This window comes from Ceratotherium simum, chromosome 40 (genome assembly GCF_057802395.1).
Source record: "Ceratotherium simum simum isolate JZ-2026a chromosome 40, ASM5780239v1, whole genome shotgun sequence".
Lineage (NCBI taxonomy): Eukaryota > Metazoa > Chordata > Mammalia > Perissodactyla > Rhinocerotidae > Ceratotherium > Ceratotherium simum.
The window spans coordinates 5,659,465-5,803,643 of NC_141939.1; the positions used below are offsets into that span (position 1 = coordinate 5,659,465).

A 144,179-nucleotide genomic window follows, 5' to 3' on the forward strand; every position below is an offset into this window, starting at 1 on the left:
CTTTTTCATAGCCCCTGTGTTTCTTTACTGTCTTTTATAGCAACTGAACACACCCCTACAAGTAGGTATCTGTATCAGCCAGGGTCCGGTCAGAAAAGAGAAGAAAAAAGAAACTATTCTAAGTATTTTGGACAGCGGGAACATTATACAAGAGATTGGTTGCAAAAGTGTTGGAAGGGCAGAATGAAGAAAGAAGAGAGGTAAAGAGCAAAGAGGAAGCAGGATGGTTACTCAAGGGTCAGAGGCTGCCAATGCCCCTGGGGTGGACACCTCGAGCTTGCATCTGCTGATGCACTGTTGGAGAACTGTTGCTATTGGTTCTGGAACCCCAAAAAGGTGCTGCCTCACTCTGGGTGGTTGGAGACAGGAATCACCCACCCACACTGCTCTTGTAAGCTATTGCCAACAACCTCCAGCAACTGCCACACTGTTAGAGGCAGGAGCAGGAAGCTTCTCTCCTTCTTCTGCCTTCTGATCTCCTACCAGTGTCTCCTACTGGCAGATGCTAACAGAAAGCCAGCTCCAAGAAGCCCAGGAACTGTAGCTAGCTCACTCCCAGCTTTAGCATCACAGAGCAGAGGAGAGAAAGCCAACGCATGTGAGGCTAGAGACCAGGGGTAAATAACCAACCCCGTGTCAGAATAAAAAACCATGGTAGGCGTTCTTTACAGCAAAACTGGAGGCTTGTCCTGGAAACATGAGGCAATGGAGAACTGTAAGCCTGTCAGATCTTTCCACTCCAGTGGGCTTATACAAACTCTAGAAAACACCTTTCACATTCACATCGTTCTTAAGAGAGACTGTTCCCATGTCTCGTGGCAGCCATCACAACACTGCCACTAGTAAAGAGAGACTTTTCCATCAAACAATGATGCTGTATTGAGCTGTTATGTAATCAGCAGTTTAGAAGAGACAGAATTGTAAAATGTGGTCTCAACTCAAGGAGTTCACAGTCTGGTTTTAGGAACACCCAAGACACTCCTCATCTCCTGCCTGCTTGCCACTAGAGCCACATTCTAGCCTCTGCCCCTCAAGCCAAGAGCCATGCCATCCTGAACCACCCCCTCCCTTCCACAAAGTGGCACATGCAGTTGCCTCTGGCAACTCACTCCCCATCCCTACTCCACAGCCCTCTTTAGCTAACAATCATCCCTTAAGATTCAGCTTGATGCCACTTACCCTGGAAGCTTTCCCTTACCCCCAAGCCTGGGGGAGGGACCCACTGCACTCTGTCCCTACTCCTTCCAGTGGATTTATCACACTGTAGCATTACTCTGAGTTTCCAAGCTGGTGTTAGAGGAAGGGCAAGCTTTGGCAAAGGGTCAGAACTGGGGCAGCTGGAACCCTCCAGCGACAAGCAGCCTGGGCTGTGTTTTCTTAAGTGAAAAGAGCTGGGCAGCACCAGTATAATTGCTAACTTATCTGCCTCGTTCACTCAGCTGTTGTGCTGCTAGAAGGCAGAGACCATCTTATTCATCAACGTATGGCAGAAACATGGGAGCCACTCTGCACGCGTTCGTTGACAGCATGAAGGACAGCTTTGTGGAAGAGGACGCAGTTGCTCTGAGCCTTGAAGGACAGGTGCAGGATTTGGGCAGGTGCAGGGAAAAGGAAATAAGCATTATAAGAGAAGGAGCACACACACAGAGGAGGCAGTGCACACTCAGTGTTTATGGCACCTGGGCAGGAGGGAGTGAACAGAGGCATCATGGGAAATATGGCAGGTCATGGAAACTGCAGGAGAGTTTGAACCCCAGGCTCTGGTAAGAGGAAAGCACTGAAGATTTCTGAATAGAAAAGCAATGTTATAACGAATATTCAAGGGTAGAGGAGTCCTTTTGTCATTGATACCAGCTAAAGAGTTGCTGTAATATTTTTACCTGAATGAAAAAAAAATGGGTCACATGATCATCAAACAAATATTTACTGAGCTGCTACTATGTGCTCCATCTACATGCCTCTACTAGAGGCGCTTAGTAAATATTTACTCATTGCTTTGGTTTCGCTTCCTACTTTAAATTTACACTGGTCTCGAGTCAAAATCACAAGGCTTAAGATGAAGGAGAGACTAGAAGGATAGTTCTCTTCAGTGAATGGACGTTCTAATGTTAGTGTCTCAGATGCAACTGGAAATGCCATATCACTTCAGAAATGACCTGTAGTGAGAACTAAGGTGTCTCTTCAGAGAAAAGAATCTTCCAGAATTCTGAACACTCCATTCAATAGAATTGTTTGTCAGCCTCTATATAAGGAGATTGGGAAGGTAGAAACAGCATAAGAAATCAAGAATGTCCTCTGAATACAAAATCTTGGTGCATGGAAGTATCCATAAAATATTCCAAGACAATCTCTACAGAGTGCTTTGTAAAATTAATTCTTTAAGTTTTTGGACAGAAATTTGCTTTGTGTACTTAACAAATGCTTACTGAGGGTACACATTGTGAGAATGACCTGCCTCTGGTTCTGTATGGGAAGGGAATGGAGTTCAAATCTTATCCTGGAGGTGGGGGGATGTCAGCAAGTCCTTCCCAGGTTAGGAGGCAAGAGAACAATTCTGAGAGGTGCAAAAAACCTGAACACAGCTGAGTTGCAAACACAGAGCCTCATTCTAGAGGAACTCAAGTCTTGTGCCAGCTGGGTTCCTGTTCCTTTTCCCCTGGGTCCCCAGGCCTGGCTCATAGCCATGAGCCATCTTCCAGCCAGCCAGCCCCCTTTCCTCAGACGTTGACTTCTTGCACCAACGCCAGCCGTTCATCACTGAGAACCTTTTGTTCCTGTTGGTTTTCCCCTTGAGGACTCCATGTTATCTAAAACTTTTATACACCAAACAAGCTAAATGTATTGAGTAATCATTTTCCTACTATTCATTAAATGATACATAAATATTCAGACAGACAGAAGTTCTGATTCACAACGAGATGGCCGCTCAAAGATATGAGCTTTTTACAGACTTGCTGGTGTCACAGGATACAGGGCCCTACACTTGGACCCTGCCCTATAGGGGTGATTTAATCTGGACTGAGACCAACAGCACTCATCAAATCTCTTCTTTGAAGGCCTTTGAAACAGAGGTGCAGTCTCATTCAGCGTCAGGGCAGAAGCAGAAAGACAAGATGGAGCAGGCAGGAGCCACAAGCAAAGAGGAAGCCAAAAGGTAGAGAGGAAAGAAGAGAGAAGAGAAGTGAGTCCATGAACCTGTTAGAAGCAGCACACGGAGGGAGAAGTAGAAACTGAGTGGTTGAGGCTCCAGTGCTGGGGTTGCTAGAGGTGCCCTTGGGGCTGAGCTGCTGCTGGACAACGGGAGTGTCTGCTGCTGGCAGGACAGGGACAGACAGACCTGAACATGTCCCTCAGGCTGCGGGTTTGGATTCCTGCTCTCCTCAAAACTTAACCCTCACACGATCCTGTATGAAGAGTAGAGCAGAGGAGTCAGGGGTTTGAGGAAGGCCGCCAGGTCTTCGTAAATAGGACTTGATTGTGTCTGCGAAGGGCTGGGAGCTCTTACAAGATCACACAGGCAGATTCAAATGCAAAACCTAAAATATTCTGGAATCAAAGACATACCCAGGTTTTTTGGATTATCCACGGTTTATATGATGCACTCTATTATTCCATACTCCTGTCACCCATTAGTTGAAAAAAGAAGTAGATAATTATACTTATTTTCATTGTGAAGCTTGAATTTAAGACAATTGGGCATGGATTGAAGGAGTAGAGAGGCCAACCTTCCAAATCTCATCAAGGCAGCCAGAGATCCAGCAAGGCCAAAGTTTGCTAAATGTGTGAATAATTGATACAGAGTCTAAAACCACCATACAGAGGGCAAAAATGATCTATTTCTAATAGTGATTATCATCATTTTCCTTTTCCATTCCTTTCCCCAAAACCCTAAACATGAGACCACACAGACAAATCCTCTTGTATTCCAACATTCATTGGAACTGCCTGTGTGCTATTATTTTTTATCAGTTTTCTAATTTTCCAACCTGAATCCTACCTCATTGGCCACATTTATGTTGCCATTTAGTAATAAAAGAGAGGGTGATATTCAGAAATATTGAGGAGTTGGACTCTGAAACTTCTAGCAAGATGTGGATTTGGCACCATGGGCTTATAATGAAAAAATATAAGAACTGCTCCCACCTAATGGAAAAATAAATTGGAATTGTATTGGGAAAGTGCCCAAAAGAACTTGCCTCACATGAAACTTGAGTTTTTATTAGAGAAATCTGATGAGTAAAAAAAACAAAAAGAATTTTCCCTCCAATCATCAAATGGTCCTTATAATTTATTGTTTCATTGCTCTCCTATAAAGAAACATTACACTTTTTTTTTATAATTTTATTTATTTATATTTTTATCCCCAAAGCCCCAGTAGATAGTTGTATGTCATAGCTGCACATCCTTCTAGTTGCTGTATGTGGGACGCGGCCTCAGCATGGCCGGAGAAGCGGTGCGTCGGTGCCTGCCCGGATCCGAACCCGGGCCGCCAGCAGCGGAGCGCACGCACTTAACCACTAAGCCACGGGGCCGGCCCAAGAAACATTACACTTTAATGTCTGTCAAATGTTTTTGTAATTATGAAAGTACCCTCTGCCCAGCAACCTGGAATAATTTCTCCTTTCAAGTGAAAGCTTCAACTTTGCAGTGAGAGTACATGCGCCAATTTCTTTATCTTCCAAGCACTAAAGGAAAAGTCATCATCTTGGCCTCTGCAGGGGAGAACAAATATTTAGGAAGTTTCTTCCTCGTGAATTTTAGCTCTTGCCATAGTTGCTATTTGACTATACATCCTATTTCTTTCCTGTTCAACAAATATTTACTGAGTGCTTCCTGTGTTCTGGGCATCAAGTACCACGCAGCACACATAATTGAACATGGCTCTTCAATTTATCTGGAGTGCAGGGTAAGGGCAGGAATATAGCAAGAAATGAGGTTGCACAGAAAGATTGGGGTTTGGGGTCAGTTTTTTTGAGGGGGAGATGCTGGGGGAGGCTTCGGTGCTAACATAAGGGGTTTGGACTTTGTATTCAGTAGATAATGTGAAGTCATGGGATGTTTTTGAGAATGGCCAGTCAGAGCTGCGGGTCAGGAGATCCTCCTGGTGGCAGCCCGCACAGTGGGTGGTAGGAGAGGGAGCGGGGATCGTCTGAGCAAGAGCTCAGGGGAGAGGTGAGAAGAGGACAAAAGTGGCATTGGGATTTTGAGCCCAGTGATGGAGCTGATAGGAGCATTCCAAACCAAAGCAGAGATCACAGTGGAGGAGATGTTTAGGAGGAAGGTAACTTCAATTTTGGCTCTACTGAAACAGAGTTGTTAAGAGACATGGAGATTTGCTTTTTGGCAGGAGTAGGAAATGAACATTAGAACTTAAGAGAAGGATCAGGTGACACCCCAAGATGAAGGGTGAGTAGAAGCCACAGGCTTTACCAACTAGGTTGCTGGCCACTTTCATGAGGGACAGTTCCGTGGAGCAGTGTCAGCAAAAGGCTACAGGGACATCTGCCAAGGATGAGCGAGCAGTAAGGAGGTGAAGACAGATAGCCTGGCTATGATCAGAAACATCTGAAGATTAAGAAAAAGGGGATCTAATTAATGAATCACCATGTCCTCTATAACTGGCTACATCCCACTGAACATTCCCTTTTGGATTTGCCAGCTTAGTGTTCCTACCCATGCCCGATTTGCCTCTGCAAATAAGAATGAAATAATAGTAAATAGAGCAAGCATTCACAGAACATTCATGCACTGCCAAGCATCACACCAAGAACTTTATACATATTAATGAATTTAATCTTCACAACAGCTCTAAAATGTTGAGACTCTCATTTTGCCTGTTTTACACATGAAAAAACTGAGGCAAAAGACATTAAATAACTTGCCTAAATTCACGCAACTGGGAAGAAGCTGAGTTGGGATTCGGCCCAGGCAACCTGCCCTTAATCATGATGCTGGCCTCCCCCAACCACTGCAAAAGTATAAAAGGAGTCCTAGGAATTTTGCAGAAACTGAACACAATCACAGAAAGCTTTCAGATATTCATTTTATCTACAGACTGGCTTATTTTTAGAGAGTGACACAGGCTAAGTCCAACATCACTTGTTTCAGTGCACACAGTTATGTAGGAGAGCTGAAAAATCTGCCAACGTCATACATAAGCCTAGAACTGAGGACTCTCGGAACTAGGAGGAACCCTAAAGCCCCTCTGGTCAGGTGCCTTCTTTTACATAAAAAGAAACCACCAACCAGAGCAGCGGAGTAGCTTGGCCAAAGTCACATCATGGGCTCAGGGACAGCTAAGACTGGAACTCAATACCCTGAGTCTTTCCACTGCACCCAAAGGAGCTGGAGGTGGAGAAGACGGGGGAGAGGAGGTGCGGTGAGAGAGGAAGGAAGCAGCAGGGGTGAGGATACACCCTAGAACTCAGTTCAAGGTGAGGGTGAAGGGTACTGACCTGTCCACAGGCTGCAGCCCTCCTCAGGCCTTTTCCTGAAAGGTCATCCTGAGTTTGCACATTCCTTTCAGCCACTCAGCATGACTCATAACCTTTCTCTTCTCTCCACCCCCATCCCTCACCCTTCCTACCCCTGGGTCTTATACTATCCATGCCCAGAAGAAAGTGTTGATGAGGCCTTGCACATGGGTGCTTAATGAATGTTTTTAAATTAATTGATTGATCCACACATGAATGACAATTAAAGGAGGAACATGCAAAGGAAAAGCAGCTCCATGGATGTCCCCTTGATCCACTAGGGAAGCAAGAAGATAACCTCAGCAGCATCCTCTTGGATCCTACGGAACAAAAACACATGGTCTGCAGCAGTGTCTTGAATTGAGCAGTATTAGTACTGGTCCTTTTTAGGATTTAACACTGAAGCTCCTGGCATATAGCTGTAGTTGGTAACTTTCACCTTTTAATGGCATGTCATCTTGCTGCCAACAGGGATGCAGTAATGTGAAAACACTAAATGAGTGTCTCTTGCAAAAACAACTTTCCACAAAAAAACGTACTGTGCAAACACGGCTACTCCCTAAAAGGCCCTACACATAGGCCAAGGAACAAAAAGCACATTTTGCAAAATGACGGCCTCTCCCAAAACTGTTCAAGCTTTCTGGGTGGTGTTAAATCTCCTAAGCAGGCGAGGGCGAAGTTATTACTATCCAGTGATCATCTTTTGCATTCGGCTTGGAGATGTATCACATTTTGAGGCCATTCTATTTGTATAATTAAATTAAACGACTTAAGGAGAAGACAAAAACACTTGCTTTTCACATCAAAAATATGACTAGTTTCCAGCTTGAACTTGAGAGTATGCAGAATAGGCAGTTATTTATGTGGGTTTGATTTTAGGGAAACTGGGGTGACTCCAGACACAAAATACTTTTCTTCGTGATTCTCTGTTGCCTGAACACTAGCACTCCGTTACAGCTTACCACTTCAGTTTAAGGATTTTTCCTTTGTTAATTATCTTGATCTTGGTGATGGTTCTATGGTGTATATGTATAGCAAATCATGTTGTTCACTTTAAATATAAACAATTATATTTGTCAATTATTCCTCAATAAAGTTAAAAAAAAAAAAAAAAAAAGAGTGAATGCTCCTGGAAAGGAGACTGTGTTACACCAAGGCTGACACAGGCCTATGGGCCCAGACAGGTCATCAAAAGAGTGACGAGAGCCAGGGGTAACAACATTTCCAGCTCAATCACAGTTTTAAATGACAGCTGAGCTCTGTCCCGGAGAAGGGAGGCACTAGGGAGTGGAGAGGGCTGGGCGAACAGGAGAGCACCCAGCTGGTCTGAAGGGGCAGCCACTACATAGCTCCGGCCAATTGTTGCCTGTTGGGGATGGAGGCCCAGAGTAGCCAGACCTGCTTTTTCAGAAGATACTGAGGGGTTGACCCGGTGGCGCAAGTGGTTAAGTGCGCGCACTTTGCTGCAGCAGCCCGGGGTTCGCCGGTTTGGATCCCGGGCGTGCACCAACGCACTGCTTGGCAAACCATGCTATGGTGGCGTCCCATATAAAGTAGAGGAAGATGGGCATGGATGTTAGCCCAGGGCCGGTCTTCTTCAGCAAAAAAAGAGGAGGATTAGCAGATGTTAGCACAGGGCTGATCTCCTCACAAAAAAAAAAAAAAAAAAAAAAGAAGATACTGAAATTCTAATGTTAATTATCCCTGTTTTAAAAGAGCAAGAGGACCAAACAAAACACATTTTCTAGCCATATCTGGCTTGTGGACCTTGGCTTCCAACCTCTGTGAAAACTTCTCAGTTACCACTGTCTTAATGTCAACCAACGGATCTGATTCTTAGACTTACTTTGAATCCCAGGATTTCCATTCAATATATGTGAATATGAATATGTGGTATACATTTTAATAATGTATGGGTTGCATATTAGTATATATGTTATGTATTATATTATACGTTTATATTAATATATTAAGTAATTAGGCGTGGTCTAGTTATACATAACACTTAGAAGAGCAGTTTCCGCACCAGTAAAATAAATATGACATTGGCCACCTTGCAGGAGGTTGTGAGGGTTTATTGCATACATTCTTTCCATTCTGATTGAATGTCCTGGAGGAGCAACCTGACACCTGGGGCCTCCTAGGTTTGCTATTTTGTGAAAAAGCTTGTCCTTGGAGCCAGAGGAAGGCTGATGGGAAGGGGCTCAGGGGACTGGTGGACATGGGAAAGTTGGGAGCAGCCACAGAGGGAATGCTGAAGACTGGACACAGTTTCTCATCTTCAGCTCTCATCTTTTCCTGACTGGCTGAGCCTTTGTGAACTTGGGTGTAATGCAATGTCCTCTCCAGGAGTGCTCACCCTTCAAGATTGGATAAATGATGAAGAGAAAGGGTGCCTGTGGCAGGGAGGGGCTGCGGAAGCCACACCCCAGAGCAGGAAGTGGTCCCAGTCAGCTCTGAGGCTGGCTCCTCCCGCCATGCTTTGCAGCCTTGGGGTACGTGCAGCCCCGCTTAGTGTCCCTAAGGTCTGCCCTAGCCCAGACCTGTCCAGACGCTGTGGTGATCACATTATGATCAGTTTAATAAAAGCAGGTTATAGTCAATGTGTAAAATACAATTCTAACTTCAGAAAAAGAAAAGGTATATATATGGATGCAAGTATGGAAACCATCCTGTGTGGAGTACACCACGGTGTGAGTGGTAGGGAGGTTGATGGGAGAGTTCCAGTTTTTTCTCTATGCTTGCCAAATGGACAGTTTTCCCCAAGACCCACGAACTCCCAAATCTGACAGTTCTTCTCAATCTGAATTTCCTGCCCCTCTCAGCAGCATTCAGCTCTGCTGGGCACTTTCTGAAACTCTTGTGCTCATGCTGTGCACAGCACTTCACTGCTCTGTGCCCCTCCTAGTTTTGAGTAAGCGGACCTGAGGTCTGGTCCTCAGCCCAAGGCCCCTCCAACCTCTTTCTTCCTGAGTGCTGTTACCCCTTCTACCAGCACGGTCCTCCGATCCCACTTCTGCCCCCAGCAGACCTCGTGGTAAGCCAGCATTCCGAATCAGAGCCACTGGCCGCATCTTTATCTGGTTGTCCCACTGCTGCAGACTATGCAACAGGGAACAGGCCCAGACTGGGCTCTCTCTCAGTAAATGTGAGGGACCAATTCCTTTCCCCTTTCCCTTCTCAAACCAAACTCATCACCTTTCTCCAAAACACATCTCCCTGCGTCCCCATCTGAGGGATGCTATCCTCTTGCTCACAGCAACCGAGGCTGAAATCTCAGGCTCAGCCTTTGTTCCTCTCCCTTTCTCTCTCCGCACTTGGAGTCAGCTGCCAACCCCTATCTGTCTGCCTTTCAAAAACCGTATAGGCATTTTATCTCATCTCTCCTGTCTCCTCATCAGGACAAGCCCTCATGACCTCAGCCTTCGGGCGAAGCGTCACAGAAACCTCTGCAGTCTAGCTTAAAGATAAAAATGGGATACAGCTGGGCTTCGTGAGGGATTGAAACCAAGAACTAGAACCAAAAACTGGGCGCATCCAGCAACAAGAAGTTAGTCTTTATCAGAGAGAAGGATTGGGAGCTAGGGGGTGGGGGACCACTCCATCTGCTGTAAAGGATTAGCCCCAGACTCCTTAGCCTGGCACTCCAATCCCACCATGCATGTGCAGTTTCCTGCCTCACCAACATTACCTCATGCATAGTTTTCCTCAAAAACGCCATGAACGTGCCTGCCTCTCTTTCCTCATACTATTCAGAAAAATATGATTTTGAATCATAAGGGGCCTTGTGCAATAAAAATGTCTGAGAAAAGAAATATGTCGCTTTAAGCTGAAGACTTCTTTTTCAATAAGACATATGTAAAAATGAGACAATATGTCTTGATCTTTTTAGAAAACACACTTTTATTTTATTTATAATTAGTTTGTATGGCATAGATGTTTTTTCCACTAAATATTGAAGGGATCCCAGGGATATGAAGGGGACTCTCTCCAACGGGCATCTTGGTTTTTGTTTAACGAGCACCCCCGTGGCAGAAACAGACAGTTGCCTATCCATTATCAATTCTCCACCTTTCTTTGCTCACAGAACCCTGATCTTGTTGGGAATGGCAATGTGCCCAACTAAATAAATACATATCCCAGTCTCCCTTACAGATATGGGGGACAACATGATGAAGTCCCTGCTATCGATAGTTAAGCAGACCTTGTTACGTGAGGCTTTTACCCTGGCTCTTCATCCTTCCTGTTGTGTGGAATGTGGATGTAATGGCTGGGGCTGTAGCAGTTATTTTACAATTATGAGGACAAAGGCCACCCTGCCAGGGATAGTAGAGCTGAGGGCTAGGAGGAGCCCGGGTCTCTAATGCTTTGTGAAGATGCCACACAAGCCTTGAATTGCCTAACTTCAGATTTCCTGTCATGTAAAAGAAAAATAAAACCCCTAATCAGTGGCTCCCAGCTTGAGCTGCCCATTAGACTCACCAGCGGAGCTTTAAAAATTACTGTTGCCTGGGTCTCATCTCAGAAGATTCTGACGTAATTGATATGGGGTGCGGCTGGGGCATGCAGTTTTTTAAAGTTTCCAGATGATTCTAGTGTACAGCAGAAGTTGAGAACCACTGCTCTACTTTTTTTAAGCCACTGCTTTCCCAACTTGCATTGCAGCCAGATACAAAGGCTCACAGATACAACCTTCTTACACTGGGGACTTGCCTCCTTTCAACCACCCCGTATATTTCTAGTTAGAATGATAACTGGGAGCTGTAGATGTGGGGCACACACGATACTATACGGAATTGGACCAAGGGGTGGATGTATGACCTAATCAGGGCCAACAAAACATAAAACTTTAAAAGCAAACATAGGAGAATAACTTCATGACCTTAGGGCAAAGATTTCTTAAACCAAACACAAAAGGTACTAACCATAAAAGAAAAAAAATTGAAGGGTTTTTCTTTTCATTTTATTTTCATTAAAATAAAAAACTTCTGTTCACCAAAAGATACTGATAAGAGAATGAAAAGGAAGCCATGTGTGGGAGAAGATATTTGCACTACATATATCCAACTTAGGACGTATATCCAGAACACATAATGAACCTCAATCAATCAACATGTAAGAGGCAGTCAACCCAATTGGAAAATGGACTAAAGACGTGAACAGGCAGTTCATGAAATACAATCTCCAAACGGCCATAAATGTGACAAGGTGCGCAATCTCCTTGGTCATCAGGAAAATGCAAATTTAAAATTATAATTTGTATGATATCACTACATACACACCCACAGTATAATGGTGTGAAATGAGTGAGGTGAAGAAGACTGGCAATGCCAAGTGTGGCTGAAAATATGGAGTAAACGGAAATCTCCTACCCTGCTGGTGGGAGTGTAATTAACACAACTACTTTGGAAAACTTTACAGGATCTATAATAGCTAAATCTTAAATCTTTTGAAGGGAGGAATATGGGAGAATTTTGGGGCATCTTTTAGAACCACCAAAAATCTCCTTTTCCACCCCCAAATTCTAAATACCAAAAAAAAAAAAGAAAAAAAAAAAAACCAACTCTGCAACTTTTGACGCAAATCAAAGCTGGAAGACCAAGTAAATTGCACATAGTGTTTGTAGTAATGGTACACGGCCATGCCATCCGGGCTAGGAACAGAAATATCATCCAGTGTAAATTATAAAAGGTCTTTAGGACACACCCCTGACATTAAAATACAAATAAAATGCAATTGCTGTGTACTTGTTTATATTGGCAGCACATGATCTATCTTCCTTGTAATAATTAGGCAACTTTGGTTGCAGGGGGTAGAACTCATTTAGAACAAAATTTAGCAAAAAGGAGGATTCTATGGAAGATTGCTAGGTTAGAAGCTGTGGGAGAGTAGGGATGAAGATGAGCCTCAGCAACAGCTGGACCCAAACACCCCTGGGATGCCCTCGCCCCCACAGCTCTGCATCTCCCCGTATGTGGCTTCACTGTTCTGGCTAACTGCACACCTGCCTTTGTCTACACAGTCCTATGTTACAATTTCATCCACTGGGAAGACACTCATTCTTTCTCATTTCCAGTTTTAAAATTCCAGGGAAGGAGAGAGATTAGCTCTACGTGGGTCAAGACGCCACCCCTGGATTGCTCTGTGGCCTGGGGGTAGGGCTGGGAAAAGTCACCGTGAATGTCCAGCAGGAGGCAGATTTTCAAAATGCCTCCTCCTGCGTTATCATGAAGATGGGGTGGGCATTAGGGGAAGCAATGCCAAGAAACATGGAGCACCAGATGACGGAGACAGCACACTCACTTTAGGGAAATTCAGATTTTACTATCAAACATCAAGTTATGTGATTGTGTTTTTCTGTACGACCCTTTCTCCAATGCAGCCTCTCTGAAGACAGGAGTTGGAAGAAAATCAGCCACAGCCCCTTATCACTATCCACTTGGAGATGTACCCACAGAGAGCCTGGGATGCCTAAAAACACAGACTGCTACACTCCATAAGCTATAAACTGTACCTCAGATCACAAGATTGGGAAGCGATGTGTACCCAGAACACAAAATCTCAAGCACCAAGACATGCTCCACATCAGAAAACGCAGACCAGATAGTGTGCCCTAAAGTAGAACTCAAGGGGTGCTAGATGAAGCCCAGGTACAAAGTGTGGGGCAACACAAGCATGCCCCAGTCTGCTAGAGCATGAGGAGAGCACAGCACGCTCAAAGCACAGAACCCATCCTCTGAAGATAGGCAGCTTGGGAGACCTCAGACACCAAACGTAAGTCAGTGTGTGCTGATGAAGACAAAATATGGAGGCAAAAATGTGTGCCCTCAAATACAAAACACAGTTTCTGAATACCCCATATCCTAAAGGTGGGGAGCAGGCTGTTCCCCTGCTCCCTACAAAGAATTCTGAAGTATCTGTGTTGGTGTCATTAGCTGCAGAAATCTAAGGAAATCTCACAAGCTCCAAGACTGAGTCAACAAACTCTTAAGGAATGAATGCTGTGCGTGTGCTGGATCTCTCCGAATAGCAGTAAAACTTTGCACTTTGTGTCATGTTTCATCTACCAAGTTAGAGTATTTTACAGGAAGTTACTCTTCCTGTACTTTTACGAGTAAAGCAGATGTACTGGGGCAGAACCCAGTCTGATCCTTGCCACCAACAGCGTTATATCTACTCATGGTGCGGCCCCCGAGTGTGCAGACATGGCGGCCTTCCTGCTGCGTGTCTGGGCTTCTGCACAGGTGGAAGCAAATGTTGCCTCACTGAGTGTGTCTCAATTCATTTCCTGAAAAGACAGCTGTCTTCTTTCAATTCCTTAAAAAGCACTTTAATGTCTTTTATAGTTATATTTTAGTTCTCAAAATTTTGACTTCAGAGCCTTAATAGAGAAGTGGTCTGGATCTGCTTCCTCTGGACAGAAGTCAATTTGAGATTTTCTCAGTACTAGGGAAACAAACAAACAAACACACAAAAAGACCAAACAAACTTCCTGTTAGGCTCAAAATAGCCAGTAAACTAACTGAATTCCATTTAAAGGATTTGGTTACTTGTGCAGAAACACATCGGGTTTCTTCGGTACCTCAAGGCATGTCATCAAAGATGAAGTATCCGGTTGAATGGAGGAGAGCACTAGGAGGCAGTGGGCCCTCATCACAGAACAAGCCCTAGAAAAAGGAGAGTGTTCCCAAAGATGGTAGGCACCAGGAGAGCTGGGAGCAGGGCAGGGTGAAGGATGTATGGAGACAGGTTGGGTGTGCCTTAACTGCTCTAGCACTGCCTTAAATCAAAGGAGAGGACTTTTGGATCCCAACCTGGAATTCTTCCCCTCTTCTCTCGTAAGCCCCTGCCACCTTGGCCAAGTCCTGGCAATGCAAAAGATAAAACATAGAAAGGGGGCTTTACCTGCATTGTCTTACAGATGAAGGCATGTGGTCAGAAAAGAGCCATTACAACTCCTGTTCATGCTTGCTCTCCTCTCTTGGTGTCTGGAGAACTTCGAGAAACAAAGAGAAGGACACAAAAATGAAAAACTAAGAAGACGAACCTAGAATGACTATTACGGTGGTAAATTGGTGTCTGCTTTTGAAAATCATAACTGATATAAATGCTGTGCACTATGCAAGGAGTGTTGAGGGATAACAAAAAAGAATATGGGAGAAATAGAAGTTAGAGTCCCTTCCCGTGAAAACCTACCATTTCTATAGGTAAACAAAAAAGATCAGAGATTATAGACAGCCTGGTTGGACTGGACCAACAGAAGGGTACCTTCAGCCCCAAAATTAAAAAATCAGGAGATTTGCACATTAAAATCTGGAAATCTGGCTTTTTGTGAAAAATCAGACGATGTAACAACCCCAGATGTGCATCCTCACAAGGCAAAACCTGCTTGGGTCTGCCAAGGGCTGCGCCTACAGACGGGGAGGCATTCTTCACTTCAGAAGAGTTCCCACCACTCCTTCTTGCTTTACTCTTCATCATTGTAACTGCTTGGGCCTTATAGCACATGAATTTGTCTTGCCCAACCGGAACACCTGAAACATGAAATTAGGAGATGATTTTGTAAATTCAACAAAAGGCCATTTATATTATACAGCCACCATGAGTTCTTGTGGAAAGAGGAGCAGCATAAATCAATTCATAAATTATCTTGAGTTCTTCGCTCAGGAGTACTGGGCTGGCTGCTGGATGAATTCATCCGTCTTCTGGCAGCTGGACAAGGAAGCCTAATTGTAGTGGCTGACCTCCCAGTCTCTGGGCTTGCTTGGAGGAGAGCGGATTCTAGGATGGGGTGTTGACCCTGTACACAGTTGGTCAGCACGGAGGTCCGAGAGGGGAGTACGGGTCCTGCCCTAACATCAACCTTCAACATAAGGGTGCCATAGGGGAATCCATGAATAATTCATATCACAACCAGATTGCTGCTCAGTGATCTTCAATGGCAATGAATTACCTTGTGTGCACTTCCTGCCTCCATGTCAGTCTATCTTTTCCCTGGCGTCTGTGGCGAGTTTGTGAAAGGGTGCATTCTCTTATACCTCTCCTTTAGGCAAGGCAGTTTCAGGATCTTGGCTCAAGTTTCCAATGTCTGACTTGCTATTTACAAACTGCACATCATAAGATTTCAAAAAAACACATGACTAAAAAAATGCCCCTACTAAAGAGAAATCTGGATGGAAATAGGCGAACAATGGTTCTTTCAAAGTCTCTGGACATTCATGCATGTGAAAGTCAGGAGACTTGGGTGTTCTGTTGGGAACAGTGGGGGGGAGGAATGCAAACATTTGTGGGACACTCACTGACTCGAGCACTTGACATGTGTTCTCATTGTTAACTTCATTTTACAGATGAAGAAACAGGTTCTGTGACAACACTGTCCAAGAGAAATGTAACATAAACCACATTTCTAATTTAAGATTTTTTAGTAACCACATGTTAAAAAGGTGAAAATAAAAGGGTGAAATGAGTTTTAATAATATATCTTATTTAACTCAATATATCCCAAATAATCATTTAAATATTTAATCAACATAAAAAGTTACAAATGAGATATTTTACATTCTTTCTTCAGACAAAGTCTTTGATGTTCAAGGTAGAGTTTACGCTCACAGCACATCTCAGTTTGGACTAGCCACATTTCAAGTGCTCAGCAGTCGCATGGGACAGCAATGCACCCATGGAACAGTACAGCTCTGAGAGATTGATGGCACTCAAACTTGCATGACCTTGGGCAAATCACTTAACTTCTCTAGTCTCCCATTTCTTTACCATAAAACATGAAGAACAGTAGTTGGGCTTTGCCCAACTCAAGCATGTCTGCTCATTTCCTTCTAGGTCTTACGACAACAGATTAGCAAGACACGGTGGTCATTGTTACATGGTGACAGGGTAAGTGCAGGTCCAGACAAATGGCAAAATGACACAAGTGACATAATTACAAGTTGTATCTTAAATCCAAGTGACATGGGTTGTTAATGGCAGTTTTCACAACCATATGAACTTTGCGGTGACACGTAGGAGTATTCGAGGCCTGGTCAGCCCCCACTTGGGGCTTCCTGCAACCTGTCAGGCCTTCATGTGGACAGGCAGAATTCTAATGCCACCAGCCATGAGCATCTTCCATGAAGAACTGGGGCGATAACAACTTCTTCAACCTTATCACAAAAACTATAATTTCTCTAAGATTTGTGTTGAACAATTGTTTAAAATTATTACTGTACCAAAATAACAAGACACATACAGAAATGCAGTGTCCAGCTTGTTTGAACATTTAGTTGTTCAATTTTATTCAGACCACGTAGGCTGTCCTTTTAGTATAATTATTCAAAGAATTGACACTCTTTAGGCAAACTCTTAGGAAAAGAAGTTAGCTAGAATGAGAATTTTATAGAAAGTGGAATATCTTTGTTACCAAAAGAAAGTTTATTCTGATAAAATTAGAAAGCTCATGGGCCGGCCCTGTGGCTTAGCGGTTGGGTGCGTGCGCTCCGCTGCTGGTGCCCTGGGTTCGATTCCGGGCGCACACCAACGCACCGCTTCTCCGGCCACACTGAGGCCGTGTCCCACATGCAGCGACTAGAAGGATGTGCAACTATGACATGCAACTATCTACTAGGGCTTTGGGGGAAAAAATAAATAAAAAAAAAAAAATTAGAAAGCTCAGGTACAGAATAAGATATAACCTAAAAATATCACAAGTGGGTGTGGAACCACAGAAGACCCTGAACAGCCAAAGCAATCTTGAGAAAGAAGAACAAAGCTGAAGTCCTCATGCTCTATGATTTCAAACTGTATTACAAAGCTATAGTAATCAAAACAGCATGGTTTTGGCATAAAAACAGACACATGGGTCAATGGAACAGAAGAGAGAGTGGTGTTGGGAAAACTGGACAGCCACATGCAAAAGAATGAAAATGAAACATTATCTTACACCACACACAAAAATTAACTCCAAATGGATTAGACTTGAATGTAAGACCTGAAACCATAAAATTTCTAGAAGAAACATAAAAAAGTAAGCTCCTTGACGTCGTTCTTGGTGATGATTTTTTGGATTTGACACTAAAAGCAAAGGCAATAAAAGCAAAAATAAACAAGTGGGACTACATCAAACTAAAAAGCTTCTGCACAGCAAAGGAAACCATCAACAAAATGAAAAGGCAACCTACTGAATGGGAGAAAGTATTTGCAAATCATATATCTGAGAAGGGGTTAAAATCCCAAATATATAAAGAACTCATACAATTCAATAGTGAAAAAACAAACAATCCAATGAAAAAATGGGTAGAAGATCTGAGCAGATGTTTTTCCAAAGAAGACATACAGATGGCCAACGGGTACATGGAAAGATGCTCAGCATCACTAACCATCACGGAAATGCAAATCAACCACAATGAGATGTCACCTCACACCTGTTAGGATGGCTATCATCAAAAAGACAAGAAATAACAAGATGAAGACATGGAGAAAAGAGAACCCTGGTGCACAGGTGGTAGGAATGTAAATTGGTGCAGACACTATGGAAAACAGTATGGAGGTTCCTGAAAAAATTAAAAATCAACAGAGGGGAAGGGGACTGGGGGGTGGGTGAAAGGGGTAAAGAGGCACATATGTATGGTGATGGATAAAAATTAAACTACTGGTGGTGAGCACAATGCAGTCCATACAGAAATTGATAAATAATGTACACCTGAAATTACACAGTTATAAACTATTATGATCTCAATAAAATAATTGAAAAAAAATTAAAAATAGAACTATCATATGATCCAGCAATTCCACTTCTGGTTATTTATCTGGAAGAAAACAAAAACACTAACTCAAAAATATATATGTACTCCCATGTTCATTTCAGCATTGTTCACAATAGCCAAGATATGGAAACAACCTAAGTGTCCATCAATAGATGAATGGATAAAGAAATGTGGTGTATATATATATATAATGGAGTATTATTCAGCATGATCTCACTTATATGTGGAATCTAAAACAAAAACAAAGACAAAAAAAACCCAAAATTGAGCTCAGAGACACAGAGAACAGATTGGTGGTTGCCAGAGGCCGGGGGTGGAGGGGTGGGCAAAATAGGTGAAGGTGGTGAAAGGTACAAATTTCCTGTTACAAAATAAGTGTCATGGGATATAATGTATAGCATGGTGCTATAGTTAATAACACTATAGTATATATTTGAAAGTTGCCAAAAGAGTAGATCTTAAAAGTTCTCATCAGAAGAAAAAAAAATTTTGTTAACTATGTGTGGTGATGATTGTTAACTAGACTTATTGTGGTGATTGTTTTGCAATATATACAAATATTGAATCCTTATATTGTACACCTGAAACTAATATAATGTTATATGTCAATTATATGTCAAAAAATATATATATCACAAGTAGGGACAGCACAGAAGTGAGAAGAACCAATGGACCTGTGTTCACACCTTGGTTTTCCTGCACTTTTCTTTGTGATATGTTTCTTTACCTTTAAAATAACAAAAACGTGTACTTTCCAGAGCTACAGGAAGGAATTAGATTCTTAGCATTATAGATGTTTGTTCCCCTTTTTTCTGCATCAGTGAGAAAGATGGAGTGAAACAGTTAAGGAAAAAACAGACAAAAGCCTTTAGTGTTTTTGTTTGTTTTTGCCTTTTTCGTGCACTAATTTCTTTAACAAATAATAGTAATTGTTTCTCTGATTACGAAAAGAGCACGTTCATTGTAGAAGATCTGGAAAATACAGAAAAAAAATATTTTTAAAATCACCAGTAATTCTACCACCCAGAGATAAATGCTATTAATGTTTTTGTGTTTGTCCTAGGCATGCCTACATGCAAACATTTTTCTTTCTTTTTACAAAATTGGGATAATTTTATTACATAAACTGTCATATCTCATGTTTCACTTATATACTCATTTTTAAGATTCTTCAAAAGTTTTGAAATTTCTTTTATTTTAAAAATATTGTTCAAAAACACAACTTGATTAGATAATATTTTGCTATATTGATGTACCGTATTTTATTTATTTTTATATAATATTTTATTTATTTATTTATTTTTGGACAGACTGTTTCCAAGTTTTCTCAACATATCAATCTGCATGATATTCTTGCACACAAATTTTGGTGTCCATCTGTTGATGTCTTTAGGACAAATTCCTAGGAGTGGAATGAGTAATTCTAAGGGTTTTTAAGTGATCTTGACACATATTACTAAATCACCCTTCTGAAACATAGTAACAATTGATGATGACTCTACCATAGTGAATAATTTTTGTACCATCTGGCCTCAGAACCAAAAGATCATCTACATTTTGAAAGTAATAGATTGAGAATGGATGGATTGGAGGTATATGTGGGAGCTCTATTTATCTTTCAATGAACTCTATATACGATTTTCCAGTTTTTTTTAATTAGGATGCAGGGCTACAGAAAATTGGGAGTGGGCCAGATAGTTTGCAGAGAAGAGAACTTCACACAGGAGGAGAAACACTCGTCAGCCCTGGCCGGGGGGTGGGGTGTAAGGGGGGTGTTGGGGGGAGTGGGGGTTGGGGCCGAACACAATAAAGTACTAAGATTGAGGAATGAGGAAGGTCCACACAAATGGCAAGATGTTGAGTCAGCCTGAAGTCTTAAAGGGGAACCTGCTCTGACTTGACTTCCGCCCTTGGCGGATGAGGCTTCTGGCTGTCTGCCAGGTGTGAGCAGCTAGAAACAGAGCAGCACTCGAGATGTAGTAAACCAAGGTAGGGGGTGGGAGATCGAACGGGGCTGGAGGAGCCAGGACACGGGAAAAGCTGCGAGAAGGTGGGGCTGGGTCTGCCGTGCTGGACGAGCTGGACATCCCGCCGTAGCCGTGGCCACAGCCTGCTGGAGACTGGCTACAAGCTTTCCAGAAAGGCAAGGGTTCTCAGGTGCAATCTATGAGAACAGTTCCTGGGGGTTCTGGAACTGTTAGGAGATGTCAGGGACGATGTGGGAAGAACCCAGGGGGCAGAGCCACACCCTGAGTTTGGCCTGGGCCAGCAGCTGCTACTGCCAACAGCGGGCTCTAGGTTTTGTGAAAATTCAACATTAGAATTAAGGATTTGGAGAAGATAATATGGAAGTAAAGAATTAACTTATATTTATTTTAACTAAAGATATGCACAAACGACAAGCCCTGGAGATTGAGAGTACCTCAACAACTGCCATTGATTTTAGTAACTTTAAGAGAATTAGCAAGGTGATTAGCGGTAAGAAATTGGTGAAAATAATTCTCGGAATCGTCAAAAGGAAAATACCTAATCCTAGTAATTATGGATCCCTCCCCAGGAATAAACGCAAAATACTATTCAATATGGCTTTGGGAATAACAAATCCTGTCAGATTGGTAAAACTTAACTGTTTGGTAGATCAAAGGCTGTTGTTTACATGATGTATCTTAACTTCAGCAACGGGTTAAACTGGTCCCACATAAACCGCTCAACAAACCAGAAAAATATGGTCAAAATGTCGGTATTAGAAAACATACAGAGAGCGTTTCAAGGGCTGGTCTTGGGCCAGTATATCTTAAATTTTCATCAGTGATGATAGAAGATGGTGCATGAATAAATGGATAAAAGAGATGACCCAGCATAGGGTTAGAACCTACTAACATACTACCTAAGCATCTGAGATAGGAGATAGAAACTTAGAACTCGTAGTCACAGACACACAGAATCAAGTTTGATAGCGTCAGGTACTGTAATGATAAACAATAAATGAAGCATGGTACAGTATAACACATAGTATAGTAAGACAGCCACCATCTGGAGTCCCCAAGAACAAGTTGCTCTAGAAAGCCAAGTTTCCAGCAGTTGAGACATCTTTAAGCACTAATTTTGTTTTTATCTATTTTCAATGGAAAATTTTCAAAAAGGTATCATTCATTTCTCTGCTTTCTTAAAGAATGCGATGAGTATAATGTAGACTTATCTTGATGATTCAGGGCAATCGTTTATGATCAATTTCAATTCAATAAGTATTTATTGAGCATCTCTACTTTATGCCAAGTACTGTACATTGACCCTTAACCATTTTTTATTTACTTTAAAACCAGGTCTTGAAAACATTATGTCCAATGAAAGAAGCCAGTTACAAAGGACCACATATTGTATAATTCCATTTATAGGAAATGTCCAGAACAGGCAAATCTGTAAAGACAGAAAGTCGAGTGGTTGCTGCCTAGGGCTGGGAGAGGGTGAGTGGGAGGATTGGCACATGATGGCTAAGGGATGTGGGTTTCTTTTTGAGGCAATGATATTGTTCTAAAGATTGCGGTAATGGATTCACAACTCTGAAAATATTGAAAGCCATTGCATTCAACACTCGAAATGGGTAAATTGTGTGATATGTGTTGTACATCTTGATAAAGCCGTATTTTATAAAACCAGGTTGGCAATGTTTGGAGAACAGACAGAGACATCTGAACAAGGATGGGGAGGACGGGATGGTGCAGCGGGGCTGGGGAAGAGCTGGTCATGCTAAGCCTCTGAAGGATTCTTTGCCCCTTGCCAACCTCCCAGGGACTACTGGGCAATCTCCTCTCCCTCCTGTCCTGTGCCTGCCTGTGACAGGTTCTACGGTATCAGCTGCTTCCGGTTGGCTCTGGTTCTGGAAAGCACAGAGGTTCAAGGCCAGGTTCAGGAGTCCAAGAGATCTGAGTTTAGTGATGGGGCTATGACACTGTGATCTTGAGCAAGTTCTTCACCCCCTATAAGCCCCAGTTTCCTCATCTGTAAGCAATGATAATATCTACCTCACAGTGTTGGTATGAGGATTAAATGATATAAGGCTCGGAATGGGACCTGCTTTACATCTGACTCACAGTGAGTGTTCAAAAGAACTTAGTGTCTGGGCAGTGGAGAGGCAGGCTCTGAGTGAAAGTGTCACTATGAATAAAGTCAGAGTTCTGAGCTGACCTCAGTCACACTCCTTTTGGCTACTTGGCCATGTTTACATTGGTAAGGGCGTCGGTGTCAGTGGATGTTCCTGCCAGATGAAGTGTTACTGAACTACCAGCTTCTCCTAAAACAGTCGAAGGAGGAAAAGAGTAAACAGTAGTCGAGCATCCACTGTGTGCCAGGTGCTTGGCATTCAGTATCTCGTTTAATCTTTATAATAATAGCTCCATGCCACAGATGAGGACACCGAGGCCCATACAGCTAATCCTGATGACAGTGCTGCTAAACACTCCCAATGTGCTAAGGTCATGTACCACGGAATTTAATCCTCACTAACCCTGTGAGGGAGTGTGATATTGGGATTTATAACAAATATATATTCGGTCTTTGTCCCCATTTCTGGCCCAGAGCTCCCAAAACCCTTGGAATTTCCTCAGTGCTGAGAATGGTAAAGGTGTCTTTTGTTACGTCAATGAGGTGGCTTTTGCAAGCACCTAAGGATGGGACTAGTTGCCAGGAGAACCAGCGCTGTGATTAGAGGGTTGCAACTTGCACTGCCACCCCCTTGACCTCAGGAGAGAAGGGTTGGAGCCTGACTCTATCAAAAGGACGGGTTCAGAGAGCTTCCTGGTTGGTGAGCACGTGGAGATTCTGGGAGAGTGGCACACCTGGAAAGGGCTCGGGAGCTCTGCACCCCTTCTCCATCACTTCCATCTGGCTGTTCCTGAGTTATATCCTTTGATAACAAACTGTTAATCTAGTAAGTGAAGTGTTTAGCTGAGTTCTGTGAACTGCTCTAGCAAATTACCCGAACCCAAGGAGGGGGTCATGGAAACCTGCATTTGTGCTGATATCAGTTCCCCTACATTAAACCCAACATACATGGGGTTAAAACCAAAAGCACTCATCCCCTTTCCCTGCTTCTCTAAGTTACATTCATATGTAAATATCAGTTTTTTAAACCTTGGTATCCCTGAACTTCACAAGACAAATAGAAGTGACAAATTGTTAGAAGCCCAAGTGGCCTCACACTGGGCTTACGCTGAAGTTTGGGCTAGTTATGGGTCTTTTGAAGTTTTATTACGGGGAAACTGATGTCCAGAGAAGATCAAGATGCTGAAGCCTCCCAGACCCCAACTCCTTGGCTTCCTGGCACCAGAATCCACCCTCCACCACCAAGGCAGACAACCAAGACACCCACCTGTGGATTCCCTTATCTCGCCATCCTCCTCCCTGCCAGCAGCCTCACAAGGCCAAATGCAGGCTAGTGGGAAAACGCCAACCAGCAAGGCCACAGGCTCCCCATCCCTGCAAGCAGCCGCATTCTTCACAACCTTTAAAACCCCTTACGTCCCACCTTTCAGGGAGACGAGATGACTTTGAGGGCTCGCTCTCGTCTCCTGGCTGACGTCACCCGAAATAAAAACACTTCCCTTGCCATAAGCCTGGCATTCCAGTTTTATTTGGCCCCTCTTGTGTGGCAGGTAGAGAACCTGTGTTTGTGTGAGGTAACACAATCTGTAGCCAGTTCATCAGATGCACAGGTAACAATCTGGGCTTTAGACTGGTGTCTGAAGCAGGGTGGCTGTCTTGTGGGACTGAACGCTTAACCTGTGGAACCTGATGCTATCTCTGGGGAGATAGTGTCAGAATTGAGCTGAACTGTAGGACACCCAGCTGGTGTCAGAGCATTGCTAGTTGTTGGTGTGAAGGAAACCCTCCATACTCCCCCTCCACATTGAAATTGGTCTCAGAACACCAAAAGAAGTAGTTAGCACTATTATTCCATTTTACATATGAGGAAACTGAGGCACAGAAAGAATAATTAACTTGCCCAGCTTCACATATATTAAATTGCAGATCTGGGATACAAAGCCCATGTCTCTTCCATGTCCATGATGTCTACTAAGAACACAGCAGAGGGTCCTAGTGGTCTCCATATTTAATAGGAGACATGCTGCAAAAGGTGCAGTGTATGAGATGCTGGAAAAATTAAAAGGACAGTCCTAGGCTTCAATCAGGGAGTTGGCACTTTTGGGGTGACTTGAGGGGCACTGAGAAGGCTTCATCAGGCTCTTCTAAACATTCCTACCTGAGAATACATACTTAGAGTACCATTTTTTTAGCTGAAGGCTATTTGTGGTTTTGAGTTTGTCAAAATGGCTCTTAACAGCTGTTAGCCATTGCAAGGTGCTGGGTGGCTGAATTTCTTATCTTTCGCTGGCATGTTTTTTTTTTTTCCTCTCATGGTTTTGATAGCAGAGAAGAGAGGAAGATCTCAAAGGCCCCTGAGGTGAACTCTGAGAATCACAGGCCTCACCTACCTCCCCATTCTGCACTGAAAGCCCAGGTTAGTCTTAAAGGTTTGTGTGTAGAGTACATGGAAGGTCAGGACTGTCTTTGGCTAGATCCATATGTCTCCTATTCTCCAAGGCTGCTCTGAATGGGGAAAGCAACTGTCCTTCATCTGCTGCCTCTACTCTGTTTGGTTAATTCAGTGCTGGCAATTTCCAGCATCTGGATCAGGGACGTTTTCTTACTTGTGGACATCCTGTGATAAAAAGGATAGTGGCTAGCTGTTCGCAGTCTTCACAGAGCCAACAATCCGGGCAATAGGTTGGTACCTTCCTCCTGCTCCTTAAACCATCTGGATGCACCCCCCTCGCCCCTCCCTGCTCCTGGGACAGGCCCATTTGATAAGGCCATCTGGAGCCTAATGATAACTGCATGTCGTAGATTTTACTTTTGAGCGGAGGGGTGGATTTGGTGGAGTATGTTTAAAAATGCTTTTTCATGGCTGATATAACTAGATGAATACAACTATAATATTCAGAAACTTTCTTGAAATGTGTTTTCTCCAGACTGGGGATTATTTTGTTGGGTTCAGTGACCCTGACTAGAGGAAGAAATTCCTACAAGACAAATGACTGTTAGAGCTTCTTTTCTTGTGTTCTTTCCAGCCACAAAATGTGTAATGTTTTTTAAAAATCTTGATGCTTATGCATGAGAAGAGAGTACCCCAGCCAATGCTAGCCCAGTGTGGCGGGGCAGGGAGGTTTGGGGGGAGTGGTTCCCCTAAGCCTCTCTCCCCCCTCCATCAAAGGCATCTCTAGGTCCACCATTGCAAGAAGAGACCCCAATCCCTTTAATTAGAATAGGGTGTTCTAGACTCAGGAAGCAGCTGGGGTGGCCTGAGGGGGCACGTGGCAGCATTTAATATTTGACTTAATCATAGGGCCAAAATTCAAAGGGCTTCCAGAGACGACCGGTGTCCACCTGGGGTTGGGGACGGGCTGTTGTAAACACGCCCTGAGAACAGGGCAGGGTGCAAGGCATGGCCTTGGGTAGATGGGTGGGGAGAGGAGGGAAGGGCTCCTCTGCTCCCCTCAATCTACCCTCTGCTCAAAGGCAGCTGATGAGGTTCAAAGTACCTCTTGACTTGGATTCTCATCCTCTGGGCTGGGTCACTGCCACGATGGGGATAATATACTAAGCTATTCACAGTTTCTTATACTTTAAGCATTTCCGAAGCACAGCTGCCCAGATTTTGTTTTAAAAGGGAGAAAGGAGAGAGATCTACACAAGGGCAAGCCTGGTGGGGTCCTTTTGGAAGCAGAGTTGGGCAGAGGGACACTTATGATGACACCAAACATGGGAGAAGGAACGGAGCACAGATGCTGTATTAGTCATATGGCTGGGACCACCATAACAAATACCACAGGCTGGGGGCTTAAACAACAGACATTTATCTTCTCACAGTTCTGGAGGCTGGAAGTCCAAGATCAAGATGTCAGCAGGTGTGCTTTCTTCTGAGGCCTTTCTTCTTGGTGTGCAGATGGTCCTCCCTCTGTGACATCTATTTCCTAATCTCCTCTTACAAGGACATCAGTCGTGTTGGATTAGGGCCCACCCTATCGACTCCACTTTAACTTAATTACATCTCTAAAGGCCCCGTCTCCAAATACAGTGACATTCTGAGGTACTGAGGGTTAGGACTTCAACATATGAATTTTAGGGGGACACAATTCAGTTGATAACAGGTTGTGAGGAGGACATCTGTTGGACGGTGTGTAGAACATCGGGTTCACATGTCCCTGCCAGGAATTCCCTGGGAGATGGGCTCATCTTTCCAGCCAACAGGATGTACTAGGCCTGGGGTGCCCCATCCTGGGGTGCCCTGCAGAGTGGGGGCAGTAGCTGTGGGCTCAGTGGCTGGCCTGCCCTGGGAGGCCCAGGCGCCTGGACTGGCTTCCGCTTTGTCTGAGCAGGAGGCCCAGGAGGAGCAGAGGTCCCTTCCCTCCTCCACAGTTATGAAACATGCTTAGGGGAGAATCAAACTCCAGGCTCATTTAATAGTTATTAATAATTGATAACACCCATTCCTCAAGGATTACTTGCACAGTTCTCGGAGGCTCGAGAATTGGTGATGATAAAATTTTAGCATTAAGATACAACTGAGTTAAGACTTTTTCTGCCTCTGTGTTAAATGTTTCTCTATACAAAATATTCATTTTAAGTTATAAACTAATAAACAAAAATGTCCCCCGTAGGATCCCATGTGTAAAAATCTAATGTGATCATGTAAATCAAGAAATAGTAATAAACAAATTCTAAGAAAATGATCATTTGGAACACAATGAATAAATCATTAGAGTAATAGGTCAACACGAAGACTGTGACCAGGACAGGAAGGGGAGAGGCCACATTTATGCCCACTCTGGCACTCATGTTGATATGTGACTTTCATGTTCGGGCTTTATCCTCTCAGGGTATCCACTGGGCAGCTGTGACTTGACAGATGCTGGACTAATCTCACCGAAACCGGGGAGATGTGTTCTACTGGTGGTCCTCTCTCACCCTCCTGCCCTTCTTTGCTCTTTTAAAGCGATTCCGTGAATGCCAGAAGAAAAAGAGGTAAAATACAATGCTTTTCGTCCTTAGGCCTGCAGAGCCTTTCCTATTTCAAACCTCTGATGACGTGGATGCCTGCAGTCTCCTGGCTCTTGCCCCTGGCTGCTCATTCTTTCTACCCAGTCTCTAAACAACTGGTGTCCTTCAGGGTTCGTCGTAGGGCTTCTGCTCTTGTCTATCCATACCCCTTTCCCAGCTGGGGTCCTCCATTCTCATAGCCTTAAGAAATGTCGATGCTGACAACTCCCAACTTATATCTCAAGCCAAGACCCTCCTCTGAGCTCCAGTCTCAGATCTATCTCCTCGACATTGAAGCCGGTACCTGTGGGGTACTGTAGATATTAAACCAATCTGCTGTTTTTCCCGTTTAACTTGAGGGGTGACTTGGGTCTCAAAGATTTGTGAGCGTGTTTTCCAGAGGACTTGTGAGCTTGTTTGGCAGGAGAAAGAGAATGCCTCCGGGAAGGTTGTGATCACTGGATGGCGGTCTCCAGCAGCTGTTGATGCCCAGAAGTCAGATTGCCCAGGGGCTTATCGGAAGTGACCCCTTTCCCCGAAGCTCCTCCTGCCAAGCCCCTTAGCTCTATAAACACCCCTGCTTTCAGTCCCTGGGGAGGTGGATTTGAGCGACCCCAGGCTCCCACCTGCTTGTTTTGGTTAATTCAAATAAATCTTTCTCCATCTCTAAGCACCCATGTCTCAGTGTTTGGCTTGCTGGGCGTTGGGCACACGTACTAGAGATTAAGAGGTTCTGTATCAACAGCTCCGCTTCATGAAGGTCAGGCTTCTCAAGCTCATCCCCTCCCTTCAATGTTCCTCCTTCCATCTCAGTAAATGGTGACACAGCCACTCACTTGCTTGAGACAAAAGCTCAAGAGGCATCCTTGATTCCTCTCTTTCCCTCACTGCCCATATCCAGTTCTTTGGGGGGGGTTCGTTCAGTTCTACCTTCAAAATACATCTGGAGTCTGCCTCCTTCTGTCCATCTTCTTGGTCCCCACACTGGTCCAGTCACCTTCATCTCCGGATGACATTGGTACAATAGCCTCCTGATGGGTCTCCCCACTGTCACTTTGCCTACCCAACAAGCAGCTAGAGTGATTTAGAAACAAAAATTAGATCATGTAATGCCACGTCCACCCCTAGTCTGCATAAAATCCTTCAGTGGGTTCCTGCTGCATTTAGAACAATATCCAAGCTTCTTATTGTACCCCATGCCCTGCACACCTCTCCAGCCCCGTCTTGAACCATTCTCCCCTCTCTCAAGACATTCTCAGACTGGCCTTTAATGGTCCCCTAGGACTTTACTACTATAAGTGAAATCTCTGGATCAGAAGCCTCAGCAGTACCTGGAGCTTACCAGAAATCTCAGACGTACTGAAACAGAATCAGGATTTCTACAAGATCCCTGGGTGATTTGTATGCAAATTAAAGTTTGAGAAACACTGCTATAAATTAGAATACATCAAACTCTTTTCACCTCAGGGCCTTTGCACATACTGATCTTTACCCTGGCTCTTCACACGGCTAGAATATCTTTAGAAATGGGTGCAATAAACCAGAGCTGCTTTTGGAGAGAGAAACTGGAGTCTGGTATCAGGGATAGGAGGGAGAGTTACTTTTTATTTATATGCTCTTATTCACCTTCAAACAAACAAAAAGGCCATTTAAATGGATTTCTCCTTTCCAATCTTCAGTTCTGTTTCTGGCCATCACCCTATGAAAAGTAACCCCCCATTACTTGGTGTCACAGTGTCCCTTTATTTCCTTCACAGTGCTTGCCACAATTCTGTAATTGTTGTTTCTTATTGCTTGTCTTCCTTCCCAGACTGCTGGAAGATGAGGACTGTGTCTGTCTCAGTCACCACTGTGGGTCCACTGTCTTCAGTGCCTGTACACGGTCAACTCGCAAATACTTTCAGAACGGGCTGCTCTGAAATCTCACATTCAAATACTTCTCCCTGCCCCTTCCGTCTCTCCTGTGCAGTTTGCTTCCTCACTTTCTCCCGCCACCCCTATTTCATACCTCCTGGGGGCCTTGGGTCCCCTGCCTGCTCTGCTCTGTCTACGAGCACTTTGTCTTCTAGCCTTTCTGGTTTGGATCTGTGGTTCTGCGCTTCTTTCTTCCTCGGCTCCCTCACACGCAGCAGCTGACTTCACCCCCAGTTATGAGAGAAAAACAGAAGTCACCAGAAAAAAATATCATCACTTCCCCACCACGAATCCCGCAAACCTATCTGTGTTTACTGCTATCTTTGTCTCCTTCCTGTTTGCTAAAATAACAAAATTACTCTCTCTCTGTAAGAGCTCTGATCGGAGTCCTCCAGTGGTGTGCTGGTAGATGTTGAACAACTGTCTTTCTGGGAATGTATAAAGCTCTGATTTGTAGAGTTCGCTGATTTCTGTGGTGTGAATACTCCCTTCATGGCCAATTTCAAGCTACCAATGTGATGTCACTAAACACAGAGTTGGAAGGCATGCACAGAAGTGCATCACCATGTATAGTATCTCACCAGATAGATACGATAGATGTAACCAACCTCAAGAGAACAGCTATTAGTAAAATGTAGCAAAACAGTTAGGAGGGAATGAGTTTTGAGTATTTATTACTTTTGTTTTTAATATAAGTGTGAGTTTATGTAATTTAATTTGTAATACTGGCTATATTTGACAACTGGCTCACAAAATTCTTGAAAATTTAACAATCAGCTTTCTTGCTGCCAGTCACCCTCACTGCCCACCTTTGCACCTCCCATTCAGTTCTCCAACCACCATAGTCTGGCTCTGCTACTTATATTTACCAGTGTGTTATAAAGGAACCACGTAGGAACGGCCAAATGGAAATGGCGCATCTCACCTCGTTGCTGACTCCCATCTTACCTTCCTGGATCCCCAGGGGCATGGATTCTTGTCACCCCCGACTCCTCCAGCTTTCACAGCCCTGCAGGGCCTGGACTTCCTCCTCCCCACTGGCTATCTGCACCTGCTCAATCTCCCTCCCCAGTTCCTCTCCTCCGTGCGGCCCTCAGGGCCTCTGGCCTCAGCCTCTTCTCCCTGTGCCCTGTCTGGGCCATCCAGTGGCGCTCTCACAACCTCCGTTATCACCTTCTATGTGTGGATGACCCTGTTCCCTATCTGCAGCCCGGTTCTCTCCTGGACCTCTGCCCACAGCAGGAGCTCACTCTGTATTCGTGGTGTTAATGAACAAGTGAAGGAATGGACCACTGAAACAATCCCTGTCTCCATTCTCACTGGCCTCCAGTCCATCCTCCACATCTATCTAGAAACCCATCTCCCTAAAATGCAAGTTTTAAACACTGCTTGGCACCCTTCAGGGAGGCTTCTGAAGTGGTGCAGTGAGACCAGGCTCAGAACAGGATGGTGCGAGTGGAGAGGCAGAAAACTGAAGGCCTTCGCAATTGAGTAGAGGTGGTGTCTATAGACTCGGGGCATTTGTCAGATATGGAAGGTGGGCGAAGTGGAGGGGGCAGGATGATTCACAGGTGTCTAGCAGAGGCATTTAGGTGGAGAGGTGCCATTAATTGAAATGGAGACTCTGAATGGTTTCTATTCACAACACTTCTGACACCAAATGTGTGAGTTTTTCCTTACACCAATCAATCCTCCAACTTTCCAGACACCAGCTGGGTGTCCTACAATTCAATTCAATTCTGATGCTATTTACTTGGAGTTAGCGTCAGATCCCTCAAGTTAAGGGCTCAGTGCCACGAGACCGCCTCCACTTCAGATGCCAATTGCAAGTCTCAGGCCTCCTATACTTCTGACCAACTGGCTGTAAACTAGGGGTTCCCACCACTTTCTCCTCAGGTTCATAGTTTGCTAGAATGGCTCACGGAACTCAGGAAGACAGTTTACTTCTATTCGCCAGTTTATCATAAAGGATACAACTCAGAAACAGCCAAATGGAAGAATTGCACAGGGTAAGCCATGGGGGAAGAGGTGCACAGAGTCTCCATGCCTTTTCCAGGCACACCGCCCCCCCAGCACCTTGATGTGTTCACCAACCCGGAAGCTCTCCAAAACTCATCGTTTAGGGTTGTTATGGAAGTTCCATTACATAGGCATGATTGATTAAATCATTGCCATTGGTGACTGAACTCAATCTCCTACCCCTCTCTCCTCCCTGGAGGTCCAGGGGTGGGGCTGAAAGTTCCAATCCCTAATCTCAAACTGCATTCCTCCGGTAACCAGCTCCTCTCCTCCAAGAATCACTTTATTAGCATGGACTCAGGTATGGTTGAAAGGGGCTTACTATGAACAACAAAAGATGCTCCTCTCACCCCTATCAGGAAATTACAAGAGTTTTAGGAGCTCTCGTGCCAGGAACCAGGACGAAGACTGAATATATATTTCTTATATCTAGTATCACAGGGACTATGACAGGAAAAGCAGATTTGTGCATCGGGAAGGCGCGTGGATCTACAGGTGCCCACTGGACTTCTGGAGATGCTGGGAAGGCAGATGGAGTTCAGAGCAGAGGTCTGGAATAGAGAGAGAAAGCTGGGAGTTGTTAGTATATGGACCATAGTAATGTCGCATAGATCAAAACAAAAACTTTCCAGTGATTTTTTGTGGATTTTTAGAATAAACTCTAAACTCCCGACCATTCTCTTCTGCAGTGTCCCCGCCCCCCGCCCCACCCCGAGATCTCTCCTACTCAAGTTTGGGTCTCAGTGCAGGCATCACAGGCATGTCATCGCTTCCTCCATCCTCCCCTGAGTCAGGGTGGGGATCCCCTCCTGCCTGCCCCTGCAGGACCTGTCTCTCACGGCGGTTGTTACACTGTGTCACTGCACAGGAGGGCCACACTGTCCCTGCCATGGGACCTCCCTGTGTAACCCCCAGTGCATATCCTGTACCTGGCTCATAGTGGATGGTCAGTAAATATTGGTCTTAAGAAGACGTTATAAAATGAGTTTCTGAGGTTTGTGAGCCAGCACCAAAGAATGCAAGGCCCAGTGATGTTGGTGTTGGAAGCGTCTGGTCACTGGCGTCCGGCCAGTCTCTCCCGGCTGCTGTGAACGGTGTAGTCAGGAAGGCAGGAGGACTCTCAGATGCCAGGCTCCCAGGGATGCCAGGAACACGTGCCTATTTGTTCCCTCAGTGTCAGCTTTCCTTTTCCGGCCACATTTCAAACCCGTCTCGAAAGCCTGACCACTCTGCGAAACTTTCCCCAGACCCGCCTTGAGTAAATACACAGCTGCCACTGCCCGCCTCTCACTCCTGCTCTCACACGTATTTTCTCTGGATTACAAGGTCTAATTATTATTACTTTTATATCGTGCATCCTTTATGGCTGGTCACATACAACAAGGTGCCGAGCTGCCTCTTCAGGGAAGTGTCATAGCTCTCGGATTATGAACTGCTCTGGGGAGAAGGCAAAACAGCAACCTTGGGATTTAACTCTTGGCATGAGGCCTCCTGGGGTAACTCAAGGATTCCCAGGGGAGTTACAATAGTGGTGACAGGAGAGCAAGTCCCTTCATTCCACATTGACTGCCTCTACCTGGGGCTGTGCCAGGTGCTGAGCAGAACAACTCGTCAGGTTCCTGGAACCAGGTGTCAGCTATTCAAATCAAATAGGAAATGTCTTTACCTTAATAAGATCTGGCTTGTTCTTTTATTTACTTATTTATTTATTCATTTCCTTGTTTTATTTTACCTTTGTTAAGCTGGATTCCTCTCTCCATGTCCAGGTACCTGTGGAGTACCCTGGGATCAGAATGGCCTTGAGCGGCCAGAGGAGGTCCAGGTACCCCTCCTGCCCACCCCAGGCCCACACTGGGCAGTCACCCGCAGGCGGCTCTCTGGCAAGAGAAAAAGCAATCATGGACTCGACTTCCCTGAGAGGCTGGCTCTCAGAGTAACCCTGCAGGGCTATGGTTAGTTGTAATGAAGGCATAAGAATCCAAAAGCTTGCCATGGGAAGGCTCATGACCACCTGTGTTTTACAGACTTGGGTCACTTCAAAGGCCTTGAGATACAATCTCAGAGAATATAGTCAGCTGTGTGGAGGGTGGGGGTGGAGGGCAGTCCTGATCCCCCTTCCTCCCAAGCCCTCCTTCTGAGCTGGAGGCCAACCTCGTACAGGCACAGGTGTGTGCTTACACTTCTCAGAGCTGGCTGAGAACCAGAGGCAAGTCCCAGGTCAAATTAAACACTTAGCTTTGTTCCTGCCTCTGGTTTTAAAGTAGAAGTCATCATAACATTCTCCCCGAATCTCTCCTGCCCCCACAGCCCCACCTCCAAGTCTGAACAGTCGGTGACTTCACCCCTCAGGTGAACACACTTTCTTGTCCACTGTTTCACCAACCTGTTCCTGAAGTGGGGGAAAATTATAGCTAGTAAATTATCAGTCTGGACAACCTCTTCCCAGTGTCATTCCAGAATAAAATGTGTGAGGCCAGACAAGATAGTTACTGTTCTTGAAATACAATATTAGAAATCACTGTTAGGTGGCATATTAGTTAGGATTCTCCAGAGAAAGAGAACCAATAGGATATGTATCTAAAGAGATTTATTACAAGGTGTTGGCTCACGCAGTTATGGAGGCTGAAAGTCCCACAATCTGCTATCCACAAGCTGGAGACCCAGGAAGGCTGGTGGTGTAGTTCTAAGGCCTGAGAGCTGGAGAGTGATGGTGTGGATTCCAGCCCAAGTCTGAAGGCCTGAGAACCAGGAGAGCCGAGGACAGGAGAAGACCAACGTTCCAGCTCAACAGTCAGGCAGAGAGAGGGCGAATCCAACCCTTCCTCTGCCTTTTTGTTCTATTCAGGCCCTCAACTGATAACGATGATGCCCACTTTGGGGAGGGCCATCTGTTTTACTCAGTGCACCAATTCAAATGTTCATCTCTTCCTGAAACGCCTTCACAGAGACACCCAGAAATAATGTTTAACCAGATCTCTGGGCATCCCGCGGTTCAGTCACACACAGTTGACACACAAAATCAGCTATTACAGGTGGTCGTGGTGGTTCTTTCCCCCGAGAGTGGCTGAAATAAAGATTAGACAGTGTCCATTTTATGCTATTACAAAATGCAAACTAGTGAACACCTGCACGTTTTGGCATTTTCAAAAGAAGGTTCCCAGCCTGATGTGTCCCTGTGTCAGTACCAGGAGCAGCTTTACCTTCCACAGGGCCAACACCGTCGGGGGAAGTGTAAGTGAGCGCTTACAATTGGCAGATGATATTTGAGTGGTGCATTACAGAATAAAAAAAGAATAAAGTGCTCTTTTTTCTTTCCTATTTTCAGTAACATTCTCGGCAACAAAAAGGCATATTTATGCTTTTTCTACAGAGGACATGAGTCAATATTGCGGCACACACATTTGTATACATTCCAAGGCCTCACTAGTCATGGCGGTTATCAAAAGCCCCAAAAAGCGTCAGCACTAAATCTTGTGGCTTCAGAAATGCAATAATAAATCTGTAGTCAAGTCTTTCCAGCAGAAATGTGAACTACAAATCAACTGGCCTCAGACAATTCATTTATTTAATTTATCCTTTGGATTTATAAAGGGATGCAATTAATTTAAAGATGCTTTCATTAGTATTGGCTGCTCTGGATGGTTCTTCATCGAGAAGGTTAAGTTCCTGGAACCAATGACTCACATATTTCTGTGCATCGTGCTCAGCCCCTCGAACTTAGCTTTCTCCATCGCAGAAGGTCAAGGGATGGGGCCGGCCCCGTGGCGTAGTGGTTAAGTGTGCGCGCTCCGCTGCTGGCGGCCTGGGTTCGGATCCCGGGCGCGCACTGATGCACTGCTTGTCAGGCCATGCTGTGGCGGCGTCCCATATAAAGTCGAGGAAGATAGGCACGATGTTAGCCCAGGGCCAGTCTTCCTCAGCAAAAAGAGGAGGATTGGCATGGATGTTAGCTCAGGGCTGATCTTCCTCACACACACAAAAAAAAGTCAAGGGATTAACCTCTTCAGCACCTTAAAGGGGACTCATCTCCTGGATTGAGGTGCTAAAAGGGATTTTCTCCCAAGGAAGAATCCTTCAAGCTGACAGACCTGGCTTGGAACATACCCACCTGATCACATAGTGCTGACTGAGGCCTAATGAGAGTTTCCAGAGCCTTTGCTGGGAACACCAATCCCGGGATCACGGGAGCCAGTGTGTGAGCTCAAAGCCCCTACAGGAGTGATTCAGCTCCCTCCTTACTTAGTGCAGTTTAGGCCACTGACCTCAGTTTTAACTTTCCAGGCTGATCCATGATCAATAATATCAACACACAGGGAGGAAGGAGAAAACAGTTCTGCCTAATGGACTAATAATGTTCTTTCAAATACCCCTAGAATATGAAGAAGTGTGGCCAATAACTTACTCTTTGGAGAAGGGGTAATCCAGGCTAAAATTCTGTCTTGGAGAACTTTACACACTAGCAAATCTCTTTTTTAGAAGTACTATTCCTTATATTCAAACAATGGAAAAATATAAGCAATTGTTGTTTTATGTGAAACTAAGATTATCCATATTATATATTTGTATGAATTATTTGGTATAAGTTTTTGCCAAAGGTGGGGCCGGCCCGGTGGCGCAAGTGGTTAAGTGCGCGGCGCTCCACTGTGGTGGCCCGGGGTTTGCCGGTTCGGATCCCAGGCACGTACCGAGGCACCACTTGTCAGGCCATGCTGTGGCGGCGTCCCATATAGAGTGGAGGAAGATGGGAACGGATGTTAGCCCAGGGCCAGTCTTCCTCAGCACAAAAGAGGAGGATTGGCATGGATGTTAGCTCAGGGCTGATGTCCTCACAAAAAAAAAAAAAAACTTTTTGCCAAAGGTAAATCTACCTTGTGTATTTCAACCAGTAGGCAAATGTACACTACAGCTTCAAGTTTTCTCGGTTGCCAGCTGATGGTTTAAAAAACAAGAGGAGGATAAGATAGAAGATGGACACACACATTTACCTTGTCTCCTTCCCACAATTCCACCGAGAATACTGTAAAATGGAGTAATTCCACAAGAGAGCTGAGAGTAGACAAGGGTACCAGCAGCAGATGAGATTTTGATATAGTTCTGGAAGGTGGAAAGTGGATGTGATGACATTGCTGAATTACCTATAGCAGATTAAGGCACAGATCAGAAGATGCAAAAGAGAAAACTGCCTGGAAACAGAGCCTTTGTTTTGGCTCCCAAAACCCTCTAGGCTCAGAATTTGCAGTTTTGTGCCTGGTCACATTGAGCCTACTAGTTGACCATCCCTATCCGTGAACTTGGTCTGCCTATTCTGGAAGGGGCGTTTTGGGAGAAAAGGGCTACACAAGTGAAGAGGAACCCACAAAACTCTCCCCAGATCAACCAGTCTGGCTTTCATCCATAAATGCAATAGACAATCAAGATAGCCTTGAGGAGAACCAGCAGCTTCAAAGAGAAAACCCAAGACAAGAAACCCAAGGGTGGTTCCCAGGGGAAAGAAAGAGAATTCAAGAAATGGAAGTCTCAGAGCCCTGTGTGAAGGCATTGCTTCCACGAAACAAGAATAGGTTAATCTGAAAAAGGAGCAGAAAATAAGAGTTCTTGAGAATTAATGATAGGATTTCCAGGATAAGACTGCAAACTAAAATCATATGATTTTTATATGTGATATGATTTTGAGTATTTGCTGGAGTATAAGAAAATCCAGTGTATATGGCTTCGAAGCTTGGAACATTCTCTGTGGAGAGATGGATTTACTACCAGAGGATTATATTTATTTCTCCTATCACACTACTTGGTTTTGTAGTGATTAATATTTCCATAATTAACATATTATAAATGCAGTTTCTTAGTTTGCAATTTTCAGAAGCAACTTCTGGCAGAGCACCAAAGACCTAATTAATTTACAAAATGGAATGCAAACGTTATGACATGGGTATTGTAAAAGTAACAGTGGAACTGACAGTAGTCGGGTAAAGATGGGTACGAGTGTAGGATGATGAAGGAATAACAAGACCTTCACATCATGGAGGGTAAGAGCAAAAGGAATGTTTTCCTGTTAGTGGAAAAAGAAATAGCAAAGTTATAAAGGTAAACAAAAAACCCTACAAATATATGTTTATAGAAGACAAGTCTTGGGGAGTAGTGGAGGGAAGAGGTAATGTGAGTCTGGCAATTTTCTCAGATTTCATAGGGGTGACTCAGTGGATGCCATGTAAAATTAATAAATCAATAAATAGAGTAATAAGTGTATTATCTATAATTATGGGTGTAATCACCCAAAGAATACAGAAAATGGTTAAATGTCCTTACTCGGGAGAGTGGGGCTGCCTCTGGGAATGCAAGGCTTTGATTTTTCGTTTCATATTATTGTATAGCTCAGGAGTCAGCAAAATTTGGCCCATAGGCTGGCTACCTGTTTTTATAAATAAAGTTTTATTGGAATACAGGCACACTCATTTGTATTACCTGTGGCTGATTTTGTGTTAACCATAACAGAGTCGAATAATTGTGACAGAGATCATATGGCCTGCAAGCCTAAAATATTTACTATTTGGGCTTGTGCAGAAAAAGTTTGCTGATCTCTGCTATAGACTGCTATTTTTTAAAACTGTGTGCATGCATTATCTTGATTTTTAAAAAGAAAAATTAAAGCAGAAGAAAAGTAAATTTCCTACTTTTCAATACCTATTTCCAAACCATGGTAAACTTAAACTCTAGGTTTATAAAAATCTTCACGTAACTTCCTTTTATTCTTTTTTAATTTTTTTGAAAGGTAGACTGCCCCATGCAGCGCCTCATTTGGATGTGTCTGGAGTCTCGGAAGCTTGACTACCCTTTGTTCTCTTACAAGTGGACCCTGAGAACTTGTTCAGATGTTCTAGCAGGGGAGCTCAGCTGCTAGTATACCCTTGAATGAAGAACCGTCCTCCGCTATCGGGGAAGGTTGTCCTCTTTGCTGGAGGGTGCAGCTTCAGGAGGGACGCACATGGAGCGGTGAGGGAGGAAGGGGACACCTGCCTAGCCAGCCAGATCAGCCAAATCAACCCTGACAATCAATGGGATGACAGATGTCACAGCCAGATTGCCCTCACATCCTCTTTTTATTCTTAAATTGTCTCTAATCACAATGCATTTGATTCTGGAAATGGATTACGTAACATGGAAGCCATGAGAAGATGCTGAAACAGAGAGCATCAAAAATTTGGTTTGGTGTTTGTTTAATTTTTCCCCCTACAAAAAGCCCAATTTTCCAGAAGGTCTTTAGAAAATCAGTTTTTGTTTTATTCCCAATGACAATCTTGTAAAAATTCTTTTTAAATCAAAGGAAGTAAAAGTGAGAGAAACCAAAGAAAATAGGAATTATAAATAAGATGCTACTGCCTAACAATCAAAGAGTAAAGAATGTTAGAACACAGTAGATTAAGGAGGTAATTACGAGCAGGAAAGTTTCCAAGTGTGGCTGAATGGAGCCCACAATGTGAACAACTTACTGACTGACACTTGTTTGCTCTGAGAAAACAACTCACTGCACCAGGATCTGAAGCCATAATGAAGACATAAAGGTAAAAATTACAGTCTTGGGGGCATTAACTCTATGTGGAGTTACCTTTTCTCTGACTGAAACATTTTTGTAGTTTCTGGGTTTTGATACATGCAGCAGAAAAACCGGAAATCTGACCCGGATTTGTTTTATTCCTAGGGCATTGTGTTAACCAAAATGCCAATGCAGACTTCCAATTTCAGCTCGGAGATGTGCAGAGGATGAAAGAGAGTTGTTCCCACACTTACAATAAGAAAATAGCAAGGCAAACTACAAATTAATGACTTATCTTGGGCCCATTAGAGAACCGAGGTTGCAAGGCAAACAATTTACCCGCAATCTGGAGAGAGACAGATGCTTGCGGGGACAAACAGGATGCAAGTATTTGCTTACCTAGAACGGAGGCCACTGAACGCTGTATAGGTCAATAAGATGATTCAGCTAGAAATTTTTAACAAATTGCTAAAGGCTGAAAGAGGGTTAACAAGACAGTCTTCTCTTGCAGGATTTTCCCCCAGCAATTCCACCAGGTGGTCACACACAAGATTGGAAAAGAATTCTGAGAAAACTTTCCTATGGTATTGGCTGCGAGAGCAGAACAGCAGCCACTGCCAAAATTGGCCAGACCCATAGCCCCGATCTTCTGGTAGAACAAAAGCCTTAATCTGCAGAGGGAAGGGTAACAAAAACTGTAGCCTGAGGTCACTGGTGGAAACCTAGGGAAGAAGAACAGAAAACAAAAAGCTCTACCTCTGGGAAAAGGGCAAGAATACTTGTGAAGTTCACACCTCTGAGATTCAGGTTCACAGTGTTGCCTAAGACTGAGGCTTAATCAGAGCATTAGAGAATGACCCACCAATAATAGTGGAATACAACAGGGAGAGGTACAAGGGGAAGACCCAAAGCCAAATGAAGAGCACATATTCAGCAAAACTCTCTGGCAAATTAGCCCACACCGTGAATACAGATGACTCGAGGGACTTGAAGCCTCTGGTACACTTAAGGTAACTATACTAAGAAGAAACTTCAAATCAGCCTAATTCCTGACTAGATTAATATAAGTCACCACATTAAAGGCCTAGGCTAGGAAAGGCAGGTTCATCTCCAATGATAAAAAAAAATTACCTTAATATCTATTGTCCATTTCAATATTTCCAACTTTTAATAAAAAAAATGTGCATACAAAAAGGGAAGAAAAACGCAGTCTGGAGTGATGAAGCAAACATCAGAACCAGACTCACATATCACACAGATGTTGGAGCTATCAGCTATTAACTGTGATTATGATTAATATGTTAAAGGATCTAAAAGAAAAAGTAGATAGCCTGGAAGACTTGATAGGTAATTTCAGTAGAGAAATGAAAATGAGAAGAACCAAATGGAAATGTTAGAAATTAAAAAAAAAAAAAGAAAACAAACCTACAGTAACAGATGAAAAGTGATTTTGATGGGCTCATCAGTAGAACTGATAGAGTTATGTAAAGAATGAACTTGAAAATAGGTCAATAGAAATTACCCAAACTGAAATGTAAAGAGAAAAAGAGTAGGAAAAAAAGAACAAGTCATTCAAAAGCATGGGACAATATCAGACAGTCTAACATAAGCATAATTAGAATCCCAGAAGAAGAAGAAAGAGAAAATGGGCAGAAGAAATATTTGAAAAAAATAATGGCTGACGGTTTGGATCCCAGGTGCGCACCAATGCACCACTTGTCAAGCCATGCTGTGGCAGCATCCCATATGAAGTGGAGGAAGATGGGCATGGATGTTAGCCCAGGGCCAGTCTTCCTCAGCAAAAAGAGGAGGATTGGCAGATGTTAGCTAAGGGCCGATCTTCCTCGCAAAAAAAAAAGAAAAAAGAAAAAAAAAATAATGGCTGAGAATTTTCCAAAATTAGTGACAGATACAAAATCATAGATCCAAGAATATCAGAGAATAACAACAGGATAAATACCAAAGAAAAACAAATAAACATATCTAGACATGTCACATACAAACCGCTACAAACCACAGACAAAGCGAAAATCCTGAAGGCAGTCAATAGAACAGACATGCAGTCATGCATCGCTTAACAATGGGGAAATGTTCTGAGAAATGTGTCACTAGGCGATTTTGTTATTGTGTGATCATCACAGAGTGAACTTACATGAACATAGATGGTGTAGCCTACTACACACCTAGGCTATACAGTATTAATCTTGTGGGATCACCGTCGTATATGCGGTCCATTGTTGACCGAAACATCATTATGCACGAATGTATTGTCTACAGAGGAACAAGGATAGGAATTACAACAGACTTCTTGTCAGAAACCATAGAAGCCAGAAGACAATGAATTAACATCTTTAAAGTGCTGGGGAAAACAGCTGACAATCCAAAATTCTATACCTAGTTAAAATGCCTTAAAAAGTGAAAGATATGAGAAGTCAAAACTTTCTCAGACAGAAAAATTGACGGAATTCATTGCCAGCAAACCCTCTCTGCCATAAATGTTAAAGGAAGTTCTTTAGGTGGAAAGGATATGATAAAGGTCAGAAAAGCCTCATAAATGAAATGAATCAGGGTAAAGTAAAAACTTTTTTCCCTATTTTTATTTGTTCTCAAAGATAGCCAACCGTTAAAAGCAAATATAGTAGCTTGCAATATGTGTTCATAGCACATATAAAAGTGAACTGTCTGACAACAATGGCACAAGAGACAGGAGGGAAGAATTGAGAATATACTGTTATAAAGTCCTCACAATACCTGTGAAACAGTATATTTTTTGAAGAAAGACTCAAATTATTTAAAAATGTATGTTATAAACTCTAGGGCACCATTAAAAATGTTTTTTTTTAAAGAGGTAAAAATAATAAGTCAATAGAGGAGATAAAATTGAATTATTAAAGGGCTGGCCCAGTGGCATAGTGGTTAAGTTTGGCATGCTCCACTTTGGCAGCCCAGGGTTCACAGGTTCAGTTCCCTGGTGTGGACATGCACCACTTATCAAGCCAGGCTGTGGTAGCAACCCACATACAAAATAGAGGAAGATGGGCACAGATGTTAGCACAGGGCCACTCTTCCTCAAGCAAAAAGAGGAAGATTGGCAAGAGATATTAGCTCAGGGGCAATCTTCCTCACCAAAAAAAAAAATTGAATCATTAAAAGAACTCAAACTCAGAGAAGGCTATAACAGAGGGAAAAAGAATAAAAAACAAATGGAACAAATAGAGAACAGCTAGTAAAGTGGTAAATTTTAATTTAACCATATCAATAATCATTTAAAATATGAATAGTCTAAACATACCAGTTAAAAGACTGATATTGAACAAAAAAGTATGCCTCACCTATATACTATCTACAATAAACCCACTTTAAATATAAAGACATACATGGGTTAAAGGTAAAAGGATGGAGAAAGATATACCACACAAACACTAACCAAAAGAAAGCTGGAGTAGATATATTAATTTTAAAGTAAACTTCAGAAAAAGTAAGATTATCAGAGATAAGGAGAGACATTACGTAGTGATAAAGGTGTCAAGTCTTCAAGAAGACATAACAATTCTACATGTTTGCACCTAACAGAGCTTCAACATACACAAGACAAAAATTAATAGATTTGAAAGGAGACAGACAACCTCACAATTAGAGCTGGAGAGTCCAACACCCCTCTTTCAGCAAATGATAGAACAAGTATGCAGAAGGTTGTAAGTATACAAATGACCCAAACAACACTACCAAGCAACTTGATTTAATTGACATTTATAGAACATTCCTGCCAACAGCAGCACTTCCCAAGTGCACATGCAACATCGACCATGAACATTCACCATATGTAGGGCCACAAAATGCCAATATAAAGGCTATATTCCATATGCCAGGTAGTTTTGGTCTGACAAGCACCAGAGAAGAGCAGGTATGGGTAGTTTGCAAAAAACTCCTCAGGTATTTGTGATTCTTTTTCCTACCTCTTCCTTTCCATCTCCATCTCCCTCAGCCCTTCCACTCCAACTCAGAACCTTTGGGCTGGACTCTGACAAGCAGGGAATGAATGAGGGTGAGGTGTGTGTGACTGGAATGCTGTTTTCTCAGACTTACCCTGCGTGGAAACGTCCAAGTGGCTAAACACTTGTTCATTCATCCATTCAGCAGACATTACCTGAGCATCTACTCTGCTCAGTAGTAGTACACCACTAGTACACCACCATGCTGACTACTGATGAGGGCACACAGACACCAGTAAAAGATGACACTGCCAAGGCCAACGGGTGCCTTGCAAATGGAGCTTGCAGCCTTCTGCAGACTGAACCAAAGGAACGTCCTGAGAATGAGTGAGGGGTACAGAGACCGAAGCTATTAGAAATTAGGGAGAAAGAATTAAAAACTGAGGATTATTCTCTTTTTCTTAATAAGCAATCACCTGCCAGAAGTATTAAAGCTTTTGCTGGGCCGGCCCTGTGGCTTAGCAGTTAAGTGCACGTGCTCCGCTGCCGGCGGCCTGGGTTCGGATCCCGGGCGCACACCGACGCACCACTTCTCCGGCCATGCTTAGGCCGCGTCCCACATACAGCAACTAGAAGAATGTGCAGCTATGACATACAACTATCTACTGGCGCTTTGGGGAAAAAAAAATACATAAAAATTATAAAAAAAAAAATAAAGCTTTTGCTGAAGAAAATAAACTGACCTTGTTTGTGGCTTACCACAAAGGCTCACAGATGGTGAGGCTCAAGGGGTCACCTCTCCCAGCCCAGATCCAGAGAGGCAACCCAACCCTAAATGTAGACCACACTAGACTTGTGTATTATCTTGCTCAGGCTGCCATAACAAAGCACCACAGGCCAGGTGGCTTAAACAACAGGAATTCATTTTCTCATAATTCTGGAGGATAGAAGTCCAAGATTAAGGTGTCAGCAGGATTGGTTTCTCCTAAGGTCTCTCTCCTTGGCTTGCAGATGGCTATCTTCTCCCTTGTCATCACATGGTCTTCCCTCTGCGTGTCTGTGCCCTAATCCTTTCTTCTTAGAACACTAGTCATATTGGATTAGGGCCCACTCGAGTGACCTCATTTAACTTAATTACCTCTTTAAAGGCCTTATCTCCAAGTACAGTCACATTCTGAGGTACTGTGGGTAAGGACTTCAACATATGAATTTGGGGGTCACAATTAAGCCTATATCAGCTTGGAAGCCCAGTTCTTCTCTTTTTTTTTTTGTTTTCGTGAGGAAGATCAGACCTGAGCTAACATCCGTGCTAATCCTCCTCTTTCTGCTGAGGAAGACCGGCTCTGAGCTAACATCTATTGCCAATCCTCCTCCTTTTTTTTTTTGCCCCCCAAAGCCCCAGTAGATAGTTGTATGTCATAGCTGCACATCCTTCTAGTTGCTGTATGTGGGATGTGGCCTCAGCATGGCTGGAGAAGCGGTGCGTTGGTGCGCGCCCAGGATCCGAACCCGGGCTGCCAGTAGCGGAGCGCGAGCACTTAACTGCTAAGCCACGGGGCTGGCCCCCGGTTCTTCTCTTATGAATAGAAGAGAGCTCTGGAAACCTGCTAGGGCCAGTGCAGAGGTGTCCAATGGATGCACAGAACTGCAGCCTGTAAGGGCAGGAGCTGCTGGGACTGCCAGGGTCCCCAGGTGACCCAGCACATGTCTGGCTCCAGCCCCTGCCGGGAAAGCTGACTCCCAATTTGGCCACTTTGAGTTTAGTGCCTAGCCCCACATCCTCTGTAAACTCGTTGTGTGCCTGGAGCTCCGAGAGGACAGGGCAATCTGAGGGCTGCTCACCACTCTGCCTTCTGCTCTGGCCTGGTGGGAGCCTGGGCAGCCCACCTGGTGGAAGTGCCCAGTCCTTACAGATGAGATGGTAGAGGAGGGGGCAGGGGTGGGCAATAATGAAAACAGTCTGATCATTTCCCACCTCCCCCTCCTTTGGGAGGAGAAGGAGCATCTAAGTTTAAAGGCTTCAGCTTCTGCAAGATTGGGTTTATTTTGTCTAAAGGACTCCCTAGTGATTTACCTCTGGTTTCCCTTGTCTCAGCAGCAATTTTGCCTTTTTCTAAGTTTGATACCAGAATTCTGATCCTTGTGGGGAATCTTTCAGGGGCAACTTGTTCTTTATCGGATAGCGGGCTAAATGTTGAATTTGTTTTTCTGCCAATGTAATAGCAACTGTCAAACGAGGGGCTTGCAGGGAGGGCTGCTCGTGCTCAAGGTGTGTGAGTTTGGAGGCCTCTGGTGTTTCTGCAAATACTTGAGGGAGCTCTTAGAGGTTAATAATCAAAGTCCTGGAGCCCACCCCAACAACCAGCCTGACTGTTATTATTTTTAATAATCTTCTGGGCATCACAAACACATCTCTCCTGTATTTCCATGCTAATGAGCATAATTTCCCTATGGAGAAGGCAGGAAGGAAGCTAGACAATGCATCGAAAGCAAATGTCAACCACTGCCTGAACACCTACACTATCATCCAGGACGCATGCATTCAGCCCGCATTATTTCTGCTATTTGGTCCTAAAAAGCCTACTCACTAGAGATTATTTTCATCTACCAAGGAATAAATAAATATTTCCCTCCACATGGGAGTTAAATAGAACTGACCAGAAGATTCCGCAGGGGTAGAGTTGGGGAAGCAGCTCTGCATCCCTCACCCCATCCTGTACATCTGTCAAGAGGGACTGGAAAGGCCCATCTTCTGACTGGCTGGTCTGCACGGCTTCCTTCTCCTGGTAAGAAAAAGCGTTCAAAGCACTCTGGGCAACTACATTTTGCATAAAAGCCCATTTGGATTATTTTCTGGGTGATTGCTTCTTGGTAATAATTAGTACTAAGAGCAATGTAATTACATTACATTACAAAACTAACGTAAAAGGCCTTGCCTCAGACTGCTACACGTTGCAAATACAGAGTAGCTCCAGGCTGGGGAGACCGCTCTGTCCAAACTCCTTTCCAGGGCGAAGATCTGTACAGCATCCCAGAGGGATGGCCATCCTCCCTCAGCTTGCTCACTCTGAGTGTCAGGGAACTCACTCTGGACCGGGCATCCTGTCCCATGCTGGACAACTCTAATAGTTAACACATTTCTTCCTTTGTCCTTCTCTTGAACTTTCATTCCTGATGCTGGTTTGTTCCCTGTGGAGTTACACAGAATAAGTCAATTCTCTCTTCTTTCTTCAAACATCTGAAGATACCTCTCCTGCCTCCCCTTGGTCTCTCTGAGCTACACATCTCCTTTTTCTGAACTCTCTTCCACAGGACACTTCTTTGCCATCTTGGTTGTTCTCCCCTGGACCCCTCTAGAAAGTTAGGGCTTTTATGTGGGATGCACATCACTTCTGCTCACAGTACATTAGCCAGACCTCAATGACAGGGTCCAAGGATTGAGCGGTGTATGTGTTGGGTGGGAGGGCGTGCGGCTGGAGATGTCGTCTCTGGCTGGACATCTGCTTCCAGAAACAACTTCACACCATGAAAGGGGTCACGTCTTTGGTGTACCCTCCTAGCTATCTCTGCCACACAAGCTAAGACAGACTGCAGTTTGGGAGGTGTTAAATAAAATTCTCTCATTGGTGCTTACGGTTATGTTCTTAACTCCAAGTAAAATGTTAACTTTAAAACAAGTAGAGGGCCGGCCCTGTGGCTTAGCGGTTAAGTGCACGTGCTCTGCTACTGGTGGCCCGGGTTCGGATCCTGGGCGCGCACTGACGCACCGCTTCTCTGGCCATGCTGAGGCCGCGTCCCACATACAGCAACTAGAAGGATGTGCAACTACGACATACAACTATCTACTGGGGCTTCGGGGGAAAAAAAAAAGGAGGAGGATTGGCAATGGATGTTGGCTCAGGGGCAGTCTTCCTCAGCAAAAAGAGGAGGATTAGCATGGATGTTAGCTCAGGGCTGATCTTCCTCACAAAAAAAACCCCAAAAAACAAAAAACAAAAACAACCATAAAACAAGTAGAGATTTTTCCCTTTAGGACCCAGAAAAACAATATGAAACTGCTGTAGTAGGTACTTGTTGCTATGTAACAAATTCCTCTAAAACTTAGTGGCTTAAGACAATCACAAACACTTAGTACATAACAATTTCAGTGGGTCAGGATTTGGGAGCAGCCTCGCTGGACAGTCGGGCCTGCGATCTCTTACGAGGCTGAAGACTTGACGGGGGCTGGAGGAGCCAATTCTAAGCTGGCTCATTCACATGGCTGGCAAGTTGTGCTGGTGATTGAAAGGAGGTGTATTAAGTTTGCTAGGACTGCCATAACAAAGTACTATAGACTGGATGGCTTAAACAACAGAAAAGTATTTTTCTCACAGTTCTAGAGGCTAGAAGTCTGAGATCAAGGTGTTGGCAGGGTTGATTTATTCTGAACCTCTCTCCTTGGCTTGTGGAAGCCCATGTTCTCCCTGTGGGGTCACATGGTCTTCCTTTTGTGTGTATCTGTGCCCAAATTTCTTCTTTTTATAAGATCACCAACCATATTGGATTAGGGCTTACTCTCATGACCTCATTTAACTTAATTACCTCTTTAAAGGTCCTGTCTATAATCACTTTCTGAGGTGCTGGGTATTAGGACTTAAACACATAAATTTTGTGGGGACACAATTCAGCCCATAACAGGAAGTCTCCGCTTTTTCCACACGGGCCTCTCCACCGGCTGCTTGAATGTCCTCAAGACATGGTGACTGACTTCTCTCAGAGAGAACTGTCCAAAAGGGTGCAAGGTAATGGCAACCAAGTCTTTCACTACCTCGCTTCAGAAGTCACACGTGGTCACTTCTGCTACATTCTAGAGTTAGAAGTGAGCACTAAGTCTGTCTCACACTTGAGGGAAGAGGAATTCGGCTCCAGTTTTTGAAGAGAGGATTGTCAAAGAATTTGTGGATGTATTTTAAAACCACTGCATTCAATATAAATATTTCTGTCTTTTAAAACTTTGCAACAGTTTTAAATGGAAAGACTGACTTTAGTCCTCAGTCTTGCATGTAAAACTGGTGCAAATCCAGAGCCCATCTCACTGATTGCATTCTTAAAATTTCAGGGGCACTTATATTTGCTCAGTGTTTTTCCTTCTTGATCACTTCTCTCCCATGAAATAGATGAGTATCCTCTTCTCCGTGTGGATGAGGAGACCGTGGTTATCCGCAAATTGGTGGCCTTGCTTGACCTATAGACAGTAACTGTAGTCTTAGGGAGAGACTTAGTCAACCCTGTGTGAAGTAGGGAGGGAGAATATCTTCAGGGCTTTACATTTAGTTCTATAAAATGGCTGCTTTGAGGAGAGAAGTGTGACAACACAGGATGGATGGAGTCATAAGAACTTCCTGGGAGACACAGATCCTGCTGCTGATGGTTTTAAACATTAATCAAAGGGTAGTCTTGAATGAAGTGGAGGAGATTTTATTCATCAAGATTCCCCTCAGCAAGATGACTCCATTTGTTTTGAAGAAATTCTGTTAAGCCGTTTGCAGTGGTGACTGAGTGTGAGAGACCAAGGCAGGCCTGATGTGCTTGAGACGACCAAGAGAAATTTGTCCTGCTGGTGGGGGTGGGCTATGGGACTAGGCAGCTAGAGAGGGCTATGTCCTCTGGGATCTCTCTCTTCCATGTGACCCCATCCTCACATATTTAACAGGCTTGACCAAGTCAAAGAATGCCAGGTGTGCATGGATTTCTTCTGCTGAGGGGGCCAAGTTCTGGGGAAAGATAGCAACAACCAGCAAAAATGCATGAGTCCCAAGTGTGAAGGGGGCTGTGGGAATGGAAGACCCAGGGCAAGCAGGGGAAGGACATGACCAGGACATTGCCATCACTGTGGGGTCCACTGGCAGCTGGCTCAAACCTGGGGCTCCTGTTTCTAGAAACAAGAGGAGCCCACAAGTGCAGGCATTTCATCCCTGTCAGAAGCTCTGGAAGGTGAGGTGTGCTTCAGAGAGACCTGCCTCAGCAATTTCCCTTCTCTCCTACAAGTTTCCTCCCATCCATACACAAACACGCTCTTGTACGTCCCTTCGAACAAACAAACAAACAACAAACCCGTCTCTCCCTCCTCTAGCAACTACCATTTCTTTGGCTCCCATTCACAGTAAAAGTTCTTGAAAGTTGGAGTGTAGCTGATGTCTCCACAGCCTGGCTGGCCTTGACCCACTCTACTTGTGCTTCTGTCCTCAGTATTCCACAGAAATTGCTCTCGTCAAGGTCATCTGTGACTTTCATGTTCGCAGAGCCAGTGGTCACTCTCGTTCCCATCTGGCTGGGCCTCTCAGCGGATCCCAGCCTACACAGCTGATTCCTCCTGCTTCCTTCCAGCACTTTGTTCTCTTGCCTGCTTTTCTGCCTACTTCCCAGACTCTTCCTGTCTCCTTTTCTGGCCCCTCTTTCTCTAGATCCCTAAGTGTTGGCATGTCCTAGGATCAATCCTGAGACCCTTCTCTTCCTCTTCGAGACCCCTGAATTCATATCCCATCTACATGCTGATGATTTCCAAACATATAACTTTATTTTACATTTCCACTTAGATGTTTAATGGGAATCTCAAACTTAGGATGTCCAAAATTGAACTCCTTTTTGTGGCATGTCCTCCCCACAGCCCATTTCTGTAAATGATACCACTACTCATCTAGGAGCCCCAAACCAAAAATCTAGGTGTCATCTCTACTTCCACCCTTTCCTTCTCACACCAAATCAAATCCACCACTATGCTGGATTTTACGCTACCTTGAAAAGGTTTTGAATTCATCTACCCTTCACCTCCATCATGACCCTAGACCAGACCACCACGATCCCACATGGACTATGGCAACAGACTTTTAGATTCCTGCTTCCACCTGTGTCCCCATGTAATCCATTCTCACCCATCAGCTACAGCCATCTTCTTAAAATGCAAATCACATCACCTCCCATCACTCCCTTTCATTGACTTCCCAAAGCACTCAGAACAAAATCCATCTCCCCATGTGTCCTGCCAGGCCTCCCACAACTGGCCTGGCCTGCAGCCTGATGTCTGTGCCTGCGTCTTCCTTTTGTCCCGCACTTGCCAGCTACACCACTACTTGAACATGCCAATTGCAAGGGCCTGGGACTTTATAGAGCTGTTACCTCTGCCCAGAGTGTTCTCCCCCTGATCTCTGCATGGCTGGTTCATTTTATAATTAGGTCATCTCTTCAGTAAATCCTTTCCTATCCAACCAGTCTCAAGTAGCCTTTCTACCACAACCAAGTCCCTCTGTCTCAGGCTCACCATTGAACTTAATGCTATTTTCCCATGTTTTTCTCATGTTTCATGTATCTTTATTGTGTTCCCCCCCATCCACTAGTAGAATGCAGGTTACCCATTTCCTCATCTGGGTGCCCCCAGGCCCTGGTAGAGTGTCCACGCATGAAGCGAGGGAATGAATGGAAACACCCCGTAGTCTGTGTAGGTACTCATGATTAAAAACTACAAAACAAAAAAACCCTCACACTTTCTCCTCCTTCTTTTTTTTTTTTTTTTTTTTAAAGATTTTATTTATTTCATTTTTTCCCCCCAAAGCCCCAGTGGATAGTTGTGTGTCGTAGCTGCACATCCTTCCAGTTGCTGCATGTGGGACTCGGCCCCAGGATGAATGGAGAAGCGGTGCCTCGATGCGCACCCGGGATCCGAGCCCGGGCCACCAGCATCGCAGCGCGCGCACTTAACCGCCAAGCCACAGGGCCGGCCTCTCCTCCTTCTAAGGAATTGAAGGATGAGGGTGAAGGTGGTCACCCAAGGAAGCATCATGAGGTACACGCTTGTCTCCAGGACATATGTCTTAGTCCACTTGGGCTGCTGTAACAGAATTCTATCATAGCTGCGGGGGCTGACAAACAACAGAAATTGATTTCTCACAGTTCTGGAGGCTGGGAAGTACAAGATCAAGGCACCGGCAGATTCAGGCTTGGGTGAAAGCCCTCTTCCTGGTTTATAGACAGCCGTCTTCTCACTGTATCCTCACATGGTGGAAGGGGCAAAAGAGCTCTCTGGGGTCTCTCTCATAGGTCATTAATCCCATTCATGAGAGACCCACGCTCATGACCTAATCACCTCCCAAAGGCCCCACCTCCTAATACCATGACCTTGGTGGGTAGGATTTAACATATGAATTTTGGGGAGACACAAACATTCAGTCTACAGCCACACAGGAGCCCTCGAGGTCAAGTTCAGTGCTCCCTTGTCTGTGTCACCTCTTTGAGAACAGAGATTGACCTCCACACTAATGCTTTTTAAAAATGAGGACGTCACTCCAGGGTGGTGTTTAAAAGCATAGGGCCTGAAGTCACTTACCAGGTGCTCACCTGCTGTGAGACCTTGGACAGGTGACCTTAATCTCAATGTGCCTCTGCTTCCCCGTCTGCAAAGTGGAGATAAGTACTTATCCCCCAAGGACTGTGGAGAGGAGTACAAATCATACATAAGAAGAACTCAGAGCAGTGCCTGGCACATAGGAAGGACTCAGTAACTGCCCACTCTCTTTTTGGGAAAACCAAGGCTAGCAATTCCTTGCAGACTTTTACTATCTCCACTGCCACTCTAGCCTTACCATATCATCTCCACATTTTGGCCACTGTCTCAGCTCCTCTTGTTAGGGTGGAGGGTCACAACCTCCATGCAGGGGTGTGGCAGCTGCAGGACAACCCCTCTGTGAATTCTCCCAATGTCCTAAAAATCTGCCGCCTCCTAACTTACCAGGTGCCAGAGAGAATTAAACCAAATCCTGAAACACAGAGAATATCAACTTCTATTTGAACCAAACCAAACCAAATGCCGTTGATCTTACAGGGAAATCTACTGCCTCAAAATTGTTCATCCGAAATGTTCTGCTAATAGGAGAAATGATGGTTTGGGGTAATAATAGCCAACATAATTTTTTCCTAGTTAAAACTATTCATGTCTAAGCTTTTGGAGCCAGGCTAGATGGATGGAGTTCTTATTTAGAGCACATTCACCATGGAATTCAGTATTGATGTTCTCTAAGAGAATGGAATTAATATAGCAGTTTGAGTAGGGGGAAAAAAAAACTATCCCAGGACCTTTTCAATAAAAGTAGACCTGGTCAAGTTGTGTAGTTCTGACAGAAAAATAATTATTCATGAAGATGGAAAATACAATAAAAGTAGCAGAACTTAGGGTATATAAAATCAAATTATAACACATATGAGGTCTTACTGATTCTGATGGCTAAATGTCCCAGCTATATACATATTCCCAGAGAGATTAGCTTGTTCAAAGGAACAAATTGGAAATGTTTTTAAAAATAGAGGTATTATGTAACTGAGACACAATTCTGAGATCTCAAATATATGCTCTTCCTCTGCTGGCTTCTCCACATTCTACATTCATGAGTCATCCTGGCTAATGCACTGATAACCTAGTTTTCAATAGAAATGTGCAGGTTATGTGTATGGATGGATGTTAATTAGTCTTTGGGTGGTGAACATAACGCAGTCTCCATAGAAATCGAAATATAATGTTATATACCTGAAATTTATATAATGCTATAAACCTATGTTACCTCAATAAAGAAAAGAAATGTGCAGGTTAGCTCAATTAGATTCTAAAGAATTGCAACTTTTAAGGAGATTTTACATTTTTAATATGTTGTACCAAATAGACGTAAAGAGAAAAAAAATCTACATTATCTTCTGATTTCCAAAAATGAACACCAAAATTTTATTAGAAAAAAACATCTTAAAACCCAAACTCCAACTGAGATTTTAAATGAGATATATATTAAGTGAAGCTCCATACACTGCATTTAACTCAGTGCTGGAGGACGTTCTCTAAATGTGTGTAGAAATAACATTTACACATATGACAGAAGCATGTTTGAAACCTTTTATTGAACAGGCAATGCATTGTGCAATGGTTAAGGACACAGATGCCTAGTGGAAAAATTTAAAAATCACTTTTGGAAACAGTCTATGAATTGATGAACTCTGCTATGTTCCTTCTTAGAGTGGCTACCTTCATGAAAACTGATGGTTTTATAGCTGCTCTTGAAAATGGCATCCCTGTTTTACCATAAATGTCATGCCTAACAGTAAACATGAAAGGAGAAGACGGGATCCACAGGCAAGACAACGACCAGAGACACAAGTGGATCTCAAGTGGAAGCACAGAGACACGTTCTCCTGGAATGCTCTCTCTTCTGGCCTTGCAGGCGTGTCCCGGTTATGCATCCGCATTTCGTTTCTATTTTCTTCCTTGTCTGGGCTCCCTTTATCAAGGGAATTCTGAAAGACTCACATTCATACCTTTGGGTATAGGACCTTGTTCCTGGCCCTTTTCAATGGTGTTCTTGTTCTCGGGCACCTCTGGCCCAGGCCTGTGGCTGTGTGTCTGTTCTCCTTGTTTGCCTGGTTCCTTCCTCTTCCCCGAGCTCGCCCATAACTTGATGATAAAATCACTGTTAAGTTTCACGGTTTGTTTGCCTTGATTTAGTGGCAGTTTTTAACTAAGTGACCCGTCAAAGTAGTGGACATTCTTTATCAGCACACTGTCAACCTATTTTATAATTTGGGGCATGTCACTCCAAGCTTGAGATTTCTTTCTGGCAAGTTCCATCCAGGATGGCTGATCTGTACTGGCGTAACTGGCTCTCTTCAGCTGATGCAATTCTTTTTCCATCATCATTGCAGACTGAGCTGCTGGAAAGAAGACAAAACAAACAGAAACACGAGCAGTGAGTTTGGATTTTCACTTAAGCCTCTTGCTTCTCTTTAAAATATACATCAAGGGGGGCTGGCCCGGTGGCGCAAGCGGTTGGGTGCGCACATTCTGCTGTGGCGGCCCGGGGTTCGCCGGTTCGGATCCCGGGTGTGCACCGACGCACCGCTTATTAAGCCATGCTGTGGCGGCGTCCCATATAAAATAGAGGAAGATGGGCATGGATGTTAGCCCAGGGCCAGTCTTCCTCAGCAAAAAAGAGGAGGATTGGCATTGGATGTTAGCTCAGGGCTGGTCCTCCTCACAAAAAAAAAAAAAAAAAAAATATACATCAAGGTATGAACTGTGGCCTCAAACGTAAAATCCGTTAACGTGTACACATGCAAAGAAGATTTAGGTATAGAATAATTTATGTGATAAAAAGACTTAACAGCAGCTCAGTTCCAGCAATGCAGTGAGGTGAGAGAAACTCTCAGAACAAAACTGCAGGAACTCTGGAGGCTGACGGCACAACAGTGAGAATATTCTTAACACTGCTGACCTGTACACTTAAAAATGGTTAAGACAGTAAACTTTATGTGTATTCTACCACAATTAAAAATAAATAAAAATTACTGACACGTGCACCAATAGAGATGAATCTAAAAACATCACGTTCAGTGAAAGAAGCCAGATACAAAAGAACACATATTTTATGATTCCATTTACACGAAATATCCAAAAAAGGTAATATATAGAGACAGAAAGCAGATTAGTGGTTGTCCAGAGCTGGAGGTAGCAATGGTGAATGACTGTAAATGGGCATGAGGTTGCTTTTGACGGTGAGGGAAAGATTCTAAAATTGGATTGTGATGGTTGTACAACTTACAAATACACACTCATTGCCAATATTTACTCACTGAAGCGTACACTTAAAATGGGTGAGCTTTATGCCATGTGAATGATATCTCAATAAAAGCTGTTTAAAAACCAATGTGGTAAGTAATTCAGAAAAACAAAATAAAACAAAAAAAGCAGGACCAATCCTGGAAACATATTTCAAAGTGCTCGGTAATATCTGCAGGTTTCATACCCAAGTTCTGATGGGACAATGAGATCCCTCTTTGCAGCCCCTCCTGGAGGCGGAGCCTTGTCCCCTCCATCCGGTCCACAGAGGGCTTAGCAGGCGCCATCAGGAAAGATTTGCTGCGGACAAAGTCGGCTTGCTTCATGGGCTCCTATTAGGACACAAGAAGGACACATGTTGTCTGGTCACCTGAGACTCAGATGGGGGCAAACGTAACCAAAGGCAATGAGCCACGAGGTTTCTCTGCCAACACGAATCCTGCCTCTGGCACTTTCTCCGGGAGCTCTCGTGACGGCGAGCCTTCAGCATGCTGGAGCTCAGACTAGCGGGGGCCTCTCCTGGGCAGACACAGCCATCACGGCTTCTGCTCTCTGTCCACACCTGGCTCAGCCCCAGATGTCGGATGGCAGGGATTCCATTTGAAAGTCAAAATGAATTGTGTTTGGAAATAATTTGGAGATTTTTATGATACTTGGTATGACCATGGATGCCACAAACCGGGATCGCTGGTTAATATTTGTCTCATAAATTCTCTTAAGTCTGCAGGAGGGTTTTCAAGCGTGGGTACAATCGAGGTTTTGGTTAAAATGAAGGGAAGCAGGTCCTACTGCAGGCACGGGCTCATTTCCCCGTGCGGCTGAAACACGCTTATGGGTTTACCGTGGTGGGCATTAGGGAGAATACAAAAGCTGTGAGCCTCAGCCTGCTTCTAAGTGTAGTTGTTTGGGGTTGAGAAGGCTGTGTTCAGTCCAGACTGCAAATGGAACCCTGGGTTCCAGCCCTGCAGCCCTAAGTGAGGAATTAGGAGCCCCAGCAGGCAGCCAGCGTAGCAGCAGACGCAGGGCTCATCCATCACTGCGCAATGAGCCGGGATGGGGCTGTTGACATGGTCACAGTGCATCTAACCGTCTGACCAGGAAGTTATTTTAACCCTGTGCCATTTCTTCAGATGCTGAGCTGCGTTGCCTAGGAGGCAGGGAGCAGAGAGCTGTCTCCACTGCCTAAGTGATCCACCCACTTCTCTGCCTCCCCAACAGCCCAGCGCATGCAGACAGCAGACATCAGCAGTCATCACAGGCCGTGGTCTCTGTAATGACCATGCGGGACATCTGGGCCCCGCGGGGTCGTGGCCCCCAGCCCAGCCAGCTGCTCTCTCCTGCACCTACAGAGACAGACAGGGTTTGCTCTAAGCACCTGGGCTCTCTCGGGCGCCTTGGCTTGCTTTCCTATTTCAGACTTCAGGGTCCGGGCCCCAGGCTTGTCTTCCTGGTTGGGTAGCTGGTCCGGGGCCCCTCGCCGCTTCTGCCGAGCGATGGTGATCCAGGGTGGCGCGGGCTGGCTCTCGGCTCCAGTCCCCGCTGCGGCGGGAGGCAGGCCCTTCTCTGCAGGTAAAGACACAAGGTTATGTCCTAGTCCCTCTTCAGTCTCACCTTTGGTTTCTGCCACACAGAGAGCACTGTGCAGGGGCTCCGGGGGTGGGGGGAGGGGGGAGGAGGTCTGGGAGCCTCTCTGATGAGACGACTACTTTTCTTCAGGGGACTTGGTTTTCTCAGTTAAAGACGCATCGAAGAGATTATGCTTCTCTAGTCTGAGCCACAAAAAGTTAAATGCAACAGCTCCTATGCGCACATTTTAAAGCCACCTTCCTCCTACAGGATACTTTCTGGAATGAGACAAAAGTACATAAATACATAAAATTTCTTGAATACAAGCCTGCCATTTTGGACCAGTACCTACCACCTGATTCCTGATTTGCTCAGAAGTTGTAGACACGCTATTATTCTCTTTTCTTTTAAAAATTGTAAGCATCACCTCCCCTTTGTAGGGGTGCCACCAAGACTAGCTAGAGTTGTTCTCCTTAACGTTCCAGAGAGAAGAGAAATAGTGCCTTTAAAACCATAATGTTCTGTTGGATTTTTCTTCCATATTCGCCGTGCTTATCTCCAAGTAGTAAAACTGTGGGTCATTCTCCACCTTACTTTTCAACTCTGCTGTATTTTCTATGATGAGAATTTATTTTTTTCATCAACAGAAAAAAGAAGTGAGCTTCTTTTTTCAAGGAAACCTATGGATTAAGTAAGTGGCTTCTCACAGGCACATCAGAAGTACACCAAACCCAAAGGTCCCCCAGGAGTCTGCCTCTCTGGACGTGTGCGTGTGCCTGCCACCACACAGAGCAGACAGGAGCGTACCTGCACACCCCTGACCCCGGGCCCTTGCCTGTTTCCCTTCTACGCGGTGCACCTGGGTCGGCCAGGGGAAGGCGGTGCCTGGCCCACAGCAAGATGTGCAGATGTCCAGGACAAGTTAGTGCCATCGTTCTTTGTGGCCTGACCTATGCCACTGCTTGCTCTGGTGTGTATAGGATATTGCACTATGTGTTTTTGTTTCTGCCTCCAGTTCAACTTGGAGTCCTTGTCTCTCAGTCCCCTGGTCACCAAGGAGGGACAATGGACAGGAGCCACTGCCTTGCAGCTTCGGTCTCCCGTCAGAATTGAGAGGGGCCTTTGGCTTCACACACACTCACCTCTCCTTGGCCTGGCAGCTGGGAATGGCTCTGCTTTTCTCCTGGCTGCTCCCCGAGGCCTCCACCCCACTAGTTCCCTGGGAACCCGTCATCCCTGTCCCTTCCTGCCTCTTCAGGCTCTCCCTGGCCTCTGACTTCTTCCCTGCTGCTTTGCAAAACACTTGGGTCTCCACAGCTCAAAGAAAAATGTCTCCGCTGAGGCTCACCATCTCCTCGAAGCTCCATTTCTCCATTCTCCTCTACCCTCAGCTCAAACGGCCTCTGCCTGTGTCTCTTCAGCTAACTGCTGACCCAGCCACCACATCGACACTGCTCTCTCCGTTCGCCCAACCGCTGAACCACCAATCCTGAGGTCCTGCCCCATTCTCACCTGCGCTCCCCCTGCAGCTCTGCCGCGGCCACATAACCTCTCTCGGGAGGCCTGTCCTCCTCGGGCATTCCCTCTCCAGGTCCTCGCCAGACACCTGCTCCTAAACCTGGGAATTCCTCCTTGTTTCTGACCCCTGACCTTCATCTCTTCTTCCCAAAATGTTCTCTGTGTTCCACTCCTGATTTCAACACTCAGATTTGCACAGATTACTTCCAAACGTACAATCAGCCCTACTTTCTATTCTTAGCCCGAGTCCAACATTTCTACTCTCCTGCTCCACGTTTCTTTCTTTTTCTTCCTTCCTTTCTTCCCTTTCTCTCTCTCTCTCCCTCCCTCTCTGTCTCTTTCCTTCCTTTCATTCATTCATTCATTCATTCATTCAGTGTTTGCTGTGGTCAAGGACTGTGTTAAACACTAGGTGGAAAAGTAAACAACAAATTGTTCCTTCAAAAAGCTCAAAGTCTAGTGGGAGAAGCTCTATACAAACAAGTAACCATGGTGGAAACTGGAAAACGCTACAGTGTACAAAGTGCTGTGTGGACACAGGGCCTAACACTGGTGGATAGGAGGCGAGGGTGACGTTGAGTTGGGACCTGGAGGAGAACAAACTTTCCTTCCAGGCTGAGCAGAGGGGCAAGGAAAGGCCTCGAAGGGGCAGAAGGCAGAGCCGTGGGCAGCCCAGCCCCCAGGGGCTGAAGGGCAGGTGGGGCCCACTGGGAAGGGTCTTCCGGGCCTTTTTCCTGTCCATAATGGGAGCCACAGGGGCTTAAACCATGGGCGCTGTGGAGGGAAAGTCTGACTGGGGAGGGATGGGAGGCTGGGAGGTGAGGAGGGAGGCTGTGGCCACAGTCCAGGAGAGGTGATGACAGATTGGACACTCTGTTCCAGAATCATCCCTGCTTGCCCACCAAGGCCCTGCTGGATGCCGCCTCCTCCGTGAAGCCTGTTCTGGTCAGCCTAGCTGGACATGCTCTTCCTCTCCTAATTCTTTTGTGACCCTCTTGAGAAATTTACCCCACCGTTTGGTACTAGACATATTTGCTAGCTCACCATTTACCCCACTGACACACGCTTTTGGTCATTAGAACTTATTTACTTAATAAACAGAAGCCATGGACTACATACTAGGTACTGTTCTAATATTAGTTCATTTACAACATAATTTTACATTTTATTTCTTGTCCAAAGAACCCAGTGATTGCCTGGCACACGGAAGGAGTGGGTGGTTGTGTATTTTATCGAAAGTCTGCATTTCTCATCCCTTGTTCTCAATCCTTCATCCATAGGGTCCTCACAGTCTCTGTTTTTCTGGACTTTTCTTACAAGGTTCTTTTCACTTCTTCTCTGGTCTTTTCTTCACACTCAGTGACCAGTCGTCACTCTCCTGGCTCGCGATGCCCGGCTGTGCCGTCCTCTCAGCTCCAACCAGTGTGTGCTGGTCAGGCGCCTTGGCCACACCACAGGTGGTTGGAGAGAGGGATTTTACTCTGGGTTTAAACTCATTACCTCAGTCAACAAAACAGTCTGAGTAATTCTGTCAAGACTAAGTGTACATGGAGAGAAAATTTCCATCCCGGGTTTTAAACTAGAGGCAGAACGGTAGCTGTGAAATGCCAAGGCAGCCCTGGCCATCTCTGAGGGCTCTCGCTGGCTCTCAGCTCCCTTGTAGCTCAGTGTAGGGCACCTGACGCTCATGTCACTGCTACCACAAAGCACAAGACATAGCTCCGGTGAATTCCTATGCCATGCACTTGATTACCCTATTAGAGCCAAAAAAAGTATTCTAAAAATAACTGGAGATGGTTATACAGAACAGGGAACACGTGGCGTTCCTAGGTACCACAGTGAGAGGTGGCCCTAGAGCGAGGCTGGGGACTCCTGGGGACTAGGCTCAAGGCCGACATCTCAGGGGACTGAGGCAAACCCTATTCTTCCTTCTCGTTTGCTCAGGGGAACGGCAGTCTTGAAAACAATGCAACTAGGTTCAGCCTGGCAGGAGGTGAATTTTTCTTTCCTTACATCGAGATTTCACCCCCAGCACAGAAGGGTCACTCATCGTGTTGCCCGTCTGTGGGGCAGCAACGTTTCCGGCTTTACTTTGTGTAGGTGTGAGTGTGTGTGCGTGTGTCTGTGCTCACGGGCAGATGCAGAGGAGTGAGTGAGCGCCACACCGGGGCCAGGCTGTGCCAGCATGGGATAAAGCAATCCACAGTGCAGTGTCACCAAGCACTGGGCCAGGCATACGGCCAAGATCTTTCACCAACCGTTTCTCTCTTTTTTGGTTCCTACTTCTTTTCCCTGAGTGGTGGTCTTTCGTTGCAGTCTGTACTCCCTCCTTCACCACTTTGTTCCTTGTCAGGAAAGCAAGCGGGCCAGAGGGTCTCTGACACCTCCAGACTCTTTCACGGGGACGGTCCAGAGCCAGCCTCATGGGTGGAGGGCACAGGAGTGGTGGATAGGGTTCCAGATACCACAAGGAAGGGACAAAAGCCACTACAGCAGCTTCCTCCCATGGTTCAGAGAGGCCTGAGATGCCACCTGGAGCCTCGTGTAACTTACAAGTAAGTCCCTGTCCCAGGTGAGCACAGGCAGAGCGCTGGTGACAAGCCATTCTGCACTGTGACAGAAGGCCTACATGGTCACTCTGATCTGCAACCCTATCCCCTGCACTTGGTGCCCACAGCGGGGTCAAGAGTTGTGGGGTGTGTGCCATACTCCACAGGGGAGGGTAAGAGAAGGGAACGAAGACAGGCAGTATGTGAGATAAGGCAGGTTTCAAGGGCCAAAGATCCCACAGTGTGACAGCTCTACAGCAGGAACATTCAGGGTCAAGGTTCCCCCATAAAACAGCTTCTGAGATTAAACGTGTCCAAAATGTCATTAATCCCAGGATATGTTGGTGTGGCATCAGAACAAATTAAAGGACTTAAAAATAATTCTTCTTTCACCTTTCTGCCTCAATGCACAGGCGACCTTAATCTCCTGGGGATTTAGCTCAAGGGCTCTGACCACTCGATTTCTCCTCCCAAAATGACAACAGGTGTGAGCCATCAAGTGTGCCCGGGTTTGCAAGGAACAGCCCAGGAGCACTTCTCATGCACAGGAAACCAGCAATTCATGTCTGTATCTGCGTAACCCCTTTACTGAGAGTCTGCAGGAGACTGACGCCCCTGAACACAACTGCCCTGGAAAGAAAGGCAGCAAATTTGGTCTGTTGTACAGCATATGTAGACTGAAACTTCCGGAAGGCAGAATGCTTTAGCTGCAGGAAGCTGTAACAGCCACAAAGCTTGCCCTAAATAATTTAATTTCATAGGAAGACAACTTTTGATGAGAGAAAACAATTTTTTTGTTATTGTAAAGACATGATACCTTCAAATGGGGAGACTCTGAGGAGCAGTTTATAAACTTGCTTTTCTCCACACTCCTTCCTTCTTCTTAACGTGCTCCCCGACCTCAAGGATTTAGTTTGAGAAGTATATTTATTGCTCAAGCATTCATTCCAAGAGCTCTTGTTCTCTGGGCTGGTTCAACCAGCTGTGGTAACGGGGACTACTTCCTCCCTGGGGCCAGGCAACAGAGCGGCTCATGAAGTGGCCCTGGGGCTCCAGCTCTCAGACTAAGGCCTCGGGCTAGCAACATGCTCTTGGGCAAATTGCAGAACCTCTTTGTGACTCAATGTCAGCGTAAAATGAGGAAAACAGCAGTAGCTACATCTCCTAATGTGATTGTGGAGATTCAATGAGACAATCCACGGACAGCACACAGCACAGCAGCAGGCACCGTGCGCGCTCGAGTGTTAGCTGCTCCCCCAACCACCGCTGCTGTCACTTTGTTGTTGCTGCTGCTGGTGTTATTCTTGCTCCCACTTGAGGAGAGACGAAGACTTTGGTCAAATTCAACCCAAGACACGATGGAAACGAGTAAGACCTTCGCCATGAACGAGCCCTTGTCCTCTGCTGTGATAAGAAAGCCACAGCAGGTGCTGGGTTGCACTCCAAGCCTCTTACTGGGCCAGGTAGCCAGGATGACTCGCCAGAACGTGGTCCATAAGGGTTCCTGCAGACTGATTCTGCATAGACTGCATCTGCGTGTGTGCTTGGCTCCCTGTGAGTCCATAAGGTCACCTCTGCATCCGCTGTGCCCAGCACGGGCTTGGCAGGGTGTGAGAACCAGCAGGGTCTCAATAAGGCCACCTTGCCCACGTCATGGAGGAGCCTGGCCCAAGTCACCTAGTGCACCCTGACATCCCACTCTCTAGAACGGCGCTCTGCTCCTCTGTGTTGACGCTGTGAGTTATGGAGAACCTGGCTGGCAGGCAGGCTCTGATGCGGGGACACAAGGCCCAAGACGGTGGCCCAATTTTTACCCATCTTCCCAGGAGTCTACCCCACATATCACTCTCAAAATACCCCCTCACATGGAACTCTAAATATAATGGGGAAGAAAACCCTGGTCTCTGGCATTCTAACCAAGCTATTTGTATTCAGGAAGACCTAAAATTAACCATTCAGAAAAATCCTCATTTTTAAACCATTTCTAGAGATATTCAACCACTGTGAGACACATGCCTCTTATCACTTCATTTTGACTTACTGACTGGTGATGGTTATTTATTTATTTATTTTTGGTACCTAATAAAATTCAGCCTGGAGGCACTGTTTCTTTCATCCAAAAAGACTTCTAGAATGACCTGCTGAGGGGATGAGGGTGGGACTCTACTGCTGGTCTATACTCATGACAGGCAGGACACAGCTGGGAGTCTGGAAGCTGGGAGTTGTCAAGAACACCATCTTCTGAGTGAGAGGCAATGAGCTGTACAATGTAAACTACCACGGTTTCTTGCCCTTTGGCTGACAAAATAAAGCAGATACTCTGCCCTAAGCTAACACACAGCAGGATTCTCATGCCTCCTAAAAATTTGGTATATGCTGTCATTTTTTTTTTTAGGAAGATTGGCCCTGAGCTAACATCTGTTGCCAATCTTCCTCTTTTTCTTTTTTCTCCCCAGAGCCCCAGTACGTAGCTGTGTATCATAGTTATAGAGTTGTAGCTCTTCTATGTGGGATGCTGCCTCAGCATGGCTTGAGGAGCAGTGAGTAGGTCTGCGCCCAGCATCCGAACTGGCGAACCCTGGGTCCCCGAAGCAGAAAGCACGAACTCAAGTGCTATGCCACAGGGCTGGCCCCCTATGCTGTCCTTTTTGAAGCAGCAATTTTAAAGAATCTTTTTCCTTTCATCAAATATCTTTCTTGTTTATAAAAGTACCCATGCATCTTGTACAAATTCAGAAAGCAGATAAGAAGGAGAAAAAGTTTTCTATAAATCAACAACCCAAGAGAGCTGTGTTAAAACTTTGGCACACTCCTTCGAATCTTTCCCCATTATGCTGTCATCTTAAAAATACATATCAACAGCTTGTTCCCAGCTCTTCAAACCATTTTCTGTCGAAGGAGAGGCCTGAGTTTGCTCTCTAAGATTTCTGATCTAAAACAGAGGCATCATTACCATTTGCCACAACTCCCAAGAGCCAGAACAGCGCCTGGGCGCTTTATCACCAGAGCAGCCGGGCTCCCTTTCTGTCTTCCTTCCAGGTCCTCTGCTGCCGCCCTGGTCGACATGGAGCCAACAATGTGCGTAGACAGATGCTAAGGGGACCGCTGGGGTTGAGGGAGCCTCCCCAATGCTGAGGGTTTATGTCAGACTTCCTGTACGAAAGTTGAGGGTGTTTTCTGTTTTAAGCATTTATTGATCTATTGTCAGTCTCAGCTTACACAGACAGCTCCTGATCAATACATGCTGGCACAGTCTGAAGCTGCTCTTCATTGGTTCTGTCCAGGAGCCAGGCTGTGTGATTCTACCACAGAACGTGGGTTTTTAACGCTCCTGCGAGCATTTATCTCAAAACCGTGCTGAGCATTTTGAGAATGAGCAAAGGCTTTTCACAGAGCAAGCTCCCAATTTTAATGATGTATGATGGGACTGTGTCCTGGTTCCACCTCCAAATTAAACCTACCACCATTCCTTCCTTTCCTCATCCAACAAATACAGTCAGTCCTCATCGTTCACAAATTCTATATTTGAAAATTCGCCTACTCACTAAAATGTATTTGTAACTCCAAATCAATACTGGTGACTCTTCATTGTCATTTGCAGGTATGCACAGAGCAGTGAAAAATTTGAGTCCCCCCCGATGAGCATGTTCCCAGCTGATGTCAAACAAGGGATGCTCTATTTCTTTTTTGTTTCCGCTCTCATACTGTGAACAAGTGTCCTTCCTGTGGTATACTTAGTGCTACATTTTTTGCATTTTTGTGGTTTTTGTTGGTGATTTTACTCTCTAACATAGCCCCCATGTCTAGTGCTGAAGTGTTATCTGATGTTCCTAATTAGCATAAGGAGGCTGTGATGTGCCTTATGGAGAAAATACGTGTTAGACAAGCTTCGTTCAGGCATGAGTTACAGTGCTGTTGGCTGTGAGCTGGATGTTAACAGATCAACAATACATAATAAATAAGGTGTCTCCAAACAGAAGCACACATAAAGAAGGTTATGTATTAATCAGTTGACAAAAATGTTGTGATCAGAGGCTCGTAGGAACCTAACCCTATATTTCCCCTAGGAGCAATGGTTCAGTATTCACTAAGTCAGTGTCTGCAGTGACTTTACAGAGCATAATTACCGTGAATAACGAGAATCAACTGTACCTGGTGAGTGTCCACTATGCACCGGCTCCGTGGTAGATGCTAAGTCTGCACAGACGAAGGATGTTTCCAATGCAACACACCTTTCCAGTGTACTGCACACAGGCTCTGCTATAAGAGCAGTGAAGAACAGACAGATCCTTCGACAGCTAAGCCAGGGGCCACAGTCCAGGAAGGAGTTCCAGGGCCTGCTGGAAGGTGGCAGGAGAGGGGCCTCTGGGGTACTGGTCTTACTCTGCTTCCTGGTCTGGTGTGTTCAGTGTGTGAAAATTCATTCGAGCTGCACACACATGATCTGTGCCCTTCCCTGCATGGATATCATTCTTCCACAACAAGTAAAAAAAACTACTCTAAGATAATCAGGCCTTCTTCAGTGCTTGGAGAGTGATGAGAAGTACCTAGCTCCCCGTCCACATAGAGAAATGAGGCAAGTTTGCACCAAAGAGCTGTTTCCATACTGCAATTGGGCAAGGCTGCTGACAGAGGGGGTGAGTGCTCCCCCCAGGACATCCTCTCCTGTTAGCAGACCCTTCCCTGCCTCTTCTCCTCGGCCCTCAAATGCACCCTGGGATCCTGGGCCCACTTGCCTTTTCTATTGCTGCCCCCTCTTGCCCACCCACTCTCTCTCCTCCCTCCATTCTCTGAAGGCTTATCCCGAGTCCCTGCTCTTGCTTCCATTTCCTCTCTTAAATAAGACTCCACAAATCAGCAAGGGCAGAGAACTTGCCTCTCTAAGCACAGACTCAGGGAGCTCTCAGGGAGGACAGCCAGTGTGTCTGAGAGCCTCTTTCTCGGCCACCAGCATGAGGCCACCAGGGCCAAACTGTCCTCACTCCTTTTCCTACCCCAAGGTCGGCAGGCACCGCCAGGGTCTCCTCCTCACCCCAGCTCCTCTGAAACCCACCTTCCCCTGACCTATCTCCTCTCTCATAATCGTCAAACCCACATAGCAGGGGAAAAAAGTCACTGTTGCTTTACATGGTCCTGGTAGTGTGTTCATATCATAAGAGGTGAGGGCAAGTGAGTGCCAACACTGCCCTTTCTCCTGGACATTTTATGAAGCATCTCACACCGTTCACCCACGTAGGGCACGCTCACTTAAACGACGCTGATAACTATCAGCACATCATGGTTTTATAACTAATCGAGTACTGGTGAAAGGGTTGATGGAGTCAGAAGGTTTCCCAATATCAGCATTTACGAGGCTCTGATAATGCATCAGGGGGAGTGGTCCGTCTTTGTGCAGGCCTCCATGAAGAAAATTTATGCGAGTCTTTTCCCAAATGGGCCCTGAGGTCTACTTTGTTTGTTTGTTGTTACAGCACCAACTATAACTGTTTTAGGGCTCTGTTGCTTGTAGGTAAGATTTGTGTAAAAACATTTAGAAAGAAAAATCAACATCTGGATTTGGATGTGTGGGGCGGGAATCTGGTCACGTGCAGGCACATTTGCTGGGGGTGCCCCAGGGCCAGAAGCTTTGCCAGGCTCTTTGCTTGAGTTCAGGTGCAGCCACCCAGCACTCAGCAAGTCAAGGCTGGCAGACATCCCAGAGCTGTGCAGCCCAATTCCCACGTCTCACGGTGGAGACCCGGGGCCAGGGCCAGACTCAAGGGCACGGAGTTGTGATGGAGGAGCTTGGACTGAAAGTCCATTTGCTCAGCTGCCACTGTCTGTGCAATTAAAACTGCCTCTAAGCAGAAGGCAATGACCAAAGTCCATCTCTGAGCACAGAGACAGCTGGTGTCCATTACCCGCCAGGTGATATAACAGGGAACTTACACAGATATGGGGATGAAAAGGCATTGTTATCTGCAAATAATTTTGAACTATTACATTACATAGCACCCTCTTACAATTAGAAATGTACCCAAACGCCCCACCTTGGACTCCTTGTGGATCTCCAGGAACAGCTGGAATTCTACAAGAGCTGTCTCAAGCGGCCACGGGAGAACAAGTGATCAGTTTGAGGATGGCCCTTGTCCTCAGAGCTTGGATTTCCCTTCCTCTATTACACCCTAACCCTCCCGCACCCACTTTAGATGCGTAGGGAAATTTCTCCCTACCAAAGAAATGTCCACAGCTAAGGTTTATTTGGTCTGGATTTTCAGAGCAGTATCATATTCATAATGATCCTCCCAACCCTCCTTGTAATGTAAGGATATTTTCAATCCCTATTTCAGATACGGGAACACAAGAGTCTCACAGAGTAAAAGACTTGCCAGGGTCACACAGCCAATGCATGACAAAGTGGGCATTGGAACACAGGCTTTTTGATCTCTAATCTTCATTCATTACATCACATACCATCTCATCACCACTTTCCTATACACCATTCCCTCCTCGTTACAATGTATTGTTGAGGGGCAAACAATAGTTACTGAACCTTGGCACTACTGAGATTTGGGGCTGGATAATTCTCTGCTGTAGAGGGCTGTCCTGTGCACGGTGGTATGTGTAACCTCTACCTGCTAGATGCTGGTGATATTTCCCTCCCTCCCACTGCCAATGTGACAACCAACTATGTCTCCAGATACTGCCAAATGTCTGCTGGGGGACAAAATCGCCCCCAATTGAGAAGCACTGCAGTACAGCATAACAGTGAGAGCACTGGCTGCAGAGGTAATCTACACAGCCCCAAACTCCCTCCACGGTTTACCTGCTATGTGCCTTTCGGCAAGTTTTTGGGCCTAAACTTCAGCTTTCCCATTTATAAAATAGGATTATTGCTGGAAACCAAAATGTAACGCATTTAATATGATGCTTGACACTTAGCAAGTGCTTAACATACATTAGCTATTGTCATTATTTACCCATTTCCTGAGTGTGTATAAGTGGTGAGTAAATGCACTGCAGACTCTGACTTTGAGAAGCTGATGTAGTGAGGGAGACAGACACACAGACAAATAGGTGAAAGTATTATGGTGCTTTGACACCAGGGACGTTTTTGGGAAGAGCACAACCCTTACAGAGTCTCAGAAAGATGCTACTTGTTAATGAAACAGAGCATTATCCAGATCAGTGCCATCCAAGAGAACTCTCTGCAGCAATGGAAATATTCTCTGTGCTGTCAGCTAGTCAGATGTGGCTACTGAGCCCTTGGGATGTGGCCAGCGTGACTGAGAAACTGAATTTTTAAATCTAATACTAACTCATTTAAGTTTGCTATTTAAACGGCCACATGCAGCTCACGGTTCCAGGTTGGACAGTGCAGATCTGGATCCTTGCTACTCAAGTTATGGTCCGTGGACCAGCAGTATTGTCCTCATCAGAATCAGAATCTTAATTTTAACAAAATTCACAAGCAACTGTAAGTTTGAGAAGCACTGCCCTAGAACAGGTGTTCTCAACGCCAGCCACACATTAGAATCACCTGGGGGATCTTTAATACTCTCTTTGTCCAGGGCTCACCCTGGACCCACCAACCAGAGTCTGTGGGGGTGACGACCCCCATGTGCTACCAGCACTGGAACTACTGATCTCAATGCGGCTCCCGGCTTCCGGCTTGAGGAAGCCTTGAAGAGAGAGCCCACGATGGCCCTTTCTGGCTGATACAAAGTGCCCAGCTGACCAGATGGTCCAGTTCCTGAGAACTGAGCTGACCCCTTCTCCAGGCTCTGGTGAACTCTCCTTGAAATCAGCTGGTGACCCCCACCTTGTATTTGGACGTCCACTCCCAGGGCTGCCCACGCTGGTGCCCACACAGCCCCCATCTCTGGCGTCACCTCTAGGGCTTTCTGGCACCCTCTGTCCTCAGCCCTCCTCTGAGAGGCCCTCTGCATGGGATGCTCATCCACTTCTGTCATGAAGACACTGCCTTCCCTCTTCAAACCCACTTTTCTCCTGCTGCACTGAGCCCTAGGGTAAGTGCATGGGGGCTTCAGTCCTGCATGAGGTTCATGGCTGCCCTAAAAGTGCTGAAGGGCCCTCTGAAGGGCACCAGTGTGGGGGACAGATGGTGGGTGGCACCGCCCATCCACACCCTAAGAGGTGGGCTGCACCCTTGCAGGAACCTGAATGCTGGACTGGCAGGTTCCAGACAGAGCAAAGCACAGTGTGACCCTGATCTCCCACAGTACCCTCTATCCCAGATGGGAACTGGAAGATTCCCAGAACTGTCCTGGTCATCCTCAGGTCCTAGCAGTCACTGTGGTCACTTCTAAAGGTGGTGTAGCCTCTGGGCTAGCCAGCATTAAGTCTCCTGTCCCCTTGAATGTAGGGTGTCTGAGCTGGGGTGGGGCCTCCTTTCCCAAGGGCTGAGGGTCTGGGAAGGAGCAGAGGTGGGGAGGACAGGCAGGGCTCTCCGTGGGCGGGCACCTGCCACTGTCTCAGTACACTTTGTCCTACCTGGGCCTGGCGGAGCTCGAAACTGACTCCGAGGGACTCCCATCGCCGCTGCGCCTCCCTGGCTGGGACTCAGCTTCCCCTCAGCCCCTGCTCCCTGGCGTCCCTGCGCCCTCTCCATGAGGCAGGGCTGTGGGAGCACAGGTGAGTTCTGTGGCCCCTGGTGGCCTGAGTCCAGCACCAGTCTCCCAGCTGCAGGGCACACCTGTCCAGCTCTCCGAGAAGGCCCGTGGAAGGCCCCCTCGTAGACTCTGGATGAGGGAGCCTCCTCCTGGTCCCACCCCGTTGAGCTGGGGGCTCACAGAAATGCAGCTGTGGTCCATGAACAAAGTGTTTTGCAAATCCCCCTTCTTCCCTTCCCCCCTCAGGAACCCCGCACATTCTCAGAGTGGTGGGTGGTAGTTCATGACTCCCCACAATAGTCTGTACACACGTTCTCTCTGGGGTCTTAGAGCCACGTGTTGGTGCCTTCATCAAAACCGGGGCAGGGAGAATCCCATTCCCACATACTGTCCTATGCAGCCCAGATGAGGATATTTTGGTACATCCTTAGGAAAGTATGACCGCAGCATATGAAACTGCAGCACATTTTGCAGTTAAACTGCTTTTGCTGCCCTGTGTATCACTAATAACCTCATTTCACACAGGAGGAAATTAAGACTCAGAGGTTAAGAAACTCACTTGCTCAGAATCCCATAACCCCTGAGGCGTGGACCTCAAGGTAGAACCTCCAAACCCAAGTCTTCAGTCTCACCACTAGCCCCCTGCTTGCTTGCTTCCCTCCCCTGTCCCTGCACCTGGTCAGGAAAACATGCTCCCAGGCACGGATACTCTACAGAGAAAAAGAAACCCTGGATTATTCACAACAGCAAAGACATGGAAGCAACCCAAGTGCCCATCAAGGGATGAATGGATAAAGATGTAGTATATATATACAACAGACTACTACTCAGCCATAAAAAGATGAAATCGTGCCATTTGCGACAACATGGATGGACGCTGAGGGTATTATGCTAAATGAAATAAGTCAGACAGAGAAAGACAAATACCATATGATTTCACTCATGTGTGGAAGATAAACACATGGATAAGGAGAACAGATTAGTGGTTACCAGAGGGTAAGGAAGTCGGGGGGAGGGCGAAAGGGGTAAAGGGGCACATATGTATGGTGACAGATAAAAACTAGACCACTGGTGGTGAACGCAATGCAGTCTACACAGAAACTGAAACATAATAATGTACACCTGAAATGTACACAATGTTATAAGCTAATAAGACCTCAATAAAATAATTAAAAAAAACAAACCCTGGACGTTCTCAGGGAGCTCAGGGTCCAGTTCAGGAGGGAGGGAGACTGAGCTCAGAACGAGCAGGGGTGTGTGCAGAGTGCTGAGGGGAGCTGGTGGCAGGGGAGGGGCTGGAGGAGACGTCAGAGGGAGCGAAGGAGTGGCAGACGAACTTAGGAAGGCAGAAATGTCGACTTTGGCCAGAATGTAAAAAGCCTTAAATGCTTTACCCAAGAGTTTGAATTTTATTCTAAATATAATGGGAAGGCATTGAGAGTCTTTACAGAGGAAAGCTCCATGGTTAGACCCACAACTTGGAAGAGAGTGAGAAGAGAGAGCTGGGGGAGGAGGTGCTGCAGGTGTCAGGTTAAAGATGATGCGGGCTGGGCTGACGTGGGGCAGGTCGGGGAGGATAAAGACACTTCACACTAGGATGACAGGGACTTGCTGACCAAGGTGTAAAACACGACTTACATTTTTCATCCATCAGATTGGATAAAAAATTAAAAATATATTGACAACACCCAGTGCTGATGAGAGGGTAGAGAAATGGTCTCTCTCCTGCTCTTAGAAGTGTAAACTGGTACAACCTTTCTGGAGGTAATTTGAAGTTGTCTATTAAATTAAAATTTCACATGCTCTGTGGTCGGGAAAATCCAGTTTTAAGAATCTATCCTTGAGAAACAGTAGTTTGAATACATAGAGATATTATGGACAAGAATGCTGTTAGCAAAAGGAAAACCTCAAAACAATCGGAATGCCCTTCAGTAGGGAAGTGGTTAAATAAAATATGGTACCCATACAATGGAGCCCTTACAAAGAGTGAAGGCAAGTGACTCATTCCGATCAGAAAAGATGCCCATGCTGTATTGTGGAGGCGAAATTGCAAGCCAACACATATAGCGTTTCTGTGATTAAAAAGAAAAGGGATTCACGTGCCTATATCTGTATGATAATATTGACGTAGCTATGACTGTAACAGGCATGGGGAAGAGTTGGGATGAATTTGTTAGCGGTGGTTCCTTCTGTAGGGTGGGATTAGAGAGGTTCAGAGAGGGATGAGGAGGAGGCCACAATCACTTTTCTGTGTCATTTAAAAGATTATTTTAAATTTTACATACAGTAAAATTCACCTTTTTGTCATATAGTTCTATGAGTTTTAACACATGCTTAGATTCTTGTAACCATCACAAACAGGATGCAGAACAATGTCAATACCCCAAAGAATTCCCTCGTGCTAGCCCTTTGCAGTCAGACCCCACATCTACTCCCAACCCCTGACAACTACTGATCTGTTCTATTGCTGTGTTTTTGCCTCTTTTAGATGTCATATAATTGGAATAATACAGTTTATAAACTTTCAAGACTGGCTCCCTTCATTTAGCACATGCATTTAAGCTTCATCCATGTTATTGTGTGTATCAATAGCTCATTCCTTTTTTATTGCTAAGTAATATTCCACTGTGTGGGTATATCACAGTTTGTTTATCTGCTGACCAGTTGAAGGATATTTGGGGTGTTTCCAGTTTTTGGTGACATGAATACTGTTTCTATAAACATCCACGTACAGCTTTTTGTGTGAACCTAAGCTTTCACTTATCTAGGATAAATACTTAGAAGTGGGGTTGCTGAGTCATAAGGTAAGTGTATATTTAATTTTGTAAGAAGCTCCCAAATTATTTTCCAAAGTGACTGTACCATTTTGCATTTCCACTAGCAATGGATCAGAGTTCCAGTTGCTCTGCGTCCTCCCCAACATGTGGTGTTACCAGCATTTTTTATTTTAGCCATTCTAATATGTGTGTAATGGTATCTCATTACAGTTTTAATTGGTGTTTCTCTAATGGCTAATAATGTTGAACACCTTTTATGTGCTTATTTGCATATTCTCTCTGGTGAATATATTCTCTTTGGATATTCTATTGAATATTCTCTCTAGATTATCTCTGGTGAAATACCTGTTCATATCTTTTGCCCATTTTCTGATTGAATTTTTGGTTTCATATTGTTGAGTTTTGAGAATACTTTATATATTTTAGATACTAGTCTTTATTGGATATGTGGTTTGCAGATATTTTCTCACAGTCCTTAGCTTGTCTTTTCACCCTCTTAGTGGCAGAGCAAAAGTTATTAATTCTGATCAAGTCCAATTTATCAATTTTTCCTCTTGTGGATCATGCTTTGATGTCAAGTCTAAGAACTCTTTGTCTAGTCCTGTGTCCCAAAGATTTTCTCCTATGTTCCTAAAAGTTTTATAGCTTCATTTTACATTTAAGTCAGTGACCCCTTTTGAGGTAATTTTTGCATACCATGTAAGACTTAGGTCAACGTTCATATTTTCGCCTATGGATGTTCATATGCTCCAGAACCATTTGTTGAAAAGGTGAAATAAACCCAAACAAATATGGCCATTTTCTTTTTTTTACAAAGGTGCAAAAGTAATTCACCTGAGCTCCCTGGATCTGTAAATTTATGTTTTTCAAAAATTTACAAAGTTTTCAGTCATTATTTCTTCAGATGTTTTTTCTACTCAAATGTCTTTCCCTTCTCCTCTAAGACTCCTCTGACATGGATGTTATACTTTTTAATATTGTTGTGCTGGCCCCTGAGCCTTTTGTTTTTTTTCTCTTTGTGTTCAGACTAGATATTTTCTATTTCTATTGATCTATCTTTAAGTTCACTCTTTCCTCTGTCACCTCCATTCTACTAATGAGCTCTTCCAATGAATTTTTTATTCCTGTTAGCATATTTTCCTGTTCTAAAATTTCTATTTGGTTTTCTTAAATAGCTTCTATTTCTTTGGAGAGAATCTTTCCATTCATTTCAAAAGTGCTTACTCTTAGTTCTGGGAACCATGGTATAATAGATGCTTTAAATATCGTCTAATAATTCCAAAATTGGGATCATCTCAGGGTTGGAGTTTGTTGATTGCCTTTTCGAGAATTTTTTAGGTTTTCCTGGATTTTTGTACGTTGAACAATTTTCGTTTGTATCCTGGACATTTTGAGTATTACATTGAGACTCAGCCCTGTTAAAATTCTCAAAGGTCTTTCTGTGCTGATAGTATCAGATTCACGCAGGTGCAACTCGGGGGCAAGCCCAGGATTTCACACACATGTTTAAAGAACCCCTCCTCAGGTGTCTCCTTTCTGTGATTTCCAGCCCCCGGGGTCCTCTGGCTAGAAAGCCAGGGTCTAGCCTCTGTTATCTGTGCACTCTTGTGACTGGGACCACCTCGGGGAAGAGAGGCAAGAGAAGGGAACCTGCAGGACCAGCACCACCACCCCTGCCGCTGCGGCTGCTGCTGGTGAGGGGTGCAGCTCACTGCTGGCTCTCTGCTGGGTGGTGTCCGGAGAGTCCAAGGGCTCCAGCCCACAGGTGCTGTTGTGCACGGAGGCGGCTGCCTCCTTGCTGGCGCTCACCTGGAGTAGGGCTGGAAGGGTTAAAAGTCCTCTGCTACAGAAGGGACACCGTTGCCACTGCCACCAGGCAAGAGGGAGTCAAAAGAGCTCCATCCCGCAGCAACTGCTGCCCCATATCGGGGGGTTGCTGCTCGGTTGCTGGGGCGCACCTGGAATAGGGCCACGACTGTCCCACAAGCTGTGTCCTGCAGGGCTGGTGCTGGCAGCAGGGAGCAGCAGAGCTCGGGGTTGTTGGGACCACGGTGGCAGGCAGGGAGGTGCTGCTTCCTTGTTCGCACATGCTGCTGGGTCATCTTGAGGGTCCTGATCTCCTACCCTGCCCACTGCTCTTACCTCACCTTCCGGAGTCCTCTGACATTCGCTTTATGCATTTTGTCTGGGGTTTTAAATTGTATCAGTGGGAGAGATAGGGTGGGGTGTGTTTACTCCATCTTGGTCAGAAATGGCAGTCCCTTTGTCTGTAATTATTTAAGCAGTAGGATTACAAGGTGATTTTTCCTATAATTTCTAGGCCTTTCCATATTAAAATACTTTTAATGACTCTGAGGTCTCTGGATAGATGGGGTACTGAGAAGAAAATGATCTGGGGTAGGACAGGTGTCGATCAACTGAATTACACATGTTGGGATGTCAAGTCGGGGCTGCCCACAGGTGGTGAGGGGCTAGTTGCTGTGGCTGAGGGAGTCGGGGAAGAGAGAACTTCAGGCAACAGGTGGGAATCTGTGACATGTCCTGTCCTGTGCGGGAGAGCCGAGGAGAGGCTGCTGCACTGGGAGGCAAGCAAGGATGACAAGACAAACACGGTGTGAGGGGCACAGGAAAGGAGGCGAAACTGAGGCCCAGAGCGTTGACCACACTCGCTCAGGAAGGGACTAGAAGGGAAGGATCAAGTATAAAGAAAGGTAGGTCTGAACAAAGTTGGTTTTCTTTAAGAATTCAAGATATATAAATACATATCCTAGCATGATACCAAAAAATACCCTTGTATTCTACTCAAATGAACTTGAATACGCTGAAATAACTGTGTCATAGGGAAGGTGACAGTCTCTTTGAGTTCATTCTCTCCATAAAATGTCCCTGTCATCAAAAGACAAGATGGGCATCCACCTACACTCCCCTGTGGCATCCAGCTGCCACTGGCTCCTCTGGCCAGTAAGCTGTTTGAGGGCAAGGCCCTGTGCTTTTCCTGCCTTTGGGGCCAGCACAGTGCTGTGCCTGTGGCAGAAGTATGTGAAACATGTGCTGAAGAATGACTGCATGAATGCGTAAGTACTAGAGTCTAGAAAAAGGGTCAGGAACCTGGGTGTGTCACTGTCACCAGCCCAGTCTGGTGAGAATGAGCGTGGTTTGGAGGCTGAGGCTGGTTATCAGATGAGGCCCCCTGGTGAGAATGGCACTTTGTCTGGCTACTCTCCAAAATATCTAGCATGTGACCACAACTACGTAGCAAATAAATTACACATACACACACAAAGAAGAAAGATTGGAAGGAAAGGCCAACAGGGATAACACCAAGAAAGTGGACTCATAAGTGATTGCTTTTTTTCTATATACTTTCTATATTTTACCACTTTTCCACATGCGACTCTTGAATTCCTTTTTTCTAATTCTAATCCTGTGGGCAGGAACCTGCTTCCTGACCTGTAATGGAGACTCGGGGCTGGATTGGATGGGTAACATCCTGTACAAATGAACAAGGCTGAGGACTCCAGGCCATTCGCCTCCTATGGCATATTAGCAGATGAACAGGTCTCCTTGGCGTTGAGGAGCACAGACACGGTACTGGGCTTCAGTAACCACCCCAAGGTGGCCCTCTGAGGCCCAGCCCACTCAGCAAGCTGGGCTCCTCTGTTTACTGCAACAACGATAGAATCCTCCCGGCCTCCCCCGCTGAAGGGTTTCTCCATGTCTTCAGAGAAGGGAGACACGGTGTGGAGGAGAGGAGGAGGAATACGAAGAGTGCTGGGGACAAAACAGCTTGAGTCCCCGACGCAGAACTGTGCACCCATCTGGGACACTTCAATAACCTAACTTTATGATTCATACCCCTGGAGGGGGGACAGGGGAGATGGCAGCTCATCTGAGAGCTCTGGGTAAAGTACCTGCCACCATAAGATAATAAACGGCAACAATTAGGCCTTTCTGGAAAACTGAGTAATATGGTTATTAAAACTTTTATTATCCGTATGTTTTATATGACTTTAATTGCCTTCAGCTGCTATAATTTGGCAGCAATGAGGATGACAGCAGAAGTAATAATAATGAATTAAACCACAAGCAGATCCAGCATCTGGGGAAGGTGTAGAGGCTGCTTCACTGATGAGGTCCGACAGCACAGACCTTGAGACTCCGCTCTGGTCTGCATGAGGCAGCCCCCAGACTCCAGGGTCCCAGGTGGGACCAGGCAGCAGCCCCAGCCTTTCCTGGCACTTGTCTCTCTGACACCACCACCCTGGGGAGGGTCAGTTCCTAGCAGATGCAGGAATTCTTCCTCTCCTCTCTTTGCACTGAAATGAAAATCACTATTTGTGCCCCGTAAAATAACCTAGATTCTTTCACTCCAGAATTCATCTAAATCGGTTATTTCTGTGGCTTAGAGAATGTTAATAAACATAGATGGACAAGACAATTCTTTTACTATCTAAGCAAAGCCGTCAATAAATAAATACCATATTGTATTTTATGAATCAAAGAGAAAAAAACCATAAGGTCTTTAACTACAGACCATTCCAGGCATTTGACAATGAACAAAGCATAACTCGCACAGCTTAGGCTGAGGAAGTTATAAACTATCAATGCGTCAAGCATTACTCTCTGAAGCTTCTTTTTTAGCTCTGACCATGAACCTGAGTATCTGTCTAAGTTCCATTCATTCAGCAAGCCCTTGAGAGACATTTTCAATTCCAGGCCATGAAGGTGGATGGTGCTGATGTCAGGGATTTATCTGCACAGAGCAAACCCCCTCCTCCCTTGCTGTTTCAACGGCTTTTTGAATCATCCTACAATAGCTTCAGTAACCTCAGTGGAAATTTGCAAAGTGGATCATCAGCTACAGTCGAGCCTCCGCCAAGCTCCCTCACTGATTATCCTAATGTAGCCACGCAGCGAAAAATCACACCTGAGCCAAGGGGCCCAGAGCAGACAGGCCACGTGTGTGGGCTCTTTGGGGGCGTTTTCCCTGGAACCGCCTGCATCTTTGGGGGTCACCTTAGGAACCTTAAGCACTAATACACTGCACTTTTACTAACTTTCTAGGAGAGAGACAGATAAGATGAGAATTTCTTTGAACTTGTCTTTATGTTTCCTTGTGAGCTAATTCTTCCTCTGTGTGTCATTCATCTTTCTTTTAGGGTGTGGGGTCCCTGGGAGAACAACTGGGTTCTATTTCCTTTCTGTCCCACAATGCAGTGCTTAAGTGTAGTCCTGGACTTATAATAGCCACTTAAAATATCCTGAATGTTTTGTTTCGTTTTTTTTTTTTTAAGATTTTATTTATTTATTTTTTTCCCCCCAAAGCCCCAGTAGATAGTTGTATGTCATAGCTGCACATCTTCTAGTTGCTGTATGTGGGATTCGGCCTCAGCATGGCCGGAGAAGCGGTGCCTCGGTGCACGCCCGGGATCCGAACCCAGGCCCCCAGCAGCGGAGCACACGCACTTAACCGCTAAGCCACGGGGCCGGCCCTTTTTTTTTTTTTTTTTTTTAAGATTTTATTTACGTTTTTTTTTTTTTTAAATAAAATTTGCCATGGAAAATTTCTCCCCAGAGCCCTCATCACACACACACACACAACTCATTTGTGTAGTTTTGTTTTCTGGAACACTGATTTCCATTAAAAAAAAAGAAACCATCAATGAAAGATTGTTTAGCTCCACTGCAAATACCCATTTCCAACAGATTTCTTATTTCTTCTGAAACACTATAAAAGGTAACAAATGTCAAAGACATGGAAAGGTCATCTATTTTGTCTCCGCTCATTTTCGGACAGTTGCTTTAGAAGATTCCCACGTTCTGCCCCAATCTGAACACCATCTCCCTTTTGAAACAGGGAGTTAACGCCCACCGGTCGAGGGGCTCACACGTTACAAAGGCTTGTGACTCTAATACATGGGATGCTTCCTGCGTGAGGCTGGGCCACGAGAGCCTAATTACTAAACAGGAGGAAATTCTTCCTGGGGGGAAAGGTCAGAAGGACTCTAAGCGATGGAGGAACCAGATGATTCATTTATAACCAAGTAGCTTAGGCCCCGGGAGAGTCTCCATCAGTCAGAGTACATATATCCTAGGATTCTGGGCCTCGCTGAGCTTCAGACAAAAAAAATGGAAGAAGCCTTTGAGTGGTCCACTGAGGGGCCCATCTTCTCTCAAGAAATATGCTGCAAAGTGAGTTTTTACATTTTCCTGACTCCTCTGAACTTACACAAAATCCTGATATTTGCTTCCCCTTCTCTACTCTCTATTCCTAACACTTGATCAAACATGTTAGTGGTACCAAGAGGAATTTTGACTTTTTCTTCCAATTCCCCTGGAACAAAGTTTTTACCCAAAGTATCTGCATACTTTGTGGACGTCCAGCAAGACAGGCCAACTAATACGATTTCCCCACCGTCCTCCCCCTTCCCAAACACCATCATGCCAGGCTGCTCCGGCTGGAGCTCTTACCAGCTCCCCTGTGCGGTGACCTCTTCTCCCCCGTCCGATTCTCCTTTCTGGGGTCCTGGGGCTCAACCTTCTCCAGCTCCCCGGGGCCCTTATCAGGGGGAGCAGGAGGGTGTGGGAGGGTGAGGGTCTGCAGCAGCGGCTTTCGGGGCAGGGGCGGTTTGGAGCTGAGCTGCTCCGATGACCGGGTCTTCCCCTTTCCTTGGTCGTTTGGAGACCTGGCACCTCGAGTGGCGGGGGCCGTCCCCGTCTGACAATTCTCATCTTTCGAGAGCACAGTCAGTCCTCCTTTTTCTAGCCGGATCTCGGCACTGTATCTCTTTACGCCTTTTACTTCCGGAGAGGACACATCCCTGTGTTTGAAAGAGAGAGAAGTGGACCGGAGCTTGATGGGAAAGGGGTTTCTGTCCTCACCCAGGGGTGGCTCCGGAGCAGCTGTGCAGGGGTCTCTTGTGGCTGGTGTGGTCGCCGCATCCCGGGGGCTGCTGCCTGGCCCAGCCTGGCTGGTCCCCCTGTCCCCTGAGTCCCCAGAGCCGCACTCAGCCGGCGAGGGTGGCTTCTGAGGGTCCAGTTTTCCGTCCTGGGGCTCAGGGAGCGCCCGGAGGTCATCTAGCGCGGCCTCGCTCTTCCAGGCCAGGCTGCTCCTCAGAAGGGGCAGGCGCACGGCCGCGGGGCCCATGGGGCCAGGGTGCTCGAGCCGCCGGGCACTGCCCTTGCGTGGCCACCCCCTGCCGGACGACACAGAGGACTTCTGCACGCCGCGCACCCCACTGCCTGCTCTCTCGATTTTCCGCTCCGGCGTCACCCGCTCGGGTCCCCCCTGTGGGCACTCCACCTGCTCAGCCTTGGAGGGCTCCGGGGGGGCAGCCTCTTTGTCCAGGGAACAGGGAGTGGGCTCCTCTGGAGGCGACTCTGAGGTGGGCGGGGTGGGAGATGCAATGAGGCTCACAGTCACTGCCGGGGCCTTGTGCTTCAAGCAGCTCTTGGGGGCCAGGGGGCTTGGGGCCAGGGCCTCAGAAGATTCTTTCCCTGCTCTCTGGGTACTGGGCACTTCCAGAATCAGCTCCACCTCCTTCTGGACATTTTGGTCTGGCCCATTTGGACCAGAGGGAGTCTCCAAGGTGGTGGCAGGGCCAGTCTCAGAAGGTGTCATGTCCCCCTCAGGGATGTAAGACGATAACTGACTCTCGATGTCTCCAGAAGCACAAACCACCCCATCAGCTGTGTCCTCGGCTCGGGTACATGTGTTTGCAAGGGGCAGCTCCTCCCTCTGGTTTTCACTGTCAGGATTAGGGTGCAGGGAGCCTTCTGGCAGAGATGGGGACTCCGAGCAGAGGGCTTGGCCTAACATGGGCTCAGTGACCTCTGGGGTGGCCGGGTGGCTGGAGGGGTTATCCTCAGGGGGGCTCTCCTCCTCAGCGCTGGCACTGAGTGCCGGGCAGTGCTGCAGGCGCGCCCGTCTCGCACGGGGCCCCCCGGGTTGCAGCACGGCGGCCGGTGCCCCGGGCTCAGGGCCCCTGTCCAGCACCACATCCTGCTGTCTGGGACTGGGGTTCTCTTCCGTGCTGACTTTGGGTAATGGCTTCTCATCATATTCCTCCTCCTCTGGGGTACATGTCAGATCGCTCAGGGATTCAGACTGTGCTCGCTATGAGAAATAAAGAGGACAAGAGACAGCATCGTTACGTTGAATCTTAGGAAGCCTATGACCGTCCCATCTTGTTCGAGGCTTAATACGGTTTAAAGGAAGCAGTACGTCTCTCGAGCTGGCACTCAAGCAGACATTCACACACAGGTGTCTCTTCTTAATCCCTCCCTTACTGGTCTATTTGGAGTGTTGCCTCCCAGGTTCAGCTTTCAGCAGCACAGGGGCAGTTATGCCCTAAAAATAAATATTGCCTGAGGCTCTGTGGCCGAGCCACAAAGCCAGTGGACGCTGCTCTACGGAGTGAAGCAAAGGGAAGGAGACCAACATCAGCCGGTGTCTGCCATGCTTTGCGCTCTACACTTGTCATTTTATTTACTCCTTGATTAGTCCCAGTGAGGGAAGGACTGTTATTTCCTCTTTGCACTTGGAGAACCAAGAGCTCAGAGAGGTCTATACCCTGGTCAAGGCTGAGCTGATCAGCTCAGCTGAAGAGCTGGTGCTCTGTGACCCTGTGCTGCCTCAGAGCCAGTCTCCCACCTCAATGCTCTCTCCCCGCAGGGATCTGGGCTCATAGTGAAGGCAGGCTGGTTTGCCTAAAAGATGATTCCTATCATGTCAAACGCTATCAAAAGCAAACTAGAGCTTATAGGATAAAGGTCAAAACCATAGCTTATAGGATAAAGTCCAAACTTCTCAGCTAATTTTAAAGTCCTACATTCTCCGGTCTTAACTTGTTTCTCCCACTCCCTGCTCAAGTCAAGCCAAGCCCCTCTGGGCCCGAGTGACTAGCCAGCTCCTGTCCCCCACACCTCCAGGGTGCTCTACGGGCACCCCTGAGAACGGTCTCCACTGCCAATCCTACAGGAAGCCTTGCCTGTAGTTTATGGCTCTCCCTTCTCTCCTGAAGCCCTACTGGCCTGACAACAATACATTGCCTTGTGGTATGTGTCTTCTGGAAAGGCTCTGGAATTTAGATTTCGTCCAACTTCCTCCTCACTGCACACAAAGTCAGTTCCTGCTCTCTCAGGAAGGAAAGGAGAGCACGGTAATCATGAGTCATTCAAAAGCCGTATGTGAGAGTGACCAAAAGGTTGAGGGTGTTGAGGTTGATCTTGTTAAAAAGTTCACGACATTCGACCTCAAGAGGGACCCAAGCTGTTGCACAGCACAGCTCTCTCCTTCCCCTTTTGTTAGGAAACACTCAGGGGAGTGTTTGCAATGGCGGTGGTGGTGGCTGTTTATTGCTGTTATTTTAACATTTTCCAGCTGGCATCTGCTTGCTACCAGAACACAGGATAACTGGGATGTATGTGACAATACCCAAGCAAACTCTTGCCAAGACACACAATCCTACTGCTCTGGATTTAAAAAGAGGAAGATGTTCAAAGAAATGTACAGAAGAATTTTCAAAGGCTGCAGGTCCAAAAGGTACTACCGGCCTTTTGCTACTACAGGCAAATCACTAATGGTGAAACCTCTTTAGGATGTGGGTCACACTAAACCTACCGGAACCCACACTAAGCACAAAGCTGAGGAGCAGGCCCAGCTTGGGCACATCCCAACTTGAGCCACCGGCAGCTACGAGGAGGTTACAGTGGAGGCGCCAGGCGAGAGGAAGGCTGGTGTGGAGTGTGGACTCCAGCGGGTGGGCTCGGACATGGAGCAGAGGCTTTGCAGGGAACAAAGCGGCTTCTGACTCAGCCCATGCTCTCCGGCCGGGTACAGCAGAGAGGATGCGTAGGCCCACTCCATCTCCACCACCTCCCCCTCACCGCCTCCCCTGGGCCCTCACTGCGGCTCTGGACCCTGGAAGCCTCCCGAAGTGGGGGAAGTGGGGGAAGTGGGGGACCCATTGCTTAGCCTGCACCAAGATGGAGACTGTCACGGCTGCCTGATCATCTACCTCTTGCCAGAAAGAAAATGACTTTGGGCAGCGTCCACGTCATTTCTGGGCAGAGGACACTGCCGACGAGCAGTGCCAGGGCGGAGAGGAGGCGTCAGTCTCTGTCTGAGACCCGGGACTTGTACCTGGCAGCTCTGCCAACCATATAACCTTGGGCGAGTCATCTAATCATGCTGCTCCTGATAAAACAGAGTTAATAGTATTCCCAGCTCCTGGCACTGCCTGGGTTGGGATGAGGACCAACTGGTGTGGTGAGATGTTAGTGTAAACATTATGGGCGTTCCGCTTCTCCTGCGTTGGAGCCACACACAGGGGCCAGCTCTGTGCAGCAGGGTAAACGCTGAGATAACCACCAGCATTTGTCTTTGGCGTGTTTCTCTTTTCCAACCCCTGCTTTGGTGGGGCAGAGAGATTCAGCCAAATGCACTCTCCAATGTGTTTTTCAAACTCATAATAAATATCATAGTCTTGACAGCCAAGGTTTTTTTTCTTTTTACTGTGCAAGATGGGATTCTTAAGGTAAGAAGAGTACCCCCCACTTTTTTTTTCTAGAGCTCCAAAAGATTCAGAGCCTAGATGACATGGACAGAAAGCTGACCCTACTGATCACAGAACCAGAGAATGCCCGACCAGGCCTGGACAGCCGCTCTGCCCAAATGGAGGAAAGGACTTGGAACCAATGAATGAATGAATGAAGGGAGCGTTTATGCAGGGGAGAGATGTATCTGATTAACGCTGAAAAAGACGAGCAACCCCAGTTCCTGCAGCATGGTCCCACTGACCGTGAGGGTTTCTCAAAGGGCGCCTGTGACCCTGAGGGGGGCGAGGCGGGGGTGGGTGGGAGTGGGGACTGCCAAGCCTGCCCGTCCCACCTCCGCGTGTAGAAAGAAGCCCGATTACCGATGACAGCCGCCTCATTTTGCTTGACCGCTGGTTGCGGGGCTTAACCAGAAGCTTGTGCTTAGCTGCAGAATTGTCCAGGCAGGAGGAGAATTCTGGGGGATAATCGAAATCAGCCACGGGTGCCAAGCTGCTGTCTGAGGTCCGTGGGGAGACAGTGGCATCGCTCGCCTGCCTGGAGAAGAGCTGGTCTGGAGACACCGGCCGGGATGAGGAAACTAAAGAGACCTTCATGGGACAAGGAGCAAACACACTGCATTAACTTCTCCATATGAACGGGAACAACCGACACGTCAGCTCTCTCCATTGCTGTGCCCATGCTGTCTCTGGGCTTTACATGAGAGGACATATTTTAAACATGATTCTCAACAGGGAGAGTTCTATGACACTCCTTTAGAAAGGTAAATGGCTGGGAGTTTTAAGTGTTGAGCCAATCCCTGGAGACCTCTCACCCATTTCCAAGGCCACACAGAGAACCTCTGTCCCAGGCACCCTTAGCAGGATAACTCTGCCTCACCTCCTACAGCAGCTGGCACAGGTGCTTCAGACAAGAGCTACTTTCTCTGATGAAACAGACCAGCCCAATTTCTCCAAGGGCAGAGTCAGGCTTGGTCCTATCTCTGAAGCTGAGAGGGTGGCCCAGAGGTGTGTTTTACAGGCTGGGGCAGAGCACGTGCTGAGCCCCCCACCCAGCATTCCATCACTGCAGCTGCATCGGTTCATTCTAGAAGGTTTCTGTATCTTCATATGTCCTCTTAGAGAAAACTGGCTTTAAGTTACCACCTGTTAAGTCTCAAATATTTTGCTAGTTTATAGCTCAGCAGGGAGTAACTGACAGTCAGCCAAGGGCAAAAGTGTTGCCAGGAAGGAAGGAGATTTGGGTAGTCAGGTGGAAGAATGAGGACAACACCTTAAGATACCCACCCACCGAACACGGCAAGCTCCTCCACAGGGTGAGGTCTATGTGGGTTCTCCAGCAAAGACATTTATCAGCATAAAGTACTGGGGTGGGGGGACGCCCACTGCGCACTCGTGAGCAGATTCAGCCCAGATGAGGAGTGACGTGCAGAGAGAGAATTTGGGAGGTGCTGGGCGTTCGTTACAACCCCGCCACCTACAAACCAAACAAACTTTCTATTCCAGCATGGTGCTCAATGATAGTGTCAAGTTTACATTTTTTCCCCAAGTTTTTTATTTTCCAAATTTCTTATCGTAGTAAAATACAGATAACAAAATTTACCAACTTAACCACTTCTAACTGTATGATACACTGGTATTAAATACATTCATATTGCTGTGCAACCATTACCACATCCACCTCCAGAACTTTTCCTCTTGTAAAACTAAAATTCTGTACCCATTAAACAATAGCTCCCCATTACCCATCCCCCAGCAACCCCCATTCTACTTTGTCTCTATGAATTTGATTACTCTAGATATTTCATATTAAGTGGAATCATACAGTATTTGTCTTTTTTTCTCGGGCTTATTGCATTTAACATAACGTCCTTAAGGTTCATCCATGTTATAGCATTTGCCAGACCTTCCTTCCTTCTTGAGGCTGAATAATATTCCATTTATGTATATACCACATTTTGTTTATCCATTCATCTATTAATGGACACTTGGGTTGCTTCCATGTTTTAGCTATTGTGAATAATGCTGCTATGAACATGGGTATTCAAATACCTCTTCAAGAACTTGCTTTCAATTCTTTTGGGGTAATACCCAGAAGTGGAATTGCTGGATCATATGGTAGTTCTATTTTTAACTTTTTGAGGCACTGTCATACTGTTTTCCGTAGTGGCTGCACCATTTTACATTCCTACCAACAGTGCATAAGGGTTCCCTTTTCTCCACATCCTCACCAGTACTTGTTATTTTCTGATTTTTTAATAGTAGCCATCCTAATGGGTGCAGGTGGTGTCAAGTTTACATTTTAATTTAAGACCATAATTTTACGCACCTCACAGTGATTTACTAAGCCCTCATGAAAATAGTCTCCTTAGGAAAGAGGCAGTGAAAAAGATAAAGGCAGCAAGGGGCATGGGTGTGTCTAGCTCAGTTTCTTTTCCACAGCCCTAGAGCTCCACAGGGAGCAGGTGCCCAGTGGCCTTCGCTAAACTAGAGAGAAAGCCAGAAGGAAGACTCTGTTAGATGGACGGGCTCTAAGGCAGGAACTGCCCCCTGCAAGGGAACCACCTCCGAGAGGAATGTATTTTCTCTGTTCACATAAAGGTCCCTTACATTTTCTAATGCAAGTATAAAGTTTATGCCTGTCAACTGGGAGAAGATAATTACTAAAATGAGGGGGAAATGGTTATAAGTGGACATAATCTCTTTTAGTTCTCTTGTTTTAGCGACTCGGATTCTTACAGGAATAAAGCAAGAAAAATTATTTTTAACATAAACCGCAGGATCCCTGGCCATGACTTCCTCTGTGCCTGTGGCTTTGGCTTCCACTGTTGCAGCTGAGGACTCAGGAAGTCACCTTAGATTGGACAGGCGACCCCTTTCCCTGGTGGTCCTCCTTAAGGGTCACAAGCAGGATGGCTACATTTCAAAACCATACAGATTCCTTCATCTTCACCCTCGTCTAGAGGAACAATGTATATAAACACTTGGTGAAATTTTGATCTTTGTTCTTCTTACTGTCTAGGACTCAAGAGAACAGACAGGGTGAGCTGCTTTGCAAATGTGGTGACTTGTGAATGAGAATGATGACTTCGTTTGTGACCATACAGGCCTTGGTCACCCCTCCATAAACCCAAAAGACAGGCGTTCCCTGACTCCCCTCCACTTGGGTCGCCCTGCGCTTGTACTGCCTGAGCAGATGGTCCTGGCCTCAGGCCTGGTCCCCAGGCTGGGGGCCCTTGGCACGGAGCTTAACTTCCCTGACACTGCACAACGAGCTGTCCCTGCACAACCCCGGCATTGGCTGTCACTGCTGATCTTCCTGCGAGGGAACCAAACTCGCACTCCTCGGTCTTCGCTCTCGCTCTGGGGCCTGGAAAAACCAGCACCTTGATGACTGAGGAGAATCACGAGTTCTGTCTTTGATCAGAAAAGAGACTACGTGAGGTGGGGTGGGGTCCAAGGGGAGCAGGACGATGCAGGAAAGCCAACCTGCATTTTCATCTGCGGGAAGGCAGCATCTGGAGCATTCCATTTGCATTGCATGCTCCCAGTCACAGTTTTTCCTGAGATCTGTACTTCTGGATGATTCTGGAGATAGATGATGTAAAAGTCTAACAGGTGGCTCTTTGCTGGAGGAATGTGGCTCAAAGGGCTCTGAGGAAATGGTTTGGGGTTCAGAGGCTTTTTGGGGGGTGACCCTGGGTGACAACTGCTTTACAATGTTTGTCCTCAAAAGGGGCTCAGCCCCTGAGAAGTGGGCCAAGGGCGGCACACAGGGAGCGGCCAGCAGACAGGAGGCAGGGGCGGTGGGCCCAGCCAGGGAAGAGGAATCTGCTGGATCTGTGCCCCTGCAGCCTTTCCTTGTGAGGGACGGGGAGGCACTGACCCGCCCTATCTCATTTAACCCTCTCCAAACCCTCTGGGGACACGGATTCCTAGAGGCGATGGAACCTGCCCACGGCCTCGCCCCACAGCCCTGGGTGCATCTCTTCCTTCTGCCGCCAGAGCTGTGCTGTCTCCACTTGTCACCTTCCCTCAGTTCCCAGAGCAAAACAGACCTGCCAGTTTGCCACCCTCTACCCAGTGTTTACTTAATGGCAGGAGATGGAGAATATGACGTGTTAGATATAATTTACCTTAAAAATCACCACAGTTTCATCAGTTGTTACCTCATGTGGTAATGAAATAAAAAAATAATAATTCTGTGTATTTCCTGAAAAACTCATTCTGTCAGGAAATATCACCTTGGCAGTGTCATCAAATACTTGTCACTGAAGACCTTTTTTTCACAATATTCTTCATTAAGTTTTTCTGTCAAGCATGTGGGCTTATGTAAGGTGTCACAACAAGAAAAAATTAAACAGCCCACAATCCTGTCCTTTTGGGATTTAAGGTGCCATTACATCAAATTCCATGTGTTATACGTACACATTTTAAACGGTGCATTGATTCCCCCTCTCAGTTGGCCTTCTGTGCCCAAAAAATTTCAGGGCACAAAACACAATCATTGTGTCTTCAAAACCATGATGACAAAGATTGACTAATTTTTTTTTAAGTCTTAAAGGCTCAAATTGTGGTTTCCTATGAAGTTAGTGAATTGTTCATATTACCCAATAAGTGATTAAATCTCAGAACATTCTTTGTTAAATAACATAATAACCACAGGAGGAATGTTGAGAAGGACGAGGTCAGCCCTGCCCAGTAGGAGTGGCTCCCGCTCAGCTAATTGTGGAATTTGTGCATTACGGTGCTTTGTGGGTTTGGAGAGAGGCTCACTCCTTCATGAATGGAGTTAGCAACTAGTTGTTCTTCTGTACTGTCTGTCCCAGCTAAAGGCAGAGAACTACGATACTGTGAGAGTCAGAGAACTGTGGGACGGAATGAGGGTGGGTCAGTCAACAATGGCTCACAAGAGACATCTCCCCACCACATGGCCACAAAACACGCAAAGCCACCTGGTCCTGAGGCTACGTGTCTTGAGGGTGCAGACAAAGAGCGTCTATCACCTGGGCATTACGCCTCAGGCAGCTGTGATCCTGTCAACTCTCCCCCCCAGTACTGCAACGGATACAATAAACAAAAGGAGAGTTAAGGCGTGCAGGGTTGACTCAGAGTCCAGGAAATGGGCTAGACCGTGCTCCTCGTCCTCTTCCAGGCGCGAGAGCAGGTGTGGGTAGCCCACTGTCCCAAGACCCTGCTCACTGCACAACAGGTTCACCTAGAGCAGAATCGTGGAGAGGACAATTCTCCAGCCTGCTCTGTGTGAACCCCACCCTGGGGCCTATTTATACTTACCACCCCCTCCCCCTGCTCTGTGTGAACCCCACCCTGGGGCCTATTTACATCACACCACCGCCCTTCCCCTGCCTGTTGTCAGTGATGCTCTGGGAACCCCACCTACACACAAATTAGGTAAATATTCCTTCCCCTGCCTTTGCAGAGGGGCTTCTGGACGTGCAAGTTGCAGTGACTACTGAATATATTTCAGAGCAGCACAGAGTCTGCAAGACAGTGATTCACAAGGAAACTCCCGAGAGACTTCACTGAACGGCCCTTGACCAGGGCCAAGTGACTGCTCCGAGGATGCCCAGGACAGGTGTGTGGGCTATAAAGAAAGGACTCTGGTTTGTATTTGTTTGTCAAGTGTCAGTGTAACACAGCTAACTCCAAATCTATCCATCCCACAGCAAGGTTTGTCTACAAGGGAAAAGTGATCATTTATGTACAAGTACATCGTATGGGCTTAAAATGGTGGCAGCATGAGTGAGCCATGTTGTTTGTACATGAGAAAGCCCAGTTCCTCCTCGTGGATTCTAATGGGGGAGGGTGATATCTGCGATCAGCCCTCCCATCCTGCTGAGGTCATAAATTCCCCTCCTGCTAGTCACACTTACCCTGCTGCCCTGATGACCAGCACCATGCCTCACATTTCTACTCCTAAACTGACAAGCTTTCACAGTCCCACACTCAGATATGGGAGCCTCGATTAAGTCACGTATGTTTACCACTCTCTTCTCCCTCCGGCCAAAAGTCATGACAACAGAAAAGAGACACAAAGGTGTTTCCCTTCTTTTGGATGAGATGCCCACTCTGGTCATCTGCTCAGACAGGAAAAACGAGGTATACGGTTGATTCTATCAGACCTATAACCATCAAGAAAAATGTTACCCAGATCGTATCTCCTAACAAGACCCGAATTTCTGCTCAAAGAATGAAAATAAATACAGCCCAAGGACTGACTGTGGGTTCCAGTGATCTGGTCTGGAATACCTCCTGGCCACACCAAGCACGTCCACACCCACCCATGGTAACCTTAGGGAACACACCGGGGCCACCAGAGCCCCTGGTGGACACAGACGGAGAAGTGGGGAGGCGCAGGCTGCACTTGCCTTTATGGTTGTGCCGGGACCGATGCCATGCAGCAGGGACATCTCCGGGGGGCTCCTGGGCAGACCATCGTCCTCGGAACTCATGCCGGCATCATCTCCCCGCTTGGCAGGAAGGCCCCCTGGAGGAGGGGGCGGCCCCATTTTCACATTGCACTGTATTTTTACCTAGATTGGAATACAGAACATTGGCTCTCGTTTTCATCAGTGACTTTTATCAATGAACCCTCCTGCTCCAATTCATTCATTCAGGAGATATTTTCCACGTCCTTGCCTGGTGCAGAGACTGAACTGAAAGAAAGTCTGCTACCAGCTGTCCTGCTGTCATCTTGAAGATGAGTGGTTATAACTTAGAATGAGTCAAGATCCATTTGTGACAAACTTGGTGCGTCTTGAGGGAGTTGTGATGTGCACGCAATTATGCTTTAAAACGTATCAAATAAACCAGGCAGAAATCATTTAAAAATGTCTCCATTCACATTTGATGTACATACCAAGTGGCGCTGCCCAGTAAACGTTTACCTGCAGAGCTTTGATCCGGTCGCACACGTTTTCTTGGGAAAACACCCGCACAGGCCGAGTGGGGTCCTGTCCCGACTCAGGAATGAAAATACTGTCGTGTGAGAGGGCTCGGCTGCCCAGCGTGCCCCTCGACTCCCTAGGATGAAAGAGGCGCTGTGAAACTCTGCTCACCTCCATCTCTCCCCCGGGGTGCCCAGGAGGAACAAGGGGATGTGGGTTAATCACATATCATGCAACCAGCCTTCAGTTACATTTATTTTTTAACTGCTTTTGACTTCTGTTTGTCCCCATCCTGCCAAATACCACAGTTAACTATTAAGGAGCATTGTAGAGATAGGAATTTTCCTAACAGCTCTGAAGGTTGTGTGAATTCTTTTCATTAATGGAAAGACCAAGATTTGACGAGGTGTGAGGTCCAAGACTACAGGCCTGCGGAAAGGAAGGGCTGGCAGGGGGCCTCTGCTGGCTGGCAGGGTTATGTAGAAGACTGTCGTGGATGCCCGGGAGGGTGAGGTCACTCCTTGTGGGCAAACAGGCAGCCCCTCAGTGGGCTGCATCTGCACAGCAGGCTGAGGGCCTGCCAGATGGACGCATCCTCCCAAGGTGGTCCAAAACACACATCCACGCTGGATTTGAAATGAGAATTGCAAGGCCGCAAAGCCATGCCCTCTTTTTATTACCTAATATGATCTGTGGAATCCAACCTCTGTGTCTGGGTCCTGGAGGCCCTTCTGTCATCACGGTCCCCAGCCCCGAGCTCAAGGCTCCACTTTGAAACTGAACCCACAGGACATTCATAAAATGCCCCAAGAGGATGTGGGAGTTAGCTGTCAGATTTTCCTAGCAGTGGTGGCTGCCTAAACAATAGGTGGAAGGAGATGATCGAGACCTGATGATGAAAGAAGGAAAGCCACCCCCCGCAGACACTGGGCACCTTGTGTGCCACAACCCTCCCACCCCCACCCTGCTCTGGGCATCCTGTCCTCTGGGAGGATTAGGGACTCTTACGTGTGGCCCTGCTCCACTGCAGATGAAATTGTGTCGGTTAGTGATGCTTTTTAACTTCCTTCCAGCCCGCAACAGTAAGTTTTCAAGTGGGGAAGCCAGGGCTCCCAGAAGGGTGTGTCCTCACATTTTTGGGAGAGAGTCAAGCCAAGTGAAAGAACCAGGCAGGCCCTCCCTGCCAATGGCAGCTCTTGTCAGAAAGATCACACCACACCTGGGGTTCCTTCCTATAGCGGGCAGCCCATGGCCACACCCTTTGGAAACCATAACCACTGCCCAAACACTTCCACTCTGGGTGTCCACTAGAAAGTGAGACAGCATGAAAAACCCTCCGCAAAGATACACTGGCAAAACCACACCACGCCACATGCACAAGGCCATTGGCTACAGGAACACGTATAGGAGCAAAAGGCTGGGAACAACCCGAATGTCCTCAGTAGGTGCCTAAATAAACCACGGAGGCACCATATAATGGAGCCTCTGCATCTGACCAGATGGGTGAGGAGGAGCTCTGTAAACTGTATACAGGCAGCACCACTACAGTAAGTAAAAAATAATAAAAAACAGAGGGCAGAACAGTGTTTAAGGTGTGTTAGGTCTGTGTGGGAAAGGGGGGTATGGATATATATGAACATCTGTGAACAGATGTGTGTGTTTGCTTATATTCTTAAAAATAAAAATAGAAGGATCAATAACAAATGAGTAAAAAGGGTTTCCTGTAGGCGGAAGGACAGAATAAGATGGGGAGACAGGGTGCCAATGTGCCTATTTATGTTTACAGTTTTGTCTTTGAAACTATGTAAACGTTTTACGTAGTTAAAATGCAAAATCGAACAAAAAGGGAAATAAAACAATCTCTAAAACTAGAAAACAAAGAGAAACAAACAAGCCTAATTGTACATCAGGTTGTTGGCATAACCACACAGAGAAAAGAATGATTTCAAGTGACTTTAACTCGATTTAAGCGACTTTCAATTCTACATCCATAAGAGGATAAATTCTCAGAACAAAAAAACACAAAGATATCAAGTCACACTCAGTAGTCGTCTTAGTAGCAATATTTATTTTAAAAAACTGTGCAGAACAATCTTTATAGTATGTAACCTCTTTGTGGGAAAGGGGGGTAATGAAATTATTATAAGTATATTGTATTATGAAGAAAATAAATAATTTTGTTAATATCATTAGGAACCAAAATTTCCAGTATAAAAGTGAATTCAAACAAAAAATCAAAGAAGTAAAAACTTTGTCCTATTAAACTTGAACTGGAAATATCAGTGAATTAATGATTTACTTTTTTCTTAAAAAATAAAACACATTTCCTAGCTATATCTACCGGAAGGGTCTAGAAGCAATGAGTGCCAACTAGCAATCATCACCCCTGCCAGCCAGACTGTGGTTTCTAAAAACCATTTCATACTAAAAGGAACCAGAAACCTGCAAAGAAATAGCTGATCACAGTTCTAGGGCAGGAAATGTGCAAAATAAACCTGCAATTTCTCATTGTGCGAGGAGTTTCCAAAGACAAGCGGGGTCATGTCAGAAGAACCCAGGAGCTAATCTGAAGTGACTCCCAACAGCATAAGGTGGGACAGTGTGAGCATAAAAATGGATAAAGACTATCAAGGGTTAGAGCAAAGCAAATATATAAAAATCCATGCATTCACAATGATATAAAAGAAAAAAACAAAACTCATTGGTCAGTACTGGAAGTTGCTAGGGTACCAGGCCACTACTCTGAAGGCAGAGTGATAAAAGGAGAACCAAGCCTTATCCTGCCTTTGCTACACAAACTGTATTTCAGAGCAACCAAGGAGTTGATGAAGGAAAGGTTGTCTTCATAGAAGCATCCCAGCTAGCACATGCAGAATGAATGACAGAATTAGAAAAACTACATTTACAACGAAATAATGATCTAGACAATGATCATCAGTGGGTGTTAAACCATTAGGTGAAGGTTGGTGGAGGGATCACACTGAGAGAGACCCCCTGAATCCACTGCTCCGTCTTAGTGTCACTAGAAGTGGGACAACCAGAAAGTATGTGCCTCGTGATGTGATGTGACAGTAAGTATCCAGCACCATCTTGAACCTAAATCTAATTAATATCTAGATCCATCTATCATTTTATAAGAAATTTAGAGAATATAGGAATGAGTTCAATCATACTAAGAGAAAATCCAGAATGTGGGATATTCTGCAGAGTAAAAGACTCTGCTCTTCTGTCAGATCAAGGACACGAAACAAAGCGGTGGGTGGGGAGGTGGCTTGTTATAGATTAAGAGACTTAAGAAGCATAACCACAGAGACACAATAAAAGGGTGTCAACTTTTTAAACCCACAGGGTCCCATGTGGTTTGCCAGCATTAACGTACCTTGTCAAACGGAATTCTTTTGCCCCTGGTGATGGATGAGAAATTGCTGCAGAGTCTAGAAGGCACACAGTCTCTCAAAGAGGCTAAAGAGTGTTTTTAAGATCTTGTCTTTTATATGGTCAATTAATTTATGACAAAGGAGCCAAGAACATACAAGGGAGAAAGGAAAGTCTCTTTAATAAATGGTGCTGGGAAAACTGGACAGCCACATGCAAAAGAATGAAACTGGACCACTCACACCATACACAAAAATCAAAACGGATTAAAGACTTGAACGTAAGACCTGGAACCATAAAACTCCTAGAAGAAAACATAGAGGGTAAGCTCCTTGACATTGGTCTTGGCGATGATTTTTTGGATTTGACACCAAAAGCAAAGGCCCCCAAAGCAAAAATAAACAGGTGGGACGACATCAAACTAAAAAGCTTCTGCACAGCAAAGGAAATCATCAACAAAATGAAAAGGCGACCTAAAAAAGGGAGAAAATATTTGCAAATCATATATCTGAGAAGGGGTTAATCTCCAAAATATATAAAGAACCCATACAACTCAATAGCAAAAAAAAAAAAAAAAAAAAAAATCTGATTGAAAATTGGGCAGAGGATCGAAATAGATATTTTTCCAAAGGAGACACATGGACAGCCAAAATGTACATGGAAAGGAGCTCAGTATCACTAATCATCAGGGAAATGCAAATCAAAACCACAATGAAATACCACCTCACACTTGTTAAAATGACTATTATCAACAAGACAAGAGAGGGGCTGGCCCTGTGGCATAGCAGTTAAGTTCGCACGCTCTGCTGCAGCAGCCTGGGTTCGTGGGTTCAGATCCAGGGCACAGACCTACACCACTCATCAGCCATGCCATGGCAGCAACCCACATACAAAATAGAGGAAGACCGGCACAGATATTAGCTCAGGGACAATCTTCCTCAAGCAAAAAAAAAAAGAGGAAGATGGGCAACAGATGTTAGCTCAGGGTGACTATCCCTCAGCAAACAAACAAAAAAGACAAGAAATAACAAGTGTTGGTGAGGATGTGGAGAAAAGAGAACCCTTATACACTCTTGACATGAATGTAAGTTGGTCCAGTCACTATGGAGAATAGTATGGAGGTTCCTCAAAAATTAAAAATAGAACTATGTATGATCCAGCAATCCCACTTCTGGGTATATTTCCAAAGGAAATGAAAACAGGATCTCGAAGAGCTATCTGCACCCCAACATTCATTGCAGCATTATTCACAATAGCCAAGATATGGAAACAACCTAAGTGTCCATGAACAGACGAATGGATAAAGAAATGTGGTATGTATGTGTGTGTGTATATACATATACACACACATACACACAATGGACTATTATTTAGTCATGAGAAAGGACATCCTGCTATTTTCGACAACATGGATAGACCCTGAGGGCATTAAGCTAAGTGAGATAAGTCAGATAGAGAAAGAAAAATACTGTATGATCTCACTTATATGTGGAATATAAAAAAGCCAAACTCATGGAAACAGAAAATAGAGTGGTGGTTGCCAGGTGCTATGGGGTGGGAGAAATGGGGAGATGTTGGTCAAAGGGTACAAACTTTCAGTTATCAGATGAATAATAAGTTCTAGGGATCTACAGCACAGTTGGTATAGCACAGTTATTATAGTTAACAATACTGTATTACATACTTGAAAATTGCTAAGAGACTAGATCTTAAATGTTACCACCACAAAAAGGAAATAATAATTAGGTGACATGATACAGGTGTTAGCTAACGCTATGGTGGTAATCATTTTGCAATATATAAGTGTATTAAATCAACACCTTGTACACCTTAAACTTCCACAATGTTATATGTCAATTGTATCTCAATAAAGTTGGAAAAAAAAAAGAAAGATCTTGTTTCATCCTCTGTGCTGCTCTCTAAAAAGGTTATTTGCACTTCTGGGGCCTCAGCATACCTAAGCTTCCTTTCCTAGCATCACTCCAGCAACCTTTACCAGTAACTGAGGACTGGGCCTGCTAGATGCTGGGAATACGAAGATGAAAAGGACACTGTCCCCACTGTCCGTGGGCTCTGGTGACAGAGAGGAGGCAGACAAGCGGACAGGTCATTCTACCCCAGCTCACTCTTCCTGCTGTGCTCCCATTCTGTAGTTGGAGGAGCCACTGTGTGTTCTTGTCAAGAGATGAGGGTGAGTGTTACAGTTTTCCTGGGTCTGGCCCAGTGAAGACATTTAATAATTAGCCATATTATCACAATAATGTCTTGCTCCCCAAGAATCGGAAGCACATTGCCTAAAAAATGCACGTACAGGCCGTCCTTTCCGTGCTTCATAAGGTGCAGTGTGGGTCCATCCTGCTCCCTGCTAGCACTAGAAAATAAAAAACAAATCTGAAAACAAAAACAAAAACAAAAATATCTCGAAATCTTTCCTCTCCAGTCGTTTGGTGCCACCAAGTGGCCAGTGTAATTTCTACGCCTTTGAAAACAGGTGAGGAGACTGGTGAGGAGGAGCGAGTGGACAGGACACCATCATCGGGATGCTGAAGCCTGTGACCCCTCTCAGAGTGGTCTGCTCCCCAGTCCTGAGGGTCATTATGCCTTCTGAAGAGTTTTATCCTCAAATTAAGGGGCCGATGTTGTTTAAAAGAAAATATAAAAGCTGGCATGGCAACAAATTAGACTTTTTCTTCTTTCACTCAGAGAACTAACTGCTGGAATAACCGAAGCATATGTATTGTAACTACATTTTGATGAAGCGTAAGTTACAAAAATAAGGATTTCTTCACTAGACATCCAAAAATTTTCATACCTCTTGGGTGTGTTCTCCCTAACAATATTTTTGGATGATTTTTCTAAGATTGAACAGCGAGCAGCCTTCCTCCCATCCCCCTCTTTCTAATGGAAAATTTTCTTATTCGATTACTCAAAGTTCAGGCTTAGAGAGATGTATTTTTCTAGTACAGTATCCAGGTCCTCCAAAGAGTTTTATGTCAAATTAAATGAGGGCTTACATCCTAATCTTGCCACTTTTAGCTGTAGGACATTGGGCAAGTTCTCCAAAATTTCTCTATGGCTTGGTTTGCTCATGTATAAAATGGCTTATCTTACCTCCTCTCCCACAGTTAGTGCAGACTTTTCGTATATACATACACAGCAGGTATCTGATAAAGTTTTCCCCCCAAATTTCTCCATCCCTAAGTATGAAAAGACAGAAAACCCAACTTCTATGGAAGAGCCTCCAATGGAATTACCTAGGAGGAAAGTAGGCTCAGAAGTCCAGCGAGTTATCAAGACAACAGGACAGAGTATTGGGTCCTCCTGTGCCCCCTCCTGCTTACTGGGGCACACAAGGCTGAAGGATGGAAAAGGCACTTACTCGAGCTCATCCTCTGAGTCATAGCCCACTGGCCCTGACTCAATGGCAATGACCTCACTCTTCGCCTGACTTTGTTTCCAGGTGCTACTTCCTGTGGACGAAGGCGATTCCTTTCTCTTCTTCTTCCCAAAGAACTTCTTAAATGTTTTGAATTTGGATTTTTTCTTTCCTATGCAGAAAGAATGTACGTGAGCACTTACAAAGTGTGACATGCACAAGAAGGAGAGAAAGCAAGATTTCTGTCCATGCATCAATTATTCACTCCCCGAAAGTCCTTTTACCACACAGAAGTGTGTGAAGTACAATGTACCATTCTTGCACACCTGCAAACAAATCTTGATTTCTGTTTATTTTGGACATTTAATACAAGAGCCAAGAAAGCTCTGGGGCGTGATCACAGAAGCAAAGCACAAGAAACTCCCCTCTCACTTGAAATCAAGCTTGTTTTTTGTTTTTTAACAGGTCTTTCACCCCTTTGGTTAAATTTATCCGTAAACAGTTTACTGTTTTTGATGCAACCACTTTTCTTATTTTTATTACCACACGTTTGTTTTGCCTTTTCTTGAATTCACGCCGCACACACTGTATGGGTGGAACCACACAGTACATACACTCTTGTGTCTGGCTTCCTTCACTCCATATGCTGCTTTGGAGATCATTTGTGATGATGCATGTATTAGTATGCACTCTTTTTAAATTGCTGAGTAACATTCCATTGTATAAATGAAATCAAGTTTTAGTCTCTAAAATATACCTAGCCAAAAGCAAAAAGTCCTGATGAGGTAAAGGCCATGTGTGACCCAAATTATTTTTCAAAATAATCCTCAAGTGCTTCATTTACGTGGACACGAGCACCAAGGAGAACCAGAGGAGGCCCAGTCTCAGGGGCAAGAGGCACTCGGGAGCGCCAAATGCCATGAGGAGCTAACAACTTTTGGCGAGGAACACCTTCAAATGGCGGTGGCAGCGCTGAGCCCGACTCTGCCATGCTTCCCGGAGTGTTAGAATTTACAGTGCTTTCAAACATTCTGTGATCTCTGATGTCTCTTTCATTCTCACCCACAAATTCTTTCCAGGATCCTATGATTTCACACTAGCAGCTCAGCAAACTTCATTCCTTTCCTTCTGAATATTTATGAGAACTAACGATCGAAGGATGCAACCTCAGAGATTACCAGGATGCTGTCTAATATATCCTGAAAATTTGCTAAAACAATTTATTAGTTTTATAAGTAAATGATTTTATAAGGTGCATTCCTTCAAAAAACAAATCCAGATCTTTATATTGTGTTTATAGTAACACCTCCTTGGGAAGTTTACATGATCTTGCCTTAATATGGAGAATTACTTAAAATTACTGTAGTTGGAATTCCTACATTACATTAGGTGGAGCAAATCCCTGCCCAAAGGGAAATTAGTTCTACAGTCAAGTTTTCCTAACTTCTAGTGGAAGTTTCCTTACCTTTATAGTCACAAAATGTTTATGTTGTTAACTGATGGTTCTCAAAGAGAGTTTATTATTTGGAAAGACACCCTGCGTACAGCAGAGCAGACCCCTGTCCGGACCTTTTGCACCATCCTCTCCCCTTCCGGCGCTCTAGCAGACAATGCTCTGCTGATATTCACAGGGTTTTCACGGCCAATTTTTTCGGAAGTGGGTGGCCAGGTCCTTCTTCCTAGTCTGTCTTAGTCTGTAAGCTCCACTGAAACCTGTCCACCACGGGTGACTCTGCTGGTATTTGAAATATCGGTGGCATAGCTGTCAGCATCACAGCAACACGCAGCCGCCACAGTAGGACAACTGACAGTTGGGTGGTGTGGTTCCCTGACCAGGAAACGAACCTGGGCCAAGGCAGTGAGAGTCCTGAATCTCAACTACTAGACCACCAGGGCTGGCTGGCTAATATCTCTACTGAATGTTTATTTTTTACGGTATTAATTTCTGTTCTTATTTTTATTCTTTCCTTCCTCCTACTTTCTTCAGGTTTACTTTGCTATCTTTTTAAACTTCTTGAGATGAATACTCAGCTTATTAAATTTTAGGCTTTTTGTTTTTATAATATATCCATTTAAGGCAACATAATTCCTTCTAAATCTGTTTTAGCTGTGTCTACATGTTTTGATATGTAGTATTTTTGTTATTGTTTGGTTTAAAATATTTTCTAATTTCCATTATAACACCTTCTTAGACCTATAGGTTATTTAGGAAAGTGTGTCCTAATTTCCAAGCACTTGGGGATTTTCTTATTATCTTTCTGCTATTGATTTCTAGCTTAAGTGCATTGTCGTCAGAGAATATCCTCTGTATGATTTGAATCCTTTCAAATTTGTTAAGACTTGCTTTATGGCTTACCATAAATTTGTAAACATTCCTAGCGTGCTTGAAAATAATGTATTTTCTTCAATGTTCTATATATGTCAAATAGGACAAGGCCTTTTCCCTTTTAATTGTGTTGTCCAAATACTTTGTATCTTTAATTTTTTAATACACTTCTTCTATCAATTACTGATAGAGATGTATTAAAAATAACCTACTCTGCAGATTTTATTTATCTTTATTTAACTGTCAATTTCTACTCTATAACTTTTGACATTATGTTGGTGCATAGAAAGGTAAAATTATTATCTTGCTGGGGAATTGAACCCTTTGTAAAAGGGCCCACTTTATTTTTAGTAATGATTTCTGCCTTAAATTTTATTTTGACTGCTCTAAATACAGCTTTGCAGCTTCCTTTATTCCACTGTTTGCAAGGCACATGTTTTCTATCTTTTTACCTTCAGCTTTTTCAAATCCTTACATTTAAGAGATTTAGAGTTTTAAAAATCCAGTCTGATGATCTTCAGCTTCTAGCTGGAACAATTAATATAATTCATCTACTTACATTTACTGCAGTTACTGATACGTTAATGAAATCTAGTCGACCTATCTTATGTGCTCTTTCTTAATCTCCTTTCTTGCCATCTTTTGGATTAACTGACTTTTAAAAATTATTCCATTTCTTCCCACTTTTGGTTTATAAGCCTTGCCTTTAACCTCTGTTCTTTCAGTGATTACCCTGGAAATTATACTACAGATTCTCTTATGGGACAAAACAAGGATCTTAGAATACTTTAATCCTATTATGCCTTATTGTTTTCACTCTGATCTTAAAAAAAACCCCACAAGATATTATTTCACCTTCACTTAGATGTATCCACTTGCGTCTCATCATCTTTGCTCATCATTCCTTCTTGTGTTCCAGACCTTTCACCTAGAACCATTTTCTTTCTTTCTGAAGGCAGAGTCCTTTAGAATCTGAAGGTCTACTGGTGACAAACTCAGTTTCTGTTTGTCTGAAAATGCCTTTATTTCTCCTTCATTCCTGAAATACATTTTTCCTAGGTATAACATTCTAGATTGGCAATTATTTTTTTCTAAGTTATTCTTTCAATAATATTGAAGACATTATTTCACTGTTTTGTGGCTTCTATTGTGTGGTCGAGAAGTCAGTTATCTCTTTTTTGCTCCTTTGGAGGTAATCTGTCTTTTTTTCTCAGACTAATTTTAAGATTTCTTATTTTGTCTTTGGTTTTCTACATTTTCACTCTGTATGGATTTCCTTTTATTTATCCTTCTTGGGATTCATTGTGTTTCTTAAATCTGTGGATTGGGTCATCTTTTTTTTTAATAAATTCCAGAAAATGCTCAGCTCCTCTCTCTTCTCTTCAGACTGTGCTCAAATGTATATTATATTCTTTCACTTACCTCTATGCCTCTTGTCCTCTCTTCTGTATTTTCCACCTTTTTACCATTCTATGCTATATTCTGTATACTTTCTTATGATCTATCTTGAGTGATATAATCTGCTGTTAAAATCACCTACTGAATTTTTAATTGTAATAGTTTTACTTATTTCTAGAAAATCCATTTTTGATTGTTTTTCAAATCTAGTATATCATTAAAAAATTATTTAAAAAATTACATACAGCACAATTCACTCTTTTTGGTGTACACAGAGTTGCATAATCACCACCAAAATCAAGACACAGAACTGTACCATCACCCCTCATGCTGCCCTTTTGTAGAAACCCTTCCCCTATCTTTAACCCATGGCCACCACTGATATCTTTTCTGTTCCTATAGTTTTGCCTTTTCCAAAATGTCATGTAGATTGATTCATATGGTACGTATCCTTTTGATTCTGGCTTCTTTCACTCAGCACAATGCATTAGAGATTCATCCGCATTGTGATGTCAATCAATAGTTTGTTCCTTATCACTGCTGAGTGCTAGTATGGATATAGCACTTTGTTTAACCATTGACCAGCTGGAGGACATTTGGGTTCTTTTCAGTTTTTGGAAATTATGAATAAAGTTGCTATAGGTTTTCATGTAAACAAGTTTTCATTTCTTTTAGGTAAACACCTAGGAGTGGAATTGCTGGGTCACAACCTAAGTATATGTTTAATTTTATAAAAAATTGTTAAAATATTTTCCAAAGTGGCTATACCATTTTGCATTCCCATCAGCAATATGTGCGAGTTTCAGTTGCTCTGCATCCCCAGCAGTACTTGTTATTGTCAGGTGTGTTTTTGGTTTTGTTTTCCCATTCTAAAGGTGTAGCTCATAGTTTTAATTTGCAATAACTAATGACTACAGATGTTGAGCACTTTTTCATGCACTTACTTGCCATCTGTTTATCTTCTTAGGTAAAGCATCTTTAAAATTTTTTTGCCTATTTGTTTAGTTAGGGTTTTTTGTTTTCTTATTGTTGAATCTTGAGAGTTCTAAATACAAGTCCTTGTAAAGCGTGATTTGCAAATATTTTCTCAGACTGTGACTTGTCTTTTCATTTTCTTAACAGTGTCTTTCACAGAGTAAAAGTTTTAAATTTTGATGACATCTAATTTATCAATTTTTTCTTTTAGGGATTGAGGTGTCATATGTAAGAACTCTTATCTAATCCTATATCAGAAATATTTTCTATGTTTTCTTTTAAAGGTTTTATAGTGTTACATTTATGTTATGGTATATTTTTAATTAATTTTTATATAATCTGTGAGGTATAGGGCAAAGTTCTTTTTTTTACATATGAATGTCCAACTGCGCTAGCACCATTTGTTGAAAAGACAATCCTTTCTCCTCTGAATTACCATTGCATCTTTGTCAAAAATCAATTGACTGTATCTGTATGGGTCTATTTTTGGACTCTGTTCTATCTATCTCTACGCATCTATCCCTTTGTGTATACCACACTGGCTTAATTATTGTAGCTTTACAGTAAGTCTTGAAATCACGTAATGTGAGTCCTCGAACTTTGTTCTTTTTCAAAATGGTTTTCACTATTACAGTTCTTTTGCTTTTTCATGTAAAGGTTAGAATCAGCTTGTCAATATTGGAAAAATATTCTGCTGGGATTTTGATTGTTTCATCTTTACCCGTTCTCCCCCTCCCACTCCCACAAGATTATTTCAAAGCAAATCGTCCCAGATATTTTCATCATTTCATCCATATGGATTTGGCTTCTTCCTAAACAAAAAATCTCTGACATTCCATGGAAATCAAATAAACAATAATTGGTCAATATTCTTGCTACAGAATATTGAACTAACTGTGTCCCTGCCTTTCATAGCTGATTTATGAACAGGGCACTCTACCCCACACATACTAACACACCATTCTGCACCTCAATTTGGGGAGAACTGACAGCAACACTGGGTCTTCCAATCTGTAAACATGGTCCATTAGGGCTGCTTTAACAAAGTTCCATAGACTGGGTGGCTTATAAATAACAGAAATTTATTTCTCACTGTTCTGGAGGCTGGAAGTTTGAGATCAGGGTACCAGCATCTGTTGAGGGTTCTCTTACACGTTGCAGATTGGTGACATCTCGTTGTGTCCTCACATGGCAGAAAGAGAGCAGGCAGCTCTCTGGCCTCTTCTTACAAGGGCACTAGTTCCATTCATGAGGGCTCTACCCTCACGACCTAATTACCTCCCAAGGCCCCACTTCCAAATACCATCATATGGGGGGATGGGGGATGGTTTAGGATTTGGCAGGGGGTGGACACAAGCATTCAGTCCATAACACAAAGTATTTCACTCCACGTATTTAGGTCTTTGTTGATTTCTTTAAACAATTGTTTGTATTTTTCAGTATATAGAGCCTGCATATGTTTTGTTAGATATATACTTAAGTATTTCTTTTTATTGTTGCTATTGTAAATGATACTCTTTAAAATTTCAATTTTTCAATTGCTCATTGCTAGTTATATAAAAATACAATTGATTTTTGTATATTGACCTGAATCTTGCAACCTTGCTAAACTCTTAAAGTGTAAGAGTTCTAGGTACTTTTTTGATATTTTGGATAGTCATGTCATCTGCAAATAGAGTTTTATTTCTTCCTTCCATCTATATCCCTTTTATTTCTTTCTTTTAGCTTATAGCACAGGCTGGGTGCTATGCCACCTTTTATAGTTTCCTGTTCCTTCCAGATATTTTCAAACTTTTCTTTTACTAGCTTCAAACACAGTATGCATGGTTGTTTTATAGCACGTATTTGATAACTCTGATATTTGATGCCTTTGTGTGTCTGTCTGTCTTGTTTCTGCTGTGCATTAGTCTGCTAGGGTTGCTGTAACAAAGTACCACAAATTGGGTGGCTTGAACAACAGAATTGTATTGTCTCACAGTTCTGGAGGCTAGAAGTCTGGGGTCAAGGTGTCGTTGGTATGGTTAGTTCCTTCAAAGGGCTGTGATGGAGAAATCTATTCCATCCCTCTTCCCTGGTTTGCCGGCAATCTTTGGCTTTCCTTGGCTTGTAGATACCATCACCCTGATCTCTACTTCATCTTCATATGGTGTTCTCCCTGTGTGCGTGTCTATGTCCAAATTTCCCCTTTTTATAAGGACATCAGTCACATAAGATTAGAGGCCCATTATACTTCATTATTCCTTCTCTTAACTAATTATATCTGCAATGACCCAATTTCCAAATGAGGTTATGTTCCAAGGTACTGGGGATTAGCATTTCAACACATGAATTTTAGAAGGACACAATTCAACCCATAACATCTTGGCTCTCATTCATGGTGCCCTGTTGCCTTATATGCCTGGCTATCACTGACTTACATGCCTGGTTATGTTTGTCATAGTACTGAAAATATTATTTTCTGCAATAATTTGAAGTCTAGATAGAAGCCACCTTCCTTTAGAGAAGATTGTTTGCTTCTGCAAGGTACCTGGCGTCATATCCAGTCTAGGACTACTATTGGCCAAATTCAAGGGTTGAGATTCTCTGAATTACCCAAGTGATGCAAAGTCAAGCTGCAAATCTAAACAAGAGTTGATTTATCTCTGGTTCACACCTGCTCAGATTGTATTGCTTCTTGGGCTCCCAGATTTTTGTAGGGAGGGTCTATTGTAGGGATGGCCCACCTTGTACAGACCCGTACTTTGATATCTCACTGTCTCCCTCACCTACCACCCCATGAAGACATAAAAATAAAACGCAAAATTTCCAAGATTACTAAATGATTTGAGGGTAAAAATAACGTCTGTGCTTACTTATCTCTCTCGGTTACCATTTTTCTTTCAATTCTGGTCTCTCTATTTCTTATTTTTAAAATAAATTTTAAGAATGTTCTTACAGAGAATTTTAAATTTTAAACGGGAAGAGGTTGGTCTGAATAACTTAACTCACTATTATTTTTAAAAAAGAAAGCTAAGTTACTCTCTTTCTTTTTTAGAACATTCTTCACGGTGATCTCTGTAAGTATCCCAAACTAGCATTTATTGAGGTTGTTTCAGGCTAATGAAATATTTCTTCAAACAGCACTTTCTTGTTTAAAATCAGTAATAATTCAGTTTTCTATAATGTGAGAAAGTTTGAAACTCCATTTTCTCTCAGGATTAATTTTAAAAACCTTACCTTATATCTGGTTTATTTGGTACCCATTGAAATGTGACAGAGGAAAAGCAGTTCTAATATGGCATATTAAGAAAAATCTATTTATAATATGTGAAATCTATTGAAATGTGACAAAGGAAAAGTTCTAAAAGAGAGTAATAAGAAATATCTATCTATAACATATGAAATAGAGTCTTCAAAGAAATCAGTATCTGAAGCTAATGGTTAGCAGCTAGAATTTAATATTATTGGAAGCTGTTCCCCCTGAACTATATCAAAGAAAATCACTACTAGCACTCTGACTTCAGACGAGAGAGAGAGATAGAGACCTTTGTTACCATAATAGGTGAGTAGAACTGGCTACTCTACGGAAAAGGTACATTTGGGGAGATTAATGTTTTGTTAACGTCAATTTTACAACTCTATCAAGACAGAAATAGCAACATATGGATAAGAGTAAACCAATCACATAATGGGGTGACTCTTGGAATGCGTTATGAGATAATGATTCACAGATCTGGAATTTAGCTCAGTAGAGGATATAATAAAGGTCTCCTGAAGGAGAATAAAAGCCGTAAAAGAGAGGGCTTGAAGGCTCTCTCGAGATTATTTCTTCTGGATGATCAGGCTGTCTAATACTTTGCCCAAGCTCCTACTAATACCTTTCGATGTTCTTGGATGATAAATGATTCTACTGCATCTCTCTTCCTTTGCTTTCAAGTCAAACATGGGGACATGTTTACCTCTAGGAATGAGGAAAATTACTTTAAAACCCCCCATGTTTGACAAAGAAGCAAAGGACCACTGCCCCTGAGTGGTCTTAAATAATCTGGATGTGCTCTCCAGCCACAGTGTGAGGGGCCTGGGGGTGTCTGAGCACACTGTGAACCGAATCCTAACTCTCCATACAGGGAACCCCGAAGACCTGGCTCCGTCTGCCCCACAACCCAACAAGGGCTCTTCCCAGAGCAGGGGAAGCGAGGGCCTTACCTGTGCTGTCTTCCCCAAGGCCTTCTGCAGCCTCCCGAACCTTAATGTCCATCACCCTCGTGGAAATCATGTCCAGCTCACTAAAATCAGATGGAAATTCGTGTTAAAGGAACATGTTTAACAGAAGTTAACAATGAGTGAAATGGTGGTGGTGACTGCTTTTTGGTCACGACCTCGCCCAGCAAAGACCAGACAGAGTTCAGGCCAAAAACACAGCCACACCTCAAAATTAGTAACCATACAGGCATTTATATAATCACTGACCACGGCGACTTAATGGAAAACAGATAACTGGAACAAATGCTTCCCCAACCTACACAATGCAGATTTGGTTCCTTTCTTTCAAAGAAGTTTTTCAGAAATTATGTTTTTCTCTTGCTCACTGTAGAAAGTTTGGAAGATATAGAGAATGAAAATCACCCATAACCCCACCAACCAAGGATAACCACAGTTAATGTTTTAATGTATTTCCTTGTAATAGTTTTCTATGCAAATATTTATGTGTACATGCACACACACACCATATTAGGAAGACTAACCTCCTGATTTTCTTACTTATATCACATCATTAAAATTCCTCATAAGAGTTATTGTAATGGCTACATAATATTTCAATATAAAGCCGCACCATCATTTATTTTCAGTGAGTTTCTTTTTTGAACTTTTTATTATGAAAAATTTCAAACACATACAAAAATAATGAGAGTATATAATGAACTTAACATATGGCCACTCTTGTTTCGTCTTTACCCCTACTCCCCCCCCACTAGGTTATTTCAAAGTAAATCATCCCAGATACTATTATCATTTCATCCAAAGGTTTGGCTTCTTCCTAAATAAAAAAATCTCTGACTCTCAAGCATGGAAATCAAATAAGTGATCACTGGCTAATATTCTGCTACAGGATATTGAGCTAATTGTGTCCCTGCCTTCCATAGCTGACTTTTACACAGCACACTCTACCCCACACATGCTAACTCACCATTTATTTAGAAAGCTATTTTTTGCTGGCAGTTACTATGAATCTTCACACTTAAAAAGCGGGCTCAAATAATTAATCAACCCATTAATATTTACCTCTTGTACACACCACATAATGGCAAACGATGGGAAAAATACAAAGAAAATATTTAACAGAGGAAAGGAGTCGCAGGTCTGCGCCAGATTGGCTCTAATATTTAGGTCTCCTCTCATCTGAATGCCAAAATGTCCAACGCCCTACCAGCCAATTCCTTAAAAGGTGAATGAAACTTCACCAGATTCGCTTCTCAATTTTCATATAATTTGGCTTCATAAAAGTGTCTGGTCAACAGAATGAAGGAAAAAATCCACATAATCATCTCAATTGATGCAGAAAGAGCATTTGACAAAATCCAACAACCTTTCACGATAAAAACACTCAAAAAACTAGGAATAGAAGGAAACTACCTCAACATGATAAAGACCATATATGAAAAACCCACAGGTAGCAACATGCTCAATGGTGAAAAACTGAAAGCTTTTCCTTTAAGATCAGGAACAAAACAAGGATGTCCACTCTCACCCCTATTCAACATAGTATTGAGAGTTCTAGCAGAGCAATTAGGCAAGAAGAAGAAATAAAAGGCATCCAAATTGAAAAAGAAGGAAAATTACCTGTGTTTGCAGATGACACGATCTTACATGTAGAAAATCTTAAAGATCGCCCCCACGAAACTATTAGAACAAATAAATAAATTTATCTTAATTTTAATAAATTTTCATAAATAAATGAACACACAAAAATCAGTTTTGTTTCTATACACTAACAATGAACAATCCAAAAAGGAAATTAAGAAAACAATTCCATTTACAATAGCATCAAAAGGAATAAAATACTTACGAATAAACTTAACCAAGGAGACAAAAGACTTGTACACTGAAAACTAGGAAATGTTGCTGAAAGAAAGTAAAGAAGATGCAAAGAAATGGAAAGATTTCTCACGTTCATAGATTGAAAGGCTTTTTGTTAGAAAGTCCATACTACCCGAAGCAATCTACAGATTCAATGCCATCCCTATCAAAATCTGATCCCATAGTATCCTGCTGCTCGATGATACTATCGGGGGAAAGGGCAGCCACCAGGGCATCTGAAGGAAGAGGCAGGAGAGAAGGAAAAGCAGGAAAATATAAGGAGCAAGGAGAGTGCAAATGGTGAGGATTGGTTAACTAACCAACTATTGCCCTGGGTACCATCCCCTAAGGCTGCCACTGAGCTAGAAAAGCACAAGTAAAAGAGCTTTCTATTGCTTGATTTTGGAGTTAACCACAACAACTACAATTACTTATCAAGCATGTAGCATATCATCTGAATTATCTCATTTAATCCCCAAGAACTTTTCGTATTCCCATTTTGGAACTGAGAACCTATATTATATTGTTTATTAACTGGTCCAAAGTAGCAGAGCAGAGACCAACCTATATACTCATGTTGACTGTACACCAGCATGGCAGGCACTTTTGAGGGCTGAGGGTGATGACGAGACTGACAGGGCCCTGCCTCTTGCAGGTGCCGACCCAGTGAAGGGGACAGTCTTGAGCTGTCCCCAGAGGGGCTCAAGGGGAGAAACTGGGGAATCCAAAGGACAGAGCCTGCCACTGAAATGGCTCTGCCTGCCAAGCAGCCCCTGTCCAGGGTCAGGCCAGGGCCCAGAGGTTGGCAGAGACCCAGGAGACCATCCACTGGGTCTGACAGAGTATCTCTATCTGAGGGAAGGAGTTGGAGGCTGCCATGATACATCAGCCAACAGTCTGGAGAAACCACGACGTTACCTTTAAAATATCCAGTCACCTCTGTACATTTTAATGAAACATTCCTTGCCGGGAAGTGCTGCGAGCATGCAGGTGTGTGCATGGGAGTGTGTGCACAAGCCCTGGGGGAGGCTGTGAAGGGTGCCCTGTCCCACTGGGCCTGGAGCAGATCCAGAAGCTCAGACTTGCTTCTCCCGGGGTTGAATGACGTGGCTGTGATAAAGCCACATGGGGCAGAGGGTTCAGGAGTGGATGGGAGGCCTGAGAGGACGGCCCAGCCCTCACCTTGCCGTCAGGTACATCCTGGGCCCGACGCAGAGAGCGCTACCAGATGCCAACGCTGTAATGGACTCACCCATGGGGGCAAAAGTCACCCCACAGACGAAGGGATGACAAATAAGGCTCATCTCACATGGGAGGTTTTAAAATTGCTCATGGTTCATGTTCCAAACATCTTCATACTAATGAGTGTAATATGGTGCAGAGGAAAAGGGCACAGAGTTGGAAGTCAGGCAGTCCTGGGATTGAATCCTCACCCCACCCCTTATCAGCGCTGGACCTCAGCTTCCTCAGATACTAAACGGGGACAATGAGACTTTAAATGGTACCAGGAACACTGCACAGACAAGCACTCGCTGAGAATAGCTGTCGCTCACCACAGCTTGTTCCTCACCTCGTGCTCACGTCTCTGCATAAATACAGACAGGAACACACACAACTAGCATGTCTTGGCAGCAGGCAAGTGTCGATTCTGTCTCATGAAGACACAGTCTCCCTGTGCAAATAGCTCACTTTAGAGCCACCATTACCAGTCAAAGATTAAGACACCTGGATTTCCAGCTGACCCCTGAGTTTCCCAGTCCCCTGCAGCCTGATGGACCCCGTGAGTGAATCCAACCACTGCCAGGTAACTGACAAAAACAAATTCCAGGCCCACTGCAGAGTGCACAGAGGGAGGATGGTCCCCTTCACCCAGACATTCCAGGTGGAAACACTCCACAGCTGTTACAATGGAATGTCTTCTCTGTTGGGCCCAATAACTTGCCTTTCTGAACACATGTTCCCCCACCCCCAGTAAAATTCAACAAAAAGCCAGAAGGAAAACCACAGTTAGACAGGCAATGTGGCAAATGCCCAATATCTCCCAGCACCCCTTTGCTTCTCACTGGAACTCAAAGTTCAAGTCAGGCTGCCCCACCATCCCCTCAGCCAGCTTCTGCCCTCTACCCTCCCGCCACTGTTGCTCTGACAGCTCAAGTCCAAATCAAGGAAAACTTATTCTTTACATCCGGACCTAAGGGGCCTCTTCAAGGGTTCTAATTAACTCAAAAGGGTGCTGAAACTCCAGCCCCCGCTGCAGTTCACAACACTCATCAGTGTGTATCTGGTCGCCTACAGAATCCAGGGGAGTCCTGCATCCAATGAAGGCTCCCTGTGGGGGCTGCCCCACTCTCTCTCTGAACCCTAACTGTAACCACAGGCTCCTTCCCAGCTTATGGCAGAATTCCAGCATTAGTTTCAGGTTATATTGAAAAATTCTACAAACGTTTATTCATGTGAAGAATGAGAATAGATTCTAATATGATATTTTAAAGGTTCCAATCCATTATATATATCGACAGAATGCAAAGGAAAATATCTGTAACCTGGTTACATACCTCCGAGCGTGTAATTTTTTGAAAGCCTTAGTGCTCATCGTTACAGACCCACTAATACCACACCACCCTCCAGGCCATGTTTGGACCCCTGTGGCATTCTTAGCTCCTACACCTATCTTCACAACGCTCACCAGTGTTGTCAACAGTGACTTGTTTGTATGGTGTCTGCCTAACAGTCACCTCCTGTCTAAGACTGTGAGCTAAGTGGGGTGAGCTCTGTGCCTATCACACCCACTGCTCACTTTCCAGTGCCTGAGACAGTACCTGGAGCAGGCAACTGAACACCACACACCCACAAGATAACTGACAGAACTAGAGGGGCTTCCAGAGATGCTCAAAACATCAGAATGCACAGAATGAAAAGCAGCTAAGTCACCGGGTTCCAGAAACGGATCAATTTAAGACTGAGGAAATCCTCCGGGACATTACTGACAACTGACTTTGTAAAAAGTAAATAATCCTTATCACGATCCTTCTCAATCTACATGAGAATTGAAAGAAACTATATCTTCTTCACAGAGCAACATGACTTTAAAAAAAAATAAATACGGAGGTAAATGTGCACCAAAATGAGGGCGTTTTGGTGAGGCCAAATTGGTGTGTGCTTCTCTTACGCTTTCTCCACTCCCTATGGCTGCTTGATATGGAGTCACCATGTCCTGGAGAAAGCTGATTCCACCTTATCCTGTGTGGCTGTACTCGAGATTCTGACGGTGAATGGTGAAAATTAAAATTAAGTAACTTTTAAGAAAATTAATAGCCAATGATCACAGATCCATACACGCAGTTTATTTTGTTTAAAAGCAAACTAAAATAAATCCGAATACCAATGTTCGTGTGTCAAATCAGCTGAAGATCCTAGAACCAATTCCAAATACCCGTCTTGAAACTAACATCGAATCACTGGAGTCTTTTACTTTTCAATGTTCCTAAAATCGAGATAACACTGAGAGAGACTTCAGCGTTTTAGAGCTAGCTCTTCTTCCTAGAGGGAGCACTCCTTCGGGGCAAGGGCTCTACGTTATTCATCTTTGCATCTGGCTCAGTGTCTGGCCACAAAAGGTGCCTAGTAGATGTCTGCAGAAAGAATGAACAAACAGGTATGCCACATAACACACTTGTTATTCTTAGACTTAAAAAGTGATGATGAGCTCAATGACCATTCTTTGATTAAGAGTATCTAACTTTATAACCATTCAGATCCCACTTAACGCCTGTGTTTGAGTATGCATGCTGGTGTGTCTACTTGAGTGGATGGGTGGGGAAGGCTATCACTACTTTCCTCGAAACGGGAACAACAACTGAATTCACATCCTATAGGACGGAAGACCATTCCTGGCATCACACATTGGCAACTACTTTTTTGTTCTCTTCAAATCCCCTAAGGGTAAAACTTGCTTCTAGCCAGCTTTTTATCTACTGTTCACACAACTAGTTCCATCTCCAGGATGCAACTCCAGGATGCACCTCCATGCACAGCTCCAGGATATGTTTATGATGGCCTTCAGAACGTGCAGATTTCCACCAGTCCCAAGTTGCCTGCTAATCAATGTTTGTGTCTCCAACCTACATCCTTGAAGGTTACTTGAATTTTAACGTCCAGCCCAGTAGTCTATCTTTCTGTCTTTAAAGAAGGTCTGTTATTAAGCTCCTGGGGCAACACTATTTACCAGAATACAAAATAAAAGGTAGAAGGAGAGGCCATGGCAGGGAAAACATGTTGCAGAGCAAATTCAACTCAGGAGAGCAGGGCAGAGGCCTCAGTGGGCTATAGCATAAACCGAAAAAGCCCTCCAAACATGGGGATGCCACGCCACAGAGAAATATAGATATAAACATCAATATATAAAAGGAGAATATGCCAGATACATAATATTACAAGAAAGTGGCTTTATAAAGCAGAATATTCAAATATACATGCTGATTGAAATAATTATTAAATTTGTAATAACCAAGGTCAATGTGTATTAGTAGCCTGACTTTGAGATTTTTGAATACCAACTCATCTAACTTCAGAAGGCTGCAGAAAGACCAAGAAATAGTCACTTTTAGTTTACCTTTCCCCTATCAAACTTGAGGAGGTGACCTAATGAATATAAGGTCAGCCTTAAGGAAGACTAGGTAAAAAATCTTTCATTTGATTCCTTCCAATTCCCTTTCCAACACTGCTCGCTCTGTCTTCTGCCCTGGCAGGGTCCTGCATCTATCCTGCCTCATCTTCTCCAGGGTCTCTGTACTCACCAACTTTCAGGTCAGTGACAACGATGATACTATCCTCTCAGAGGAAGCTGTTAATACATCAGAAAAATATAATAATTATAAACATATATGTACCTAACAATAGAGCACTAAACCACATGATGCAAAACTGATAGAAATTAAGGAAGAAGCAGAAAATTCAACAATAATAGTTGGAGATTTCAATAACCTACTTTCAATAACTGATAGAACTACAGTCCACCCAGTAACAGAATACATAGCCTTATTGAGTGCACATGAGAGAGTCTCCAAGATAGACCATTGCTAGGCCACAAAACAAGCCTAGGTGGATTTAAAAGGGCTGAAATCACAGAAAGTATGTTTTCTGACAACAATGGGATGAAATTAGAAATAAGAGAAGGTAATTTGGAAAGTCACAAGTATGTGGAAATTAAATAACATACTCCTAAATAACCAATGAAATGGCTATATTAATGTCATAAAAATAGATTTTAAGAGGAAACCGTTACCAGAGATAAATAGGGTCATTTTATAATGATAAAAACATAAATTATTAACATGTATGCACCTAAAAACAAAGCTTCAATATACATGAAGCAAAACTGATAAAATGAAGAGAGATAATTCAAGAATAATAGTTGGGACTTCAATAATTGGGGACCTCACTTTCAATAATGGATAGAACAAACAGGTAGAAATTCAACAAAACACTGTTTAGAGGAAAATTTATACCTATAAACACCTTAAGAAGAAATATCTGAAACCAATATCATAACTTTCTACCATATGAAACTAACAAAAGAACAAACTAAACTGAAATGAAGCAGAAGAAAGGACACAATAAATATTGGAGCAAAAATTAATAAAATATAGAATAGGAAAATATTTTGAAAATCATTGAAACAAAAGTTGGTTCTCTAAAAAGATCGACAAATTTGACAGGCCTTTAGCTTAACTGAACAAGACAAAAAGAGAGAAGACTCAAATTACTAAAATGAGGAATGAAAGCACACTACTGACCTTACAGAAATAAAAAGGACTATAATGGGATAAGATAACTTAGATTAAATGCACAAATTCCTAGAAAGAACTGAAAACTGGATAAGAGGAACCCTTGCCACAAACGACAGTCCTAATTGAGGTGGAAGAGGCAGAAATTCCCTTCTGGAGAGGAAAAAACGCCACCCTCACAAGCCACAACACTTCACGGCTGCCCAGGAGCAATCCAGAGGTATGCAGCCTTCCCTGGAGGAGTGGGGGACCTGAGCCAGGGAGCGTTCCTACTATAGGCATTTTTTGGACCCAGCACAACCAAGACGAGTGTCATAATATCTGGCTTTTCTGGCTATAAACAACAACGGGGCACACCTCCAGAAAAGTGTTTTCAAGGATGTGAAGAAATTGGAACCCTCATTCATTGCTGACGGAAATGCAAGATGTTGCAGCCACTTTGGAAAACAGTTCCTCAGAATGTTAAGCATAAAGATACCATATGGTCCAGCAATTCCATTCCTAGGTATTTACTCAAGGGAAATAAAAACATATGTCCATGGAAGATTCTGGGAAGGCAGCAGAGTAGGAAGAACCAGGAACCTGTAACCCCACCTAGACAACAACTGCATTGGCAGAATCTGTTTGATGTAACTATCTTGGAACTCTGGAGTCCATCGAAGGCTTGCAACTTCCACAGGAAGGCTCTGATGTAAATTGCAGTAATTTCAGCCAACTTCAGCTCTTAGCACAGTAGCATCTACTCATCCCCCACCTCCCAGCCCTCTGACAGGCATGCACTTGTTCCAGGAGCAGCTTGCATGCAGCTTGAAGAAGCCAGGGTGGGGAAAAAAGACCCTGTTCTCCAAATATTGGGGATTTGTGCCATGACTGCTGCTTATGACAACAGACTTGTAGACAACAAGGTGGGTGACCACTGTTGTTGCACTTCTTCCCATTGTTGCCCCTCTCCTTCCAGCTAAAATGACTGCCAGGATATTTAAAGGACCACTGCCCCCATTTTTCCCCTTCATTTTTCTCTTTTCCCCTTTTGGGAGCCAGACATTAAGCAGGAGGACATTCAAAAGCAACTGCATATACAGGAGAAATTAGAAAGTCACCACATATGCCCAGGGAAAGGTGCAGGATCAGAAAAGACCCAAGAAGACATTAAGATTACACTTAAGGCTGATCCTCAGTACAGAGACAGCCTACAACAATTCAAAAAGTAAAAATAAAGACAGGAAACAACAAACACTGGGGAAGGAGGAGAATCTAATTTCCAGAGTTATCGCATTATTACATTCAAATGTCTGGTTTTCAACAAAAAATTGCAAGGCACACAAAGAAACAGGGAAGTATGACCCATTCAAACAAACAAACAAAAAATTAAACCAATGGAAACTATCTCTGAAAAAGATCTGATGGTGGATTTACTAGAAAAAGACTTTAAAACAACTGTCTTAAAGATGCTCAAAGAACTGAAGAAAGATATGGAGAAAGTCAACAAAATATGTATAAACAAAATGGAAATATCAATAAAGAGACAGAAAACCCAAGAAGAAAACAGAAAGAAAATCTGGAGCTGAAAAATACAACACAGGATCAGCAAACTTGAAGATAGGACAATGGAAATTATCAAGTCTGAGGAAAAAAAATTTTTAAAAATTGAAGTAAAGTGACTAGAGCATAAGGGACCTGAAGAACACCACTAAGTGGACCAACTTACACACTGTGGGAGTCCTAGAAGGAGAAGAAGAAAGAGAATGGAGCAGAGACAATATTTGAAAAAATTATGGCCAAAAACTTCTCAAATTTGATGAAATACATGAATATAAACATCTAAGAAGCTCAATGCATTCCCAGTAGGATGAACTCAAAGAGAACCCATACTGAGACACATTATAATCAAACTGGTTGAAAGCCAAAGCCAAAGTGAGAATCTTGAGAGCAGCAAGAGAGAAGCAAATCATCACATACCAGGAATTCTCAGTAAGATTATCAGCAGATTTCTCATCAGAAACTTTGGAGGGCAGAAGGCAGTGGGCTGATATATTCAAAGTGCTATGAGGGAAAAATGTCAACCAAGAATCCTGTATGTAGCAAAATTCCTTCAAAACAAAAGGAGAAATTAAGACATTTTCAGATAAAAGCTGAGGGAGTTCATTACCACTAGACCTGCCCTGCAAGAAATGCTCAAGGGAGTCCTGCAGGTTGCAATGAAAGGACATTGGACAGTAACTTGAAGCCATATGAAGAAATAAAGATCTCAGTAAAGGTAAACACATGGGCAATTATAAAAGTCAGTATTATTGTAACTTTGGTTTGTAACTCAACATTTTGTTTTCTACATAACTTAAGAACTAATGTATTTTTTAAAATTATCAGTTTTGTGACCAGGGAACCAGGCAAAGAAAGGGTTACTGAGGATCTGGTTAATACTAACATAATCTGTCAAGTATTTTTCAGACAAAAAGAAACTATGTGTTCTGTTTTTCAGAAGTTGCTGTCCCTGTTTTGCAGATGTCGCTGTTTTGCAGAGAAATCACACGTTTGCAGAAAGATCCCCGCAAAATGTTCCAGCATCAGATGTCCTAAAGTTACCTTAACTCATTAGCATCTTAAATTCCCCTCCTCTGGGGGGGTCTGAACAGCCATTTTTAGATCATGCAATGTATGTTATAACATGTATACATGCTAGGCATGCTCCTTAAAAGAACACAATTGTTATGCAAATAAACCCCTACCTTCTGCTCTCTTTTTATAAAGTCTCCACTGGCACTGAGCTCAGGGATGCTAAATGTAATCCCCATGGTAACTACAAAGAAAATAGCTATAGAACATATACACAGGAAATGAGAAGGAAAGTTAAACATTTCACTACAAAAACAATCAACTGAACACAAAAGAAGAAAACAATGCAGGAAATGAGGGACAAAAAGCTATAAGGCATAGAGAAAACAAACAGCAAAATGACAGAAGCAAGTTCCTCTTTATCAGGTAGCCTTATCAGGAAGGAAATTCTGACACATGCTACAACACGCATCAACCTTGAGGACATTATGCTAAATGAAATAAGCCAGTCACAAACAGACAAATGCTGTATGATTCCACTTCTTAGAGTAGTCAAAATCATAGAGACAGACAACAGAATGCTGGTTGCCAGGTGCTGGGATAAGAGGGAATGGGGAGTAATTGTTTCAAAGGTATAGAGTTTCCATGTTACAAGATGAAAAGAGTTCTGGAGATGGTGGTGATGGTTGCGTGACAACAGGAATGTACTTAATACCACTAAACTTGACACTTAAAAATGGTTAAGACGGTAAATTTTATGTGTATTTTACCACAGTAAAATAACGAAAAAAAAAGTACACAGAAAAACTTATACACCAATGTTCATAGCAGCATTATTTATAATAACCAAACACTGGAAATAACCTAAGTGTTCATCAATTGATGAACAGGAAAAATATGTGATATATACACATAATGGAATATTATTCAGCCATAAAAAGTAATCAAGTACTGACATATGCTATAATATGGATGAACTTTGAACATGTTATGCTAGGTGAAAGAAGCTAGATACAAAAGGCCACATACCGTATGATTCCATTTATATGAAATATCCAGAATAGGCAAATCCATAGAGACTGAAAGTAGATTAGCGTTTGCCTAAGACTGGGGAGTGAGGTGCTGGGGGAAGGGAGGTGGAATAGGGAGTGACTGCTATTTGGCACAAGGTTTATTTTTGGGGAGATGAATATGTTCTAAAATTAAATTATGTTCCTAGTTGCACAACTCAGTTAATAGACTAAAACCCACTGACTGTACACTTTAAACAGGTGAACTTGACGGTACAGGAATTCTGTGTGAATAAAGCTGCTGGAAAAAAAAGGTTACAAGACAAAAAAAAAAAAAGGTAAAGACATTTTCAGAGAAGACTTGATACAATTTGTCTCCAGCAAACCCACACTAAAACAAATACTAAAGGAAGAAGGATATGATCTCAAAGGGAAGCTTGGAGATGTGGGTAGGAATGGAGAGCAATATACAGGCGGGTAAATCTAAACATGGACAAGACTAGGTCGTCTGGATTTCCATCAGAAGCGCTGTGTGGAACTGGCATAGACGTGTACCTTGGCCCTGCTCCCCCTTCCCCCACAATGCTCCATTTCCTTCCAGCCCAGGCCCTTTGCAGATGTTGTTCCCTCTGCTTGAACATGCCCTTCCCTGCCCTCATCTCCACTTTCTTCTTATTAACTCCTACTCATCCTTCAGATATCAGCTTCAATTCCACTTGCCCTAGAAGACTGATATGCCCCTTCAGGATGAGCCAGGACCTTCCACAATGCACGTGAGAACCCCTGCCCCTTGTGTGCACAGCACGTACCAGTTTCAATCCTATCTCTGTTTGCGTGATTCTTTGATCCAGTCCCGCTTTATAGATTTAACCCTGTTTACATTCTCTATAGACTTAATCAATTTTTCCTTTTCTTTGGGAAAAAGACGAAAATAAACTGTGACAACTATTGTTCTCTAGTGAGTCACACCAGGATCTGCCTGCACCTTTTTTAGAAAAATAAGTTTCACATTACTGAGGCAAATGGAATGTGTCATGCTTGCAAAGTGCCTGTGAGAAATCTCTGTTCAAAAACTGTGCCAGCTGACTGCTTCCTGACAGATATTATTATCCTCAGGAGCAGAGGACTTGACCACTGCGCCCACCCCAACGAGGCAGGGGCGTCGAGACCAGACCTCACCACAGCCGACCACTTCTCCCTGAAGGAGCCAGAGGACATCCTGCTCTTTGAATCAGACACCTAGATGCGCATGTGCAAAAGCTCCTCTGTTCACCAGTCAGAAAGGACAGGGAGCAGAGGGGGTAGGTCTACTTAGATGCGTGGGAGAAAAGAAAGCTCACAAGCAAAGGGCTGAAACTGGGGAACTCAGACACTGAGTTACAGTGCCCTGAGCGCAGCAAGAGGCAACAGTCAAGGAACTCACTGGGTGGTCAGTTTTGAAGTTGCCTAGTGTCCTGTAACTAATGTTTATCTTGTAAAAAACTAAAATTAGTCTTGGCCTAGAGAAGTGAGTCATCTCATATCTTGCTAAGTATATATAAATGAAGTATAAACTAAATATATAAAACTTGAAGACAAACTCCTTGAGGATAGGGAACATGCACCAGCGTGGTCCTGCCAGACAGTAGGTGCTCAACAAAGACTGTTGAATGAATGAATGAACCAGATACTCTGATAACACTTGCTAGACAAAAGAATCACCTCCTGACAAACATGAGACAGCATCAACCACCCAATCACAGTTCCCAAGGCCACCAAGTACTCTAGCATCCTGAGGACAGACAGACTTCCAAATCTGCGATGTAGCTAGACTACACCACATTTCTTTTGTCTGAGCTCTTCTTGTCCATCGTCCTTCTTTTTTTTTTTTTTTAAAGATTTTATTTATTTATTTTTTTCCCCCCAAAGCCCCAGTAGATAGTTGTATGTCACAGCTGCACATCCTTCTAGTTGCTGTATGTGGGACGCGGCCTCAGCATAGCCGGAGAAGTGGCGTGTCGGTGTGCGCCCGGGATCCGAACCCGGGCCGCCAGCAGCAGAGCGCGAGCACTTAACCGCTAAGCCACGGGGCTGGCCCTCCATCGTCCTTCTTAAGACATCACCCACCCTATAACCATGCAGAGCTAAAGTTCAATGGTGAAGGAATATGGGTGCACAAGGGGTCCCTGCTCCAGACGCCTTGTTCCTGTCCTCAGGCTTCCCTTCGGCCGTGAGCTGGGCAGGGCCAGGGAGGGCATCCAGAGAGAATGAGGCAGTGGGCCACAACTCACTGGCTGTTTCTTTGCAAAGAAACAACAGAACTTCATTCAAACAAACTTAGCCACCCACAAGATAAACAGCACAGTTTATAGGTATAGAAATAGTATCTTATGGAAGATAAACTACACCATTTTCTGAAACTTCTACAACAGCTGATTTGGTGGTATTCAGAGTCCTTGCGAATGAGCAAACGATCAGTTACTTGGCTGGGAATGCATACAGCTGCCCAGTGCAGTGTATGTATGTATACGCGCACACGTGAACCTGTGTTCACAGGTGCAGCCTAACCTACACGACCACACCTCAATAAAACCCATGGCTCAGACTGCCGTGCATGACACCCTCACAGGAGTAACCTGTTTTCACTCATCCAGAGGTGAATGTTTTCACACGAGATTTGAAAAGCGTTAGTTTAGACATTTTCAGCTTGTTAGAATAAAAAATCTGTTAAAGACTTTTACAAAACCATTATTTCAAACATAGGTAAGTATAAGAGCTTCAAACTTCATAACCTTAATTTAGAAATCGTACTTGCATAATTCTTGTGGAAATACAATATAAATTCACTCTAATGCTGGGGTATCTTGCCAAGATGCCATCTACCCGGGCAACTCAACCTCAGAGTGAGAGCTGTACCTTGTGCTGATGGCTGCACACACACGCGACGAACAGGACACCAGAGCCTGGGGCACAGGGAACGGCTTGACAAGGGTTGCTTTATTTTTAGTTTCATGAGTTTATTGAGGTAATAAACTCCTTTTTTTTAATGTATGGATACCAAAAATAATGACCTGAAGAAAGTTCAGATTAAGGCTTAATTTATCTAGGATGTTACATATGTGATTGGCATTTATGCAGCACGGCAGATGCAGAGCTGAGACTTTTTTTAGGAGGAAGTCATGCTCCAAAGCCTATTAATAAAGAGACATAACACCACCACTCTATTCTGGCCCATTCAAAACAGGCAGAATCAGTCACTGAGGCTGAATAATTATCAGTAAAATGATTTTTATGCAACCATAACAATGCTGATGACTTCTATGCACAAGGCCTTACACAGTACACCTGTGTTCACAAGGAATCCTTAAGTTTCTGGGTTACTACACCTATGTAAGAAAAAAAAGGAGTGAGGCTTGGGGTGTGGATTGTCTGCCCCAAGTCCCCGAGCATCCCCCACACTGCCAGGACGCATCCTGCTGAAGACACAACATCAAGTTCCCAAGACTGTCCCCCTAGTCCAAGTGATGAGCAGATGTTACAATCACCTGGATTGACAAAGGCTGCCATCCTGGGAATGTTCCATTTCATATATGAGACCTGCATTTTTTTTTTATACTGAGCAAATGAATTCAAATCATGTCACAGCTCTACTATTGTGCATGGAATCAACAACACTGAGAGCCAAACACCTTCAAGGATGAGGTCACCTGCAGCAGGGTGAGGTGGCTCTGTGCAGGACCCCTGGCCTCTGCTCTGCAGGAGCTCGGGCAGGGCATCTCCCACAGCCAAATCTGTCAGTTGAGAACAAGCCCTTTGATGCTGGTGTTTAGATATAGGAATCATTCTAATGGTCTTTTACTTTGACCTCTGCCGCCTTCCCTCCACCCAAAGTACACAGATGGTGCCATGCTGATCCAAGTACAGGCGTGGCATATTAAGAGTAAATGCTCTGTTTTCCCAATCTCCTTCTCCCTTCCTTTCATCCCCACCTCCACTCTCTGCTCCTCTCTCCCCTCTCCTGTCTTTCTCTCTCTCTCTCAATATATGTGTGTCACAAAGAAAATCACTATTTTGTTTCAGAATTCACACAATTCAAGATAAAATAATGTCTGTAAGGAAGGAGGTGATAAACATACGAGAACACATGACAACAGATGCTGAAAGTCTACTCTTACGCCCCAGGGGACGGTGCGTGTGGCATGGCCTCCTCTCCCTCACAGCCTCCTCGCGTTGCTACCCCACCACCTCCCTGGCTCAGAAGGCCCACCTGGGGTCAGGCCTGATGCACTGGTCAAAGGCAGCCATCTTCCTGAACATGGAGGGAGCCTCCAGCACTTTCATCCTTCTGGGAACTAGCAGCAGGGAGAAGAGAGGGCCTGCCCTGTCCTCCCTAAAGTGGCCTAGGGTGCTTGGGACACCACTGCGTGCTGATCAGGAGCCCTCATCCCCGTCTCCCGGGCAGCTCCACTGGGTCTGGCAGCACCCATGGGCCATGAAGAAGTAGGGCTTCTGCTAACCCAGCCACGCCTGAGCCCCACGAGCTCCCTGGGCAGGTGTGCAGCACACAGCAGTAAAAGCTGTCTAAGAGAGGGGCACTTCCTGCTTTCACTCCAAGTCTGGAAAGCCTGGGTGGGGGTGGCCTGACGCTGCAGGAAGTTGGTGTGGAGCCGTCCCCCGGCTCCCTCTGAAGGGAGTCGTTACCGAACGGCTGAGGGTGAAAAATAGCAAACCCGGGCTTTGTTTTACGGCACTTGGCACAGAAGCAGACCAAGAGCAATGACGGGGTGAGGCTGCGCCCCCATCTGAGCGAGGGGTGATCCCAGGAAGAAGTAAGATCAAATGCTGAGAAATCCCAAACAGATTCTGAGCCGAACACACCCAAATCCCATGCCGCCCCCCTCTCTTATTCCAGCACCAAGAACACAGGGCACGTCCTGCCCTCCTTGGTCTGCACTTGCCACCTGCAGAGCAAGCGGCCTCGTGGGGCACGTGTCCGTCTCCGCCCCTGCACATTCGCTCTCAAGCTTTAGCTTTCTTATTAGTTCTTAAAGGCCCAACATGTTACCTCGGGTCCTAGATATGTTTTGTGAACTGCTTTCCTGGTACCTTCCAAATGCTCCTTTTAGACGGGCATCTGCTCACCCCACCCACTGAGGCAGTGACAGGATTTCCAGCCCTCCCTGCTGGAGACCACACCTGGCAGGTGCACAGGCCACGCCCACCCGGAGAGAGGTCACCACCTGCAGGCTGCCTGGCGGGGCTCCCCTGCCTCCCCATAGCACCAAGCTGCCTGACAGAGGCTGCCCTCCCCCGTGACAGTGACATCTTCTCTGACTACCTCCGGCTGCCACTTCAAAATAATAGACTTGCGCAACCCAGCATTACAACTCCACTTGACTCGAGTTTGTCCAAAGTCTAAAGGTGGCTAACTGAGACAGCTGGCAGTTTCCAGGCAACATCTCGAGGGTTGACAGAAGGCCCTGGAAGACAGGTGTGATTCTGTATTACTAAAACTGAGGAACAGGCAGGCAGCAAGGGTGACCTCTGAAGATGGTTCTAAAAGAGTCCTAGTTTGCTTTTCTGTTTTCCAAAATGCATCTACATAAAGTTCTAGTCAAATGGTTTATAATTTAAATAATAAAGCATAACAAATGTATTTAATGGTGACCAAGGAAAGCAGTGAGTTTCGAGAACTTGGAAAATGATCACTGAGTGCTCTGAAGGCAGTTTATATACACTCAGCCTCGTATGCTTTAGAGTCTGAAGAGCCGCTGCCTCTATGCTGGCAGGAGCAAACAGCTGTCAACAATCCAGCCTTGTCCCGGGAGAGGGACAACAGGCTGGTGGGGAGCCCCCTGCCTCCTACGAGGTGGTTCAGGGGCCCACATGGCAGAGTGGACTATCGAAGGGTCAGAGAGGGGTCTCAGGGCTGATGTTTCTAAGGAGTGGTCCCAGCTGGCAGCACTCTCTCCCAGAGGCACGAGCAGGCCAAACCCAACGAGACCCACAGCAGCAACTCGCCCCTGCTGGAGGCTGGCCTCAGTCACCCGCACTGAGCCTGGAGCCGCCCTGCCCCTTGCTGCAGCCTGCTCTGTTCTGGGCTGTAACGAGCCCTCTCAGGAGCCTGGTCAGCGTCCACTGGTGGCCCAGCACCCAGGACGGCACCCAGCACTGGGGGTCCCAGAGCCCCAGTTGGACACCACTCTTCGCGTGGACACAAACACCACAAGGGGATGTGGAGTCGCATCTTGGGGTCACAGTGCTGAGCGCCCCAGGGACCGGGAGGGGCGCTGAGGAGCGGGGAGAGGAAGCCGCGCTCCAGGCCTTGACACAGCCCGCTCACGCATGCGCGCCTTCTCCCCTCCACCACCTTTGGGCGTGCGCTCCATGGCACGGTGTGCACATCTTAAATCTGTGCTCAGTTTTAAAAAAAATGTTCAGGAATTCCCCTTCTTTGATACTCTCTTTGCCCTTCTTTGCACTCCAAGCCATACATCGTTGGGACATGGAAGAACTAAACTAAAAGGCCAATAGCGCCCATGGTGCATTCCCATTATAATGCAATTTATAAACTGCAACAGAAAATCTTTAATGCAAGAAAATCAAAGGGCTTTCTGACAGCATCTCCTCAGGCCCGTGCGCCCCTTTTTATTCAGAGAGAAGAGAATGATGCAGGTCCCCAGGTCCCAGATGGTTTGTATTCTCCCTCATTTAATGCTCACAACCACCTGTGCATTCAATGGCACATCTCCTCTCTGCAGGTGAGAAAACAGAGGATCAGAGAAGTTAAGCAACCGGTCCAGGATCACTGAGCCAGCAAGTGGAAAATCTGATGCTCAAATCAAGGTCTGTGCCTCACCCACACTTGGTGACACACATGATGGCAGCTGCCTCCTAAGAAGCCTGGGCCAAGGGTTCAAGTGACCGGTCAAGTTACATCCTCTCTGGGCTGGCAATCTAGCAGCATGTATCAAAAGCCTTCAAAACCCGCAGAGCTGCTGATCCAGTAACTGCACTTCTGGGAATCTGTCTTCAGGAGACCATCAAGCACCCCCTTATAACTGCACCCTGGAAACATCCTAAAACTCATCAGTAGGAGCCATGAACAGGAGACTGGTTTGGTGCTGGGACACTGCCACATGAGGGAATGTTATGCAGTCACTAAAATACTGATTGACGGGGGAGTGCCCACAACAACTGCAAGGGGAAAGAAAGCAAGCTACAACACTGCTCCTAAAAGTGAATATCCACACTCATCATCTGAAGAGCTTGCTAAACACACATTCTGCTTCAGTGAGTCTGGGGTGGGGCCCGAGATTCTCGTATTTCTAACAAGTTCGTGGGTGATACCAACGATGCTGCCCATGGACCCTCCCATGACGAGCATCGTGCTATAAAATAGTGTGTGCAGTAAAACCACTTTTATCTTTCAAAAAGTCTCTTTATGCATAAAAGGAATACAGGAAGGACCACAAAAAGATGTAAACCGAATTATTTCTGGATCATGGAATTATGCGTATTTTAAACTTTCTCTTTGTGCTTTTCTAGATTTTGCAGTTTTTCTGACTGAACATGTACTTCACTCATAACTATAGGAGAAGCTCCAGTAGTTTCTTTTAAAGACAAGGCAGTGCGCTGTAAATAAACTGGGACTTTGGACATGGGATTTGGAGTTAAGCTACCTTCCCTCTCTGAGTCTCTTTCCTAACTTGGAAAACCTGAGGGGTGGTTGCGAGAACCAGAGCAGATCCTGTGTGCAAGTTTCCACCCGGTGCCTGGCATACAGCAGATCTCACCCATGTCAGGCCTGCCCCCTCGACCGCTGGAAACAAAGAGCTCGTGTCTGAGAAGTAGTTTCTGTCATATTTCCAAAGTAGTTTCACATTTGTCACATTTCTGTGACAGCTGGAGGAGAAACTATCACTGTAGAGCTTAAAGAGCATTGAATTGTGAGGACGGCAACCACTTGCCCAGGGTTGCAAGGCCGTCAGAAGCCTACAGAGAGCTTCTGTTCCTAGGATGCAGCTTCCTCTCGGGGCTCCACTACCTCTAATGTCCCTCTCACACACTCCACACACAGGGACCACAGTGGCTGTGCTCTGGCCCTGGGGTGGGAACGGTCCCTGAGCTGAACTGGCCTAGGACAGGGATGCAGAACTGGGGTCTCTGTGGGCCTGCCAGCAATCAGCCTGGAGGAGACCCCATACTACATGCCATTTAGCCTATCCATGCCTCGAAGAGTAACCCTCCTTCACTCCTGGGATTTTAAAAACATCTCAATGTGCTTTTCTTATGTAATATTTTGAACACCAATAGAAGAGATGGGTTCACTATCGATAAATTCTTTTCGGCTGCAAAGGCAGTCAAACCCAACAATTATGGCCCCCAAGCCCAAGTGAGCCCCTAAATTACTTGGAGTGGCCATTTACAAGGGTCAGAAATGAGTTAGATAACTTCAAAATCTTCCCTTTGCTGTGTGTTGTTCAGAGTTAAGGCTTGCAAGTGGTACCTGCCATGTATGTGTCCTTTTCTTGCTTAATATCCCAAAGGGACATCATAAAGAGCCCAAAGGCCATCATGAATTACAGGGATATTTAACCCAAACTAAAGGAACAGAAAGAGCAGCCATAGGTCACGGCGCCACACTGACAGTTTTTCCCAGTTCCTTCCAGTTGAGCATAACTCCGTGGGAACACTACAGTGACACCGGGGGCAGCACCCTAGCTGGGAGTCAGGGCAGCTCTGCACACACTGCTGGGCAGAAGTCACTCCACCTCAGGCCACACGGGGCTGGTCACCCTCACCTGGCCCACCTGCCCAACTCCCAGGGATGCAAAGAAAATCAATTGAGAACTTGTTCTTAAAGATGGGACCAGCGTTCTGCCTCCTCCAAGGCCCTCCGGAAACGCACACTGTGGAAATGAATGAGTGCCAGGCTCCCTGGAAGATCCCTGGGCAAGGGCTGACTCAGCGGTGGTGCCTTCTTTTCTGGGCTGGGGTCACCCCATCACCCTGCCCTTAGAGGTGGCAGAGATGCAGGTGTTTTCCACAAAGAAAGGCTCATCCTCTCTACTCTTCAGTGCTGCTTCCAACTGGGGTCACTGACTCAGACCCTCTGCTCATTAAGGCAACTGTCCCTTAGACTACCTCAGAGGATGGCAAGGCATCTTCCCCCAAATAGCTCCACTCTGACCCCCCAGGCATGGCTAGACACTTTGTTCTTCATTTCACTCCCACCCGCGGCCCGTGTGCTATAAGGCAAACACAGTTTGCACGATAAGCACCTTATGCAGGAATGCGAGCAACATCATTTCCCAAAGTGCCTTCCGCTCTACACAGCTGCTAAGTGAAGCACCTCACTGTCAGGGTGTCAGGGGTGGGCATGGCCCCCAGGCCACTTACAACACAAGTCTCAGCAGAGAGTGTGGTCCAGTCCTGCACTCAGCAATGCAGACACACAGAGACAGACTCGGCTGCTCACTCAGGTTCATGGTCAGTTAGTGGCAAAGGCACAACTAGACGCTTGGCCTCCAAACTCCTGGTTCTCTGGTCTTCTTCACACAAGACACGGTCTATGCAGCCCAGCAAATTAACCACTCCTGGCTTTACCACCTCAGACACCACGCTCCTCAGATGACACAGTGATGTCTGTCAACTACTACTACAGGTGTGTTGACGCAGGGCCCTGCTCTCTCTGACAGAGGGAAGAGGGGAAGGTCCCAGCTAACAGGCAGACAGCAGAGAGAATGGAGCAGGCCCGGGAGAGTGAGCTCTTATCCCACTGTTCATGCTACCAGCTGGCAGGCACTGGGCAGAACTGCACTCAAGGACCACGCAGCCTAAGGAGTGAGACACGGACACAAATGATTCAACGCAGAGCGTCAAGAATCACTGGGAAATCACACACTGCAAGAGACTCAAGAAATGGGCTTTGGCACTGTGGACAGAAATAGAGAGGTGCCCCACACAGCAAGTATCTGCATTTATTAAAAAAAATAAACATGACAGGAACCAGGCAGCTAAGGAAATCACACATTCACCCCTGGTAGGCTGGCACTGTGGAGATCTGATTACATAGTGGCTGCCAAGAGTTTGCCCTCGTGGGCACACACAACACCGCCTGTCACCACGTAAATGTGGCTGCCTGCCTGTTCCCTTGCCTCTGGTCCACTCCCAGGTTTTCCATGAGCCAGCCTGACCCCGGGTTAAGTCTCAAGCCCTGGCTTCCTGTACTTAGGAGCAAAAGCCAGGGTTCTCCAGCGATCTCCCCGACCCAGGAGAATATTCAGGTCTGGAGTTACATGTGAAGATCTGAGGAAACTGTAAAATTATTGAAAACAAATTCTGTCTGAACTTGTTTGCCTTCCTTTTTTTGAATTGAGTAAAAATATAGGTAATATTATTTTAATGCCTTTATAGGTCTAAAATCACCTTGCTCGTTTAGCAACTAAAAAGGTATTAACTTAGTTTTTGCTTTAAGTTAACTTAAGAATAGTTTATTTAGACAATAGAACAAATGCACCGCAGAGCCTAAATCTACTGTTAAATTACTTTTCACATTTTCCCCATTCTGTTACAAGCTGCTGACATTCCTTACTGAACATGGCTTTTGCCCTGAGACAGTGAGCGTAGTAAGGGCGAGGCTTTGTGTTCACAGCACTGAGGGCATCTGTTAGACCCCAATAAATGGTTACTGACTTAAATAAATGTATTGGAAATCCAATTTTCAAAGTTATCACTAACCACAGTTTCTGCTTTTTCTGATGCTTCATTTTTATCACCACGAGGAAAGATAAGGCAGAATGGCAACACCGGGCACACTCGTTCCACTCTCCCATCACTTGCCCTTGGCAGACATCAATAATCAACCACAGCATGATTCTCAGAATTGCTCACCAGGCAGTAGTCCTGGCAGCTACTGCCGGTTGCTTGGAGCAGCACTTGCCCAGAAGCCTGTCAACACCATTGGCAGAAAGAGCAATAAATCTAGAGAACTGGGTTCTAGCCAGTTCTACCACTAACTAGCTACTAACCAGCTGAGGGACTTGGGACAAACCATTTCCCTCTCTGGGCCTCAGTCTCAATTGTGATATGAGTGGTTTGGACTGATATCTAATAGTCTATTAGATTACTTCTGAAGAATAAAGCTCTGTAAAACTGGCACAAAATTCTTTTTCTGTGAAGACGTTTTAGTCAGCCAACACATGAAACATGGCTGAGCTGAAAACAACATATATTGAACATACATTTTCAAAATCTAGTTCTCAACGTACTCCTTGTTTGTGATGCAGAAAAATGAAGCGGCAGTGCTGATATACAGGAAGCCCCTGCGGTCTGGCCCCACCCCACTACCTCCCCCCACCCCCCCCACCCCCCGGCCCACACGCAGCCACACCTGACGCTCTGCACACCTGCAGGGAAGTCCTGCTCGTCGCCTCTTCCACACACATCAGCAACGTCTACCACCGCCCGGGCCCTGAGAAATCTCTGCACCTTCTGGGCACCCTGCACCCTTCCTCTGAGCCCCTGCCCACTCACCACATTATTTCTTACACATCTCTCCTCCTGGACCTGGAGCTTCTTGAGGGCAGACACAAGTTCTTTCCATCTTTGTAGCCCTAATACCTACACACAGCAGGTGCCTGGTAAATATTTAATGAATGACTGAGCCTCATCATTTATGCCGATAAAATCCAAGGGCAGCATTCATTAGATCACAAACCCATAATCTAAGAAAGTCTTTCACTTTATTAACTTTCTTCAGAACATCCAAAAAAAAAATATATTCTGAAATAGTTGATTTTATTTGAGCCATTTGGTAAGATTCTCTGACAAAGTGCTCCTGTGTGATTCAGATGCGGGGGCTGGCTGGGTTGGACATAAATATCTTCCTATTTCGTGATTCGGAGACATCACATTTGGAGCGTAAGGACATGGAGCAATATGAACATACATTTGGCTGGGTATGTGAAGACATCTAATATTTCAAATTATGCCAGCCTCTCTGTATTTTAAAGCCTTAAAAAGGCAGCAAAGTCCCCATTTTCTTAAATATTTCCACGGGGGTGGGTGTAGTATATAGACGCCCCACACCATTTAGCATTTAATAACTTTTGCATTGTCTCACGGATCACAGCTGATCTCCTCAACTAGACTGCAATCTCTTTGAGAACAATACCAATAAATGTGATTATTTCTGTACATCCCAAAGTGTCCAGTGTGCAGTAGGTGCTTAATGAACGCACAGCGATTAATACAGTGCAAGATATAAACCAGGTCCTCCTCCTATTGGCCAGGGTCATTTGCAGACGCAGCGCAGGGCACGGCACTGGAGTCATTAAGGGAGCATCACACGAATTCCGTAAGTGACTGATGCACAGGAAAGGGAGCAGAGGAAGGCAGGCTGTGTCAATCAGGCCAGATCCATGAACAAGTGAGGACACGGGGGATTTCTCAGACTTCACCTTCTAGTAAGCCAAAGCACGGTGATGACGGCAGCTTACCACGTGCCAGGGCCTGCTGTAAATATTTCATATACATTTACTCTTTAAATGTTAGCTGAATTGAATATTACGAGCATACCATCCAAGCCAGGCAACTCTGAGTGGTTGATTAAAGAAAGTCACCAGGTGGCAGCTGGCACCAGCACGAAGCACCAGCACCGGCGTGGGGTGGAGGGTGGAGCCCTGAGGTCTCCTGGCACCCGTGAGCCCGGGGACCGTGACTCCCATTTCTGAGCGTGTCTGCTGGCTGCCTGCTCCTGAGGTAAGAGGATCTCCAGTTCTCTGGCAGCGAGGTCGGGGGCCCCACAGCCAGGCGGCTCTCTTCCATCTCCCTCTGGTTGAATTTCCCTCCGAGGGCAAGTGCGCTGCAGCGAGCAGTGACCCAGCAGGGCAGCCCCGAGGGCATGACAGACACTGTGTGTGTGAGAGACACTTGCGCTGGGCTCTGGGGGCAGACAGAGGTGCTGGAGAGCCAGCCCGAGGTCTCTCTGGCAGCTGTGCCACCTAACCGAGTGGCCAAGTCTGACACAACCACCGTGGGGCGAGGGAGGAAACTGCCTACAGTGCTGCCTGGCCCTGGGAGAGGAAACCATGCAGCGTGCTCTGTTTGATAGCTTGAGGCGCTCAGAGGGAGACCAGCCTGGAGAAGTTGGGTCTCACCTCCCCGCAAGCCCACCCTCAGGCTGGCTGTCAGTGCTGTTTCGGGGATCCTAATGGCTTCGTGGCAGTGTGTCAGGAGGCTGCCGCTCTGCTCTCTACCGGAGGCAGCCCAGAGGAATGGAGTCCATGATGGCCAGCACCAGCCCAGTGTGACGTGCCCACCTGCCGGGGGACGTTCAGAGGCCTCATGGACAGAACGCCAGTTCCCCTGCCACTCAGAGTGCAGCCAGGGGACCGCAGCCTCGGCACCAACCCGAGCCGGTTAGAGGTGCAGACTCGCAGGCTCCACTCACACCTATGGACTCAGAATGTGCAGGGGAACAAGATCCCCAGGTGATTTCTCTGCATGTTCAAGCTGAGAACCATCACTTCAGATTGGTTGTTCTCAACCCTGGCTGCACATCAGGATCACCTGGGGAGCTCTTAAAACTCCTGGTAACTCAGGTCATGCCACAGCCCAACTGCTGGCAGTGGGACCCAGGTGTTAATATTCTTAAAGCCCCCAGGTGATTTCAGACTGCAGCCAGGATAGGAATCACTGTTTCGGAGGTGCGTCAAGACCTTTGAGTGTGGCCCTCACATCATTAGGTGAGCCGTCAGCTGGGGCACCTGCAGGAACATTCTCCACGTGTGAGCACACGATGCTCACCCACAAGGCCAAGGAGCTGCCGTGAGCTTGGTGCCTGCACCGTCCAGGCAATGGAAGCGTTCACGGCCTCTGCCGCGGCCTGGTCCGTGACCTGGTGGTGGGAGCTGGCACACAGCATCGATGGCTGGGGAGAGGGGGCTCTTCACATTGATCCAGTCCCCTTCTGAGAGGTGCCTCTTACAATACAGGCTCAGGGTAGCCCAGAAAGCCCCACCCTCTAATCATGGCGAGGTGCACTCAGAAAAGCTTTCCCGGGGAAGGGGTGGGACGCTTTCCAGCCCCCAGGGGGCGTCTGGGAAGAGAAGGGGTGGATGGATCTAAAGCACAAAATGGGGGTGGGGTGGGGAGCATATGCTACAGTCTCCAAAACAAAAGGCTTTCCTTTGAGTCACTGAAAGTCAAACAAGGAAGAACTGAGGGCCTGCAGCCTCCCAGGGAGGGGAACCCATCCAGCAGGGACAGGTGCAAGACCATTTAGGCTCCATGCCACTTGGAATTCGCCGCAGAGGCAGCAACTCCATTCCCGGGCACTACTGAGCAGAGGGGGCCACCCTTCCAGCAGGGATGGAAACTGTGTTCACCCAGGCCCAGACCCCCACAGCCTCCTAAGAACCTGCTAAGGCCTGACTCTTAACACATGCTATGGCCCAAGACAGGAGCTACAGACATGGCCCAGGCCTAAGCTGCTCAATACAGTTCCAGCCCCTTCCAGCCTGGTTGTTTCAGGACAGGCACGTGACTCATTTCAGACCAAAGAGACCCAAGAAATCTCCTTGGGGGTCAGGGCTTTTATGGAATTGTTGAAAGAGAACATCTCTTTTCTGTTGGGCCCGGAACGATGCGAGTCTAGAGAGGAAAGAAGCGCCAAGAGACGAAGAGAAAAAAGCATATGCACCTGGGGACTCTGTTTAGAGTCCTGGATCCAGCTGTTCCTGAAGTCAGCTATCTGTCACTTTCCAGTTATCTGAGCCACAAAGTCTGTCTCTCTGCTTTTTTTAAAAAAGCCAAACAAGCCTCTGCAAGCCTTATTTGCAAAAGAAAGAGTCCCAACTAATTCCCTGAGCAAATGGGCTGGATGAGTGATGTCAAACCATTTGAACCCTCTGGAGCTGCCCAGACAAGCTTTCTTTGGTTCCGTTTTTAAACCTATAGGACAAAGGGTTGGGTACACTTTCAGGACAGCTGCATCCAGAACAGGTGGCAAATGAGGCAGGTATCAGAAAAGGAAGAGTCTGTTCATTGTAGATTTGCACAGGGCAGAGGAATGATCTCTTTGTATCCGAGTCACCTCTGAACAGCTCAGTAACCAGTAGAATAAGCAAACTCCAACCTCTGACCATTCCCTTCCTGTGCCCAGAGTGTACTGATGGCCTTGCTTCCTGCATTAGATGGGAAACAATCTGGCAAAGAACAAAGGGCAAAGCGCTTAGAGTGAGACAGACCCAGGTGGAGCCAGGGAGTGGCAGCAAGATCCTCAGGTGGAAAGAGCTGTGAGGGGTGTTTAGGAAAGCCAGCCTCAGACGTCTCACGTGGTGTCCTGAGCCCCAATAGGAGTGGAGCAGCAGAATGACTCCTACGCTTTCGGGGTGGCCTGGGGTGCCCCAGTTCAGCAAACTGAAAGGGACCACGAGAGAATACTCAAGGCCAACTCAGAGGGCCTGGTGCAGAGGTGGGAGGATGGAGGTCTTGATGGACCACAGAGATGGCACCAAGGGCTGGCAGCATTTCTCCCATGCAGACACCAAGCACCACAGTCTACCTCCCAGAACATAGGGGCTCCCCACTGGGTGCTGAGGGCTGGAAGAAACACCACACTGGCTGAGATTAAGACTGGTGACCATGCATCACTGGGGGCTCAAAGCAGAAATGAAGCTGAGTTGTAGGAAAACCAAGCTGCTTCTCAGGCACCTACACTGATGGCCTGAGACCTGAACCCGGGGAGCCCAGCCTGGGGCTCGGCTCACAGCAGGCGCTCCATGAAAGGCAGCAGCACGCTGCCCCGCCGGCCCCGCACCACCTTGGGAAAAGCGTGTTTGTACAATGCTAACACAAAGTGCAACCTGCACGATGAACCAGAAGTGATGAAATTCTACATCCAAATAGAGAGACAAACCTGGACCTGAGTACAACAGGAAGATCTCCTAATCCTGTCTGCACTCGAGTCCTGGTTGTCACTTACCAGCCAGGGCTCAGTTTCTCACCTATCACAAGACCTGTCGTACAGGCTGCTGTGGAGACCGAATGAGATGATGTAATGCATAAAGGAAATATGTAGCTGATGGGAGGGATCATTGCTCACCGTTATTTTTGGCATCTCTCAGAATGCAGCACATGGGCACCCACCCACACCACCTCCACACAAGGCCTGCTCTGGCTGTCCCGTCCCTAACTCACTGGGATGTGGAAATAGTGCCGCCCACAGGAGAAGATCTGTGCCTGGGAGCAGCCTGTGCTGGGAGGTAGGGGCAGCAGACCCTAAGTGCTCGATCCACCTGACACAGGCCAGCAGAGGGCGTGAGGGGAACCGTGGCTTAGAACCTGGCGCTAAGGAGGCCCTGGAAGCACATGGCAGACACCTGCCCCTTCCTGCCAGGGATGAGCAGCACCGAGTCTGAGAGAGAGCCTGGATCAGCAGCAAATTCCCTGCACCAGCCAGACGACTCAGAGGCCTGCACGGGTCACAGAGCCAGAAGGGAGGGCTCAGCACAGAGGGACAGGGCACGGCCTTGGCCAGATGGAGCCAGTGACTGATCACAACCTCATGCACAGGCCTTCAGAGAAGAAACATGCGGGGCTGGACGCAGGTGACAAAGGGGTTAGGATGGCGAGGCTGGACACCCTCTCCCACAGTGACTGAAAGCCAGCCTGCCTGGTCTCGCCCCCAGGACCTCCCTGCCATCCCTGCCACCCAGCCCCACTTCAATGGAAGGAGGAAAGCAAGGATTATGATCTGATCCCCACCTGCAGTCACCTGAAAAATGGGAGGATGAACCTAGGCCTTCCAGAGAGTGTTGCCAGACTCTGTGCCCCTTTCTCAAACCCTAGAAACAAGTGACCCCCCAAGGAGGGTAGTGAGAGGAGGCCTGGCACGGAAAGGCACAGGCGTGTGGCGGAGGGTATACGTGTCCATGGCAATTAGGCGTCTGTCCTACAGGATGATCAGAAGGATGCTGAAGCCCAAGTACAGGGGCTGCAGTTTACAGAGATAACACAGTCAAGACAGTGACTGAAATCTGCGGCTGGGGTCAATTCTTCAGCACCTGTAAAAGAGGGCATGAGACGTGTGGCTCGGGTAACATGGCATTTCACCTCCAGCCTTGGAGACCATTACCTGTACTAGGGCCACTTCAAAGCCCTCTCCTTCAACTTCATGCTAACGAGCTGCGAAAACAACAGGGGGACATCCGTGGGAAGAGCAACCCCATTTTTTTTTATTATGGTAAAATACATAGCAACTGTATTTTTAAAGTTTCTCAGCAGGAATAAATAACAGCCAAGAGACACAGCGATGCTATTGGAAGAATGTTTACAATTCAGAATGAAATAATCATCACAGAAATACGATTGATAGGGTGTGGTAAGAATTTTTTAAAAATTAACTCAGTAAAACTGCATAAGGAAGAATTGAAAATGCAGATGAAAATATGGCCTTTAGAAGCTCAGAATTTCAGAGCTGGTAAACACTGGAGCTCTCACTTGGAAACCAACCATTTTTCAAGCAACAGAACTGAGGCTGACAGGTTCTATAACCTGCCCTGGGACACAGTGAATTAGTGGCAAAACTGAGCTCTCTTAGCTAACCAAATATGAGGACGCCGAACACACAATGTGATTCAAAACGCTTTTAATAATAAAACCAAAAGCAAGTGACATCAGCAAAAATTGTGGAATAAGGACCCCCCCAAAATCTCTCCTCCATAAAAGCAACGAGACAACTGGCAAAAAAAAAAAAAAAAAAAAAGAATCAACTTTGTCAGAACTCTGGAAATTAAGCAAAGACTTACAGCACTACATGGAGATTTATTCAAGAGAAATGGCTGAATCTCAGTAAGAACGGTGAGCTTTGTGGCATTTTAAGTTGCCTTATTCCAATCCCCTGCTCTCCAGCTCCATAGCAGCCTTGAAAAACCAACAGCTTCACAATTACTGTGTAAATCAGCAGCCTGGCAGCCACAAGAGAGGAAAGAACTGGGCTGGAACTTCTTCAAAGCTCCATTCCCAGAGAACTATCATTATTTGACCCATCTGGTGGTTCCCTGGAAAACCCCAATTGCAAAGGGAAAAACCCTACTCTGACCTGAGTCAGAGCTCACCCAGTGTGAAAAGCCCTTTCCTCCCACTGAAGTGCTTGTTGAAAACAATGAAAGGCAAATATCTAACTTCACTGAGGCAGTGGATAACAGTTGGGGCCAACAACAGACTAACTAAAATGCTTAAAAGGCAAAGCCCAGGTAGGGCTTTGGAAATGCAGGGCTGTGCACATACTCAGGAAAGACCTGAGAAGTCCCTAAACTCTCACCTCTGGCTGACCTTGAGGCTCTGTGCAAGTAAGAAGTGAGGGTTTAGACAGAGTTGTCAACTGCCTGGCTGAGTGTTAAAGGAGTGCCCCCAACACAGAGTCTCTCAGCAAAAACTGAGAGGATTACTGGTCATCAATGTTTAAGAAAGTCTCTGTCCAATCATTAGCTGCTTACTAAGTTAACCAAGCAGAGACATCAGTGGCCACACATGACAAAAATACAGACTTTATAGAATTAGTTCAGGAAAGTCAATAAACAAACAACAACAACAACAACAAACACTGGGAAGTAGGGGAGGATCTGATCTCCTAAGTTGCCACATTATATTTTTTAAATGTTCAACAAAAAATTACAAGACATATAAAGAAACAAAAAGTATGATCCATACACAGGAAGCCCAGACGTTGAACTTACTAGACAAAGAAAAAAAGAGGAGCAGCTAGACAAAGAACTTAAATAGCTATTTTAAATATGTTCAAAGAACCAAGAAACCATGTATAAATGAAACTATGAGAATGATGTCTCACCAAATACAGAATATGAATAAAGAGACAGGAGTTATAAAAGAGAACCAAATAGAAATTCTGGTTAAAAAGTACAATAACCGAAAATAAAAAAGAAAAATCACTAGAGGGGCCCAATAACAGATCTGAACTGACAGAAGAAAGATTCGATGAACTTGAAGACATGTCAATTGAGATTAACCAGCCTGAGGGGCTGGCCCAGTGGTGTAGTGGTTAAGTTTGTGTGCTCCGCTTTGGTGGCCCGGGGTTCACAGGTTCGGATCCCAGGTACAGACTTACATACCGCTTGCCAAGCCATGCTGTGGTGGTGTCCTACATAAAAAAAATAGATGAAGACTGGCAACAGATGTTAGCTCAGGGCCAATCTTCCTCACCAAAAAAAAAGAAAGAAAGAAAAAGAAAAAAAGAGATTAACCAGTCTGACAAACAGAAAGAAATACAATCAAGGAAAAAGAACAGAACCTCTAAGACCTGTGGGACACCACTTAGCATACATATGCATATTTAGAGTCTCAAAAGGAGAGAAGAGAATGGTGCAGAAGAAATATTCAAAGAACTAACAGCTGAATACTTCCAAAATTTGAGGAAAACATTAATCTATACATCCAAGAAGCTCAACGAACTCCAAGTAGGAAAAACTCAGAGATCCACACCTAGACACATCATAATCAAACTGTCAAAGACAAAGACAAATAAAAAATCTTGAAAGTAGCAAGAGGGAAGCAACATATCACCTACAAGTGGTCTTCAATAAGATTAACAGCTGATTTCTCATTGGAAACCATAGACACATTGAAAACGCTGAAAGGAAAAGACTGTTACTAAGAACACTAGATCCAGCATCCTTCAACCATGAAAGAATGGGGAACCACTGCTTAACAGGTACTGAGTTTCCTTTTGGGGTGAAAATAATGTCTTGGAACTAGTTAGAGGTGGTGGTTGCACAACATCATGAATGTACTAAATGCCACTGAATTGTTCACTTTAAAATGGCTAATTTTATGTTACATAAATTTCACCTTAAGTTTTAAAAATTAAGGAAAAAATAAGACAAATTAAGATATTCCAAGATAAACAAAAACTGAGAGAAACTGTCACTAGCAAACCTGCCCTACAAGAAATACTAATGGATACTACACGGTAACTCAAATCCACATGAGAAAATAGAGTACCAGTAAAGGTAATTACATAGGTAAATATAAAAGACAGAAGAAATGTATTATTGTTTGTAACTCTTTTTTCCTTCTAATTTAAAAAACAGTTGCACAAAGCAATAACTACAAATCTGTGTTAAAGAGTACACAGTGTATGAAGATATAATTTGTATGACAATAACAGCATAGAAAAGGGGAAAGGGAATAGAGTTATATAAGAGCAAAATTTTTATATATTATTGAAATTAAGTTGACATTAATCCAAACTAGATTGTTATAAATTAAGATGTAAGTTGTAACCCCTAAGGGCAACTACTAAGAAAATAACTCAAAAAAAAGGGTAAAGAAATGACAAGGAAATTAAAATGGCACCCTAGAAAATATCTATTTAACACAAAAGGAGGCAGCAATGGAGGAACAGAGGACCCAAAAAGGCATAAGACGTAGAGAAACCAAAGAGCAAAATGGTGGATGTAAATCCTACCTTATTAGTAACTACATTAAATGAAAGTGGATTAAACACTCCAAATAAAAGACAGAGACTGACAGAATACATAAAAAATGATCCAACTATATGCTGTCTACAAGAGACACACTTTAAATTCAAATACACAAATAGGTTGAAAGTAAAAAATGGAAAAATGATATACCTTGCAAACAGTAACCAAAACAGAGCTGGAGGGGCTATCCTAACATCAGACAAAATACAGTTCAAGACAAAATGACTAAAGTGGGAAATTACATAATGATAAAAGGGTCAATCAATCAAGATTTAACAATTATACACATATATGCACCTAATAACAGAACCCAAATTATATGAAGCAAAACTGACAGAACTGAAGAAAGAAATAGACAATTAGGCAGTAATAGTTGTAGTCTTCAATGCCTCATTTCAACAATTATATAACAACTAGACATAAGATCAACAAGGAAAGAGAAGACTTGAACAACATGATAAATCAACTAGACTTAACATACATCTACAGAACACTCATCTAATACCAGTAGAATACACATTCTTCTCAAGGGCACATGGAACATTCTCCAGGATAGACCATTTGTTAGGCCATAAAACAAGTCTCAATACATTAAAAAAAATTAAAATAATAGAAAGTACGTTCTCCAACCACAACAGAATTGAATTAGAAAACAGTAACAGAAGGAAATATGGGGAATTCACAAATACATGGAAATTAAATAACATACTCCTAAGTAACCAATGGGTCAAAGAAGAAATCACAAGAGACATTAGAAAATACCTGGAGATTAATTTAAAAAACTTAGGGAATGCAGGTAAGGCAGAGCTTATAAGAAATTTATAGCTATAAATGCTTACATTAAGAAAGAAGACAGATCTCAAATCAGTAGCCTAACAGTCCACCTTAACAAATCAGAAACAGAGCAAACTAAACTGAAAGCAAGCACAAAGAAAAAAAATAATAAAGATTAGAGGTGAAATTGAGAATAGAACAACAATAGAGAAAATCAACTAAACTAAAAGTTGGTTCTTTGAAAAGATCAACAAAATCAACAAACCTTTAGCTAGACTCACCAAGAAAAAAGAAAAGACTCAAATTACTAAAATCAAGAATGAAAGAGGGGCCATCACTAATGACCTTACAGAAATAAAAACAATTATAAGGGAAAACTATGAACAACTGTATGTCAACAAACTAGATAACCCAGATTAAATGGACATATTCCTAGAAAGACATAAACTACCAAAAGTAACTCCAGAAGAAATTATGAATTGACCTACTACAACTAAAGAGATTGAATTAGGAATTTTGAAACCTTCCACAAAGAAAAGCCCAAGCCCAGATGGCTTCACTGGTGAATTCTACCAAATGTTTAAAGAAGACTACTAATGGAGGATATGTAGTTTCTTTTTGGAGTGATGAAAACTTTCTGGAATTAGATTGTGGTGATGGTTCGCAATCTCGTTTTGGGACATGTAAATTACATCTCAATTATTTAAAAAGTAGAGAGAAAAACAAAAGCAATCTAGTACAGTTATAACAACGTAATACCTAGATTTTTTTCTTATTTGGTAAAGTTGAACATTATCTGAAAGGTTGTATGTGAATCATAAGCCCTTTCCTTTTTTTTTTTTTTCCTCCTAAAAGTAGGTGACTTTCTATTTCATCTTTTCTACACTGTGAAAGCTGTCAATAAAGTTGAAAGACATTAGAAGGAAATGTATACAATATATATAAGAAAGGAAATATATATCCTTGATTTATAAAGAGCTCTTATACAGCAACATGAAAAATGCAAATAATTCAATTGAAAAGTGGGCAAAAATATGTAAAAATAACTCACGTGAAAGGGAATAGCCAGTAAGCACATAAGAAATGGTCAACCCCAATAATAACCAAATGCAACAATCAGACTGCTGGAAAATTTAAAAGGTAGATACTATTCATCATTGGCTGAGTGTGAGAACTGGGCACTCCCAGATGCTGCTGGTGGGAGTTAAAAAATGATACACCTTTTTTGGACAGCCATTTGACAGTTTCTATCAAAATCTTAAAGGCACTCATCCTATGACACAGCAATTCCACTTCTGGGAATTTATTCCATAGAAATACTCAGGAGCACATACAGATAGATGAGCAAATACACTCCCTGCAGCCAGATTGGTACTAAACATTTAGACATATCATAAATACTCCTTGGCATGGGAATGGTTAACTAAATTATTTAGAATACTAAAAAGTAGTTAAAAGAAATGAGGTACATCTATTTACTGACATGGAAGTATCTATAAAATATATTATGAAGTTTAAATAAAGATCTACAGAAAAATATGCAAACATAGTATGATTTAATTTTTGCAAAGAATGTAAACTCCAATATGCATGTGTGCCTATATGTATGTATGTGTGTGTGTGTGTGTGTGTAAATGTTACCAGTTATAGACCAAGCTGGACTCAGAGGGAAGCAGAAACCAACGGCATCCCTCCATGCTCTTACTAAAGTGACTCTGGACCTGTTCCTGCCACCCCACGCATCTCAGCCACAGCTTCCCGGGCTCTCTGAAATAGAAGATGAGTAGCCCAGTCCAGTCCAGGGCACTGGTAGAGCCCTTTCCACAAGAAAGTGTCTCCACTCCCTGGCTGACAGAGGCCCGGAGGCCCACGGGGGAAGCTGTGTGGACATCTCCCTGGCCGGCTCCCCACCTGGCTTGGACCTGGACAAAGGGCCCTCAAAGACAGGCCCAGTCCAACCGGGGGGAGGGCCCTCCCGGCAGTCTGAGCTCCCCCTCTCCACCCTACTCTTGCCTCCCCTGAGCCGCATCTCCCTTGACCTGTGCCCACCTCTCCAAGGCTGGCTCACTAACTCTCTAGGAACCCCTTTGGCCAGGTCCCTCCTGGGGAGCCCTCGCCCTGGCCACACCCCTGGCAGGAGTGCCATCGGTCCAGAGAGGCCCTTCCCACAACCTCCAGGCATGCGGAGTCGGGGAGGCACCTTCCCCCCATTAGTGAGGGCTGCAGGGAAGGAAATGGGCTCCCTGATAACGTCGCCAAAGAAATTCTCTCCACCTAAGATTCCAGCTCCTCGGCAGGCTGGAGGTGGCTGGCACCAATGTGCCCCCTGCCTTCACCACACTGTAGAAACGGGCCGTGCAGCACCTCAAAACTGTCCTCAGTCAAGACTGCAAAAGGAGTTCTATTTTCACATCCTGTTGTGTAAAAGTATAGAAAAGATCTGGAAGGATACACAACGGCTTATCTCTGGGGAAGGGATTATAGCTTTTACTCTACATGCTTCTGTAGGATTTGATTTTTTTTTTCAACTACTCATGTAATTAAAAGATAATTAAAAAGAAAAAAGTCTCCTGAGTCTCTTTCTGACCTTCTTGGTCAGACTGACCTGAACAGATTGTCTTTTACTGAGGAAGCCGACCCCTCAGCAGGAGCCTAGCCAAGGGTGAATCTTCACGTCCACCTGACTGCACCTGAACTCCCACGGGCCACATAGAACAGTCAGCTGGGCGCCATCTCAAGACTCGGATGTAATGAGCTGGGAAGGGGCTTGGGCATCAGGCTGTGTTGAAACTCCCCAGGTGACCCCTATGTGCAGCCAGGGTTAAGCAGCAATGGGCTTGCTCCTTTCAACAGTGCCCAAACCACTCCCAGCTACCCCCACGCCCACCCTCAACTCCCCTACTTGTGTCAACACCACCCCGTCCTCACCCAGTAGACCTGGAAAGACACTGCAAAGCTAGAAGCAGCAGCATTAGGGGAGGAGAGGATGACATGGGAGCCCACGGCCAGGAGTGGGAGGGCCGACATTACGCTGCAGTATCATTCACTGGACACCAAACAGTGCGGCCAGCCCACTGGCCAGGAAACCCTTTCAACTGGACCTGAGAAGCTCTCAAGAGTCAGGGTCTACTAAAGCATTTCCATTTTTCTCCAGCTTTCTTCTACAGGATCATCAGTTGCCACTGTTTCTTACACACCACAGAATCCTTGGTTTTTTGCTTTATCTGGAGGGTCTCTCTGAGTGATTTCTGTTTCCCACCCCCGCCCCCCGCCATATAGGACATAAAGGTGATTTGTGAGCCCCTCCGGGCTTGAAAATATCTTTACTTGTCCTCATGCTTGATTAACAATCTAGCAGGAAATAGCACTCTGGGTCAGAAACCACCGCCAGAACTCAGCACACGTGGAACCACCATAGCTTCAAGTGGTGCCGATGAGAAGTCTGCTGCCACTTGGATTCTGTTTCTTTTCGGCAACCTGCTTCTTCTCTCCAGAAGTTTTAACGCTATTTTCCTTACCCTTACAATTCTGAAATTTTGCTAGGATGTATTTCCCCCAGGCCTCTCCTTTGAATGGGAGGCTGGCCGTGGCTCTGGCTGGGTAGGTGGGACACGCTGACAGGCTGGCAGCCTGGGACTCTCTCACGACTGCCCCAAATAAGACAGCTTTATTCTGCAAGCAAAGCACGTGACGTCTTTTACTCCTGGACAGCCTCACCTTCTTTTGCTCTCCTCTGCATCTGTTCAGAGGTCTGAAGTTACCTCTGGCTGTACCATGATCCTCTCTCAGACCCCAACACCACCACAAGGAGCCTGCCCAGGCAGACTGCCCCCTCTCCTCAGGGAATGCTCTCGGGATTTTATTCCAGAGGCAATGTGTATGTGCAGTATGTGCCTGTGGGGGAAGCTTTGAATTCTTTGTGTTTAACCACATGGAGCTCAGAGCTCCCCCAGGGCTCTCACAAAAGACTCACGGGTCTCTCTAGGGTCTTGGACAGTAGTGTGCTCTGCTCTGGTCTCCTTGTCAACCCAAACTGTTTTTACCTTCTAGGGATTCCTCTGCATTTCTGGGCCGCTGAGGGTGTTATGACTTCACTTCTTTTTACCTCATTGTTTATCATTTCCTGGGGACCCCGAGAGGGAGGAAAGTGTGCCTAGTATACCACAACAAACTCTAACTCCCAGGACAATAACTTGATCAAATCAAACTTCTGGAGAGAATCACAGTGATCACCTCATCCAAACCTCTCATTTGACAGATGAGGAAATGGAGACCAAGAAAAGTCAGTGACTTGTACATGTGCCATCTTGGCTGGTCACTGGGAAGCCAGGACAGATCAAGGGCCCTGCCCCACCAGCAGTGCCCATAAGCCAAGACCATGAGACTTTCCAGAGCCTGGAGTTTATTTTTAATCAGGAAATCTGACAAGGCTTCAAACAAGAATAGGTAGGTGCCCTTGGCCCTGCCAGGATTGTGAAGCCAGCAGAGCTCGTCCACGTTTTAGCACTTCCCCCAGGGTGGGGGTGGCAATCTTGGCGGCTGTGAGATGCAAGGCCAAACTTCCCTGAAGCAACCCTAAGACCAGGCAGCTGGGCTGGCTCAGCTTAGCACTGGACACAACCTCAGGGATGGCCGAGTCCAGCCCTGTGCACGAGGCACACCCCTCCTCTGCCCAGGGCTCCAGCAGGGACCTGTCTGAACAGGGCACTCACCCAGCCTAGCTCCCCGCAACCACCTGGGTCTCGGGCCTGAGCACATAAGCTGGAGACCCGACCCCACAGCACAAATCCCCAAGAAACGGAGCTGGACACAGGCACTTCCAGCAACAGCTCTGGACAAACCACAAGACAGGGGCTTCTTTCAGAACCCATCATAGGTTCCAATCAGTAATATTCTGCTCAAACTTTGATTCAAGACACTGTGTTCTCCAAGTGGAAAGCCATCTTTTTAGGTGTAGAGGGAGTAAAGAGAGTGGGAGAGAATCACCCCCCCACCCGTCCCCGCCAATCTCTATAAATGATCCGGCTGCACTCTGCAGGAGAGGGACAGCTCACGAGAGGCCAAATTGGGCAGCGTTTCAACGTTAATTAGAGCAGAGAAGCAATAACACAACCACACCACGTGCAAGTCGCATGAAGGAGAGAGAGACGCTGGGCAGAGTGGCCACATAAAGCAGCAGTAGATGTGACTTCCCCTGAAATGTGACAGAAAAACCTTGGGGCTACCTGAAGCCACGCACAGAGGGGAGTGGGGCGGGCCCTCTTGCTCAGCTTTGGTGAGTGGGCAGCAATCTGTATAGCGTGAGAAGGGAGGTAAATCTACATAATATGAGAAAATAGGCAGAGAAATGATTTGGGGAAAGGAGTTCCGTGAAACTTTCTCAACAGCCTCAATTCCTTCAGCTCCTGTGCTCTCCCTCAGTGGCATCTGGAGTCCACATCACGTGGTTTAACACAATTATTATTCAAGTATTTCAGCAGTTATTAGTTCTCCGACCAGACCGTAAGCAATTCAGAAGGCAGGTGCCAGCGCCTTAAGGTCAGTAACTTCCTGTTGGTCACCAGCTCAGGGTTTCACAGATGAGTCTGTCCATTCATCATAAAATCTGTCCTCAGCATCTTCTAGCTCTAGGCACTGTGCTAAGTGCCCAGGACACAATAATGACAACATAGGGAGGACCCTGCCCGCAAAGATCTGGGGGCAATTATGACACAGTGTGGCAGGTGCCAGGATAGAAGGGCAGGCGACTCAGAGGCCAGGAAGGAGGCATACTCAGGCCAGAAGATGTGAGGTCTAGGCTGAGGATGCAGAGATGAACAGAAAATCTGCCAGAAAAATACTGTGCGTGGTCGGGGGTGGGGAGCATGATTCCAGGAAAGGGGAACAGCATTCTGCAAAGGCCTGAGACAGGAATGAACAGAAACTGTTCAAGAAGTGTAAGTGTTGGATTAGGGGTGGGTAACTTCTAAGCTAGAGAAGTGAGCAGAGGAAAGCTAGGAATATTAGGAATATTAGGCCATGTTAAGGTGTCCGGACTCTATTCTAAAGGTAATGAGAGCGTGACAAGGTCTTCAGCAGGAGGATGAGATGATCAAATTTGAGTGTCAGAAAGATCCCCTTGATTGAAAGGGCAGAGCCGGGGGTGGGGGAGGGCTGGAGTGGTGGCATGGGAAAAGAGGAAGGGACCAATTTGAGGGCTTTTTAGGAGACAGAATATACAGGACATGGTGCCTAAAGGAGGGCTGGGAAGAGACACAAGGATCGACGCTGGGGTTCAAATGTAGGCAAGCAAGTGGATGGTGGAGTCACTCCCCAAGTCAGGGGACTTGGCTTTGCTGGGGAGAGAAATGAGGATGCGTTCACAGTTCTGGACACGCACCTTTTTAGAGAAGAAAATATTTCAGAGGCATAAATTAACAGCTGAAAAGGAATAATTGTTCTAAATTTATCAATTTCATATAAACACTTACATTCATATAAACATTCATGTAAATACTTACAAAAACAAATCCTGAAGGGCCAGCCCCGTAGTGTAGTGGTTAAGTTCGCCCGCTCCGCTTCAGCAGCCCAGGGTTCGTGGGTTCAGATCCCAGGCGGGGACCCACACACCGCTCATCAAGCCATGCTGTAGAGGCATCCCACATACAAAATAGAGGTGGATTGGCACAGATGTTAGCTCAGGGACAATCTTCCTCACAGAAAAAATAAATAAATCCTGAGTGCTCAAAAAAATTCACCGAAACCTGCACCCTACACACATCCTAAGAAGCAAGCCTGGAGCAGGGGTGCAAACTCCACAATCTTTTATACAACAGAAAAAACCAGATCATAAACCTGAAACATCCTGACAACTGTCAGCCGTGTGACACTCATGACATGGAAGTGAGCCCCGGGTTGGGATCTTTCTAAACCTCTCAGCACAGAGGCAGTTACTTCCGGGAGAGGAGAGGTACCTGAACCCGTTGTCAATGACTAGACAATTGAGACACTGCTTACCCTTCTGGGATTATTTTATTTTTAAATTATTATACAGTAAATCTGACTTGTTTTTGGTGCAAAGTTCCATGAGTTCTGACACATGTACAGATTCCTGCACCACCACCACAGCCAGGATACAGAGCAGTTCCATCACCCCCAAAACACCTCCCCCGTGCTGCCCCCTTAGAGTCACACAGCCCCCTCCTCCAACCCCTGGCAACCGCTGATCTGTTCTCCATCACTGTGTCCTGT

The 144,179-nt window shown here is 45.0% G+C and overlaps 1 protein-coding gene across 1 annotated transcript; it reads right to left on the reverse strand.

Annotated features, from left to right (window-relative positions):
- Positions 1-52,499: 52,499 nt before the first annotated feature.
- CRACDL (CRACD like) lies at positions 52,500-104,541 on the reverse strand. The gene is made up of 9 exons (XM_087426200.1): positions 104,466-104,541; positions 95,585-95,753; positions 88,831-88,966; positions 88,312-88,476; positions 82,286-82,513; positions 77,838-79,482; positions 55,720-55,907; positions 54,532-54,676; positions 52,500-53,440 (listed from the first exon to the last, which is right to left on the reverse strand). The coding sequence occupies exons 1-9, from the start codon at positions 104,533-104,535 to the stop codon at positions 53,298-53,300; spliced, it is 2,889 nt and encodes a 962-aa protein (XP_087282326.1). The 5' UTR covers positions 104,536-104,541; the 3' UTR covers positions 52,500-53,297.
- Positions 104,542-144,179: the final 39,638 nt, after the last annotated feature.

Excerpts from the sequence above, each read along its gene's own strand:
- CRACDL (XM_087426200.1), bottom strand. The coding sequence starts at position 104,535 with ATGATTTCCACGAGGGTGATGGACATTAAGGTTCGGGAGGCTGCAGAA. Across the intron at positions 88,967-95,584 it reads GACTCAGAGGATGAGCTCGA|GGAGTCGAGGGGCACGCTGG; the intron begins GTAAGTGCCTTT and ends CTTTCATCCTAG. Across the intron at positions 54,677-55,719 it reads AGGCGCCCGAGAGAGCCCAG|GAGCCCATGAAGCAAGCCGA; the intron begins GTGCTTAGAGCA and ends GTGTCCTAATAG.